The sequence below is a fragment of the Sceloporus undulatus genome, chromosome 6 (genome assembly GCF_019175285.1).
Source record: "Sceloporus undulatus isolate JIND9_A2432 ecotype Alabama chromosome 6, SceUnd_v1.1, whole genome shotgun sequence".
Lineage (NCBI taxonomy): Eukaryota > Metazoa > Chordata > Lepidosauria > Squamata > Phrynosomatidae > Sceloporus > Sceloporus undulatus.
In genome coordinates, this window is record NC_056527.1 from 19,976,850 (window position 1) to 20,121,028 (window position 144,179).

The 144,179-nt window shown below is 39.3% G+C and overlaps 1 protein-coding gene across 1 annotated transcript; it reads left to right on the forward strand.

Annotated features, from left to right (window-relative positions):
• Positions 1–37,734: 37,734 nt before the first annotated feature.
• ARHGAP12 (Rho GTPase activating protein 12) lies at positions 37,735–112,044 on the forward strand. The gene is given in 19 exon segments (XM_042474612.1): positions 37,735–37,827; positions 37,829–38,476; positions 71,557–71,820; positions 74,886–75,026; positions 77,614–77,694; positions 84,580–84,705; positions 88,221–88,289; positions 88,557–88,631; positions 89,493–89,554; positions 90,374–90,455; positions 93,560–93,661; positions 94,129–94,227; positions 99,539–99,641; positions 101,799–101,918; positions 106,462–106,560; positions 107,483–107,560; positions 107,905–108,039; positions 109,764–109,866; positions 110,442–112,044. Coding segments are annotated over 19 exon segments (2,580 nt in total). The 5' UTR covers positions 37,735–37,809; the 3' UTR covers positions 110,617–112,044.
• Positions 112,045–144,179: the final 32,135 nt, after the last annotated feature.

Below are 144,179 nucleotides of genomic sequence, written 5' to 3' on the forward strand. Positions count from 1 at the left end.
CTGTAATGTTTACATTTTATTTTTAAACCTCAAAACTATTATTGCAGTACTTTAAACCAGTTAATTATCTCTTGTTAGACTGAACCTCTATTAGGCTGGAGTGGGATGGAGCAAAGCAAGGTCAGGAGGCAGAACAAACTGAAGGTTGTTCAGTGCCAACCAGACACTGAGCAGAGTCTACCAGTTGTTTAGTCCATTAAACAAGCCTTTATAGAAGTCAACCAGCTCTGGTCTATTGGTGTAATAGTGCTTTCTTGCTTGGTTATACTGTGTTAATCCTCTGTTTCAGGAGGGGGGATTCATAGCCTCTGCATGTAGCATTGCTATCATTGTTTACAGGCTCTGTGTCCTTCCTGGATTCCTCCAAAATCACTAGTTAAGATTCTGAAGAGTAAATACATACAGCTGAGCAATACAGTCAGAATCATCCAAACCATAGTATTCCCCATCACCATGTATGGATGTGAAAGCTGGACAGTGAATAAAACAGATAGGAAAAGAATCAATTAATTTGAGATGTAGTGCAGGAGGTGAGTGCTGAGGATACTGTGGACAGACCAAAAGACAAACAAATGTTTCCTGGAACAGATCAAGCCTGAAATCTCCTTGGAAGCCAAGAGGACCAAGCTGAGGCTCTTGTACTTTGGCCATATCATGAGAAGGCATGACTCACTTGAAAAGACATTAGTGCTTGGAAAGGTAGAGGACAGTAGAAAGAGAATAAGATGGATAGACTCAATTAGGGAAGTCACAGGCATGAGTCTGCAGGACTTAAGCAGAGCAGTGGAGGATAGTGGGGCTTTGAGATGTCTTATCCACAGGATCGCCATGTGTCAGGAAGGATCAGCTCTAGAGTAGATAACAACGAGAACAAATCATCAACAATAAGATGCAGGAATAAGGAGTGGAATATGGCCCTTGGGCTAGGCCAGGACTTGAAAAGGCCAGCTGGTGCTGCTACTGGTTTAATTGCAAGTCCAACAAGAGGAGGCCTTTTAAATTAGTTGCTGAATAGCATGTATGTCAAATCAATGAAATCTGTGGGTCTACTCTAGTTGGGACTAGCAATCAGATTTAGGCTAGCGATTCAGATGACAATATCAGAAAATCATGTTTTCATTGCAACTAGGGATTCTGCCACACTACAGGAACAAAGCAGTTCGACCATTTAAACCTCCATAATTCAGTGCTAAGGAACTCTGGGATTTCTAGTTTGGTGGGAGCACCAGCATTTCCTAACGGAATACTAAATGTCTCACAAAACTACAAATCCCAGAATTCCATAGCATTAAGTCAGGGCAGTTAAAGTGGTATCAAACTGCTTTATTTCTACAGTGCTTAAGCAGCCTTGGTTGATTTAAATATGTGCTTTATTTCAAGAACTGGTCACATTTTCATACTAAAACAATCAGAACATGGTTTGATGTTAAACATTTTACTTTTGAGGAAAGTATTTAAAAAATGTCTTAAAATAAATATTCTTCTTTTTCATAGTTTTCATAGTTGGCTCCCCTGATGGTACCCCATGGCATTAGGCATGTTTTCTTTACACTGAGCAATATGTTGCAAACCACATTTTGGTCAAGCAGTAAACAAGAATGGAGAAGAAGACTGCAGTCCCTGCATACCGAATGTAACAAAAACAATTCTGCAAGGCATTCCAGGGAGACGAACACTCCAAATATACAATCTGGCAAGAAGATGATATTTCTCTATGTGAGAAATTATCTTCTTTCACCTGGTAATAATAAAAATAAAATTTGATCAGAAAGTTCAGCCAGCTGTGTCATCTAATGGGAATAAACATCCACAGGTGCGTGTGAAATATTTGCAAAAGCTCCTCTTCTCCCCTCTGACACCAGCAATGTTTAGCTTCATATTTTTTTAGTGTTAAGACAACAGCCATGAGCAGCTATCAGCTGGACAGAATTTTTAGCGACTGTCATTGTTTAGCAGGCAAACAGATCTGAACAGAATGATCCTTTCCTCTTTCTTTGGCCCCTTGCCTCTTGTATCACCGTTGTTCCAGATACTCAGCTATTTTGATGTCTTATGGGTAATGTTTAAAAGCTGTAAACTGACAAAACTGTGGTTTTCTTTGTCTTGAAAAGTTTCTGGTCAGGTTTTCTAAGCAGAGCTTGGAAGAATTAGTTTGGAGCTACAGTGGACCCTTGTTATACACTGGGGTTTGGTTCCAAGAGCCCCCGTGGATAACAAAATCCGTGGATGCTCAAGTCCCATTAAATATAATGACATAGCAAAATGGCATCCCTTATTAAAAATGGAAAATCAAGGTTTGATATTTGAAATTTATACTTTTTTTGAACATTTTCAAACCGTGGATGCTTGAATCTGTGTATAAAAAAATCAGTGTATAAGAAGGGCCGAGTGTATTACAAATCCCACAATCCTCCAGCATGATCACTAGCCAGGCTAGCAGAGGATTTCTAGGAGGTGTAATCCAAAACCATAACTTTCCCTAGCTCTACATCTAAGCAGTCTTCTGATGCAGATTTCTACCAAATTAACTGTGGTTTCTAATAAAATATTATAAGGCTGCTGTCTCACTGAAAAATTAATGCAGTTTGATGGTGCCTTAACTGTCATGGCACCATCCTAGGGAATCCTGGGATTTGTAGTTTGTTGAGGCTCAAGAGCTCTTTGACTGAGGTGGGTTAAACATCTCACAAAAGTACAAATATCAGAATTCTATAGCACTGAGCCATGGCAGTTAAAGCAGTGTCAAATTTGCATTCATTCTGCTGCATAGATGCAGCCGAAGATATGGAACCAGCTTTCAGACTCAAAAGAGATCTGACATAAAAGAAAGTCAGCACTGAAATCAGGACAATACCATGCATAGTTGAAACACTGTTCAGAACTGCTAAACTGTGTACACTTTAATATCTCTATTACTCCACTGCCCACTGCACAGAGTCACACAGAACCAACAAAACTCATGTGTCATTCTGAACAGAACTGCTATTGCTAGAAGGCTATTATTAATCACCCTGCCTCCTTAATAAATATTTTCTCTACTCTAAAAGTAGTACAGCCTCTTTCCCGTTTTAAATATGATAAAGAAAGCTGTTTTTATTTACACAAGTGACCAAGCCAGAAGCACAAAGGAACCTGGTGGAGAAGGGAGAAACAAGATAAATTATACATCAGAGCTTATGATAACATCAAAATGAATTATGCATCACAGCTATGATAACTAGAACTCCTGCAGGGGTTCTTCTAATTTGCAGTGTTCCACATGTAGCTTAAGTAGAGCCATCACATAACTCACAGCTTGTGATGTGCAGCTGCAACAAAGCCTAATATTGGTTACCAATATCAGTACAAGGAAATGGCCCCTTCTGCAGTGTGGGTGGGGTGCCTTTCCCTTCTGGACTGGGGCACCACTATATCAAGGATGATGGTTTCCCCAGAACTGGAGGGAAGCGCCAGAACCAAAAGTAGCAATTTGACAAGCGAGTCACAAATTTGTGAGTGGTGTTAACAGTAAGAAGCAGATATTTCAAGATGAAACCCATTTTTAAAAATAAATGAAGCATCTCTAAGTCAAAATTGTATATCATTGCTGCTTAGGTAAGGAAGACAGTTGTTATCATTTTGAATACAAGGCAAGAGAAAGCAATGAAATGGCCTTATAATACTCTGATTAACCCTCTGTCACCCCACTGTTTCAGTTGCTTTTAAATTGTCTCAGTTTCTCCCACTTTCTCCCTTGTTCATTTGCTGTTCAGTTCCTTCATAGTGACTGTTCCAAGTCTCAGGCCCCATTCACACTATGAAAATAATCTGGGATGAATCTGGGTTGAATCCTTGTTGTTCACACACATCCCGAATGCACTCGATGCACTTTTGGGTGGTGGGGCTGGCAAAAAATCCACTTAACCTGGGATATTCGATATCGTTTCCCCCCCAAGTTTTTCTAAAAGATATGCATCATTCTGCATCTTCACTTCCAAACCTATTCAGATCATTCTGTATCATTCAAGGGAATTGAGGCGGCTCCATTTTATCCTGAAACGATGGCATGTGTGAATAACAAAGGGATTACAGTGACTCAAAGAGATTCACGAACCCAAAACAAAATGTGAACAGCAAAGCCGATATGCATCAGCGTGGCAATCCACATCTCCTTGGGACAAAAAAATAAGTGTGCATGCCCTCCCCCAGTTTTCTTCCAATTTCTTGACTGCAGTCTCTGCTCTGATTGATGATTGAATCCAAAATATGGAAAACCCTGAACTATTTCAATCTCTCCATTGTCTACTTTAAAATTATGTAGATGATCTGTGGTCATAATTTTTATTTTCTTGATGTTCAGCTGTGAACCAGCCTTTGCACTTTCTACTTTGCTGTTTTCTTTTGCCCGACTCCACCAGGAAGGGCAACATTGTGTGCCCCCTCCTCTCCTTTCCCCTCTGTTGTGTTAATGGAGTGTAAACTAAACGGGGGGAAAGGAAAGGAGGGGGCGCAATGTTGCCTTTCCTGGTGGATTCAGGCAAAAACAAACTTCTGCAGCCTCTCCTGGCTTGTCTGTTCTTTCTCATTAATAACTTTTACCACCTTGACCACACCCTGATGTTGCTTGGCCACATGTGTCCCAGTTTTCATCTGTGAAATGTTAGAAAGAATACCCTCTAGGTGCAATTAGATTATACAGGCTTGAATCCTATTGTTTCATTCCAACTAGAGTAGACCCAATGAATCAATTACAGATGGTGATCATACACCTATGTATATCCCATTAATTCAACTGCAGCTGCAGTGGCCAATAAGATTCAGGTAGTATTGATTCAAATTACGATGGGCCTTTGGTATCGGCTGGGATTTGGTTCCAGGTCTCCCCATGGGTACCAAAATCTGTGGATCCTCAAATCCCATTAAATACAGTGACATAGTAAAATGGTACCTCTTACATAAAAATGAGAAAATCAAGGTTTGCATTTTGGAATTTGTATATTTTAAAAATATTTTCAAGCCATGGATGCTTGACTCTGTGGATAAAAAATATCCATGGATATAGAAAGATGATTGTAAAAGGCAGAGTCTATTCATTGCTAGTTTTATTTTGATCAGTTTAATAGTGTACCAATGATACCAAGAATCAAAGGCAATTCAGATTTTTATTTTACTGTTTGTCTCCTTTAGTAACTGGATGTTGCTCTGCCCATATTTTGTTTCTGTAATAATAACAAATTGTTATTGGCTGAGAAACACTTTCCCATTAAAAAATATCAAAAGGGTGTTACCGTAACATCTGCTGGCCAAAGGCTCTAGAACTATTTTTTCCCTTTAGACAAAATCTATTTTCAAAAACTTCACAGATCGGCTGAGGCCTTTCCCAGATTATTCAGGAACAGAACACACCAACAAAATTAAAGTGGGGAAGGAAGCCTAATGATGTCAGTCTTTGAAGAGCAGTTCTTCTCATTATTGACTTAGTTCTGGAAAAGCATTTTCCCAGTTGAAAAGAACAACCGTACACTTTGCTTGTTTTGACCACAGCATTCAGCATCTGTTTATGTTTTAAGGCCTAGCAGAGTTCAGCTGGAACACAAAAGTTGTGCAAGCAGCTTGAGGACTGTTGCCTCGACTGGCTTTTTAATTAGCTACTTCATAGAATTATAAAGTTGGAAGAGACTCCAAGGGCCATCCAGTCCAACACTCCTGGTGTGCAGAAAGACACTCCCAGCAGATGGACATTCAGCTTCTGCTTACAAACCTCTAAAGAAAGAGGCTTCATGCATGGCGCTTTCCCACATATCCCATATGACAGGACTGGTTGGTGTACCAGCCAGTTCACACTTGTCTTTCCACATTTATCTAAAAAAGATGTACAGCTAGGTAAAAAAATGGCACCTGCTAGCAGCAGAGCCTTTTCTACAGTGGCAGCTTTTCTTTGAAATGCTCTCTCTTTTTAAGTCCAAAGGGCTAGTTGTATCAAGGTTTAATGGTTTTCAGGTAGCAGGGTGAAATCTTGTTCAAATGTCAGACCATGTGGGTACAAAGGTAATTCCTCTTGCATATTACATAATACAATGGACCTCCACGTTTGTGGCTTTGACTTTTGCATATTTGATTATTCATGGATTTGAATAATATGTTTCTCTCTGGGAATCTCTAGGTCCTCCAGCATGACTCTATGGTCAATGTCCACCAGGAGTCATGATGAAAGATCTAGAGATTTCTAGAGAGGTATTGTCTCAGGTAAAAAAAATAGGTTTTTTTAATTTGTGGTTTTTCTACTTTCACGGGGGCCTTGCACTCCTGGAGTGCAAGACCCCCATGCACTCCCTGGTGGCGCAGTGGTTAAATGCCTGTACTGCAGCCATTCACTCAAAACCACAAGATTGCGAGTTCAAGACCAGCAAAAGGGCCCAAGCTTGACTCAGGCTTGCATCCTTCCGAGGTCGCTAAAATGAGTACCCAGACTGTTGGGGGCAAATTAGCTTACTTGCTAATTAGCTTACTTGCTGTTCACTGCCATGATCTTTGGAATAGCGGTATATAAATAAAACAAATTATTAATTATTATTATTAACCCCTGCAAAACAGCATCCATAATGACAACCAGATGATAGTTCTGACTTCCCTCATTCAATAATTGGTTAGGGAGGTGTGCTCCGGTATTGAAAAGATCTTTGGTACTGGGTAGAGAGAGATGGTAGTGCAAGAAGGTACTGAATACTTCCTTCAACAATGAATAAAAAAAACATATACAATGGTGTTAACAGGAAATAAATGTGTGGCAACAACAGGATTCTAGTCATATTTACTTCTAATTTGTTACTTCCAAGCAATGTAAATAACATCTTCAGTCACTGACTCATTCTCTGAAATAACTACTCTGAGAATACTAGATGTCTTTTGTAAGCAATGTCTCCACCTATTCTCAATACACATATATTTGTTAGGAAATCAAATACAGAGTCAGTGTGGTGTAGTGGTTTGAGTGCTGGACCAGGACTGAGAGACCTGAGTTCAAATTCCCACTAAGCCATGGAAACCCACTGGGTGAACCTGGGCAACTCACACTCTCTCAGCTGCTGAGGAAGGCAATGGCAAGCCCCGTGTGAATAAATTTTGCCAAGAAAATGCCACGAGAGGGCCACCATAGGTAGGGTACGATTTGAAGGCACACAACAACAAACCAAATGCTGCCAAGTACCACAGCCCCCTATGAATAAATCCTGGTAAGTCTTGTATTCTGGAACCACTCAGTGCTTGGAGAATTAGGATGTGTTTGTGCACATGTGATATAATATCCCTGTATGTTCTTTCCATCCCATGTTAACACGAACATGCAGTGCCTGGAATCCTATTGGTGACATATGCTGAGATGATTGCAAATTACGGCAGTTGATGTCCTTTTTCAGTCATTGTTAATAGAGCTCATCACCTACTTTTTTCATGGGGTTGGTGCACCTCACAGCCATTAGTAGCCAGAGGGTGATAGGGATTGCCAGGCAGCCAGATATACAAAGAAACAGGTATTCCCTTAAACCTCTCTGGGTCCTTGGAAGAAAGAACTGATTACTGCAAGTCCTTCCTTGTCCACTAAATGGTTATGTGGAAAACTGAACTGCAGACTAATAATATAAAGAGGGAAGAGATTATAAAGAGATTATAAATCACCTGGTGGAGATTTAGACACAGTCAGTGCAATCTAAGATCTTAGCCAGTGGTGACACATATAACACAAGGATGCAAGTAAAGTAATCCTCACAAGACTGGCTAGGTCAAGATGGGTATTATTTTATATACCACTGGTCATTTTGTACAGAATTATTCTAAGAATGTACTCTACAACTTGTAGGAAAACATGAGAGTGTCTTAGATTACTTCTGCTGTTTTAACTGCACAATACAAAGAAGTAAACTAGTTTTATCAAGTAAAAATGGCCTTGTTTCCTGTTCTTTTATTGGTTAAGTTAATAATGGTTGCAAGGCCTGCTGTTTACTGTGCTGATTCAGCAGAGAAGGACTGGGATTGCTAATACTGTACAAACAAAATTTCATACCCTGCACTTCTGTGGCATTTTCCCCTTTCAGAATTTCAAAGTACTTATGTAAATAATGGCAATTGTTGGATATGAAGAAGGTAGGAGAAACCAGTTCCACGACAGGGAGTAGCCTGAATCATTTTGATTAGTTTGAGAGATGGGGAGGAGGAGGACTGTTGATGCTTTAACTTTTTTTTTCAGGGGAGAAGTGAGTTATGTGCATTTTTGGTTTTTATTCAAACAGCCATTTATTCACAATACATAGAATATTGTCTTAATAACAAGCTGAGAAATTTTGCAAATGCTTTTGGATGATAATTCAATGAGAAGAGAAATAACTATTTGTGAACTGAAAGAGCTTTGTCACTCATTCAGGGTTTAACTCCAGCCCATTCTTCAATACTTATTAACCAAATATTTGCTATGGGTGACACCTCCCAAATCCAGATCAAACTTTGTACAGGCATGTGTGTGTGTGTGTGTATACAATTATGAGTTATGCCTTTCTGCATCGAAGTCTGCTAGCTATGGCAGTCTGACCCTTTGCTTAATGTGTGACATGTTACTTTTTAGACTTCGGGCTTTATCACACGTGAGGAATTTCTCTTAATTTTGAATGAAAAGAAAGTGGGGCCAGAATGCATTCACGTGAATTCGCTAGTTCAGCAAATTTACGTGAATTCGAATTGCATTTGAACTGACTTCCCAATCCCCGAAAATAGCTTGCCATTGCCCGAATTTGCATGTGATCACCTCTCACGCAATAAAGTGAAACCCCATGATTGTGTTCGGACTGACTTCCCATTACCGAATTTGCGTGTAGTGGGTTATCACGCAATAACGTTAAACCCCATTATTGCGTTCAGATTGCCATTGGATTATACTTCCAATTTCCCTTGTCTGATAAACTCCATACAAATAAGTTTGAGTCACCAAGCACATTTTAGCTTTACTCTTAGGAAAAGAATCAACTCATCCACACCTAAGGTGTGACCTATCTGATAAATTTCCTTGGACTACAGACTGTCTCTTTTTCACTCTTCCTTCTCTCTTTGCATTCCTTATAATTTCTTCCTTTGAGGATCTACTGCATATACTCATGCATAAGTCTAGAAATTTAGGTCAAAAACTGACCAAAAAACAAAAACAAAAAATGGAGTCAACTTATCCATGGGTCAATGTAAATACTGTATCTTAACTCTTATTTATAAGAAGGAACCATCCCCTGGTGAAAAGCAAGAGTATAACCTGTCTTGGAAGCACTGACTTCCTCTACCGTCTCATCCATCCAGCTTTAAGAGTAAGCACAAAGAGTTATGTCTGCTGGAATTATGTAAGTTCTATTACATTGTAATGTAATGTAATGTAAAAGTTTATTCGGTCATTGACCAGCAAATCTATTACATTGCTTTGCTCCATCCTTTAGATCCTTTGTTACAAGCCCCTAAGTTTTACCCTTGACTTATCCACGGGTCATAGCAAAATCCATAATTTTGGCCCCAAAACTTGCCCTCGGCGTATACATGAAGTCGACTTATAGTCAACTATATATGGTAAATCTCTTCTCACCCACTTTCTCCAAATATTTATCTAGCCACAGTAATTCAACATGGCATTAAGAATTTGCAGCAGTGCCTGACCCAATTTCCACCTCAGACCGTACCAGGATGTACAATGCTAGCAAATGAAATGGAGACAAAACTCTACAGTGCTGTAAGCCTGAACTGTCCGAGCCGAACTATAGAGGTCCATCTCTCATGGAAAAGTAAAGATACAAAGATTTTGTATGGGATGAGATTGGAAGTCTTAAGGAGATGGAAACATGAAACACTTCTTGCCACAAGCTTCTGGAACAAACATTGGAGATTCAGATTCTGATTGGCACTATGGCTGGGCACTAGTACAGTTGGCCCTCGCTACTCACAGATTCTTTATCTATGGATTCAAGCATGCATGGTTTGAAAACATTTTTAAAAAGATATATAAATTCTAAAAAGTGAACCTTGATTTTAAAAAATCCTGATGACATAGTGGTTAAATGCTGGTATTGCAGCCACAAAGTTGTGAGTTCAGTCTCAAGGCTCCAAGGTTGCCTCAGCTTTCAGTCCTTTTGTAGGTCGGCAAAATGAGTACCCAGCTTGTTGGGGGCAATTGGCATACAGATTGTAAACCACTTAGAGAGAGTTGAATGCACTGATAAGCAGTATAGAAATGTAAATGCTAAATGGGATTGATTTTGCCATTTTATATAAAGGACATCATTTTACTCTCTCGATTGTACTGAATGGGACTTGAACATCCATGGATTTTGGCAGATACTAAGGGCCCACTGTAGTATTTCCTAGCTTTGACTTGTTCTGGTTCTGACTTTGGATATGGTTTCTTGGACCTTATTTGCCTATGAAGTCCTATTGACTCACTAGAAAAGTTTATTGCAGGCCACAACTGAGTGGGTGGTGTCTACAGTAGTGGCGGTTGGTGGTTTCAATATCAATGGGGTGCTAAATTCACTCCAAATATAAGCCTGAACTTTAATGCAGCTATCCAATGTGCTTCACCATGGATAACTGCTTTACTGTTTGGACTAAAACCTGGTGTGGAATCACCACCCTACTGAAAGTGGTCAGCAGTACTCCACAGCTCCTTCCCGCCTCCTCTACTATCCCATCTCTTCTATCCCTCTCCCCACACGCCTGGAAGAGAAAATTATTCCACTCTTGGAAGAGGACTGAGGCATCCAGAAAGGAGGAGAAGTACTGGTTAAAGCCATTGTGATAGCCATAGCAGAGGATGGAGTAGTTGAAATTTTTCAGCTGAAAATCACAGGAGGGAATGCTTCTTCCTAGAAATATTTTCTTGTGCTGTTCGAGAGAACTCAGAGGGAGAGGATGGATGTATTGTTTTATGTGTGGAGAGGCAGCAAAAGCATTGCTCTAAAGAAGAGCAATTATTTACAAAACGAGCGAAGGTATTTCTCTAAAGAGAGCAAGCATGGTATAGTGGTTTGAGCGCTGGACTAGGATTCTGGACACCAGAGTTCAAATCCCGGCTTGTCCATGAAAACCTACTGGGTGACCTTAGGCAAGTTGCACTGTCTCAGCCTCAGAGGATGGCGATGGCAAACCCCCTCTGAAGAAACTTGCCAAGAAGACCCCATGATAGGGTCGCCATATGTCAGAAATGACTTGAAGGTACACAACAATGACAACAACAACAACAACAAAGAAGGGAGAAGGAAGTAGCTGCCAGGAACTCAGCAAAGCAGCAGGCTAAAGAGGTGTACTTCCTCACAATGCTCATGGTTACATATAATGCTTAACTTAGATATAAAACAACAACAACAAAGACTTACTTAAGAATAAATACCATTGAATTCCCTGGATAACCTTGCATCAGGCCATAAACCCATCAGGCCAAGCCTTTCTTATAGGGGAAAAACAATCACAAGGACAAGTGAAATAGGCCTGTTGTAAGCAGCATGTTACTATTAGTTACAAAACAATGATTCAGTTCTTGGCTTTAGGAATAATGAGGTGTTAAAAGTCCTATCACATCTTGTTAAACAGGTCAGAAACAACCAATTCACAGTAACATCAGGGATTATTGTCTTGTAGCTTGAAGTGGTTTTTGTATTTTCAGTTGATCAAAATTTATGCCACCTATTTTTCTGGCACGTGGGTAGGATGGGTATCACAATATATACCATAGCTGGTTAAAATCCACTAAAGTACACAGTGCATGTAGGAGATAAGGGAAGCCCAAGATGGTGCAGTTCCATAGCTATTTGACCACCAGTTCCAAACTAGATATATCACAGATATTTTTTATGCATGAGAGCCAGCATGGCATAGTGGTTTGAGCACTAGACTACAGCTCTGGAGATCAGAGTGCGATTCCCAGCTCCGCTATGAAATTCCAGGCGTTCCTGGATGAGATGGATTATCTAGATCCATGTCAGTCTGGTTTTAGTCCTGGTCATGGGACAGAAACAGCTTTGGTCACCTTGGTGGATGACCTACGCAGGGAACTGGACAGGGGGAGTGTGCCCCTGTTGGTTTTGCTGGACCTCTCATCAGCTATCGATACTATTGACCATGGTATCCTTCTGAGTTGCCTCCGAAGATGGCGATGGGGGATTCCTGTTCAACTCCTTGGCCTGTTGAGTCCCTCAGGGCTCAGTCCTGTCACCTGTACTTTTTAACATTTACATGAAACTGCTGGGAGAGGTCGTCCAGAGTTTTGGAATATGGTGTCACGTGTATGCTGATGATACCCAGCTCTGTCACTCATTTCCACCTAATTCCAAGGAAGCTGTTTCTGTCCTAAACCAGTGTTTGGCCACTGTAATGGACAAGACAGAGGTGCTCCTGGTCAGTTGAAAAACAGTTCCGGGAATAGGGATTCAGTCTGTGTTAGATGGGGTTACACTACTCCTGAAAACTTAGGTTCGTAGCTTGGGGGGTACTTCTGAATTCAACACTGAGCCTGGAAGCCCAGGTATCAGTGGTGACCAGGAGTGCTTTTACAAAGCTAAAACTCGTGTGCCAACTGCGCACATTCCTGGAGAAGTCAGATCTGGCCACGGTGGTACATGCCTTGGTTACATCCCATCTGGATTACTGTAATGTGCTCTACGTGGGGTTGCCTTTGAAAAGTGCTCAGAAACTTCAGCTGGCCTAAAGAGCTGTAGCCAGACTGTTAACTGGAGCTGGCTACAGGGAGCATATTCTTGTTGCAACAGCTCCATTGCCTGCCAATCTGCTTCTGGGCACAATTCAAAGTGCTGGTTTTGACCTATGAAGCCCTAAACGGCTTGGGCTCAGGCTATTGAAAGAATGTATCTCCCTGTATGAGCCCCCAAGAGTACTGAGATCATTGGGAGAAGCCCTTCTCTATGTCTAACCACCCTCTCAGGCGTGTTTGATGGGAACAAGAGAGAGGATCTTCTCAGTGGCTGCTCTCAAGCTTTGGAAGAGAGAGGCCAGGATGACTCCAGCCCTGCTGTCCTTCCGGCGGCAGATAAAGTCATTCTTATGCCGGTAGGCCTTCGCAAACTGATAAGGGCTGGGAATATTGTCCTAATGAAATTTGAAGCTTTGTATTTTTAACATATTCTATTTTAACTCATGACTGTTTTAACTATTAAAATGGTTTAATTGGTTTTTAAATTTTATATTCATACATTTTAATGTATTGTTTTTAAATTGAATTGTTTTAAATCTGCTGTTCGCAGCCTTGAGTCCCTATATTGGGAGAAAGGTGGGATATAAGAAAATAAAATAATAACAACAATAATAATGAAACCTACTGGGTGACCTTGGGCAAGTCACATATTCTCAGCCTCAGGGGAAGGCAAGGGCAAACCTCCTCCGAACAAATCTTGCCAAGAAAACCCCATGATACAGTCGCCTTATGGTTGCCATAAATTGAAAAGGCTTGAAGGCACACAGCACACACACATGCATGAGTAATGGAACTGATTCAGTTCAGCCTTTCTTATTCATATCTCACTATCAGATGCAAGATATTTCCTGTACAGAAGTTCCATTAACTTGCTTGCCACTAAAAAGAAGCAGCACAAATAATCCTTTATCATAAAAAGAGGAAGCCTATTTTTTACTGAAGAAAGAGAACTAATTTCTTGCTGCTGACTCATGGCTGGGTGATGCTGACCTGCCTTTCAGCAGCTGATGGCGGTGGTACTCTGACAGCAAATGCTGGCAAGGACAGTGTGGGGCCAATCCTACCCGGAAGGCAGCTCTTCTGTTTTGTATGTACAATTTGGAGTCCTTCCGGAATAAAAATAAACAGCAGGAATCTAAACATTGGATCTATGTGTATCAAGATTTGATTTGATCGTTTGATCTACTTGACTGAAGTTGACCATAAAACCATGCTGGAGGACCTACAAATGCCTAGAGGAGTGTTTGTTCTAGGAACTTTGAGGTTCTCCAACACAACTCTATAGTCAACCCAGCAGAATAGTGTTGGAGGATTTAAGAGATTCCTAGAGAGAACATATTAATCAAAACCTTAAATACTGTAATCAAATCTGCAAAAATCAAAGCGGCAAATATGTAGGGCCAGCTGCATAATGACATTAACAAGGGAAGGAAAGCCAATCATTAAAAATCATTTAGTGGATGCTACATTTTCTAGGCATTTTCTTGCAGTTCTTGAGAAAGAAATCATGTCATCTGAAAGTTAAGATGAAAACTTAAAGCGGAAGGGAGGGGAGGAAGCCATTAAAAATCTCTATAAAGATATCCCAGCAGAATTCTTTCTGCAGTCTTGTATCTGATCCTTCGTAACCTTCAAAATGACACCACCTTTCATTTATGCAGCACTTTTCATCCCAAAGGGTTTTAAACTTAATTTATGCAATCACTGTGGGAGTTGTGTAAATGGTTTGAGGGCATTAAATAACTAGGTGTCGACACCTGAATCACTTTGCCTTTTGTTAAGGAACAGTCAGAACTCAGGAATGAACTTGGCAGGCATTCTTCATTTTTAGAATTGTTTTATTAAGCCATTTTCATTAAATGCCAGGAAATTAGATGCATACACATATACCACAACAGTCGAATTAAGGGAGACGCTTTAATCAAGAAAGTAGTTGCTGGTATTCATATCTTCTGGTCAGATGTGGGAAGTAACTTTATATCTACTTATTTCTGACTAATTTCTTAATTGAATTATTCAGTAATAAAATGATAATTTATGATAGCAACGCAATGAGCCAGTGTGGTGTAGTGGTTTGAGCACTGGTCTAGGGCTCTGGAGAGCAGGGTTTGAATCCCTGTTCAGCCATGGAAACTCACTGGGTGACCTAGAGCAAGTCACACTGTCTCAGCCTCAGAAGGCAGCAAAGGTAAAAATCCCTCTGAACAAAACTTTCCAAGGAAACCCCATGATAAGGTTGCTATAAGTCAGAAAGGCACACAACCATAACGACAACTGAATGAAGGAGAAGTCCACTCCTTTTGTGTATAACTGGAAGATGAATATCTTATGATTCATGTACTGGTTTGCATTACGCCTCATACTTTGTTGTGGACATTGAGGTGACAACATGGCAAATGAGAGAAAACCATGCTTTGTACCACAGGCTAGTGACTTGTATTTATTTTATTTGCTTTTGAGAAACAAGAAAGTAAATAGTTTTTATAACCTGAGACTATAAATGCTAACTAGGGCCTGTTTCACATAACATAAGTATAGCACTTTCAGCCCACTTTAACTGTTATGGTTCCATCCTGTGGGTCCTAGCGTTTGTACTTTGGTGAAGTGCTAGATCTTTCTGGCAGAGAATTCCAAATAATTCACAGAACTACAAATCCCATGGTAATATAGGATAGAGCTATGACAGTTAAAAGAAGGCTCAAAGTACTATAATCATGTACAGTGGGTCCTTGGTATCTACTGTGGTTAGGTTCCAGGATCCCCCATGGATACCGAAATCTATGATGCTCAAGTTCCATTATATATAATGGAGTAGTAAAATGGTGTCCCTTAGATAAATTTACAAATCTCAGAACTGCAAAGGTTGGAGCCTCGACAGTTGTGGTGGCATCAAAATGCTACAACCGTAAAGTGTGCAAAAAAGCTAAACAGCCATCCTCAGGCCTTTTCCCTACTATACAATTGTTGTTGTTGAGCGCCTTCAAGTCATTTCCAATCAGCTTCTGGGCACAATACAAGATGTTGGTTATTACCTTTAAAGCCCTACATGGCTCGGGCCCAAGTTACTTACAGGAATGTCTCTCCCTACATAATCCGCCCCGTACACTTAGAACATCCGGGAAGAACTTGCTGGAATATTTCAACACCTGATTAACCAACTTCCCACAAAGCATTTACTGCCGCCCCCCAGGTTATGGAATAGCCTGCCGGAGGAGATCCGTCTTATCACCACCTTAGATACCTTTAAGAAGGCACTTAAGACGGATCTCTTCCGGTGGACTTTCCTATTGGATTTTGTATAGAAATCACGTTCAAGGTTCCACCCTGACTATGAGGACACTATGATTTGATGTTTGTATATTTTAAGGATCTAATAGGGATGTGTAATCCAGTATTAGGATTTTATTGTGTGTTGAACTGTATTGTATTTTTAATGTTGTAATCCTGCTTCGATCCCTGGAAGAAGTGGGATATATATATATATATATACAGTGGTACCCCGGGATACGAAATGACCGCGTTACGAAATTTCCGGGATACGAAAAAATTAGATAGGAAAAAACTGTTCCGGGTTACGTTTTTTTTTTTCGGCTTATGAAAATTTTTTTGGTGCTTTTCGGCGCTTTTTCGCACTATCGCGGCTTTCCAGCGCTAGCGGACTATGGCTTTTCGGGTGTTGTTTGCGAAATCTTTCGTGGTTACGACGGCGCCCGTATCCCGGGGTACCACTGTATAAATTATTATTATTATTATTATTATTATTATTATTATTATTATTATTATTATTATTTCTGACTTATGATGACCCTATTCATGGGGGTTTCTTGGCTTCATACCTTGTATGAAGACTGGAAAAAAGGTTCCTACTACCATATTTTGATTACTTTGGAAAACTTATTTTATTGGGCTACAATTATCAAAATACTGAGACAATGCTGTCTGGGGGATTCTGGAAGTTGTCTAGCATTATCTTGGGTGGGGTAGCATTTCTCTGCACTTGTGGCAGCACTGAGGCTTCAACAAGGCTCTCATGCATGACCTTAGTCATTTTAAAGCTGCCTTCTCTGATCTGGCGCTCCCCAGATGTGTTGGATTGTAGCTCTCATCATCATCATTTTATTCATTTACCGTATATCCTGCTTTCTCCCAGTGTTTGTGTGAGTATGTGCCTTCACATTACCTGTCAACCTATGGCAACTTCATTAATTTCATAGAGTTTTCTTAGGCAAGGAATACTCAGATGTGGTTTTGCCAGTCCCTTCTTCTGGAATATAGCCTACAGCACCTGGTATTTCTTGGCAGTCTCCCATTCGTCCAAGTACTTAACCAGAGCTCATACTGCTTAGCTGGGCCTCAAAGTGGCTTACAAAATCTTTTCAGAAATACAAGTTAAAATACATATGCCCTGTTCTGTCTAGTGATAGATAGTAGGTACTTAATTTTTGTCCTTTCTTAGAGCACCTTACAGCAAATTAAAACAAAGTACAGCTAAAAGCTCACTATACAACAATTTTAAAATTAATTAAATAATTATATTAAAAGCACAAAGCAACTAAAAGCACACATTCTATTAAGAGCACAAAAGTAATTTAAAACATAATAGAAGATAAAACTGTACCATGTCACATTAGAAGAGCTTTCTGCCAAAGGAGTTAAGAAGAGGCTTGTCTGTATAAAAAGGTAGCAGACGGAAAGTGGAGAACGGGCCAACCAAACCTCCCATAGGAGGAAGCTCCACAGCCTGGAGCAGCCACTGAGAAGGCCCTCTCCTTGTGCCCTCACCAAATGTGCCTTTGATGGCAGTGGGAGTTAGCCCAGCATGTCAGGAGTGTGTGGGGTTGAGGGGCAGGTTTTGCTTTAAAGTCCTAACCTAGGCAGACATTATTCCCTTGAGGCCTCAATATTTGACTTTTTAACTTGTAGTTCATATTAAAGTCACATGCCCAATTACTTTTAATGTAAAATATGGAGAATTTGTACTCCTGGGAACTTTGGCAAGTGAGGTTCACATTCAGAACAAGACACAGATGCCTATGTGCCCTTTTTTTTTAGTGGGGAGGGGGCAGAATTTGAAGGCAGAAGTTAAACTCACAACCTTTCCCCATTTCATTGGTAAAGGATGAGGCAGCTTGTGCCAGTTCCTGAGTGGGGGTAAAATAAAATAAAAAATAATAAAATATTTATATCCTGTTTTTTGTGAAAACAATCAAAGCGGCGTACAACATTTAAAATCATACAAACATATACACCATATCCCCTCTTAAAAAGGAATTAAACAATCAGAATTAAAATTACAGGCAGAATCATAACATATATGGGAGAGATCACTGTATGGCCGATTACTTTAATCTGGAAAGGCCTGCTGGAAGAGATCCGTCTTGACAGCTTTCTTGAAGCTGTCTAGGTTGATAATATATATACAGTCGGCCCTTCTTATACACGGATTTTTTATACACGGATTCAAGCATACACGGTTTGAAAATGTTCCAAAAAAGGATAAATTTACCTTGATTTTCCATTTTTTTTTATAAGGGGCACCATTTTGCTATGTCATTATATTTAATGGGACTTGAGCATACACGGATTTTGTTATACACGGGGATCTTGGAACCAAACCCCAGCGTATAACAAGGATCCACTGTATTGGTCTCTTTTATATAATTCTCATGCTTTGCCTTTTAATATCTTACATTCTTCCAACATAATAACAGTATCATATATCATAATCACTGGATGCCCCAGGACCAGCCATATAACACCTGTTCTACAAGGCTGGATGAGGGAAAACAGACTCAGCCTGAATCCAGAGAAAATGGAGCTGCTCGTGATAGGTTCTCCTGGCCCGGGGATGGCGGTGGTTCCACCTGTCCTGAACAGGATCACGCTTCCTGTGAAGGACTCAGTACGCAGTCTGGGGGTGCTCCTTGACTCGTTGCTCCACCTTACATCTCAGGTGGATGCGACGGTCAGGAGCACCTGTTATCAGCTTCGGCTGATACGCCAGCTGCGTCCCTACCTGGGCCAGAGGGCCATTGAAACTGTAGTACACACCCTGGTAACCTCTCGCTTGGACTTCTGCAACGCACTCTACATGGGGCAACCCTTGTACCATACCCGGAAGCTGCAACTAGTGCAGAATATGGCAGCCCGACTGGTCACTGACACATCCGGGGCCAGTCATATAACACCAGTGCTTAAGGGTTTGCACTGGCTGCCTATTAGCTTCCGGGCGCAATACAAGGTGTTGGCAATTACCTATAAAGCCCTAAATGGCTTGGGCCCAGGGTACCTTGAGGACCGCCTCTCTCCATACAATCCGCCCCGCACACTCAGAACATCTGGGCAGCAACTGTTAAGGGTTCCAGGGGCCAGATTAGTTTCTACTTCTAGGAGGGCCTTTACCACCTCGGCCCCCAACCTCTGGAACTCTCTGCCCACTGAGCTCCGCTCGGCCACCTCCCTGGCCCAGTTCAAAAAGGGGCTGAAGACTTTTTTATTCAAACAGGCATACCTCTGATGTGCGCCCCGAATAACCCCACCCTCTTTGTTTTGTCAGCAACGGCAAGCTGGCTGGAGCTGTTTTACTGTTTATTTTAATTGAATGTACATTTTATAATGTGTTTTATTGTATTGTGTTGTATTTGTGAAATGTTGTACACCGCCCTGATTTTGTAGAAGGGGTGTATATATAAAGCTATTATTATTATTATTATTATTATTATTATTATTATTATTATTATTATTATCATCTACATTGGCTGCCCATTCGCTTCTGGGCACAGTGCAGGGTGTTGGTTATCACCTGTAAAGCCCTAAATGGCTTGGGCCCAGGGTACTTGGAGGACCGCCTCTCCCCATATAATCCGCCCCGCACTCTTAGGTCGGCCGGGAAGTAACTGTTGAGGGTTCCAGATACGAAATATTCTGCGACTGCACAAAGGGCATTTTCCAGCTCGGCCCTGCAGCTTTGGAACTCTCTTCCCGCTGAGCTCCGCTCGGTTACCTCCCTTGACTTATTTAGGAAGACGTTAAAAACCTTCCTCTTCCAACAGGCTTTCCCCCAGACAATGTAATACCTGCTCTCTCCCCATTGCATCGTTGCACCTGCACTTTATGCTAGCTATTGTTGTGATTTTAATCGGTAAGCTTTTTATCTTGTTTTTAATCTGTATTATTGTATTGTTCAGGTTTTTTATGGATACTGTTTGCAAAATTGTACATTTGTTGTACTTCTGTGTAACCCACTTTGATCTGCAAAGGAAAAGCGGGCTATAAATAAACAGATTATTATTATTATTATTATTATTATTATTATTATTATTATCTGATAGAGATTTTTTAAACACTTACAAAACTACAAACCCCAGGATTCCATAGGAACCAAGTGCTTTATTGTGTTGTGTGAAACCACTCAGTGTGCAACAGTCTGGGGGGAAAAGTATTTTCACAACTCGTTGAAAATGTTGAAAAGCCATTGGTGGATGTTGTAGCAATCCTATTACTCCTGGGAGTTGTAGTCCCAGAAAGTAACTTTGCAAGGTCTGATATTTTCTTATCTCTGGTGTGCCACATTTACTATAAAGGGGGGTGAAATAAATTACCCATCACATTGAAAACAAATTCAAAAACAGATTGAAAATTACCCAAACAAATAAACTGTGTTTTGCCATTCATCTTTGCCCACCTGCTTAGATGCCTGAAACTCTGCCTCTACTAAAGTGGCTTCCTGGAACCCGGAAAAGTCCTTTTTGTAAGGATTGAGTAAGGAAAATTGCTTTGAAATGTGAGCTTTGCACATGAAATGCACGAGACCTCAACAGCTTATTTCAATAAATTGCTTCTTAGCATGGATTTGGGTCATCTCCTCTTTAACTTCCCCAGGGAAGACAAACCTAGATTTCACAGAGTTAAACACAAAGGGTGAGGCCATTTTAATTTATACTGATATGCTTCTCTTGTATATTATGAAGGCATCATGCTTCTCACAACCCGTTCCCCCAGTTCTCTGTATTTGGCCCATATGTATCATGCTCTGTTCTTGAAATCAAATCTTTTTGCTATTCAACACTCTCTGAATAAACTGCTGCTTGGAGAAAGCAGTAGCTTTGGGAGGAAAACAGCTGTGGGGGCAGAAAATTGCATCAGGAAACTTACATCAGTCCATAGCAGACTGGAGCCTCGCAGCTGATCTTTATTCAAAAGGGGGAAAATGTAAAGTTAAGTCGCTTTTTTGAAAAAAAGCACGATTGATTTAATACACAGCATGGCCCTATATTTGAAAAACGGAAAGCTTATGACAAAATTGTCAAGCTGGATCTGTGGAGAGAAACACATTTCCTTCACTGTCACAGCAGAACTCAATTCATGTCATAGTGGAACAGCTGCACAAAGAATAAGTGTGAAGAAATGAAACACACATTTTATTATTTTCTGTGACAGTATTTAGAATACTCATTTACAGAGGAAATTTGTTCACTCTTATGGTCCTTACAATTGATTATTGGAGGTTTTTTTTTTGTAATTGGCCCTTCTCTCTTGCAAAGTGGTTTCATTTATGTGTTTCTTCTTGGCAATGTCTTTTGTAAGTTGCAGCTGTCACCTTCCGTGGATTCTGTGCCTTCTTTCTTCCTTACTTTGTTGGTGATCATGAGTAATTATGGTGTTAATGATGGTGTGATGAGATTAATGGAGCATGTATAGGTCAACCCCTTTAATTTAATTGCTTTAACTGTCTCAGAGCTTTTGTACTTACTTTTTTATCCATTTTCTTAATTCCACAATTTAAATACTCAATAAGATCTCAGTCTTTCCAACTGCACTACCTAAAGTCTCACTGTACAAAAGAACGGCAGCATTAGATTAAGTAAAACAGGAAGGTCCTGGGATTTGCAATTTAAGCCAGTTCACAAATTGGTAGTTAAGAAAACTTAATTTTGTGATGAGGAATAAGTTCTGAAGATGTTGCTTTAAATCCTTCTTTTCACATGCCACTTTGTTTGAAAGCTATAGATATAAATTTTTGATTTCTCGAACAAGAATATACAGCTGATGTAATAGAAAATTCTGTTTAATGTAGATTTGCCTCACATATGTAGATTTATAGGTACGATAATTAAAATGTAACCAAGATTGTAGAGTTTGAAAGCTCTGCACAATTACATGGTTCTCTGTTGAACTTGAAACTACTTGGTGGTTTGTTTTGGTGCCTAACCAAAACCATTATTTGTTTTTCTAGCCTCTTTCACTTCCTATGTCAGATATTATTATTATAAAAGATGAAGAGCTATTATACAGTAAAGTGAATTATACTGGGCAGTGGCAGGATACAGTGTCACCATGTTATACCCACTAAAATTTAACCTCCCAACAACAACATAAAAACCACTCACAGAAGTATAAGCAGCAACCACAATGCATGCAGAGAAAATAATTTGCCTTGCTGGAATGCAGCAATAAAGTATGACTTATTACAAACATGAGCCTTGGCATTGTGTTTGACCTTTTCCTTCCTTCTCTGAGGAAGTACAAAACTAACAGATTAGAAAGTTCATCTTATGCTTTTTAAGTAGCCACAGTTGAAAGTTATGTCTGAACCTGGCTAGATTTTGGTTACTATTCGTTGTGGCTTGTGCAAACTTTCTATTCAAGCTGCCTTGTTCTTGCCTACCAGAGCTAAAACAAGCTACTCTTTAGCATTTAGATTTTTGTTGTTGTTAACTGCCCTTGAGTTGATGTGGATGAGACATCTCCAAGACTCTGTCCTCCACTGCTCTGCTTAGGCCCTGTAAACTCATATCAGTGACTTCCTTAATAGAGTCCATCCATCTAACATGTGGCCTTCCTCTCTTTCTACTTCCCTCCATCTTATTGTTGTTTTTTCCAGTGAGTCTTGCCTTTTCATGATGTGTCTGAAGTACAACAGCCTCAGTTTTGTCATCTTGACCTCCAGAGAGATTTCTGGCTTGACCTGTTCTAGGACCCATCTATTTGTCTTTTTGGCCATCCACAGGATCCTCAGCACTCTTCTCCAGCACCACAAGTCAAATGACTTGATTTTCTTCCTATCTTCTTTCTTAACTGTCCAGCTCTTACATCCACACATGACAATAGGAAATACAATGTCTTGCATAATTCTAGCTTTTGTGCTCAGTTGTACATCTTTGCATTTTAGGATCTTTTCTAGTTTTTTCATAGCTGCCCTCTCCATTCTGAATCTTCTTCTGATTTCCTGGCTGCAGTCTGCATTTCTATCAATGTTTGATCCTAGATATGAGAACTCTTTTACTATTTCTATTTTTTCATTGTCGTGGTGTCGTTAGTAGCAGGAGCATTCTGCACAATTATCTTCTCCTTTGCCATCCAGGAAAAGTTACATGTAAATACCTTATTAAATCTGTTCAAGTGAGATACAGTGGATCTCCACAATTATCTTCTCCTTTGCCATCCAGGAAAATTTACATGTAAATACCTTACTAAATCTGTTAAAATGAGATACAATGGAACCTTGCCTTATGCGGGGGATCTGATCCTGATCCCCCCCGCGTAAGACAAATCCCATGTAAGCTCGAGCCCCATTCAATATAATGGGGTTCGTGCTTGTGGTGGCGTGACACGTGCGCCAGGTGGGCACACCATTCATTTAATGGCAACACGGCTTCTGCATAAACAGGAAGCCACGTATGGTGCGGGCGCACTGTATTTAACATAGAATTAACAGCATTTAGAAGATGATCATTGGACTAAACAGAATATATGGGTAGGGTCAGCCTACTTTGCTAGTTTTACTGTTTTGAGTCATGTCTGGTGAAATTACACATACAACAAACTAAAACTGTGGGCAGAGCCAGCATGGCATACTGGTTTGAGTGTTGGACTATGACTCTGGAGACCAGGGTTCGATTCCCTGCTTGGCCATGTAACCCACTGAGTAACCTTGGGCAAATCACATGCTCTCAGCCTCAGAGGATGGCAATGGCAAACCTCCTCTGAACAAATCTTGCCAAGAAAACCCCAGGATAGGTTCACCTTAGGCTTGCCATAAGTCAAAAACGACTTGAAGGCACACAACCACAACAAAACTGAAGGTGCTGTTAGGAAATCACGATGGATTCATGTGAAACAGCTTGTTCTGAATGGCCTTCAGTGTCAGTGGGATGCTGAGTCTTAGGTTCATGTGCTAGAGCAGAGAATGTGAGTAGGAGGGAATTTAATGAAAAAGAGAGAGGAGGAGATGGTGAGAAAGGAATGTTAGCGTTTGGAGGTCAGAGCTGTGGAGAAATTACACCCAGGGATGAGAGAAAGTACATTTAAAATTTCTGCTGTCAGAGATATTCTGTTCCTCAAAAACAGGCGCTGTCTTCACGTTAGCCTTCACAACTTCCTGCCTCTGATTTCCAGTGTAAATGACAACAGAAAGGCATATGGACCGAGTAGGAGGGGAAGGAGCTTTCAGTTCAGTAGATAGCAACACCCAACAATGGGAAAGGAAACCGACAAAAGGCACACAGCGAAAAAAAAAAAATTGAAAGGAAAATGAATACATCAGAGAACAGAGACCCAACACAATGAACCATATATGGCTCTTCTGGCACCAGGGTTACACAATCATTACTCTCCTTTGAAGAATTATGCAATAGTTGCAAGCCTAGACCCACTTCATGGGTTCATCCTGTTGATGATGATGATCAGCTTCATCATGACCATGGGATCAGCTGTATCACCTTACTGATCACCTTACTGAAGTCTACGAAAGCTCACACTGCCAATTTCTTCCAGTTAGTCTCAAAGGTGCTACAAGATCTCTCTGTTACTGATTCTACAGACTAACACGGCTGTATCTTTGAATTCATATGCAACAGAGGCAGCCTCCTGTTCTCAAGGAGGTTACACTCTAAAATAGATAGTTGGGAAGTGACAGAGGAAGCTGATTTGTACCAAATCAGACCTTTCATCTTGACCTTTATTATATACAATAATGTCTGAAGCTTCAGACAGGAACTTTTGCAGCCCTGCCAAACCTTTCCAGCCCTGGATTTTATTTTGCAGTAAACCATCCTAGCTTATCACTGAATTACCGTAAAGAGGGAGCGAGAGACAAAGGGAAGATGATGAGCAAATGGCTACACTTGCCTACAGCTCAGTTACAGTCAGGAATGAGGACTGATAAGAAGTGTCCACATATTTAAGATCTTGATCCAGTATAAAACCCCATTTGAGACTGTTTGGATGTTATGATCTTCAGCAGGAAGTCTTTCTCCTGTTATTATCTCAGGGAATTTGGAGAGGACAGAAGATAGGGGCCTTTTTACTGACTGTTGGTTGTGGAATCAATTCCCTTCCAGTTGAGGCTCGTTTGGTCCCATCCCTGTTGTCTACTTGTCCTTTTATTTCTGGGCACGTATAGACCTTTGCATCCGCTTCTTGGCAAATTGCTGACTGTTGAGGAAATTATATTCAAATTATGTTCAAAATTATATGGTGATACATAATTAGCTTTACATAAATCTCTTTCCCTTTCTCAGTTTCTCTCTGTGGGTTGTATGGCGATTGTATAGAGGTATACTGACATAATAATTGGGGAGAAATTTTTATTGTTCGTATTTGAACCTGCAGCTTCAGTACAAATATCTCTAGGGCCGCATCTGCATTGCAGAAATAATGCAGATTGATGCCACTTTAACTGCCATGGCTCAATGCTATGGAAACATGGGATTTGTAGTTTGGAGCTCTCTGACAGAGAAGGCTAAATATCTCACAAAGCTACAAATCCCACATTTTCATAGCATTGAATCATGGCTGTTAAAATGCTGTCCAATGGTATTATTTTTGCAGTGCAGAAGCAGCCCAGGGCACCTTGATGTATCAGGTAAAATAGAGCTAAATCTATTTTTTTTTTAACAATCCACAAAATGGAATAAAATAGTTGATGAATTTGTGGCATTAAAACAATTTAATCACCTGTTAAAAGGCCTTGGGGGGAAAACTTTGCCTAATGTTGAAAACAAATGCAGTTTTAAAGTTGTTCAAAGCACATGTTTATATCCATGTTGCTTTTGTCTCCTTTAAGTCAAGTTGCATTTCCACCTGCCTACTCAGTCAAGCTGTACTTCAATTGTAGTGACAGCAGTTTAAGTACTTCCTTTTGCTAAATAGTTGTGCACATGCCAAGGAAATAAGAATAATTTATTCCACAGTCAGACAGCAGAGAAAACAGTCCAAAAGATAACTTATTTACTGCTCAGATTATTGCAAAAGTAAACTGCTGCTCTTCAAAAAGGAAAGCGTTGACACATCCACAGTGAGATGCTACCACTTGGGATGAAATGTGACCTTTTAAAACACCTTGACATTCACACCATGAAGAAGACATCTGGGGAGAACGGTACAGAACTGAACATGCTGTACTTGCAAGAAAATAAGAACAGCAGGGATCTCATAATCCCTTCTTCCTTTGACATCCTTCCACAAGTATATTCTCAGACCTCTGCTCCACATGACGGTATTGTAATAAGTGGAAATCAAAGAATGTGTGTCTGTTGTCACAAAGCAATGGTTGTACCTCATAAGGGAAACCATGTGGTTTTATGTCATCCAAACCTCCTCCTCTTCCTCTCATAATTCTGCTTCTCCTTTGTTCTGCCTCTTTCTTCATGTATGATGTTTTCAATGAGTATTTCCATTTTTCTCTTCTGACGCCTAGTTCTTACTGTAATCTGGGAAGTTTGTGATGACTCACATGATGTTCCAGAATGTGCAAATGTATCCACACATCGCCATATGCATGCAGCAGGACCTATGCTAAGACATTCAAGGAATATGTATAGATCAAGGACAAATTCAGCATTGCTGTGCCATGGATCATGCTTTTTTTATCAAATGAGGTAAGTTTCTGAGTGGAAAGTTTTGCAGAAGGAGATTTCAAGCCTATGAACGTGGCATAACACCCCCACGGATGCATCGCCTCAGGGGGAATTAGGCACGGTTCTTCTGACTCACTGGAAAATAAATGGCATTATTCATTTGTAAAAGCACAAAAGAGGCAAATCACAGCACCCTCAATACTGAAGAAACGATCCTGGAGCTGCTCAGTAACAACAACTTTAATGGCAAATAAACAAATAAATATTTGTTTGCTGTCTCTCCTCGAGGCTCAAGGCGGGGTACATGTTAAAACACAAATCACAATTGTAGAAGAAAACACACAAAACCAAACAGGTAAAATGTAAAATACAACACAGTACGATAAAACGTGGATTGGGACTCGGGAGATTCCCTCATTAGTGACAGAATGTTCTGGGCGGCTGAAGTCTCTTGAAAACCCAAGTGAGAGACTACGGAGTCCAGTCGAAGGCTTTCACGACCGGCCTCCATAGTCTTTTATGGGTTTTTCGGGCTATGTGTTCATGTTCGAGAAGAGTTTCTTCCTGACGTTTCGCTAGGCTAGACTTTTGGCTAAACTTGACCATAGAGTTGCGCTGGAGGACCTAGAGATTCCTAGAGAGCACATCTTAATATGTGCAGAAGCCAAAGCCCCAAACGTGGAGGGACTACACTACTATACAAGACAACCAAGGCTCCCTCAGCACGTGACAGAGGCCTCTGAGGCCAGGCAGCGCGGTGCCCTAGAGCTGACACTCAGCTTGGAGCAGGCGTAGGGGGCGGGGCTTCCAGGCAAGAGGAGGAGGAAGCCAACCGTCGAAGAGGAGGGGCGGGGCTTTCAGGCAGCGCGAGGAGGAGGTCGAGGCGAGGGAGCCAATCCCCAACGAGGAGGAAGAGAGGGGCGGGGCTTACAGACAGCGCGAGTGGAAGTAAGTAAACCACTGATGAGGAGGGGCGGTGTAAGGAGCAGGAGAAGGCGGGGCCTTCAGTGTGGGCGGGGCCGCCATACAGCGCGAGGTGGAGGCGGGGAAGCCAACTGCAGAAGGGCGGGGCTTTCGGTTGGCGCGAGGAGGAAGAAGAAGAGAGGAGGGGGCGGGACTTTTGGACGGCGCGAGGAGCAGGGAAAGCAATTAAGCAAATCGCTGTGTTGATGGTAATAGAGGAGGAGGAGGAGGGCTTTCGTTGTGGGCGGGGCTTCGGGCACCGCGAGGAGGCGGGGAAGCCAATCAGCGACAGAGGAGGAGGAGGCGGGGCCTTAAGGGGTGGGGCCTTCGGTCTGCGCGAGGAGGAGGAGGAAGAAGAAGAAGAACAGAGAGGAGGAGGGCGGGGCTTTAGGGCGGCGGGAGGAGAAGGAAGCAACGCGAGCTCCGTCCGTCGTCAGTCGAGGAACCGCCGCCCGCGGGGCCGAAGAAGCGTCTCATTCCGGTGAGGTGACACCCCTTGTCTTCTCAGCGTTGCTTTGCCCCCCGAGTAACATGCGGCGGTTGAACCTTGGTCTCTAGAGGCTGCTGCATCCACACTGGAGAGTTAACCCGGTTTGGCACCGCTTTAAAACTCTTTTTCTAGCTCAAGGCTATGGAATTCTGGGAGTTGGAGTTTGTTGTGGGCAACAAACTCCAACTCCCATAATTCCATAGCCAAGAGCCAGACAAAGAGTTAAAGCGGTGCCAAACTCCTTAGCTACTTATATTCGCTGGTCACACTCTCTCAGCCTCAGAGGATGGCCATGGCAAACTCCCTCTGAAGAAACCTGCCAAGAAAGCCCTATGATAGGTTCGCCTTAGGGTCCCCATAAAGCTTAAACAACTTAAAAACACACAACAACAACAACAAATGCACCCTTTGCTGCTTTCCCTGACATTAACGAAGGTGACCCTTTGTGTACCAGCTCCAGGTGTAACAGTGGAAGTTGTGTGTGTTTGTGTTGAAACCCGCATATGTTAATACTGTATGTATTAATTCCCCTCATTGGGAGCATGCTGGGGGGATTTAAAGGGCAGCCCTGTGGGATGCTGGGTGTCTTAATAACGCTGTGTTGTTGTTGTTGTGATGATGATGATGATGATGATGGTGGATACAGCAGCGATCTTTCGGGTTCCTTAGTTGTGCCAACGCTGGTTTCGGTTGGAAGGGCTTTAAGGATCAGATTCAAGGTCCTGTAGAGGAAGGGTGTGTTGCTGCCTTTGGCTTTGTGTGGTGAGGAAGTGTGTGTGTGTTTAGGTGTATTTACATCCTTGTTGGGACATTTATATTCGCTAGTATGTTTATATCTTCGCTAGGAGAGCCAGCATTGTGTAGTGGTTTCAGCATTGGACTATCAGAGGATGGCAGTGGCAAACCTCCACTGAAGAAACTTGCCAAGAAAACCCTATGACAGATTTGCCTTAAAATCACCGTAAGTTGGAAACAACTTGAAGGCACACGACAACGACAACAGCATCTTTGCTAAGTCATTTTAGGAAGACTCGCCTGAACCTTGTGATTGGAGTTTATCACACGGGAGGAATGAAAAGAAAGTGGGGCCAGAACGCATTCGCTTAAAGTTGCTAGTTTAGCGCAATTATGTGAATGCGCATTGCGTTCGGACTGACTTCCCATTGCCTGAAAATAGCTTGCCATTGTCTGAAATTGCGTGCGATCATCTCTCACACAGTAATGTGAAACCCCATGATTGCGTTCAGACTGACTTCCCATTGCCCGAAATGGTGTGTGGTAGTCTATCACGCAATAACGTTAAACGCCATGATCGCATTCGGATTGCCATTGGATGATACTTCCAATTTCCCTTGTCTGATAAACTCCATGTAAGTGCAGATGACCTCTTGGTTTGCCGTATTGTGCATGACTCTCTGGTAAGCCGTGTGAGCGTCTGTGTGCATGGAGGCGTGACAGGGGCAGGGCACAAGCGTTGCAATCCTCGCCTTCTGGCTGTTTAGGCCCAGTTTTAGTCGTTTGCTGTTTTCCTGCAACTAGTTCAACCTGCTCCTGGAAATATGTTGCTGTTAAGACATCCCCGCAGGGAGATCTTTTTTTATTTTTTGGCCTCACCGGCCAATGGCTGGTTTGTGTCCGGAAGCATTGGCGTGTGTGGTTCATGTACTGCTCTCTCGCAACCTCCTGCCTTTTTCTAATACATATTGACAGGAGAAGGGATCATGTGTGGGTGTGTGTGGCTGTAGTATTTCTCACTTTTCGAGTAAAACATACTTTGGTTTGGAGTTTTTCTATGTTTCTGTGCCCCTGTTGTTTTGTGCATGGTTTAGACCACTGCTTCTCAGGCTATCTGATGTGGAAGACTTAGAATCATAGAATCGCAGAGTTGGAGGAGACCAAAAGGGCCATCCAGTCCAACCCCATTCTGCCATGCAGGAAATCTCAATCAAAGCATCCCTGACAGATGGCCATCCAGCCTCTGCTTAAAGACCTCCAAAGAAGGAGACTCCACTACACTCCAAGGGAGTGTGTTCCACTGTCAAACAGCTCTTACTGTCAGGAAGTTCTTCCTGATGTTCAGGTGGAATCTCTGTTCCTGGAGCTTGCATCCATTGCTCCAGGTCCTGTTCTCTGGAGCAGCAGAGAACAAGCTTGCTCCCTCCTCAATATGATATCCCTTCAGATATTTAAACAGGGCTATCATATCACCCCTTAACCTTCTCTTCTCCAGGCTAAACACCCCCAGCTCCCTGAGTCATTCCTCATAGGACATGGTTTCCAGACCCTTCACCATTTTAGTCACCCTCCTTCTGACATGCTCCAGTTTCAGTTTCTCAACATCCTTGGCAGTGTTTCCCCCTCAATGTACCTGGGACTGGCACTAATTTGTTCCCTTCATGTACAATTGTTTCTTTGCTGGAAATTATCCAGGGACAAGCAGCAGATGGTTCAGGGACCAGCAACAGTCGTGGCATTTATTGATTGCAGTATAGTTGACCAAATAAAAATGCATTATTATTATTATTATTATAGGGAAGTAAGAATGCTTTGCACAACTTCATTCCAGTAAAGGTAAATTTTGAGGTCAGTGCATTGAGTTGTGTATGTGTATCTGTATGAAGTGGGTAAGAGCTTAGCGACTAGTTTGCAGTGAGGTTGGGGGAGTCTTGTTCCCACTCCTGCTGACACTCTCTCTCTCTCTCTCTCTCTCTCTCTCTCTCTGTGTGTGTGTATAGCTTTCAAATCACCAGTTGACTTATGGCTGCCCCATGAATTTCATAGGGTTTCCCTAGGTAGGCTTGGAGGCCACTGCCTTCCTCTGAAATATAGTCCACAGCATCTGATAGTCCTTGACAGTCTTCCATTCAAGTCACCAGCAGTGACCCTGCTTAGCTTCCAAGAGGAGATTGGGATCTGTTGTCTTCAGAGTATTTAAGCCCTTCAACAGGCTGTATAATAATTTTACCCTGCCTTCTATTTTGAGTCAACTACAGTATATTAGCCACAGATTTTTCTAGCTATTTATAGCTGTTGATTGTAATCAGCTCCTTAAGTAGCAGGTGTTATTGCTGCCTGCTTTTTAATTGTTATTTGGTTTTTGAAGAGAGGTTTTTTAAATCCTTTGCACGGTACCTTTCAGCGTCATTTAAAAGTGGGTGAACTTGCATGGATGTTGATGTGACTTACATTTTGAAGAAGGGACATGCTGTTGTGGACATATGGATGCTCAGGGAAGACTAGACCTGCTTTTTTGTAAATTGTTTCTGCTTCCTGTTCTTACCGAATGCATTTTAATTGTTTTTTAAATCATTTTGAAATTATTTCATATCAGACTGAAAATAAATGAGTCATACAAGCTGTCAAGCAGAAATATTCGGATGAAATATCTGTGTGTGAAATTGATTTCCCTCAGTAAATGTGGAGAGAATGTTATTATGAAAACCATGAACTTGGCATTGTGTGATGTATTTATTTTTCTGTCATGGTGACTAGAAATGTTGCTATTTCTTCTCCAGATTAATCTTGTGTCAGAAATTTTGATTTTAAGCACTTGGAGTAATGTAGTGGTTTTCTCTTGAATTTCTTTGTTAGAAAAGACCCTGGCCCAAAACAAGACTATAGGATATAGAAAAATCAGATTAAAAGGACAAAGTTGTTATGCCAGAGGAATACATTTTGTTCTCATATGATATGTACCCAGAAATCTTGGATTTAACAGAAATATGCTTGAATATAAGCTTGTTCCTGAGATGCTGACAAGTGACACCATTACAGAAAACATCTATTGTATTGAGGACAGTTGGCTGGCTTTTACTTCATCTGGTCATCAGTTGGTAAGGACGTATGGCAGTGGGGATCCAGATGTCCCCCAACAGAGCTTCAATGACTAACTTTGTTTGTCTTATAACATCATTAATGTCTTCATTGCAGCTGTGAGGAATGATGTTTGCCAACACAGCAGTCTGCAATATAAGAATGAGACAAGTGTGTATGTGTTTTTGTGAGGGAGGTTTACATAAAAGAGTCCTAACTTGTTTTTTTAAAATACTGAACATAAGACCATGCTAAACCACATTTAACATTTTTTAAATTGAACCTTAAGTTCCTGGCTAATATTGCTGGTAAAACACTAATATTAGCCACTATGATTGGCTTTAAAGGGCTTTGATTTTAAATCAAGGACTAAGTCGTAAAAGAAGTAAACAAGAAATATATGAGGTGATAGGGTTTGCTATGTTGGAACCATAGAATTTTTGAATGTGCTAAAGATGTTTTTGCTAAAGCTTTTCCTGCTTTGAAAATCAGAGGAATAGTTACAGATTTCAGATCTTGCTCACCCATCTTTGACCTGCATTGGTTTGGTGAAGTGTGTGGGTTTTAATGTCTTGGTATTGTGCTTTCATTGCCTCCTACATTCCATCTACAGTTTGAAAGTACAAATTAGTTTATAATGCAGCTTACTGTATCAAGCCTTCTTCTGATTCATGCAGAACAATCATGTGCATGCAGACTTAGAAATAAGCACGATTGAGTTAAATGGGACTTTATTCCAGTACTCAGACCTTTAGGATTACAGTTTAGAATCCTCATAATATTGATGATGCATGGTTCTTCTTTTCCTGTCTGTCACCAGCCTGGTTTAGTTCTGCCTTTTGAACATTGGCTGTATATGTTTTCCAGAAAAAAGAGAGGATTTTGAGAAATGACATTTAAGAAATGTTTTTCATGACATCACACAGTAAGTTTTGTTAATTCTGAAAATTGGTCCATGCCTGCTGAATCACATGCCAAGTGCTTCAGTGGCACAAGAGCAACGAGAAAGAGGCCTGCATGCAACAACTGAATCAAGATACAGTTAAATGAAATTTATTGACAAGATATTTTCCCAAATATCAGTGAAAAGTCAATATGCATGAAAAGTGTAAGAATACTAACAAGGAAGCTAAAATTAAGGGTACATTTCTGTTATGTATTAACTATGGCTGATTGTTCTTGGATAAATAAGGATTTGTAAATCTATTTCAAACTGTGATTTAAAACTTGCTTATGAATCTTGGCTTATTTGTAACTAGTGAACCATAGTTTGACTTAATATGTGATGGAAAGTTAGTATAATTGCAGCTTCCAGATTTTTTGGCTTGCATGAAGGGAGGAATGAAGTAGGAGTGTGCATTGTGTGCAGATGCAACCAATATGTTGCAGGCACATATATTTTTCACTGCTCATCAAAGCAGTCCTTACTTAGAATATGTCTTTTGTTTAAAAAGAATAAAGGATCCTCCAGATTATGTAGGAAGATGGAACATAGGGAATTGCTTTATGCTGTCAGACCATTGGTCTTTCTAGCTAGAATTGTCTACATGCAGTGGCAGTGGCTCTATAGGTTTTTCTGGCAGGATTCTTTCCTGACCTTACTGGATATGTCAGGGATTGAACAGGGAAATTATAGTATTTCAGGTATGAAATATGGAGATTGCAGATAGGTTTGGTGTGACTTTTCTTTGGTGCTAATGGTGGGATACAGACCGCCCAAAAAGGGCGGTCTCCTGGCGCCCTGGTTTGCTCCGCGGGGAAGCTGCAGCCTCCAGACCGCGGGGCTTCCCTGTGGAGCAAAAAGAACCCGCAAAAAGTGGGTTCTTCTTGCGGTGCGATTGTGATGCCGCAGTGCACCAATGGCGCACTCGTGGCATCACAATGATACTGGGACGTGCGGAGGCTAGGTGTCGGTCACGTCAAAATGGCGGCGCCCATGTGTACAGGGTGCCACCATTTTGACGCCCTCATCACGTATGAGGGGCAAGGGGAGTCTGAAAGCACCGCCCCTCACACGTCATGACGGCGCCTCATAGCGCCCGTCTGGAACGGGCCAGTGTTTCTTATAATAGGACAGACATGTTTTGTTTTATTTATGTAGTTTGGTTTGTTTGTTTTAAATTCCTTCTTCATTTGCAAAGTACTGTATAGTCGCAATCCACCAACGTTATCTGAATGGTATTGTGATGGTTCTTGGAACTTTCCCTCTCAACACTAGCGTTTTCTCCCCATACTACTGGATCACAGCTTGCATTTAAAATGTAAGGATACCTCCAATTAATAGAATAATTTTCAGCATAAGAGGTTATGCCCAAAAGCAGCTGGTGACAAAAGGACCAGGTGCAGATAGATTTATAAATCAAGTGTGTATTTTGGAGGTGGATATCTTTTGGTTATTCTCCATCATGTTAATCTATGCATTTCCATCCTTCAACAGCAAGGCCTATCTGTATAGAATTAGCTTGGTGTGCTTATCTTTTCTTGACAGACTGAACACTACCAATTAATTCTCTGCTTCTAATATTATTCTGTTCAAATAGAATACCTATTTAAGATATGGAAATGAGCTTTTAAAGATAGTGGAGATTGCATGCTCCTTCCATCCTCATTCTTCATGCTTCATTCCATTTCGAGGTTAAGAGAGTTGTTTTATTCAAAGTAGGAAGCTGTCTTTGAACTAGGTTTGTAGTTCAGTCTGAACCAAACCATTATAGCTCAATATTAGTTTACACTTCCTGTTAAATAAAACTATGCATTACTATTATAATTCATCAAAAAAGAAATATGTTACCATACAAGTTTTTCAATCTATAAAATGGCTACTTAACGCCTATCCTTTTTTAATTCAAGACTCACATAGGAAGAAAATATTAAAATGCTCTAGAGCAGAGCTACTCAAAGTGATGGTTCATGAACTGGTGCTGGTCCCTGAGCCATTGGCTGGTGGTCTCTGATGAGTTTCTAGGAAAGAAAAAATCAGTTGTAGCATCAATATGGAGCTGGCACAATGAAAAAAGGGGTGGGGGGGGTGGGACTCCCTCCCCCAGAGGCACTGATATATACAATGTTGTTTTTCAGGTGAAAACATAAAAACAGCCTTTTAATTTGTGCCAGCAATGTAATGAGAACCACACATTTATTTATCTCTCTTTGGTCCAAAACACAGTTCAGGAACAATCCAGTCTGAGATTGCTTTAACTGCTCTAGCTCAATGCTACAGAGTTCTGGTAACTGTAGTTTTGTGAGACATTTAGCCTTCTCTATCAGAGAGCTCTGGTGCTACAATACATCACAATTCCCAGGATTCCCTAGCATTGAACCAGGGCAGTTAAAGCAGTCTCAAACTGGATCATTTCTGCAGTGTGTTTTGGTCCTGTGAGTTTAGTTGAGTGGATTGTGTGTGTAAGTGAACAAAGCCAAAGGTGATGTGGTAAGAGAGAAGCAGATAAAGGACTGGTCTAGAACACCAGTAACAATGCCATAATTCACTGCAGGCAGAAGCAGTGGCAGTCAGAAAAATCAAATGGTGAAAGAGATCCCAAGGAATCCCAGTGTGGTTTGGTGTCTGGGGCAGTGACTTCACTTTGCATTGTGGCAGGGCTGGCTCTGTGTTGCATAGCTTGGAAGCTGGGTACATAAAGGAATGCATCCTTTCGTGTTTGTTTGTCCAGGCACTGCAGTAATCTTTTCAGCCCCCATCCAAATGTCTTAGGTGAGCTGGGCCTTCGTGGGTCTGACTCCTCCTATGAAACGTGTTTTCCAAAACGACTGGCCTCGTGCCTCCATTCACATATTTTTGAAGATCATTCTCTTTTCTGGGGATTTTGTTACTTGAGTTCTATATACTGTAGTTTATTAATTCTCAGACTGTCAGGCCCCTGAAGCAATGAGTCTTTAAAAACAAATCTAAGCAACACAATATTTTAAAATCCAATTTGGATACAGTTAAATGGTCGAAAAGCTAACTCTGATATTAGAGAACAAAGGCCATACAAAACAAAGTTATCTTGACCGCTTACAAGAAGCTGAAAAAATATAGATCCAGTTTGATTTCTCTTGGGAGAGAGCTCCATAACCAAGGTTCTGCTGGAGAGCCCTGCCTCTTGTCTTCACTAATATCTAGTTTTATTGTGGCTTTCATTCTACTGAATGATTTCTTTATTGCTGTTCTTATTCCTCTCTATGACCCTGATCTAGTTACTTGTCCTAACTAGATTATTTCATTTGAATCAGTGGAATTTATGTAAGTGTTGACACTAAACAGATTCTAATAATTGGGACTAGCAATTGGATTTAGGGCTATCATTCTATTATAAACTAACTTGGTAATTATTACAATGAATAGTGGTATAGAAAACTAAAGGATATAAAAACACAAAATGCATCTACCTTGCTGAAGTAAACCAGATTGGTTGGTGTATGAGTGAAGAGACACGCTAGGAGATTTACTGCTTTAAGGTCAAAAGAAAGGTGCTATAAATAAATGAGAATTCTGGAAGTTGATAAGATCTAAATGTCAGATTCTGTTCTATTAATTTGTGTAAAGTCCTCCAGCTGGTGACTGGTTGGTTTATATATAACACCTCTGATCTCTCTAATCCTTGTTAAAACAGTTTAGATCATTGTAGTTTTGAGAACTTGTTTCTATATATGATCACATCATAGATCTAGATTCACTTCTGTCTTGTTAAAACTCTTTCCTGGATGAATAAGCATGGTTCAAGAGAGTCAAATTATCCTAAGAAGTCAGAATAATGTTTAACATACAATCAGTTAATAGAATTCCATTACATTTGCTAATGATTTCTGATAAATTAACTTGAAGGAAGATGTGAAATTATAGTAGAACAACTGGTTATAATTAAGATACGGTATTCTGAAGGGACCTGTGGGATCAATGACTGCTTGTGCATGTATTCACCTTGAAAAATGGTTGGGGAAAACATTCCTGTGGTCACTCCACAAGGCATCCTTGTTTTATGAACAGAAGACAGAAAGCAAAATAAACAAAATAATTCCTCCCCTCCCCCCCGATTTAATAATACCTGTGCTAAATAAATCCTCTGCGTAAGCAAGAGATTGTCTTGAGATAAAAAAAGACATGATCCACTTTGCTAAGTAACTGAAACAATAGGCTTAGCCTTTTGCTCTTTGCCTGTTGCTGACAAACATGCACATCCAGGAGAGTTGTTTAATTTATTATTTTAGACCTATAAAATGAAGAAAAATAGCAGCCCTATGTATGTCTTTGGCAGAAGATATATTAATTTCCTGGAATTACTATTCTCAAACAAAGTATATGCCGTAAGAGAAGATCCAGTAGTTCAGGAACATTTACTAAATGGTTAGGATGTTTCTTGTACTGGATGGTAATTAGTAATATGTTGTGTGTGTTTTTCCCATGGAAATGCATATTTATTATCTTTAATATCCTGCCAACTGAATGCAAATTCTTCTAATGCGTTTTACAGGTAGGATGAAAATTATAGTAAAAGCCTCAAAATGCAACAGTGAGGATGACGGTAGATTACAGGGATACACTACTGAGTTGTCATGTATTAAATATTTACAAATACTCAGTAAAATAATTTTGAAACCCTCCCCCTCATCAAATGTTTCAGTTCAGTTACTTTTGGTTACTGGGATAGACTTTGTTCTGTTTGTTAAATCTATGTCAAACATGCAAAATAAAGTTACTTTTGATTTTTGGGTAGTGGGAAAGCTTCCTATTCATAATTTTCTCTAAAACACACATCACTGATTATAATTGTGGGGACTGCTGCAAAAGATATAGGTGAATGATTTTGTTAATTTATTTGAAATCTGGGACGTTTCAACAAATATTTTCTAGTCAAAACTTTATTAGGTGATAACTTGGTAATATATGTGTTTCCCTTGCAGCTTGCTGAGATACAGGAGGAAGAAAAACCATAATGTGGCTAACTATTCACCTGGAAAGGTGAACATAATTTTAAAGAGAAATGGCTGACAAGAGTGGAAAAAATTCTTTCAGGTCCATTATACATTGAAGTGGAATATGACTATGAGTATGAAGCAAAAGACAAAAGGATTGTGATAAAACAAGGAGAGAGATATATCTTAGTGAAGAAGACTAATGATGACTGGTGGCAGGTGAAAAAGGATGAAAATTCCAAGCCTTTCTATGTGCCAGCACAGTATGTCAAAGAAGTAACCCGGAAAGCACTAATGCCACCTATTAAACAAACAAGTGTGCTACCAAATAGCTCCCTGAAACTTATGCATGGTTTGCAGAGGTCAACAGAAAATGTGAACAAGTCTTCAGAGCTTTCTAGTTTTGGAAAATCTTCTCCGGTACAAATGTCGGGACTAATCCGGGATGCCAATCAGAATCTGGGACCAAACAGTAGCCCAGGTCAGAATACTGGTCTGAGCCTGGACCTTGCACAGAATAATGAGAAATTTAATGAATTCCAGTTTCCTAAAGTTTCCAATCAGAACAAGACCTTCTCTGTGTCTCACTTCCCTTGTTCTGAATATATGGAAATAGAAAAGACTAGCTTCTTGCAAGAGCTATCCTGTGACTCTACTGGAGAAAGCTCAGAAAAAATCCACCAGGATTCAGAATCTGGAGATGAACTCAGCAGCAGTTCCACTGAACAAACACAGGTAAGATGAGATGCATTGCTGTATGTCTTCTTTCCCCTTACATGAGAAAATGGACTTTGAAATGGCATTCCAGTAATAACTTGCTATGTATACACATACTGTATATATTCATGTATAAGTCTGGAAATTTTAGTTAAAAAATTGACCTAAAAAAACTTAGATTGACTTACCTACGGGTCAGTGTAAATATTGTACTTTAACCCTTTGTCAAAAAACGAACCATCCACTTTTCTAAGTTCAATGGCAAAAGACAAGAACTTAGTCCATCCCAGGAGAACCTAAGAGAAACACTGTCCTTCTCTACTCTCTCGGTTGTGGAGTCACTTCTGTCCTTTTTGAATGGCTAAGTGGGAAAATAGCAGTGATAGTTCCCTCTTCATTCACCCAGCCTTTAGGGGAGCACAAATAGATATGCTTGCCAAAATGTTGTAAGGTCTTTGGCATTCTTTTCCTTTCTTTTTTCATCCTTTGCATCCTTTGTTACATGACCCTAAGTTTTATCCTTGACTTATCCATGAGTCATATCAAAATTTGTAATTTTGGCCACAAAACCTGCCCTCATTTTATACATGAGGCCGACATATAGTTGAGTATGTACGATAGTACTCACTGCTTAATTTATATATCAAATGTAAAGACCAATGAGGTAGAATTGTGTCACTTTGTCTGAGCCTTTTCTCCTAACATGGGTTATGAGAGTGAGTGTTGCTGTTTTTTGTTTTGATTTTCTTGTTTCTCTGTTTTTCCTACAATGGTTGTATTGATTTGCTGTTGGTCATAAATTTAAAAAAACCTACAACATTAATAAGTTACAATGTTACTGTTGGCTTGTAGTGATTTTGGATATATTTTCTTTGTAATATTTGGAGTTTGTAGTTGGCTTGTATTTTGCAATTATCTTCTGAGTTATAGTTTTAAGGACATTAACATTTCTTAAAAGTATGTAATGCTGGACAGACATATTTTCCTTGTATCTTAAAATTTCCAGTAAGTTTATTTTAAACTTTCAGAATTTTGAAATTGTCAATACAGAATGGATGGTATTGATACTGTGTAGAATTTCCTAATGGACAGTGTTGGGACACTTGGTAGATAGACCACTTGGGTTTTATTTTGTTCTTATTTCCAAGGGTGTAGCCACAGTGCACAATTAAAGCACTTTGACACCATGTTAACTGCCACGACTCTATCCTACAGACTCCTGGAATTTGTAGTTTAGTGAGGCACCAGAGCTTTCTGACTGACCAGGCTGAATACCTGGCAGTCATGGCAGTTAAAGTGGTGTCAAACTGCTTTAATTCTGTAGTGTTGTTACCCAAAGAAAGTTGTGGGAGGAACTGGAGGGGGAAGTCTGAATCAGCTATCAGCGTTACTTCAAACGTTGAGGAAGTGAGCTTTGCAAGAGGCTGATAACCTTAAGACCATTTGCACATGTGTATATTTGTAATAACTGAGGAGAATTCTAGGTTTGGGTGAATTAAGAGTGATTTATTAGAAAAATGCAGTCACACACAGATGATAGCAATTCATACAGACACAGCATTCAGAACTAGCCAAACATGAGGTTTGGAAAGTGGATAACCAAATTGGAGGAGTGTAAGGAGGGCAATATTTACGTGTCTGAAGAGTAGACTATGGAAAACAAGAATGGCTCAAAGTGGAGTCTGAAGGCAACATACATGGAACTCAGCCTGGGACAACTGTATGGGTACAGTGTGTGCAAAGACTAGGTTTGGTGCAATGAAACCTCCTTTGACTCTTGGTGCAAGAGGAAATGCAGAGGGCTTGGTGGAAGGAGGGAGCAATTAGTACACACCTTTAGATTTGATTGATTACCTGGATCATCCAGTTCACATGCCTCTGGTCTTTGTTCCTTTTCTCCTTGAAACCTGACCTAGTGTTCCTAAAGTTCATTTAGGATGCTAGCTCCAGATGTGAAATACAAAAATATGGGGACCAAATCAAGCGTGGAATATACAGGGTGTGCTAACAGTGTGGATATGCCCCAAGGTTTCTATAGTGATAGTTCATGACTACTTACATGCAGGAGTATCTTCTGATCTGTGATACAGATGCATGTAATGGACATGATCTGTTTTGTTTTCCCCCTTGATATTGATGTACCACAGCCCTTAGGTTTATTTAATTAATAAGGAGCTGCTTGATGAGATATATAGCAAATAACGATCCCTAAAATAAAGGATCATGTGAGAGATCTCAAATACTGGCTTCCTACAATTTCTTACTACTGAAATTACAACACAGCTGTGCATAGCTTTGGTATATGCATGTTCCAAGACCTGGGTTTTCTGATGTAATGGTGCAGCAGGTGTCACTTATATGAGAGAGTTGGTGGACAGGAGGATTGGGTGCTCTCCTGCTGATTTTCCCTTTAAATGCACCCCTGAAGTCTATCCCCCCTCCATTGTACTACTTTCGTCCTTGGAATTAGGCTTGTGAAAGAAAGAGCTACAAATGGACAAGATGGTTATTTGCATTGGAAGAGTAGATATGAGAAAGGTCAGGTACTTGTTCTGCAAATGTCCATATCCTTCATTATCCTGTTGATGTAGGCATGTAACTTAAAAAAGAGGAAGGAATGGGGAGGGGGAAAAAGGAAAATATGGCAGCACCTTTCAAACTAATTGATTTTTATTTTTGCACAAGCTTTCATGGTTATAAACACACTTCTTTGAATGCAGTACAGAATGAACTGGAACTCTTGTTTACCTTGTACAATTCTTCTTTTACATTAGAGCCTTTGTTGAAGATAAAACAGGTTTTAGCATCTTACATATTTGATGTTGTGACTCAAAAATAGGTTTTCTAATGTGTAGTTTTGTTCTTCTGTATTCAAGATGACATACTTTTCTGCTGTGGTGGGATATTTATAGTGTCCCTTTTTCTTTGCTAAATGCAGTAGGATATTAAAGAGCCTAAATAGTGATTCTATAGCCTATTATTCTCAGCAAAATGAATACAATTATTATGGGAAATAGTTTAAGATCAGGAAATTAAATCAAGCCAGAATGATACTGAGCCTCTTCCCTGAACAAAGCAAGAAACATTTTCTGAACGTCTCTTAGCTTGGAATAGAATCAACAGCAGAACAGAAGTTTATTTTACTAAGAAATAAATAAATAATGAAACTTGTTCCCCCTAGTTTAAAGAGGCCTAGAGATTTGGGCATCATCTAGATTCACTGGTACTAACCCAACACTTTCTATAAATCTTTCAGTAATGGCCATTGTTTGGTAGAAATCAGCTGTTCAGAAATTAAGGGCTTAGCAAGATGCTCTTATGGCTGTTTGCTGCCAGAACACAAAGTTCCAAGTTGAATATTCTTACCTTGAAACTGAACACTGTGCTTTTTTCTCACTGTGAACAGTACAGTAAATTTCAGGTTTTAATCCTCTTTTAGGTGGGTTTGAATTATATACTTTTCTAGCACACATGAAATGCCAGTTACATTATAAAGTAAAGTTAAAAAGAGCCCTCTCTCCAGTCCATCTGGAGAGGTCCAGGCCTCAGAGGGAGAGAAAGGCCAGCCAGCTCCATCAACCCTAGCCTAAAGTAAGAAGACAAGCTCTTCCTCCATGCCATCTGACATCATCTGGCATCAGGGGAGCGAAAGCAGGCCCGGCTCCATCAGGTAAGTAAGAAGAGCTGTCCCTCCAGTCCATCTGCCATGGCACAGGCCTCAGAGGGAGAGAAGAATTGCTGGACCTGGTCCCCTTCACCACTGCCATTCCCTTCTCCTTTTGTGTCATGTCTTTTTACATTATATGCTGCTCATGGCTGAAGAGCAGGGTATAAATACAGCAAATAAATAAATAAATATTCACAACAGAGTAAATCACATTTTTAAATTTTATCTTTTTATAGGGCCAGCTATGGCCAAGCATGGGCAGCATCCAGTAGTGGAATTCTGTATCCTGATATGTCTGTGAGAAACAGTACAGCCTAAAACCTGCACCAGATGTCTTGGAAGCCCTCTGAAATATTTCGTCCAGGTATTCATCCTGGTCAGCCAGAGAACTCTAGTACCTTGCTCTGATGCAAAACTGTAGCAATACTGAGAGAGAGGAGGAAAGTTCCAGTTCTCTTGACAGATAACTAAGATCATTGTGGAGATGGCACAAAGAGAAAATTGCTGTGAAGTTCTATTTCACTGTGCTAGAATTCCATTTATAGGTAAATAATATTACTGTAGTAATGTGGTGATATAAATATACTCTAGTGGTTAGGCATGGGACAAGATGGATGGGATGTTCTTTATAGGAGTGAGTGTTCGTTATAGGATTGATAGACAGACCCAGATCCTTCAATTTCAAAGCCCTAAACATTCTTTCAGTAGCATTCTGTTAATGGTGTGACAGTGTCAGGGGTCTTAGCCAAGGTTTCCAGCTCCCATTTGAACATTTACTGGCATGTTTCTATTTTGGTGTCTTTGCCCAAAAAACTTGAATGGGGTGATTGAAAATATTGCAGCAGTGTACATGACTAGTCATCTGTCCAAGCCAAATTTTAATTACAAGGGTTATTGTGCCTTTTAAAATTTTACTCACCTTATTTGCAAAAATATTTTATTTACATTAGCCAGTTGAAAACCCATAGGCACAGAGGTTGTCACAAAGAGTTTGTCAGCATAACTGACCAATGAAATAATGTTGTCAGAGTGGAAAACTTATAGCAAATTGAAAAAAATATAATCAGTATTCTGTCCCATAACCTTTCAAACCTGTAAATGCTTAATGACACAACACAACAGTTTCAGGAAAAGTAATGTTGCCATATTCAGTTTTAAAAAGTGATTGGATGTTTTCTTATCTTTTTATATACTGTGTGTTAACACTCATTCACTGTCTGTCATTCACTCTATCATATTAAGATGTAAGTTGGTTCAGTGGAACTCCCTTTATTGTGAAAGCTATAAACAATGGTGTCAGTCTGGAATTGATGTGTATGATCTGCCTTTATACCATTTGTGGTTTTATTGCTACAGCTTGGCAAAAATATTATTTTGGTCTCAATCTGTGAAGAGGATTTAAGGAGTTTTTGCTACACAGTTCATGTGAATTTTGGGAGTGTTTGCAGTGTTAGTGGCCTATGAGCATATAAATACCAGTTTACAACTTTTGAGAGCATTTTTCCTGAAGACATTCATTAACTTCCTTTTTAGTTCATATGAAGAAAGGAGGAGAAAGTATTGAGATTTCAGATTAAGTTAGACTAGTCTGGATTTGTGCGATGAGAGTGGTAAATCCCCACTTGATTTCGTGTGTTAGCTGTCACTATTCTAGAAAGGGCTGTAGATTTGATTGGTGTTTTCCAAAGTACAGAAAACCTTGGTAGAGTTGACACTTTTCCTTCCTGCCTTTATGCATTTCAGTAACATTCTGTTCTTGTGCAAATGCAGTGCTGGCTGCAAGGAATGATTTATGATTTGGAAATTAGTCTCAAGAATGGAAATTAGTCCCAAGAACAAGTACACCCCGATTTTCAGAATTACTGTCCTCCATTTCAAAGCCTTAATTGTTGTATTCTAGTAAACCTACCACCTTAACTCGGAACAACATGAACAACATGTTGATAAAATGCAGGCCTGTGATTAACATCTTCATTTTTTCTTCTCCTGTATAATTTTTAGTACCTTTGCCTGATGAAGAAGCCAGTGAAGCTTTGAAAGCTTGCAACATGTATTTTGTGTGTTTGGTCCAATAACTGTTTTGTGGATTTGGGATGTTATTGTACTGTTGTATGCTAGTTGTGTGTGGTGCTGCAACTAATGTTTTCCTATAATCTGGTCTGCCTAACTATGGTTTCATATAAAAGGTGAGACAAAGTATGTTTAACTTTGGGAAATAAAATGTTTGTGTTCTTAAGGCTTGGTCCACATTTGCAAGCTATCATTTACTAAACAATTATTATTATATTTGCCAAACTCCCAAGTCTGTGACCCGAATGCAGTTTTACCATAAAAACTCCCAGAATAAAGATAATGGCATGGTCTGGGTACCAACTGGCCTCTGGCATTGCTTTATTCTTTCATGTCCTTCACTGAGGGTTTGGTTATGATTCATTTTGGAAATAGTATAGTTAACCTTGCAGAGCCAGCATGGTGTAATGGTTTGAATGTTGCACTACGACTCTGGACACCAAGGTTTGAATCCTTGCTAGGTCATGTAAACCAACTGAGTGGCCTTGGGCAAGTCACACACTCTCAGCCTCAGAGGTAAAAATGACAACCCCTCTCTGAACAAACCTTGGCAAGAAAACCCCATAATATGGTCACCATAAGTGAGAAATGACTTGAAGGTACACAAAAACAGCAATAGTTAGTTAGCCTTTGGCAATTTACTCAAGGAGTATTTGACGTTTTGTCAGTCTTTGGCCTGTTACAGACGGGCATGAAAGTACGCGCGGAGCTTCTGCACCCGCCTAACCCTAGTGTGCGCTCTGCGCGCACAAAATGGCAGCGGCTGTTCCACACGGCCGCCGCCATGAGGACGTCATGACCACGCCGCCTCTATACGGGGCGGCGCGGATGTGATGTCCTCGCTCCGCGCCAGGGTGCATAATGCGCCCTTTCCGCGGAGCATGAAGGAGCTCCCTTTTGGAGCTCCTTCCTGGTTTGGTCCGCTGGGTACAACCTTCAAACGGCTGCGCCCAGCGGACCAAAGGAGAAAGGGGCCAAGTGGCCCTTTTCTCCTCCTCCCCGCCGCCGCGGGGTGTCCTTGGGGCTTGAAGCCCCAGGGACACCCCTTTTCAGGCTGCGGGGAAGGGGCCTTTTGCCGCTTCCCCGCAGCCCGAAAAGTGGCGGATTGGGGCCTCAGCGGTTGCCGCTCTGGATGCTGAGGCCCCGATACACCGGGGAAAGGGGCGGGTACAGCCCGCCCCAAAGAGGCGGTCTGTAACCCGCCTTTGAATATACAGAAGGGTATACCTAAACTTACATTTTATAACATCTCAATATCTTTAATTTTTCCACAAACTCTTCTTATGTGAGGATCTAATCCTTTCATGATCGCCTAATTTTTTTCTACTTAGGATGCCTTTGGAAATTGTTCCTATTTTTAAGTAAACCAAAATGATTTATGCTTCCCAAGCTACTGTAGGTTGATATTCAGCTTGTAGCCTTAAAAGCACACAAAATCTGTATTTTAGGACAAAATGTGTATTCTGTAGTATGTGTTTGTGGAAAATGCATTCAAATTTAAATAGATTTTTGTCTGATTAGAAAAAAAATTAGGTTGAATGGGAACCGGCTGTAACAGATTTGTTAATGAACACATGCAATACTGACACATATTAGAAATAGACTGATTTGTTCAGCCCTAATTTTGTAAGGTATTTACCTGTATTTCTGTAAGAGCTAACAATTTGCCATGCTAAAACATTGCTATTTCTCATATATAGAAAATTTACCATTAGTGTAAAACTGTGTTAATCATTATAAATATAGACACTGACTTATTTGCAAAAAACGTTCTGTCTTCCATACTCTTTCGTATTTGAGTATTGCATAAACTGTGAAGCACTGAAAGGGATTATCACTAGGAAGACTGTGTCTTGCTTTGATGAATTTTGTGTAGTAATGATTGTGCAAACAGATTCTTTCCTAGCTTTACTAGCTTACTTTAAGAATATACAGCGAGCCCTCCGTATCCACTGGTTTGGTTCCAGGACCCTCTGTGGATACAAAAAAAGTGGGTGTTTAAGTCTCATATTATTAAACGAATGTTGAAACTTCAGTGTATTGGCATTCATGTAGCTGCCATTTAATAATATGTGACATTGATTTGTGATAGGTGAAATTTGTGGAACTGGAGGGCCCACTGTACAGTTTTGTTCAAATACACAGCACTGTTCATATATTTTAAGAGAACATGATTGAAGGGTGACTGTTGTCTCAGAATAATTCCTGTTTTAAAATTTAATTTTAAATATTCTGAATATTCTCTTAAGTAACCCTTTCACAAGTTTCTAATAATGGCCGCCTTGCATCCCATGTATCTTTAACTTACTGCATCACTAAATAAAGTGGTGGACAGGGAGAATGAAAGCAGCACATGTACTCTTAAGTCCCGAGACACAATTAAGTTTATATTAGGTGGACCATAGAAATCCCTAGATGTACAAATAAACATTGACATTTTTTAAAAATGTTGTAACACATTTTGGTACTCTGTATGTATGTGTCATGAAGTTGCCTGTTGAGTTATGGTAACCTCATGCATTTCATGAGATTTTCTTAGGCAAGTAAAGAATACTGAGAGATGGATTTGCCAGTTACTTCCTCTGAAATATAGCCTACAGCACCTGGTATTCTTTGGCAGTCTCCCATCCAGGTACTAACCAGGGTTGACCCTGCTTAGCTTCTAAGATCAGATGAGATCTGGTGCCTTTAGGGTATTTAGGCATTACGAGTATTAACATTTGGCTGTCATGTTCAGCACTTGAATTTTGCATACCGTGTTAACCTTGAACTTTTTTAAAGTTGATTTTTGATGATAATCCATGGTGTTATTGCTCTTTCATAAAAGCTGGTGCTCATTCCCATATCATTTTGTATATACCGTATGTTATTTCCTATATATGAATATGGGTATGCTATTGTGTTCTGAGCCAGCAAGACTGCTAATTATGATCAAAACTGTAGATGCTGGCATATGGCATATGGAATGGAGATGAGGACGATTCTTTATCTTGTATCAAGTGGCAGATGGTAGTCCCTTTCTGTCACAAATAATAATATGGATACAAATGATGGCTTTGAAAGCCGAGAGATTCCATATCTCATTGTTCAGTCAATTTTTAAAACCATTTTTTTCACCTTTTTATTAAACTGGAATTGTTTGTCACTTTCTGATGGAGAGAAGTAAAGTTAGATAGTTATCCAAAGTTTAGGGGTTTATATTTATTAATAAAATGTTCATTATTTTGGACATTGTAGATAGAGAACATTTCAAAAGAGACATTTTGTTTGTGTAAAGTACAGTTTCCTTGTGGAGTCATACAGAATTTGTGTTAAGAAAAAGATGCATTGAACAACATGCCACCTCCACCCCATAAGCTCATTTGTATGTTTTTAAAATGAAATAATTTTGATGCAAAAATAGTTATGTGAAATATAAAGAATCAAGGTACTGTTTTATATTATTCTTCTGATGCAGTCTGTTACAGCATCATGTGATATATTGCAACAGTGTGAAGAATTAAGGCTCTCAACTCTTATGTAGGCTGTTATATGCTTATTAGCATTACTTGATTCTGTCTTACCTGTGTGCCAAAAGAAATGTTATTCATGAAAGCTGGGACAAATGTCTGCTTAGGAAGGCAGATGAAGTGTTAACTATTCCCTGAACTTAAGCTGCTGGAAAGGAGGAAGTAGACTAGCCTAATTTTTGCTGATAACAGATGTTTCATTGAGTCCAGTTAAAACCATTGCTTTCCTAGTGTATCTGTATTAATAAGGTAGGCTTCTCTGACTGTTTCCCAAGTGTATTCCCAAATTCCTCTGAGAGCTTTTGTGGCTGAAGAGTGGGGTACAAACACTATAAATAAATAAATAATACTTTTTTTTATAGTTGATATTGTTGAATTGACCAAAAAAGGTTACTATAGCCAAGACAGTTCAATTTGTAAAGCTTTCCAAAGAAGATGATCCTGAGATGGGTTTTCTTTTACTTGAGTACAATGCAGTGTCTTCACCCAAGGTCAGTTTTACTGTGTGTAGTTAATATTGTATCCAGCCTTTTGTTGTTGTTGAAATAGCTTAGAATGGCATGTGTGGAGCTATAAATTAGCCTCAAACAACTAAACAGTGCTGCACAGAGTGGTAATTCATGGACTGGTCCACCGTAGGTTTCCAGAAAGAAACAGATAGGGTACTTCTCCCTAGCACATCAAAAGAAAAACATTGCCAATACCCCACATCAGATAGCAATTGAAGCAGAGTGTTTTGTTGTTGTTGTTGTTGTTTTGTGCTTTCTTGTCGTTACCGACTTAGGTAAACCTATTATGGGGTTTTCTGTGGCTGAGAGTATGTGACTCATACAAGGCCATCCAGTGCATTTCCATGTGTCAATGCGGATTTGAACCCGAATGCAGATTTGAACCCTGATTTCCAGAGTTGTAGTCCTATGCTCAAACTACCACACCATGCACAATAGATAGAATAGACAGATTGAGTCTCCCTTATCCAGAATTTCATAATCTGAGATACTCCAAAATCTAAAACTTTTTCATGGATGGCTGAGAAAGTGACACCTTTGCTTTCAGATGTTTCAGTATTCATAAACTTTCTTATATGCACAAAAATATTAAAAATACTGTATAAAATATTTTTAATTTTAGTCTAGGTGTATTTGAAACATAAATGAATTTTGTGTTTAGACTTGGGTCCCATCTCCAAGATATCTTATTAAGTAGATATATGTGAATACAGGTTTTCCAAAGTTCTGATCTCAGTCATTTCAGATAAGGGAGAGCCGACCTGTACTATAAACTTAAAGCATATTTAACACCATATGTTGAATAGAATATCATCGCTATTAAAGTTAGTTCAATACAAGAAGTCTATAAAAATAATGTGCATTGGGTGACTTCATATGATTCATATGGCTATGAGGTTAAGGCAAGAGGTACAAGCGAAATTGCTGATACCCACATGTTATGTTGTTATGTCTAATCAGGCTCAGGCTTTTCATATCTTTAACACACTAAGCAAGGTAACCTTTCTCCATTTAAGTGTTTTCAAAATGTTATACTAGCAGCCAGCTGATTTTTATGTAAGAGTCCAAGGAGCAGACTTCTTGAACTTTGGCTCTTATATGAGTATTAATTACGGTTGTCTCAGTGTTCCTCTTCCAGTAAAATAGATTCTTGCTGCACTGTTGGGTATATATCCATATTCTCCATGCGCTTTCTTTAGCAAGCATTTATCTTGTTTATTCATGGGATGTTTTGACTCAACAAAAGTGTATTGTTGAAAAAAGAAGCTGTAGCAATGCTAGAAATGCAAGCCATTCAAGTAAGTCTGCTGACTAAGTTTTCCTGTTTAAACTTCCTGTTGTGGTTGAGCATGTTGGCAGTTTGGTGGCTTTTGTATGCTTGCTTATATACATTTAAATACGTGAATTACATACCAATCATTTCTATGTTCTATTTGTCCATGAAAAGCAGCACTTTATTTTGTAGAGAAGAAATAAACAGTGTTTTGCTATTTAAAAAATGGCAACAAGTGGAGCTATAGATATTAGATACTTGACATAGTGACACAATTGTACTAAACTTATGAGGAACTTGTTTGTGTGCAGGACAGTGTGTGAAACTCTTTCAAGTATTTCTGTGTTACTTTGTAGTTCTGCTTTTTGATGCCCTTTCTACCCTTAACTTTTAATATTTTACTATTGTAACACCTGTAGTATGGTTAAAAATGACATTTTAGAATTGAAACGTTGCTTGATCATTATGTATTAATTATGATGTTCCATTCTTTTTGGTATCTCCATTTCTTGTACATTCTTCTATTTTTTCCCAAGATCAGTTTGAGTTTGTGTCCAGTGTAGTTGGTCCTTACAAAATCTTTTAATTAATTATGGTTAACGCAATATCTAAATGCTGATGAGGCATCTTCATTTTTTGTTCCTTGACAAGAATTTCTGTAATAAAATCTAACAGAAGATTTTTTCCAGCCTTCATGTAGTTTCTCAGTTTTTTCAATATTATAGAAGTGTATTTTCATCTGTAATGTTTATAAAAAGAAAAAAAGTCAGTATTATAAGCCACTTACCAGTTTCTCAATTTGTAATGCTGAAGTGGCTGGCAATGTTGTCTATTAAAAAGTAACACATAGTTTGGGAATAAATAACCTCAGAAATGAAAAACTCAAAAAGGAAAAAAAAAAGTCAAGTTAGTAGCCAGAAGTTAGGCCAACAGAAACATTCAGAATAAGAACAGCTGTAGGTTAGTGGAATGGAAAGATAATTCTTCTGTTGCTGTGCCTTGGCATAGTTAAATATCCTAAAAGTACCATATCCCATCTGATGTTGGAAGCAAGGGAGACTGCCAATGAATACCAGGCGCTATAGGCTATATTTCAGAGAAAGGAATGGGCAAAACCACCTCTGAGCATTTCTTGCCTAAGAAAACCCTGTGAAAAATTCATGGGATTGCATTAGTCAACAAGCAACCTGAAGGCACATGCTCACACAGTCAGGATGAAGAAATAATCATAATCTTCTATCGCCCTCGCCTAACAAATTTTCTGCGTTTCCTCCTGCTTCTTTGGATGAACTCTCTACATTTCTGAACTCTTGCAAACCTGCAACTTGTTCTCTTGACCCAATTCCTACTCATCTTCTAATCTCTATAGCTCCTTCTTTTCTGCCCTCGCTTCTCCATATCTTCAATCTCTCTCTCTCTACAGGCTCCTTCCCGTCGGACTTCAAACATGCTCTCATTTCCCCTATTCTGAAAAAACCTTCTCTTGACCCCTCCTCTTTGTCTAGCTATCATCCGATTTCTCTTCTTCCCTTTCTTTCTAAGGTTTTGGAACGGGTTGTTTATTCTCGCTGTCTTGAGTTTCTTGAAGCCAACTCCATTCTCGATCCCTTTCAGTCTGGCTTCCGCCCACGGCATTCTACAGAGACAGCCCTCACCAAGATCTCAAATGATCTTTTACTGGCCAAGGCAAATGGCCTTTACTCTGTTGTCATCCTTCTTAATCTGTCTGCAGCTTTTGACACTGTTGATCACTCTCTTCTAGTTAATATACTTTCTGACCTTGGGTTCTCAGACTCTGTTCTCGACTGGTTTCGATTTTATTTGTCTGGCAGATCTTTTGCAGTGGTTGCTGGCGGTCAAACTTCTTCTCCTGTTCCCTTATCTGTTGGAGTTCTCCAGGGCTCTGTTCTGGGTCCCCTTCTGTTTTCTCTCTACACACTGTCCTTAGGTAAACTCATTAGCTCTTTTGGTTTTTCCTACCATCTGTATGCCGATGACACTCAGTTGGATCTTTCCGCCCCCGACCTTTCTCCAAGGCTTGAACAGCAAGTTTCATCATGTCTCACAGCTGTCTCGCAGTGGATGCGCCATCGGCGTTTGAAGCTCAATATGTCCAAGACGGAGCTTCTTGTCTTTCCTCCTAAGCCCACCCTTCAACACTCCTTTTCTGTCTCTGTGGACGACATTTGTATTCAACCAGTCCAGCAAGCCCGCAGTCTTGGTTTCATCTTTGATTCTTCTCTGTCGTGTATCCCTCAGATCCAGACCACAGCCAAGGCTTGTAGATTCTTTTTGTATTGCTAAAATCCGACCATATCTCTCCGCCTCTACTGCCAAGATCCTGGTCCATGCCCTAGTGGTCTCAAGACTGGTAGTCAAGGTCTGCTGTCCCAGCCCAGGATTTCCTCTGCCCCATCTCAGATTCACCCCTTTTCACTTGCTGCCCCTCACTCCTGGAACCTTCTTCCCCCGCGAGCAAGAGCCATCACTTCTTTAACCAGCTTCAAAACGGAATTGAAGACCATCCTGTTCAGAGAAGCGTTCCCAGACATTGCATGATTGTCACTCGCTATCTGATGTTCTTTTGATGCCTGTTTTATCGAACCATTTCCTGTATTGCTATGTACTTTATATGTATTAGCCTACTAGCCCCACCACCTTTCCCTTCTCCTTTTATGTCATGTCTTTTTAGATTGTAAGCCTGAGTGCAGGGAACCGTCTAATTAAAAAGATTGTTTGTACAGTGCTGTGTAAATTTACAGTGCTTTATAAATAAAGGTTAATAATAATAGTAATAATAATAATATACCCACTGCTTCTCGAATGCCACTTTTAAAAATACTTTTTCAGAAGGATTTTCTTGAATGTTTGTGCTGTGGTAGCCAAGTATTTATTGATTATAGTTTTACCATAAGATGCAAAGACCTAGAAAACATACTTGGATCTAGTACAGAGTTATTTATTTTATTGCTTCCATCTGACCATTACTTTTTTCCAAACACCAAAATGGAACATTAAGAATGGGCACAGAAGATGGATTTTAGAAGTAGCCTTAGTGGCCAAGCACATTATTCTGTAGAGTTGGAAATCCTAGTATAACTGCACATAGAATACTGGAGAGACAAACTTGTAGAGCTCACCATATAGGCGAGATGGGTGGACAAACTATTTCATTATATTGTCCCCTTTTTTTTGGAGCGTTTTGAAGGTTGATCTAATACACATAAGTGCCCCAAATCCTATTTACCTTCTCTCAATTTTCTTATCCCATACTGCATTATTTCACCTACAGTGTAATTATCTAGTATTTCTGCTTGTATCTGTTGTGCAGGTATCTTGTCTATGAATATATATGGTATAAGCACATGTGAGATACATGTTGCAGAAATGACCATTTGTGGGATAATTGTGAGGGGTGGAGAAAAGGAATATCAGGGAAGATCTAATTATTCCTTCCATCTGCCTCCAGACTTGTGTTTGTAACAGCTTCCTTCAGGTCGTGTTAAGATACGTGTAGTCAGGGATTCACTGAGAATGTTGAATGAAGGTGAACGTGGAAGAAGACAAACTGTAACAAGTATTCTTAGTGATAGGTCGTATAACACTTTGATCTGTTTTCAGTCACAAATTCACAAAGAAAAAACATATCACCGGTTAAAAATGGCTTTGTTAGTCTCTCTCTCTCTCTCTGTGTTGTGTGCCTTCAAGTCATTTCCTACTGATGGCAGCAACTCTTAAAGTTTTCTTGGCAAGATTTGTTCATAGGAGATTTGTCGTTGCTTTCCCCAGAGACTGAGAGCATGTGACTTGTCCAAGATCGCCCAGTGGGTTTCATGGCCAAGCTGGGAATCATACCCTGGTCTCCAGAGTCATAGTCCAACACTCACAAAAGGCTGTTATAAAGAAACCCAGTAGCACATACAAGACTAAGGGCTAGAACAGATCGGCATAAAAAGCTGGCTTCCAACTGGCTTCAGGGCGTGGTGTACAAACGGTGCATGCCCCCAAGATGACTGGAAGCCGGCTTCATGCCACCTGGCTGTCCCACACCTGGAACAGCTTTTGGCACTCCGGCAGCACAGTATTTAGACACAGCACACTGTTGGAGCTCCTTAAAGCTGGCTTCTAGCTGCGGCATGGCCAAAAAGCCAGCTTTTTGCTAGTGCAAAAAGGAGTGGCTGTTTGCTGCTTCTTTTTTCAGCAGGCAAAAATATGGGTTGGGGCTGCAGCGCGTGGTTGCTGGGGCCCCAATCTGGGTTGTGTCAGGGATGGTGTCAAGCCGCCCCTTTGGGGTAATGTGTTTCACCCCTAACTAGTAAAAGGAAATGTCTAGTCCCCAATCTAGGTGGTGTCAGGGATGGCGTCAAGGCGCCCCTTTGGGGTAATGTGTTTCGCCCCTAACTAGGAAAAGGACTGTAGTCCACCTTATCAAATACAACCTGCATGTCGGACTGTAGTCCACAACGATTTAAGCTAGAAATGTTTTCCCCCTAGAATAGATAGTCTCAAAGGTGCTATTGGATGTCTTTATGCCATATATAATTATGCAGCTGGGTCAAATCTATTTCTTACAGCTTTAATATCCTTAACATAGTTAGAAAGTTTTGAATGCTTTGTACTGTTTACTTGGTAGTGTTAACAGCGAACTGAATGTTTATGCAGCAAAAAAAAAATGTGTACAACTTTATTTTAGTTTTGATGTGAGGATGGAAAGGTCTTGTTAATGCTGCAGGAATTCTTTTTGGAGAGAGAAAACCAATTTAAGCTTGCTATTATATTTTGTTTGTGCTGTTGGGCGTGGGCATGCAGAGAGATTATTGTAACTGTAAAGCTGTGCCTGATAGAAATGAAATGCATGCCCTTGTAATCAGACACAGATCAATTAGATAAATCTACTCTATATATGTTAAAGGACATTTGAAGGAGAACCTATGTTAAATGGAGTAAGATAAACAATTTTTTTAGAGTAGGCAGTAGAGTAAGATTTAAATATTAAGTCTAGTTGATAGGATTTGTTTTATCTTTTTGAAATATTTTAGTAACTGTTTCTGTTTTAAACCACAGCACAGCTTGATTGAAAAGGAATCTTAATACAAATGCACATAAGTTATTGTGTTTCTCCAAAATCTTTATATTTATTAAAATGGTATTTCATTGACCTTTACTATTAAGTAATCTGCATTTGATAACAGTGCACAGGGTTCCTACAGTCTTTATTCTGAATGTGAATGACTAGCAAATCTTGCCTAGATAGTAGGATGCAGCTAATGGCTCCATGAGCTACCAACTTGTACATTATTAGGATCAACACTGATGGTGCCTGGATGATTTTAACATATCTGTTTTGTGTTCCGATTACCTTCCCTTTGCTGTCAGTCAGTCACTTTATGTATGCCCCACCTTCCCCCAAGATAGGGACTGGTGGTGGCTTACAAGACTGAACAAGCAAATAAAATCATACCTAGTTAAAAGCAAAAATTAAGATTTACATTCAACCCTCCATATTTATAATTTTTTTCATCCACAAATTCAAACATCCACGGTTTGAAAATATTTTTAAAATGCATAAATTCCAAAAACCAGCCTTCATTTTGAAATTTTATATAAGAGACACCATTTTATTATGACACTGTATTTAATGGCACTTGAGCATCCACAGATTTTGTTATCCATGGGGGTCCTGGAAGCAAGCCCCACCGGATACCAAGGATCCACTGTATATTGGGTTAAACTACTCTGCTCTGTAAATACCCATCTTTACTACTGAGCACTTAGGCTTGGTGTAGGCTATGTAAAGTTGGAGTGCCCATTGAGTTGTGTGTTTTTCAGATTCCCTCTTCCCTGTTAACTTTGCACCAGTACTTGAACCATAATTAATGCTGTTGTCTCTTAACTATGATTAATGCAGATTCAAATTCATAGTAAAATGGAGGTTGGGATGAATATCTGAGAGAGAAGCACAGAGGTCCACAGGTTGTTTTCATGTTACAGATAGGAAAGTTCATTTTCCCATAAAGGTACAGAGAGGGACAATCAGAAATGAATTGATTTCATCTTTAAACAGAGTACTGTGCTGCGTTGTGCACATGGACAGTTTGACAGCATTTTGTGTCATGGTCATATGTACAGTAAATACTCTGTAATATGTAGATCCATACATTCTGGTTTGGCTTAGTAGCCAGCTGTTGCTTGCCCCCTTAATTTCTAGACATTCTGAGAAGTTGCAGAGAAGACTGTGCTTTGTATTTCGTTCTGGTAGGCAGAAATAGTGACTGTGCTAGCCTGACTGCCAAGCTCAGCTCTGTGATATCAGGAATGTCATCTCCTACTCCCAGTTGGGGAGCAGGGACTTTTTCCCTGCAAAGTGAAGAGTGGATTTGTGCAGACTTCTAATGTTTCTGTTTAAATGTTTCTTTTTGGTTTTTACAGTGGACTCAACAACTATGTAGTATTCTGGCCATATGGTTGCAGGCTTTTAGATGCAGTACTATAACAGGGTTTCTCAGCCAGGATTCCCTGGAACTTTGGGGTTCAACAAGAGGTTGATAGGGGAGAGAATGTGATTGGAAAAAAACCCAAAACTTTATTTTAGCTAGAGATAAAATGATTTTTATGCAGGGGTTCCCTGGCACCTGAAAAGTACTTCCAGGGTTCCTCTGGCAAAAAGATTAAGAAAGGGTGTACTAAGGAACAGAGTGGGATGAATGTACCATGGTAATTCTGTGCATTTAAAGAATACTTTAGTATGGGCATGACCAGTCCTAAGTGAAGTGATGTGATTTCATTTGGCAAAGTGTGTAATTAACACATAATCTGTGTGTGGGTTGCTTTTGATTCACTTTTATTTAAGGAGTATCTGAATTACAAAACAGAAATTTAGTTTTAAAGGCATTACTTAGATTTTTTCTTTGTTGTTAACTGTTCTCAAATTGACTTCAATTCATGGCGATCCCGTGGGTGAGACCTCTCCAAGACCCCCTGTCCTTAAACCACTCTGCTCAGGTCCTTGAGGCCCAGGCCTGTGTCCTTCCTGATTGAGTCAAACCATCTGGCATGTGGTCTTCCTCTCTTTCTACTGCCTTCCATTTTTCTTAGCATCATTGTCTTTCCTAATGATTCATTTCTTGTCATGATATAGCCAAAGTATGGCCATTGATTTGTCCCGGATTTGATACAGCAGCTGCAAAAAGAACCGCTTGAAAAGTGGTGTTAGGATAACCTGGGGTCAACCACTGCTGATTTGGGTTTTCGCTAGAGAAATCGATCAAAGTAGGATTGGACACGAATTCAAATGGGAATGATGTCCCTATAATCCGATTCTTGATTTGCTTTATAGTCCAGTGGGAATGCGGCCGTAGTCTTCATCTGATTTCTTGACTGCAGTCTCCATTCTGATCAGTATTTGAATGAAAGTCTTTGACTATTTCATTTTTCTCATTATCTAGAATGAATTCTTCTAGATTTTCTGTGGTCGTTTTTTTTTAATGTTCAACATTAAGTCTGCCTTGGCACTTTCTTTAGTAATTGCTCCAGTTCCTTGTTGGTTTCCGCTAGATGTATTGAGTTGTCTGCCTCTTAGGTTGTCAGTGTTGCTTCCTCCTATCTTCTGTCTTCCTGCCTCTGACTCTAAGCCAGTGCTTCCCAACCTGTGGGTCGGGACCCCTTTGGGGGTTGCAAGACCCTTTCACAGGGGTCGCCTAGGACCAGCAGTGAGGCAGTGTGTGTGTGTGTGTGGGGGGGGGGGGGAGCCTAGAGCTGCCTCTCCAGAAACCTCTCAGGGCTGAGAGGGAGGCAGAAGGAGCTCTTCAAGGCGAGGAGGAGGAGGAGGAGGCGTTGCCTGGGAGCAGAACCTCTTGCCAGCCATTTGGCCCTTTGGGGCGTGCGGTGGAAGGGAGGAGGCTGCGATGATGAGGAAAAGCAAGGGCTCCTCCGGATGAATGAATCCAGTCCCTAGCCTTTATATCTCTCTCACACCCTGCAGGAATAATAACCCACTTTGAGACTGCTTTAGCTCAATGCTAGGGAATCCTGGGAATGCTAGTGTTTGGGAGACATTGAGACTTCTCTGTCAGAGATGGCTCTGAGGCCACAATAGACTACAATTCCCAGGATTCCCCAGCACTGAGCAGTCTCAAACTGGACCATTTCCTCAGTGTGGATGCACCTGGTGAGGCATTCTGGGCACTGCAGTTCAACTACGTTTGGAGGGTTATGGAACTCCTTGTCAGAGATAGCTCTTGGGCCACAGTGTACTACAATTCCCAGCATTCCCCAGCACTAACCCAGGACATTTAAATCATTCTCAAACTGGATTATTCCCTCAGTGTGGAACTCTGGGCATTTCAGTCCAGCTATGTTTTATTTCTGCAGTGTATTCTGGACCAGAGACAAGGTGATCAGACATCCTCCTCCTTTTCCAGGATATGTCCTCTTCTGTCAAATTTCAAAATGTCCTCCATTTGGATCATGGCTAAGAAGCATGGATTTATAATTACATGGGTGTTTTTAGCTTTTATTTTTGGTCATGTCCTACATTTTTTGCTTGAGTGCCCTACATTTTGGGGTGAGGGCATTGGTCATGGTCACCTTGGTCAGAGAGCTTTACAGGGGTTTAACTGCCACTGAGTCTCGCAAGACTTTTTTTTAACAACTTGTACCCACTAACTCCATTTCATGTGTCTAATATAGACAAAACAAGGCAAATTTTAATTAATTGATTGATTAATATCCCATCTTTCTCCCAGTACAGAAACCAAGGCAACGTACAACTTCAAAAACATGATACAATTCTTTAAAATCCTGTTAATACAAAAGTTAAAAAACAACTAAACCAACTTTAATTTAAAAGAGGTCTATCATATATTGTAGTGCAGTGATTTGAGTGTTGGACTAGGACTCTGGGAGACCAGAGCTGGAATCCCCACTCAACCATGGAAACCCATTTGGTGAATGTGGGCTAATCACACTCTCTCAGCCTCGGAAGAGGACAATGCCAAGCATCCTCTGGGCAAATCGTGGCAAGAAAATCCTGTGATAGGTCACCCTTAGGGTCTTCCGTGTATCAGAAATGGCTTGAAGGCACAGAACCACAAAGTGGAACAAGACTGGACCCAGAAGGTTCTGGAATGCTGTGAGAAGACTAAGATAATTGGAAAACACATATATCCGATGGTCTTAGGAACCGAGACACCACTTCAATATGGTTGGGGGTCACCGCAACATGAGGAACTGTATTAAAGGGTCGCGGCATTAGAAAGGTTGGGAACCATTGCTCTAAGCCAGGGGTAGGCAACCTGTGGCCCACGGGCCGGATGCGGCCCGGCAAGGCCTTGGGACCGGCCCCCGCCCAGTCCTGCTGCCGATTGCCGCTGGAGCCTTTGGCCTCTCACGTGAGGGCGTGGGGCCTTTGGCCTATCAGGAGGAGGCGGGCAAGGGGGGCAAGCGGCAGGCAAGGGGGGCAATTGTCTATAGAAGCCTCCGAAACATGCATTTATATTAACATTTTTTAAAAAATCAGCAAATTGTTTGCGTGTCCTCCATTTTTTTAAATAAAAAAGTGTCCTCCATTTGAAAATTATGTCCTACATTTGGCCCGGTTTATTTATTTAATTAATTCTTATAAAATTATTTAATTATTTAATTTTTTGGCTTCGGTCCCCCAATTGTCTGAGGGACAGCAACTTGGCCCCTGGCTCAAAAAGCTTGCCTACCCCTTCTCTAAGCCTACTCTGCATATCATATTTTCTGCATTCTTGCCTGACCCCATTGCTGATAGGGAACCATTCTGGTTCTCTGTATTCTGTTCTAACAACATCCTTTTGTCCCATGTACAGTACACATCAGGACATTCAGATGTTACGGACCTCACATTTCTCTAAGCAAAAGCCATAACTTTTCATTGAAAGCTTTGCTGTAGTCAATAGAGATTTTTTTCAGGAATTCCCTAGCACACATCATTATCCCATCATATGACTGCAGTGTGATCCTTAGTGCCTCTTTTGATCCTGAATCCTGCTTGCACTGTATGATAGGAGTCCTTGCTGCAGAATTTTGAACATGACTTCATTTATGTGAGCAATTGGTGCAATTGTTCTGTTATTGTTGCAGTCTATCATGTCTCCTTTTTTTATAGGTGGGAATATATATTGATTACTTCTAGCCTGTGGTCCACTGCTTTCTTTTCCATATTTGTTGGCAGATTTTATTTAGAACTAAGCTTTACTCTGTCTCTGTGGATTGTAGCAGTTCTATTGGTGTGTTATCTGCTCCTGGTGATTTATTCTTTCCAATTGCTTTAAATGTGGCTTTCACTTCACTTTTCCATTATTATTATTATTATTATTATTATTATTAACCTTTATTTATAAAGCGCTGTAAATTTACACAGCACTGTACATACAATCTTTTAATTAGATGATTCCCTGCCCTCAGGCTTACAATCTAAGAAGACACGACACAAAAGGAGAAGGGAATGGTTGTGGGGAAGGGGATCAGGTCCTGGAGTTCATCTTTCCTTCTGAGGCCTGGACCAAGGCAGATGGACTGGAGGGAGGGCTCTGTTTCTTAAGGATAGGCCTGGTGGCATTGGGGAGGCCTGATGGCATTGGCTCACCCTCTCTTCCCCTCAGAGGCCAGGATGGAGTCAGATGCCTTCTGGGAAGGGCTCTGTTCCTTTAGGGAGGCCTGATGGCATTGGCCCACCCCCTCTTTAGCCCTAAATCTTGTGTTTTCACAAGAACAGCAATCTCCTTCACACCTGCCCACAACATTCAAAGAGGACATACAGAAACTTACGAAGATGTGGTTCATCTTCGTAAGTTTTTCTCCACGTGTGTCATTCATCCCTTCACATTTTTAATATTTTTTTCTGTTTTTCTATTCATTATAATTTAGTCAGATGTTTCAATTATTTTACTATTGTGTAGTCGCTATATGAGTTTCTACTTTTGCTTTTAAATGTATGCAGTTCTTAAACTTTGTTTCATAAGAAGTTTTATATGCTGCCTTTTGAAAGAGTTTATTCCAAGAGCTGATAAGGCAACAAATTTCCTGTATTCATGCTTTGTGCTTAAAAATGAATGTAGGACACTTTATTCAAGGCTTTTGATTTTAGGTGTATTTAGGATGCTCGACCAGAGGTCATTTGAGGGGAAAGGAAGAAGTTTCAGTAGCTAATCTATAATCCTTAAGAAATGTAATGCTGATTATTTTTGTGGGTGCTTTAATAAATCATCATTAATCCCCAGTCATGCTCATATCAAGTATCAGACTACTTGAGAGTGGGATCAAATAATGTATATGTTTCCCCATTAGTAAATAATTCTGTATAGTTTCCATAGATAGCAGTATGTTTTGTTCCATATGAAAAAAATAAGTTATGGCATTTATAGTGTCTAAGAACTTTGTACTGGTGGGAATTTCAGTTCCTACTTTTGTTGAGGCTTGATGACAGCTGTTAACATACTATGACAGACATAATATGTTTAGCAAATCCAAAGGCCATTGTAGTTAACTGCAGAAATGTAATTGCTGAGGTAGACAGCCAGTTTCTATATGTCCTCTTCGTATGTTGTGGGCAGGTGTGAAGGAGATTGCTGTTCTTGTGAAAACACAAGATTTAGGGCTAAAGTTTACCAAATTACCTAAAAACTGAGAATTTTTATTGAAAGATTTGTACACTGTAGGCACCAGAACCTGTCTGATCTTGGAAGATAAGCAGGATCAGTCTTGGTTAGTATTTGAATGAGAGACCACCAAAGAATACCTGGAATTGTAGGCCAGATTTGAGGGAAAGGAACTGACACATAATCTATGAGTATTCCTTGTCCAAGAAAACCTATGAAATTCATGGGGTCACCATAAGTCGACAGACAGTTTGAAGGTGTGTGCATACACACACGCACACATTCTATGAAACTGAGAAAAAGTTACAGTTTAGTAGTACTAATAGCCACCAAACATCAAGAATACTTTAACCTTTTATGTATTTCCATGCTAAGAAATTGAAAGCAGAAATATTAATATTATAGCTTTAAAAGTGTAAGGATTCTCTGAGGTGTTTCATCAATTACAAGTTGCTCCCGCCTCTCAAAAAATGTTAAAAGAGCAGCTGTCAGTTTAAAGCAGGATGTGGTCACTTTCAGTGTTGTGGTAAGGAAACTTACATTTCAGTTTTCAGTAAACCACCAGAACTACAGTTACTTTAGCAACTTGCTACTCGGATTCCTTCCATCTCTGGCATTTTCTCCTATTGCACTGAATGTTTAAAAAGATGAATCCTGTTCATTTGGGATCAGTAGAAGCTTTTAAAAATCTTGCTTCCAGGGTGTGTGGTGAGGAGAAATAGAAGAGTGTATGAATGTGGTCTTGGCAAATGTATCAGCCCTCTCCATTTGTTTCTCTCTACCTGTGATGTGATTGTCCTTTGGAGACGGAAGACACAGTTATTTTAGACTTTAGCTGGAAATACATTTTAGTTGCTTTCTTCATTAATATGTTCTAGAATGCAGAAGCTTTTGAATGAAGCTCTTTGGTAGTATTCAGTACCTAATACACAAATACTTGAGTAAGGATGTGTTCTGCTTTATTATCCTAAAGTAGGTTCAATTATTTTAGGTTTTAAATGGGAATGATCTAGAGTTGCTGTTGCAGCTGATCCTCTGAATGCTGAGTGTAGTTTTATAAATGAACCACGTGAGTCTATGTGAATTGTATGGCACCCAATTATTACATGTTGCTTTGTCAGCTTTGGAAAAGTAATTGTCGTCTCAGCTGTGGGCTACTCTTGATCTGCTATGTTTCTTTACTGATGAGGCCAAAAACAAACAGTGATTCTGAAAACCATCCATTTATATCTTGTCTCTGTTTAGTCATCCTGGCTTCTAGGGACAGTTCAGGCTTGATTTGTTCTAGGACCCATTTATTTGTCTTTTTAGCAGTCCATGGTATCTGCAGAACTCTTCTCCAGCACCACATCTCAAATGAGTCAATTTTCTTCCTGTCAGCTTTCTTCATTGTCCAGCTTTTACACCCATAAATAGAAATGGGAAATATGATGGCTTATACTAGCTGGTGAATGAAGAATAGTGGACCAGATAGACATTTAGGTGACCTGTTAGCCACGTTTTGCTGGTTTTAAATTTTCACCAGTACATTTCTTGATTAATTAAAATAAAAGATAATTGTTACTTTTGATAACTTTTGATCCACTGATCTTGTATGCTAAATTTATTATTTATGCAAATTAACTGTGGCTTTACAGTAAATAGAAGTGGAAAAATGTTGGTGGCGTATTGGCACAGTTCCAGGACTTAACAGTTGAGATATATATAGACATTTGTTTTGATATATTGTATGGGACATTATAGAATCATAGAGTTGGAAGAAACCACAAGAGCCCCTCTAGTCCTATGCTAGTGCATTAATCTAACACGAAGCACTTCTAAGAAATAGCCATCTAACCTCTGTTTAAAACCTCCAGTGAAGTTTGGATAGTTGTCCATTACATTCCAAGGTAGTCTGTTCCACTGTTGAACAGCTCTTACCACCAGGAAGTTCTTCCTTATTTTTAATTGGAATCTCCTTTCTTGTAATCTGTTAGGCCTGTTCTGTGGAGTAGCAAAAGATAGGTTTGCTTCATCTTGTATATGTTAAGCCATGGCTCTTGTATCACATTTTAATAGTTTCTTCTCCATACTAAACACACAAAGCTCCCTCAATCCTTCATCATAGGGCTTAGTGTCTAGACTTTTTACTCACTTAGAAATTTTCCAACTTGTCAAGGTCTTTTTAAACTGTGATCCCCAGAACTGGACACACTATTTTAAGTAATGATTGACCAAAACTGAATAGAGTAGTTCTGTTGATCCAGTCTAGAATTGCATTGGCTTTTTTTGCTGCTGCATTATACTGGCGATTCTAACTTATGGTCAACTAAGACCGCAAGATCCTTTTCACATGTATAGTTGGACCTTTGAATCCACAGGGATCCATTCTGGACCTCCTTGTGGATATGAAAAAAATGTAGGACCTCAAGTCCTCCTGCTCCAATGGCTGCTAGCATGGCCACATAAACATGCTGCTATTGAGGACAATGGGGTTTGCCGTCTGCAGATGTTTAAATCCGCAGATGGCAATCCCATGGATAGTGAGACCCCACTGTATAGATGCCAGACTCATGTTTCCCAGCTTGGATTTGAACACCTGAATTTTTTTTTTTTTTGGCTCAAATGCAGTAACTTTCTTTTTTTTGAAACAGATGCAGTTAGTTTTGTTAGCTCTCTAATCTGTTAAGATGATTCTATATCCTCATTCTGTCTCCTCCAAATCTATCTCACTGCTTTCCATTGGTTCATATTAGCAACACCAATAGCCAGTCTTCCCTGCTTTGTCTGGAATTTGAAAGGCTTCCATTATCTACACATGAAGTTGCCTTGTATCAGGTCAGATCACTGCTCTGTCTGGGTTAATACTGTCTGTTGCAAATATCAGTACTTTTCCAAAGACTCATCCAGATAATTACTATTATTATTATTATCAGTTTTACAGTGCTGCTGCTTGTGTCAGGGATTGTATATACAATATCAGCCAGTTGTAGTAATCATCCCAGATGATTAATGTCTTGAGAGAAGGCAGAAAGCAGTTCTGCCACAAGGGATAGCTAAAAAACAGCAATCTCTTCCCCCCCGGATAGTTCCTGTAGTTAAACCAAGTAACTACTTATTCATTTATTTCATCTGAATGCCTCCTTTCTCTCAGAGTCCGACTCAAGGCAGCTCACAGAAGAAAATAGGTTATAACCTAACAATACAGTTTTAAAAACATTTAAAACTATAGCACTTAAAATGGTATAAAATGATTTTAAAAACATACAAAAGTTAAAGGGATGGTGCAATTGGGAGCAATTACATATTAAAAAATCCACTCAAAAAGGTGTTTGCCTGCTGGCAAAAGGAAGTAGGCAAAAGGATTATAATAGGTATAATCATCTTGGACCATTGCATAAAATATCCTCATGGCTGTCAAGAAACAGGGGGAAGAGAAGCAGCTAGGGTAATTTACTTGTTTTCTCTTCTGTGTTTCCTTCTCTTTTGGAACTCAACTAGCAGAAGACCCAAAAATAGGGTGGAAATAATAATAATAATAAAATTTATTTGTATCCCGCCCCTTTGAGAACAATCGGGGTGGCTAACAAGTTAAAAATATACAACATATCAAATCTCTGGTACCCTCCTCCCCTTAAAAAGGTATTAAATCTAATAGAGAATTAAAACCATACAGGTTAAAACTGACCCAAAGGTCAAACAACAAAACAATACAACAAAACAACAGAACAATAATCAATACAACAGTAATCAATGGGAGCAGCGGTATCTCTTTATAGGAGTTTCCTGAGGCCGGGTTCACTATTCTGGAAAGACCTGCTGGAAGAGTTCCGTCTTAAGAGCCTTTTTAAAGCTGTCTAAGGATGTAAGCAGACGGATCTCATCTGGCAGGCCATTCCACAATCTGGGGGTGATGATGGAAAATGCCCTCTGGGAGGTAGCCAAAAGCCTAGATGTTTGTGGTTGAAGTAGGCCTCTCCCAGAGGACGGGAGTGCGCGGGGAGGATTATAGGGGAGAAGGCGGTCCCGGAGATAGCTTGGACCCAAGCCATTTAGGGCCTTAAAGGTAATAACCAACACCTTGTACTGGGCCCGGAAACTAATAGGCAGCCAGTGGAGGGACTTTAGAACTGGAGTAATATGGTCTCTCCTAGATGTTCCGGAAATTACTCTGGCTGTCATATTCTGTATTAGTTGCAGTTTCCGGAACAAGTACGAGGGTAGCCCCATGTAGAGCGCATTACAGAAATCTAGATGTGAGGTTACCAGCGCGTGGACAACAGTCTCAAGATCCCTTACTTCCAGGAAAGGGCGCAGCTGGTGTATCAGCCGAAGCTGATAACAAGCACTCTTGACTGTCGCATTTACCTGATTTGATGTCAGGAGCGACGAATCAAGGAGCACCCCCAGACTGCAAACACAGTCCTTGACGGAGAGTGTGACCCCACCTAGGACCGGAGGTTGCAACCCGATTCCTGGTTTTGGGGCCGCTACTGTGAGCACCTCCGTTTTGTCTGGATTCAATCTCAATCTGTTTTTCTTCATCCAGCCCATTACTGCCCGAAGACATTCATTGAGAGAGGAGGTGCCATCAGAATTTGAGGCCGACGAACGAGACATGGAGAAATAGATTTGGGTGTCATCAGCGTACTGATAGCACCCAGCTCCATGACTCCGAATGATCTCACCCAGCGGCTTCATATAGATGTTGAAAGAAAGGATTGAGGGAAGGAGGAACCTATTTATGTCAGATCCAAGCCTCCCTCAGCTGAGGAATGCTGTATTTTTTAATGATACTGTCTTTAGAAAGTGTTTTAAAAACCATTAGAGTTAGAAAGTTGTTTTACATACAGACCATTGAGTCAGAATGGTAGAATATATTGTGAATGAGTGGAGTATTTTTAGGAGTTGAAACATGTGTTAAAATTACGCCGTAATTCTGTAGGCAGGGCTAAGAACCTTTGAAGACAAAAAAGGTGTTCGTTTTCCTAGTTGCATCTGCATGTACTTCTTGTGTTTGGTGTAGAGCAGTGCAAGATTGAGGACTTGCCGTTTGAAGATACTCAAATCTGTGGATGGCAAGCCCACGGATGGTGAGGTCACCCTGTATAGCAGCCATTCCTCAGAAGTTGGTGGCATCTACAGTGGTCCCTTTCCTTATGTGGGGGTCCTGCTGAGACTTGGATTGTCCTATGTACAGATCACTGATCTGATGTAGCAAAATTCTTCCTTCAGGCACTAGTTTTTGGTCATCACTTTCTTTCCAAGTAAAGATTTACGTATTGATTTCTGGCATTTGGCTCGCCTTGGTATATCTTGTTTTGGATGACTGATGGCAAAAATAGAATTAGTATTCACATATTTATTGATAGCTTTGCAGAAGTGTGTTAGCACTGTTGACTGTTCATTTTCTGTAGCAGAACTGGAATAGTTCAGTGTGGAGAACAAATCATACTGAGGAACTGTAAATCATGTAAGTGGAACTGCGCTGCTAGGAGGAAGAAAGTAGAACAAAGGCCAAGTCTGTTGAGCAGCAGGGAGGACAAGAGCACGCAAAGCAGAGAAAGGTGTGAAGAAGGATGCCTTTTCTTGTGTGAGTGTTTTTTTTTTACATACAGGGTTTGGATTGGGGCTTGGAGATATGGGTCTGCTTTGGGAATCAAGTCCTCCATGCCTGTTTTATATATGGAGGCATGAAAGGGGAAGAAGCTCTCGCAGAAGTGACATGGAAGTTTGGTCCCCCTCACCCTCTAAATCGGTATGGAATATCAGATGCAGGAGTCCCAGTCCAGGACAGGATTGCAAGCAGAGGGTAAATTCCCTATGGGTATGCTAGAATCTTGATCTGGATCAGGCCCTCATGCCTGCAGTCTTATTTTTAAAAGCATTCACACTGTTAGTGAGTATATGAACTTTGTTTTTGTTTACTTTGACTAAGAGAAAAGAATATTAGGTCTAAGGTGAATTTTAAGTAAGCAGTAAGCTAAGAAGCAGAAAAAAGTAAAGATGAATGGAGAGTCCAAGAAAGCAGAAAGTTGGATGATCATTGAAGAAAGAGCCAAGATAGAGTCAGCAGATTAGACTGCTTTGCTGGCTGCACTGGACATGGTTCATGACATCTGTGCTGTTCCTGATAGACTGATAAATTGCCCAGACACGCTAGTAAAAATATACTGTGCTGGTAAGAGAAATATAGCACTGGTAAGAAACATGTAGGTGAGGTAAAATAGATATATGCCCAATTGTTATTGTAATGAACGCCCATCAAGATGCTTATGGATGTAACAGATGCTGCTAAGATATAGCAGTGTTCAAAGATAATAACTCCTTGAATGCCTGTGTGGTCACAGATACTTGTGAAGAGATGTGTAGTGCCTCAGCAGATGAGATTGTATTTATGAAATGTCTATACAGTGGACCCTCTGTATAGATGGCAATCTGCTTATTTGACTGCCCATGGATTGCAACCTAGGGGCATGTAAGAAATGATCTAAAGGATAAAGCAAAGGAAACCAATGTCAAAGAACTTTAAAGTTAAAGTAGTTAAAGTACAGTACTTACACTGACCCATGGATAAGTCAACTTGGGGTTTTTGGGTCAACTTTGTGACTAAAATTTCTAGACTTATACATGAATATATAGTAAATATCCTGAGCTTCCAGTGCTTAAGAATGCTTAAGTGGAGTGTTGATCTTACCTCTCTTTGCCTGGTTTTACTCACCATCACAAATTGGCTGCTAAGGAGGCTAGAAGATAATAAGAAAATCCCAGACATAATATCCAGATTAGCTGACAAATGGCAAGGACCCTCAATCTTTCACTATAAAGAGATGGGGTGGGGAACAACATCTGTTTCACAGGTGTGAAATATGATTTTAAAGATTTGGTTAGAAGTGCTATGCTTGTAAAATTCTTACCCTGATAAAGAAGAAGGGATGGCATTGACCTGGCTCCTGGTTTTCTTAAGCATATTTTACAGAAGGATGGTCAACTGAAGCTAGGGCAGAATTCATTTCTCAGATTGGCCAAGTGCTTGACCAAACTGAAAATAACTGAATACTTCAGTTGTTGATATTTTAACTTGACTCCTTAGCAGCCAACATACCAAGCAGCAAGATTCTGAAAAGAGTGATCTATTATTGGTGTTTGGCATGCAAACAGTGTGTGGCACTTAGTGAACTGCACTTTGCTGACTTCCATTTTACAGTGAACTAGCATTGTATCACAATGTCTTGGTAATTTTTAAAAGACATAAAATCTAGTTCAAAATAGTCATCTGAGATATCAATAACAATAGATAAACGTTAACAAAAGTTGTGTCTAGTGAGACACATGGTCTCTCATGGTTACACAGCTGCAAAACTGGTAATAAATGTACATTTCTTCAGTAATCTGGATGGGATGCTGCTGGGAACCTATACAAGAGTAGGCTTTAATTAGAATAAGATTTGTTATTGATGCTATGTTTGCAGAATGACCTGTGTAATGTTTCAGAAATAGTAGATTGTTCTGTGTATTTGATGGATAATGTGGTACTGGCTGTTGCTGTAGTGACACTTTGATATAAACAAGAGGGCTCATCCAAATTGGTGCAGAATAGATTTGGAAATGCTATTACAATGGACCCTTGTTGTACTCTGGGGTTTGGTTCCAAGGTCTCCCGTGGATAACAAAATCCATGGATGCTCAAATCCCATTAAATATAATGACATAGCAAAATGGTGTCCCTTATAAACAATGGAAAATCAAGGTTTGATATTTGAAAATTATACTTTTTTTGAACATTTTCAAACCATGAATGCTTGAATCCGTGTATAAGAAATCCATGTATAAGGAGGGCTGACTATGAAAGCTAAAAATGGATCCCATATGAAGTTTTCTGATCTTTCAAGAATACTTTCTTCCATAGGTAAATCAAACTTTCAGAAATTTCACTTCAGAAGGAATTGCCTTTTAACTCCTTCAGTGCTGGTATGCTTTCTCTTCCTATCACACTTTCATATCTCTCAGTGCTCCACTATTTTTGGTTCTCTTTTCATTCTTTTCCTGTGGTCAGTCTTTTCCTCCCACTTATCAAACAGCTGGACCATTTCTACCTCATCTTTTTGAAGAGTTTCAAGGGATCTGCAGAAGGACAAAACATCACTCCTGTCTCCCCTATTTCCCCTACTTTGCTTCTGGCCCATCTGGAACTGCCTTGAAGGTGTGCTGAGATCAGGAATGAAAATGCCAGATTCCTCTGATGGTTAGGAAAGCCTACCATTCTGTGGTTGAAATGGTATTGCTGGCTACATACACATTTAAATTCAGTAAAATTAATCTTTGAAAACCATATAGCTGAGGTATGCACCCCTAGGATCCCCTTAGTATGTATGTATGTCACATTTCAGATATCTAGATTTCATAATCGTGCAACTTGGTGGAAATAGACAAATATGTAAATATTTGTTTACTGTGAGTACACTAAAAAGGTGCAAATGCTGGGAAAACTTTCTAAACAGACTGCAAGTTTAAGATACTGCAGACCATAGCTTCTCTCTCCCCCCCCCCCCCCCCCTTTTTGGCAGTGGATATGCCTATATCCATGGATTTCAATGGATTATGTATGCAGAGCTCTGCATAAATTTAGATTAAGTATCTGGCAGCCTATAGTTTGTGTCTGATGGAGAAAATAACAAACATTGCTGTTACATTTGATAACATTTTGTATTAACGATAATTGATGATGCTTTATGCCTTAATTTAAGCTGAAAAAGACAACATTTGCTCCTGGATGTTTAAAATTTTAAGATACATTGGTGCAGACCAATTTAATTTTCAGCAGAATATAGACATTTCTAACCTTGAAGATCAGAGAGAAAAATATAGAAAAATTACCATTGTTTTCTGAGGATTTGGAAAAATAATATAATCAATAGTACTTCTTTCTGTCCCATTTTTTAAACTCTTGGTCTTGTGACTCCTGAAATCTTGAATTTGCAACCTTTAAACATGAGCCTAAATCCAGATGTGTCAGTTTCAGCTAGCATGGACTTTTTAGATCATTGGGACCTTGTTAAGCCTATACTGTCCACTTAGTAGGGGGAGGGGTATTCTGGTTGGAAACTAACCTTTACATTTAGGGCAAAGTATGATCAAATGTTATCTTGATCTATGATTTGGATACTCAGTGTGAATGTAAAACTATAAAAGTGTTTCTGGGCCCACTTCTACAACCATTAATTATATATTCAAAGAGATAGCCATGTGAGTTTGTTTTAAAATGTGAATTTTAAATGTGGATTGTTTTAATATGCATATATCTTACCTTAAATTGGTGTGTATTTTAATTGATGCATTTTAACTGATGTTGTTCATTAATTGTTGTTGCTCCCCACCTTAATTCATAGGGAGAGGTGGGTGAGAAATAAATATTATTATTACCACAAAAAGACATAAAAGAATCCAATTGCACTTTTACTGGGAAGAAAAGAAGACCTAACTGGGAAGAAAAAATTCCCTGTTAATTCCAAAGATGCTATTTAAATTCCTTTATGTCTTTTTGTAATAATAATAATAATAATAATAATAATAATAATAGGATTTATTTATATACCACCCAATCACTGGAAATCCGAGCGGTTTACAACAGAGAGGATAATAGACGGTTCCCTGCCCGCAGGCTTACAATCTAAAAGACACGACACAAAAGGAGAAGGGAATGGTGAGGGAGAGAGGGAATCAGGTCCAGCATTCTTCTCTCCCTCTGAGGCCTGGACCAAGGCAGATGGAGGGCTCTTCTTCTTCAGGCTAGCCTTGGTGGAGCTAGCCTGCCTCTCTCTCCCTCAAGATGGTGGATGAAGGGAGGGCTTGTCTTCTTCCAGGCAGGCCTGGTGGAGCTAGCCTGTCTCTCTCTCCCTCAATATAATTTATATAGCAAAACATGCATTATTCATGAACCAAGAAGGCAAAAGAAAAAAGCTTATTCTGCTGAATGGGATGGCATGTTAGTTTCAGTGTTTAATGCCAAGCTGTTTTATGGACCAACCCAAAGCAGACCTACTTCAAGTGCTGTACTGTTGGAGAAGTCAGCCCAAAGATTTTTTTATTACAACATTTCTTAAACAGGTTATTCTGTTTCTGAAGTATGATAACAATTATCACATACTTGTCAGGATATCAAGAAATGACATACCATCTATAAATCTTTTATCATAATCAGATGAAAGTGATTTTTATATGTCACAAAAGCAGAACTAGGTTCTAATGTTAACGTAAAATGATTGGTAAAGACTTGGAAATTTACAGCTATATTGGCTATGATACTTTCCCTACCAGATTGAATAATGATTCATTTATAAAATGTAACCCCTCTCATTAATCTGTTTCTGAATTATCATGTTCCTTTGCATTTATCATGCCAACATAGTTTCTCTGTTTATTGATTTAATATATCAAACAATTAATACTCTGTTTCTTATGTTATAGCCAACAACACCACCAAGCCAAGGAAGACCAGATTCACCAGTTTATGCTAATTTGCAAGAATTGAAAATATCTCAGTCTGCACTCCCACCTTTACCTACAACTCTTCCAATCCAAATTAATGGGGAGTGGGAGACCCATAAAGACTCGACAGGACGTTGTTACTATTACAACAAAGTAACACAGGAAAGAACCTGGAAACCCCCACGTTTGACTCGGGATCCAAGCATAAGTAAAGGAGACTCTCTGAACCAAGTAGATCAAGAGGTAAGTTTAACTGGTACTAATTAGGGAGTGCAAGTGAATTATATGCATGCATAATCAATGGAAATAACTTTGGTTTCAGTTAGTTTTTCCCCCCTGTGACTTGTTGAACTAGTTCTTTGAGCTGGCCAGTCCCATCATCACTTACAGATGCAAGTTCTAACTATGTGGTGAGAGAGGTGCCAGGCCAACAGACTGATTGCTTTGGGTATGCAGTGTAATATTACAAACTTCCTGATTTACTGCTCCATTGAAGGTTGTATGATTTTGAACTAGCTTTGTCTAGAACAGGAGCATTGAACCCTATGGAAATAAGTAGCAAAAAGTATTATAAAGTCGGCCCTCCATATCCACGGATTTGTAAACCAGGGATTCAACCATTAACAGCTGAAAAATATTTAAAAATACATATAAATTCCAAAAATCAAACCTCGCCTTTGCCTTTTATTTAAGGAATGCCATTATTGTTAATGGATTTGAACATCCATGGATTATGGTATCCATGGGGGGTCCTGGATGCCAAGGGTCCACTATATTTTTCACAGTTCCAATACTAGGGAACTTCGAATGGGGGCAGCAACTACAGTGCAGCGGATACTGTCATTAGTTATGCATGGCAGTAGTTTCTGGATCCCAAACACAAGAAATCTGTAGTAGTCTTCTGTATTGGTACTTATATCCACTTTGGACTTGAAAATGGATACTTTGTTGCATATTAATACTGATGAGTGATACTCTGCCCTACCGAGTAACTTTGAGGAGTCATGGTGTATTGAACTCTATTGCTGTAAGTCACAGATAATCATATTTTGTGGGGCTACAGTGAACCTGCCAAAAGTCAGAGAGGGCCGAACTACTGCCGTTTTTGAAATTCAATACTAGCTCTGGTGGCTCTCTGTGGTACCAGAATGCCCTCCTACACCAGAGACCAACTGGTTGCAAGGGCAGAGAGTTTCTTTCCTTTCCACAATAGATGAAAATCAAGCATTCTGCTTGACTGTCAACTTGATTTGTTAGTGCTATCAAATGAGGGAATGTGAAGGCTTTCATGGCCGGCATCCATGGTTTTTTGTGGGTTTTTTGGGCTATTTGGCCATGTTCTAGGAAATTTTCTTCTTGACCTTTCGCCAGCATCTGTGGCTGGCATCTTCATGCCAGCTACAGATGCTGGCAAAACGTCAGGAAGAAAATTTTCTAGAACATGGCCACATAGCCCGAAAAACCCACAAAAATGAGGGAATGTGTGGGACACAAAAATGCCTGGAAGGGGTTTCCATATGGCTCACAGGCCATGTGTTGTCCTGCTATGCTTCAAATTGTTGACAAAGTGACTGCTGTATTGCTAATTACTAATTTGCATAGTAGCACTAAGTGCAACTCATTTTAGGAACCCTGATTCTTTCTTGAAACTTAATTTTAGTGTAGAACTTGTTTTAGACACAGCGTTTTTTATCTTTTCCTTTTTTGAGAGCCAGCTTTTTATGTAATGCTAGTTGCATTATTTGCTATAGCTTTAGGAAGAGCAGCAGTTGCTTTATTGTGTGGGGTGTTCAGATTGTGCACTTAGTATTCTCTGTGGTCAAACTTGAAAAGTGTGTGTCTACACAGCCACTATGTAGCAGTAAGCTTATGTGACTGTACTGGGATACCTCTCAGAAAGTTTTAGGATTTGGGTTTTTTTGACTTTATTTTTTTTCTTTGAATTGATGTGAGTTGTCCATCTTTATTGCATTATTCAAATACTAGTTAGTCAGAATTTCAGGCCTTAAGAATATTATTTATGTGATGTGCTCTGAACACTTAGACCCATTAATGGTAAATGTTCAGTATTTTTTCTTTATTTTAATTTTTTATCTGTTTTTTATCAACAATTCATTCACCTTTGCTAGGTATATATTTCTCTTCATACATTAGAACCATATAAGATTTATTCATTTGATTCCAAGTCAACTTTGTTTTAATCTTCTATATTGCACTCAAACCTTTTGAGAAGTCCTGAAAAGTCTACTTACAGAATTCTGTAAAACTATTTGATGGTATTTCATACTTGCTAATTCAAATTATTTTGTCAGTTTCATGTGTTTACTTTTCATGTCTTATTTTCAGTCTGTAGCACTTAAAATATATTCTTTATTTAATAACTTTAGTGATATTGTTTCTCCCTATTGTAAGGACATTTCAAGATATCTTTGGGGTTTCCATTGAATTGTAGTTTTGAATTCCTGGAATACTAGGGCTAATTTCATGTATAAATCAGGCTTTATAGACAGGGGCCTGTTACAGACTGCCAAAATAAAGCTGTTTCGGGTCTCTTTGGAGGTATGCTATTTAAATGATGCATGGGTCCTAGGAGTCCAGAGGTTGCGCCGAAGCCACACTCCATTCCTAAGCACTGGAGTGCAGCTTCTGGATTCTGAGGGGCAATGCATCATTTAAACAGCATACCTCCAAAGAGACCCGAAGCAGCTTTATTTTGGCAGTCTGTAACAGGCCAGGGTTGGCAAATAATTTCCCCCCATAAGTTTTATTTATTTTTTTAGGAAAATAAGGGGCAAATTAAATTCAGAAATCAAAGTTCTAGAACACCTGTTTAGAGGGCAAAAAAGATTAAAATGTCTGTCATCGTGAAGATTCCAGAAATGATTTGACTGAATGTGTTAGAATTGGTCATTCCTTTCTTATCCATGATTTGTCCTCTGAATGTACTTTTCTGTATCCACATTTGTCCTTGGAGCTAATTATGGTATAGTTCAATTGACAGAGCCAGCAAATTTTGCTGTCGACTTCAGCAGGATTTGTGTTTCTCCATAAATGAAAGTTAAGTAAAGATTATTCTTTTTCATAATTGACAAATGTATAGGTGTTTCATCTTATCCTGCCTATTTTGAAAGCTTTCTATTCATCAGCCAGTTTTTTTTCTTCTGAAAGTGTTGCTATTTCCAGCTTTTTCCTGTAAAATTCAAATTCATTCTTCATTTATGATTTTGACTACTGGAGAAGTTCTAACCCTTTCTGGAATTTGAACTAATACCACTTCTCAATACTTCTGTGTGTTTGACCATTTGTAGACATTTTCATCACAAGAAAACTCCCACAGGTCTTGTAACAGCCAGTCAGATAGTCAGTATGGTTCTCCTCCCAAAGGGTGGTCAGAAGAGTTGGATGAACATGGCCAAATGCTATATACCAGTGACTATACTAATGAAAAGGTACACACTTTTCTTCATCACCTATATTTTAAGCTGGTAAAAACATAAGATCTCAAATAGGTGTGGTTTTTTTTAATGTCATTAGTTGTAGAAAAAAGATTCCTGCCAGTTTCTTCCCATTCCTTTTTATTTATCAATTTATTGTTTATTTCTAGCTACTATTCTTTTGCAAGGACTATTCTGTTTCTCTACTATGAAGTCTCGTCTGTGTTTGTTGTTTACTATGTCCGGTAGCCAATCTATTATTATTATTATTATTATTATTATTATTATTATTATGTACTGCTAGTCCAGTTTCTGATTTGGCAAGCTGCTGCAGTTTCATCATTTTTCTCATAAATAGACTGTGAATGAAGCTATCAATGATAATTTCCTCTCTGACTATGTTTCAGGAGTACTGGTAATAAGTATAATTCTAAATGTGGGGCTTGAAGGAAGTACCTGATTTCCTCTGGCAGAAATAAAAAGAACTCTGTCCTGCTAATTCACTTACGGCTATAAAATTTAAAATTGGAACCTGAGAAACAGTTTTTGAAAACCTATTAGGTGGCTATGAACGGCTATCAGATCAGTCTAGAAAAAACCAGCTTCCCTGGTTGCCTAGGCCTTTTGACAATAAGACAAGGCAGACCTGTGTTCCACTGATGGTGTAATTCTTGAAGAATTTGTGAGGCTGCTTCTCTCCCCATCTCCTCCTAGGAACAAGAAAGAAGTGACTGCACAATCTACTTCTAGAATAAAGTTCTTTAACTATGAGCTCAGTGCTTTTAGGATTTCTTAGAATGTGAGTGTGTAATCTGTAGGGACTGAGCTCTATACTACGGGTTTCTTTGGAAAGTCTTTTGATTGGCATTGACCTAATTTTCTACCTTGTTCCCTAGCAGTGGGTATAGAAAAAGCAGAAACTTGTTCCACTGTGACCACCCTTCCAATCAAGTTGAGCAGACATAGTTCTTGCTTTTCTTTTCTTTCTTTCTTTTTCTTTCAACAAAAGTAGAAGAACAGAAAATACAGCGAGCATGAGTTGCAGTGTATTTTGATAGTGGGTTCTTCAACTATAACCATATGTCATAAAAAGGCTATGAGAGACCCTACCCTCTACTCCTGAATTTTGAGGTTGTTTCTGGAAATAAAGGAGTAGGGATGGTGAAGGAATGTATGTAGCAGTCTACTTACCGATTACAAGGAAGTTTGTGTCTTCTGTTGGTACATAAGAAAGTGTCAGGGACTGAAATACAGGTGTATACATAGCTAAAGTGTTTGGATCCTTTGTGCTGGGTATTGTAGCACATGCTGTTCAGAAAAGCAGAAACCTTGGTGGTCTTTAAGGGCAAGTAACAATGCAGTTTGAAAAAACAGGGTATCTTTTCTTATATTTCTTTGGAATGTTATATCCCCAATGATTCGGTTTTCAGTATGTGCTGGAATGATAAACTGAAATTGCCTGCTTACTGAGAGAAACCTAATTTAATAAACTTTTAAATGAAAATTAATAAACTCTAATTGATGCTCATGCATAAACTACTCTTCGGATATTAGTGTGTTCCTTCAATTACTCATTCTTTCCTTTTTAGCATAGTTTTTGGTGAGAACTGAGTTGAGTGTACTTGTTTGGCTATAACTGTTTGGGAAGGAAGGATGGGAATGCTTTCCCATTTCCTTTTCAGGGAAAGATTTTTATGGCCTTGTCTACAGCAGCAGCTGTAGTTGGACCTTCATCTCAGAGTAAACTGTTCCCCCATCAAAAGTGAGAAGGGAACTGACATCCAGATTTTCTTGCAGTGTTTTAATGGTAATGATAAAAGTGGCCACTGTTATACTATTCATATTATTTACAATAGTGCAAAACAACACATCTAGAATCATAGCTGCTTTTCATAAAATGCATTGTATGGTATGATGTAAAAAAATTTGCCCCCAAATTTCAGTGAGCAACTTGGCATCCTAGCTTGGCACCTGTTGCTCCTTTGTAAGGTTCTTCATATTGTATAGAAACTTCATGCACCCATAGAAATACAATTTTGGCTTCTAGCAGATAAGAAGGTAAATAACCAACTTTTTGAATTCTAATGGTCCTTTTTGATATGTGAGGGTCTCAAATAATGTTGGGCTGAGTGAATTTGAACTGATTCCTCAACTCCTTTTCATATTCTTAAATAATAATGTTTATACAAGATTATTTAGTATGGTTAGTTATGCCTTGATCTGTGAAGAACCCTCGGGTATATAATGTACCTCTGCTTTGTGAATATTGATGAACAGTAATGATTCTAACAAAGTACACTACACAACTCAGAAGTCAGTTCACCCAGTGACACAGAATTCAGATGATATATACAACTTTCAAATGCAAGATAATCATATTTTTGAGTAAAGAAATGATGATCCTTAGAAGCTTGATGTCCAAAAAGTCCTGAACTGAAGACAAGAAATATAAGAAATATGTTTAAAAAGAAAAAGCTTTTCTCATCTACAAGCAATCAAACGATTGGCATTTCTTCTCACATTTGAGAAAAATATTCACTAATGCTCTAGAGCTTCAGTTCTTGAAATATGTATTGATGTTATATTAATTTTTGTTTTACAGTGGATAAAACATGTAGATGAACAAGGTCGGCCATACTACTGCAATTCAGATGGGTCTCGATCGGAATGGTCATTGCCAAAAGTGAGTAATAAAAATAAAGCACATCAGTATTTCTAACTCTTAGGAGTTGGGTCTTGCTGCACAATGCAAAAATAAATAATTTATTTCTAGAATATATTTAATCATTGCATATTTCTGATAATCTGATTTTGGTGAAGGAAGCCATTGCATAAGTTATATCTGTGTTGAAAATCTTAGCTTTAATTGAGGAAAAGGTAGTTTATGATGACCCTGCATTGTAATTTACACTTACACTTTTGCAAGGTCAGATTCTCAGTGGCTTGCAATAAACCTGCATTTTAGGTACTGTTTAGGGACTGGGATGAACCTGAGAGGGTAGTTTAGAACAACTCTGTAGTTTAATCCATTATATTTTATTATGCTGTAGATTGACATATTCAGTTTGGAATAGTACACAGTAATATAGCTCGCATCTGTGGAAACAGACTGAAGTCTACAAAAGCTCATGATACCAGCTACTTTGTTTCCCCTAGTCTCAAAGGTGCTACAGTATCTGTACAGTTTATTCATGACAACCAAATACAGGCTACAGTATAGCCATCAGATTACAAAAATAAACCCTTTAAAACTTCCACAGTCAATTAACACTCTCAAAGGTGCTACAGTATCTGTTTGCAGCATATAATTCAGTTGTACCCCTTTTGCAAACTAGTGAAAAAGTAGGTTGTGGAAACCCTGCAGTATAGTCTACTGTTAATATAAGTCTGACGAAAGGTCAGTCTAAGGGAGAAAACCATCAAACTTCGTAGGTTTCAGAAAAGGTGTGACAGCCAGACACTGCAACCTTTTGTTTCAGCTTCATTTGTACTTTCTAATCTCTTCTGTTTGTGTGCGAATGTGGGGGTAGAAGATGGGAATGTTGGAAGCCCAAGGCTTGCTGCACTCATGCTTATAACAACAAGCCCATTGTTTGTTAAATCTACACTTGGCATTGTAATATGTGTTGAAAGAAAGGGAGAAATGACAGATAATCCTTTGGTACTTTGAATTTAGGTCTTGTATTCTTAAACAGCTACTTTTTAGCAAAACCAAATCTTAAATAGGCAAAAATATGGTCATTTGGTGTCCCATACAGGAAGCAGTTGAAGACATAATCTTAAAATATAGACATTATCTCTGTGCTTATTGATATGTTTATTTGCATCTTGTACTCTCCATATCCACGAATTCTACATGATGAATTTAACCATCCATGGCTTGAAAATATATGTATTTTAAAAGTCCAAAAAGCAAACCTTGCTTTTACCATTTTATATAAGGACACCATTTTACTATGCTGTTCTATATAATGGAACATGAGCATCCATGGATTTTGGTATCTATGGTGGATCCTGGAACCAAACCCCAGCAGGTAAAGGGGGCCCAGTGTATTTACATACTCCTAGTGGTAACTCTGTATTAATTGTATTTAAGAGATCTGGAACTAGCTCTGGGATTCTTATTCTCTCTTTGTAATAATCCCTGATACATGTATTCATATATCCATAATGCCAGTACAGGGCAAAGGGATCATGTAGCATCTTTGCGATTAACTGAAAGAGAGAAGTTCGTAGCATGAGCTTTTGTAGACCTGTGCCTACTTCCTCTACTCCTTGCATCTAAGGAAGTAAGCTCAAGTCTACAGAAACTCATGCTACCATCTTCTCTCTTTCTCAGTCTCAAAGTTGCTACAGGATCCCTTTGCATACTGATTTCCCAGACTAACATGGCTACGTCTTTGAAATCTATCACCAGTACATGGAACAGTGTTCAAAAGAAAATCTTTAGGATCATAGGAGAAACTCTTTAGGATGCATGGGGACTGATTTAAGGAATATTGATCTGTCAAGTGTTTTCAAGACTTGGGGAATAGACATGAGAGTGGTATCTGAAATATGAAGCAAAGCAGGAAATATTTGAGAAAGACAGGACAAGAATATGGAGCTCATTTCAAATCAAGGGCCAAATTATGATATGGGAAGTTAAAAGTCTTCAAACCTGTAATGGCAAAACAAGATTTTCTTTAAAGGGGAATCATTTTGTGTTTTTACATGACTGAGGATGGAATATGATACATTTCTGAGATGACCCCATACTTGTAACTTTATAGCATGAAAAGTCTAGTTTTCTGGCCTGTTAGTAATTATAATTAGTCTCAAGTCAAACCATTTTACTTAATACCTGATTTGAAGGAAAGAGAGTAAAGTCATCATTTTTGCAAAACGGCTTGCACATTTTAATATTGTTATTCATCCCATTTCTTAAAGGATCCACAAGTATCATAGCTTGGATTTCTCACATGCTTTCCTATATACAGTCCGCCCTTGCCTTATGCAGGGGATTCGTTCTGGACCCCCCGTGTAAGGCAAAAAGTGTGTATGCTCGAGCCTCATTAGATATAATGGGGCTTGTGCTCACCACACAGCCATACACATGCATCATTCTCACGTTCTCCTGGGGCTTCCGCATAAACTGGAAGCCTCCTATAACGAGCCCACAAGCGCGGGCTCACTGTAGTTACTGGCATGATCTAGAACTGCATAGTTTCGGAAAAGGAACTAAATTATGCCCATTCAGGCCATTTTCTAGAGCAGTGCTACTCACACTGATGGTCTATGGACTGGGGCTGGTCCACCAGCTTTTGTCTACTAGTCTGCAGCAAGTTTCCAGGAAAGAAAGAAACAGTTGTAGACAGTGGACACAAATATGGTGCTGGTCTGTGGCACATTCAAAAAGAAAAACCATGTAGGTTTCCCACTTAAAATAGATTGAGAAGCATTGGTCTAGGGCTTTCAGAAGGTAAACATGATACAGTTGACCCTTCTTATACATGGATTTTTTAAAACATGGATTCAAGCATCCACGGTTTGAAAATGTTCAAAAAAAGTATAAATTTCAACTATCAAACCTTGATTTTCCATTTTTTATAAGGGCCACCATTTTGTTATGTCATATTTAATGGTACTTGAGCATCCATGGATTTTGTTATCCACGGGGGATCTTGGAACCAAACCCCAGCGTATAACAAGGGTCCACTGTATTTAACTCTTCTTGATCACCTTATGTCAAGAAGTTTCTGAAAACAAGCAGTAAATCCAAGAAACTGCTACCATTAGAGATGTAGGGGTGAGCTTCAGAAAAATGACACTAATTCCAATTTGTCAATGGGAAAAAACCAAGCTCCTTACCAGTTTTACAGTCTGACATTTTCCAAGAAACTTCTTGATATTGATTTTTTTTGTTTTGATTCTGTTCAGACTACTGATTATGAGTTTTTGAAAGAACTGTATGTACCATTGCAGCTCTTACTTTGGAGGCTACCTATGTCTGGCTAAAACATTTGGATGATATGTGGAAGAGTCAACCTCAGCTAATATTTTTTAAGCTTCTGATAACAAAAGTCTTCGTGCAGAGCTCTCTCACATTGTCATGAAATGTTGTCACTTGATGGCATGTAATCAATGTAGAAGTGAAGATATTCAAGTAGTATAGGGATTGACTTGCTTTGGAAAATGTCAGACTGTAAAACTGGTAAAGAGCTTGATTTTTTTCCCATTGATAAATTGGAATTAATTTCATTTTTCTGAAGTTCATCCCTACATCTCTAATTGTAGCAGTTTCTTGGATTTACTGCTTGTTTTCAGAAATTTTAAATCATTCATGGGGCACTAGATAGAACCAACCTGTGACACATTAAACTTTAATATATATTACTTAAGCATATGTTCTCTCCTCTGTCTCATCCTTTTGCCTTATTGTAGACAAAACAGGCTTGGGGAAGAAGGAACAAGCTTCTCCCTGTTTCCTTACCTCAGACAGAAAGTCACTGAACAGACAATCAACTGCTGGTTTTAGTTTTTATCTGGATATAGTGGAACAGTTAATAATATCCCTCAAATTGGAGGGAAGGAGAGAACTGCAAGTGTGGCACATATACTAGGGTTGTCATCTATTTCCCCCTTATGCTAGTTTACAAACAAACGTTAATATATTTTTTCCTGATTTTTCAGTAGCAAAGTTTGCTCAAACATCTGGACAATTTCTACAATTAATTCTGGTGTTATATTGGTTTTGGCCACCATTAGAGTTTGAACTAAGTTTGGGAATAAAGAGATAGTAAAATCTTCATGCAGTTTTGTAGAAATGTTGGATCAGCCATTTATTGTTGTTTCTATTATTTTGAGTGGAAGTAAGTACAATGCAGTATTTCAAATGTAATGGTTTCACTATAATAGAGGAACTGTACATTGGGAGCAATCTGGAGGAAAAGTGGTTTATAGAGGGACTTGAGTTTTACCACAAAGGGAGGAGGTGATGATCTGTGATGGTGGACAGTAACCTACTGGAGCTGCTCTAAAATGTTTGCATTTTAAATTGTATATAATCTCTCAATTGCTGTTCTGGCCTAAATCCAGTTGTTAGTCCTAACTATAGTATATCTGTTGATTCAAGTTCCCATTAATTAATTGTGTCTGCTCTAGTTGAGACTAGCAATTGCATTCAAGCTTTTATTTCTCATAACACTTGTAAAACTTATTATAGAAGCAGATGAAAATCTTGGTAAAATGGTATTCCAAAAGCTGTGAGTGGCAAAGATTCTGTTAATCCACTATATACAGTATATAAATTGCTTGGACCAAATGGTAATAAGGCCTGATTTGACATCACTACAATTGTTGTTCTCTTGGACCTGTAGTGATTTGAGCACTGCATGGGGAGAAGACTTCACAGATTCACATTCAGTCTACCTTCTGCAGTGTTTCCACTACCATAACAAAAGACACTTAATTTTTTTTAAAAAAATGCCCCCCAAAGATATCTGAAAAAAACAGTGTTTACAACTGATAAGTAAATGTCAATCATGACACAAAAAAATAGAATGATGCTGCCAAATACTACAATGTTTTGCAAAAATAACATCATGCATCAGTAACCCTACAAGTAATGTGTGTCAGGTAATATTACTTGAAATGTGTTATTTTCTGACTTTGGTAAGAACAAGGTTCATATTTCTTACTCACTTACTTACAAACCACAAAACAGCACAGAGCTCCATAAAAGAAGTTCCATTTCTACATCTTGACTACCCATAGCTTCTTGGAAACAGCCATTCAGTAACAATTGTGTGTATACTAGTTTGCTTATATGCTCGTTTTTCTCTCCATGCCTTCCTTCCCTCAGTCCACTTATCTTTTTTGTGAAAATCATGGCCTCCTTCCCAGAAAAATGCACATAAAAACATAGGGGGGAAAGTTGCATAGGATTGATTTTATTGGAAATTATTTTCTGTTAGATAGACAAGCTACAGGAAAAGAGATTCCACCGCAACATTAGGAGGAACTTCCTGACAGTAAGGGTTGTTCGACAGTGGAACACACTCCTTCGGAGTGTGGTAGAATCTCCCTCCTTGGAGGTCATTAAACAGAGGCTGGATGGCCATCTGTCGGGATGCTTTGATTTAGATTTCCTGCATGGCAGGGGGTTGGACTGGAGGACCCTTGTGGTCTCTTCCAATTCTAGGATTCTATGATTCTAGACTAATTTGGGGTGAAGAAATTACAGTAAACATTGAAAAGATTGATTTTTTAACCTTACTGTTCACTGTGACAGAAAGAATTCAACATAACAGGAACAACACAGTTAATGGATACCCTGAAGCTCATCCACAGTTCCTAGGTTAGGAATCCTTGGTTAACTGCTTTAAACAAATCTTTCTGATGGCATGAATAACAATGTAAATGTAATTGCCTGGGTTATATTAATTCACATAATGTTATTACCTAGTTCAGCTTGTTTTGAAGCCATAGAGACACATGATAATTCCCGCCTTGTAAGCAAATCCTTTAATAACTGACAAACTAAGAGTAGCAATATTGTGCTGCTAGTTTATATTAGACATAGCATTATATAGAGCTTTTCTAGCTCAGTTCTCTTTACAACAACCCTGTAAAATAAAGAGTTTTATTATTTCCATGTTATAAAATGTAGACAGAGATGGTGGCATGCTGAGGCCACCTAGTGAATGTATAGCTGAGGTGAGATTTAGATCAGAGCCTTCTATTTCATATACTTCTTTCAGGATGTGATGCACTTTTGTTTTGGCTTAGACCATTCCTTTCTAATGTAGGAGCTTGTCAGGATTATATATGTTGGCATAGTAATTGCAAGAGCTGACAAAATAAATTATGGTTTTTTCCTGCTTTCTTTTAATTGTTTTTACCATCACATTTTCAAAATTATCTGTGCAGTTACCAATTCTATAAAGTTTCTCCCTTTACAATAAAATGTAGGGATATGGGGACTTGAATTGGATCTACATGGGATGGGACATTAATATGCTCCTAACCTGCATTCCAGCCCTTTCCTGCCTTGGCACAGCTTTCCATCTAGTTCTCCTTTAACCTTCATTGTATATGATTCTGTTGCATAATCAGGCTGTTACATGGTAACCTGAGAGAATTAAGAGTTTTATAGGAGGAGAACCATGGCTTTTAAAGTTTGGTTGGTTTTGAGAGAGTTTGCTGTACCTTATTCAGGTCATCTCCATCTCCAAGATTCTACTCGGAGCTGTTATGGTCAGTTGATAAAATAAAGTTAAAGCTAAAAATTGTGGAATCATGCTCAAGGTCACTAAACTTTCAATTGTTCTGTTGGTTACAGTAGCTTCTCAGATTCTGGTACAATCCAGAAAAATAAAGCCCTTAACATTTTTCTCCATTGTAGAAACATTTTGCAACACTTCCTCAAAAGAAAAATAGGTGTAGGAGTGGGAGAAAATGCAGACCATTTACATTTAGTTAGTTTCACATGTAGAGTGTATTATACATATTTGGTTTTGTTGCCAGCACAGGTTTGAGTACATCTATAGGGTGTGGTTTTTCATTTTCTTTTTCTAATCTCTTTTAGTACAATGCTTCACCACAGCAACAGAGGGAAATAATTAAAAGTAGGAGCCTGGACAGGAGGCTACAGGAGCCAATAGTTTTGACAAAATGGAGGCATAGCTCAATTGTGTTAGACACAAATGAAAAGGTAGGAATATTTTAAAGACATCTTTCTGTTTGCCTTGTATGTTATTTTTTGTGTCTTTTGAAAACTAGCATGCACTAGAGATACAGTACAAGATCCCAGGTGCCAAACTATTAACCAGTTGCTAATCATTGTCAATGATATGTAGTGCGTTCTGCACATATCTGCTTAGATAACATAGATAACTGGGTAAAAAATTCTGGCCCTAGCATACCCTCCAACTACCTTGATTTGACAAAGATAGCCTTGATTAATCCCACTTTTCATCTGTTTCTTAATTAGTCCTCCACTAACTTGAATTGGTGAAAGATAGTTTGCACTCAATTAACTCAGCGAGAGGGGAGTAATCTTGTCTTTCCCAGTAGACTTAGGCAAAAGCAAACTGCTGCAGCCTATCCTAGCTTCTTTGTCATTGATAACCTTTGCTATCTTGACCACACTCTTTTGATGCCTGGCCACATGTGTCACAGTTTTCATCTATTAAATGTTGGAGGCTATACCACTGTGCCTTAGTGTTATTAATGTATTCTACAAACTCATTGAAAAGAATGTGATTTACTTAATGTTGTGCTTCTGAATCATAATCTGTTTTAAATTGTTCTTACTAGAGTACATTCTGGCAAATTGTATTTGATTTTTCTAGCAAAAATTAGTGGAAGGTGTTAATTTTCATAAAAGTAAAGGTGGCTATAGAGTTGAGGGAATATCTGAAATGGGAGAGAAGCACACCTTCCCCTACCCTTGTGTTGAATTTGTGATAATTGGGAATGGGGGAAAATTGACTATACTTTTAATTGCAGCTACTTTACTCCCACTGCCCCAGAAGTCAGTAGTTGCTATAGGAGGATTGTACCAAAAATAGCATCTACAATCGCCCCTCTGTTTTCATGGACTTGGAGTCTGCATCCCTCGCCTGTTAGCAGGTGACAAATGGAGGAGGTGAAAATGGGGCACGCACCGCCATTCAAGGCAAAGAGCTTGAATATTGGCAAATTTCTGTTTTCATGGGGGTGTGTGTCTGGAACGGATCCCCTGCAAAAACGAGAAAGGCGATTGCACCTATTTGAAAATTTTTATATGCCGCTATTGGATTTTAAAATGACTTAAAACTTCATATGCAAGATCAAGATCTAAAACAATACCAAATAATCTAAAAGCATCAGAAAAAGCAGTGGGAGTAACAATTAATAAAAAAATATATCAGCAGATTTAAAGTAAGAGGATGGATTTTTTTTAGTGAGCAATTCTGGAACTAAGGGGCGAAGTAGATGGGCATGAAGGAATGGCCTCTGGCTGCGCCACCTGTGACTGGCCCATGATTGGCTGGGGACCATGTTGACTGGACAGCCCACTTTCAAAGTGGGCCACTGCCATGGTCCCAAACAAGCCGCCAACAAGGAGGAGATTTTCACCACTCCTTTTGCCTGTGGCTTCGGGCTGCCTTAAGCAGCCTCGTAGCAGTTTCCATCTGCGTTGGGGGCATGCATCATCTGTACTCCACACCCCTGAAGAGCCAGTAGTGAGAGAGCCCTCAGGTTTTTTTTTACTCAAACCAGGTTTCAATGTGTACCACAGAAGAGAGCAATTGCTGTGGCTTGGGGACAACATTGCTGTCCCTTAGGACACTGGATGCTTGTGCTCCACTACGTTCTCCACCCTCAACATACTATATATATATATACACACACGCACGCACACACACACACACACACACACACATATATATATATATACAGTGAGCCCTTGCTTTATGCGGGAGATCCGTTCCGGACCCCCCGCGTAAAGCAAATAACGCGTAAGCTTGAGCCCCATTATAACCAATGGGGCTTATGCTTGCCTCATGGCAATGTGCGTGCGTGGGGCGTACACACATTTCCCAGGTGGCTTCAGTGTATACTGAAAGCCGCCTGTAAGGAGCCCGCGTATGACGCGAGCTCACTGTGTGTTTGTGTGTGTGTGTGTGTGTGTGTGTGTGTGTGTGTGTAAAATCAATTTTGGAAACTACTACCTTTTTCTTTTTCTGCAAGCCATTGATGGAATGTTGTTGTATTTTACCACATTTTTTGCTATCACCACTCCCTTAAAGGCTTAAACCCCTCTCCTTAAAGGCTTACACAGGCCATTTTAAAAAACAGCAGTCACTTCCAGTTTTGCAAAAATGCCTGCACATGTTTAACGTGACCTGTGCAACTCCTGCCCCCCCCCCCCAACCACTCAAAGATTATTATGACCCAGCACATTGCAAAATGTCCAGTTACACTTCATCTCCAGAATTTTGCAGTTTCTGCTTACCATTTGGGGCTCAGGCAGCTGGGGATTGTGGGAGGCTACAAATACAGCCTGAAATTGCACGCCAACCATGAGCTGCACTTGACCTCCTCCTTGATAAAGAGCAAAGTCTCAAAAGATGATCAGAGCCATTAGTGAGTTCTTAACATATCATAGCCCTATATTGTTTAGGACAGAAACTTTACAGATCCTTTTATCCATCAAGGTGTAGTTCCCTTGGGGATAGTCTGATCCATAGGAGGGGCAAGAACTAAAGGTGAGTGGTGTCAGAGACAAATTGTCTCTTTTTCTGCTAATTCATATCAGCATTCAAACATAGACCTGAATTTTCCAAATTTTGTTTTGTTACAACCTGGAAGTGAAATGGATTTAATGGGTACTGTTATCAAATGATGTATACAAGATACACAATGCTGCAAGGAACTTTAGGGGGGATGTTTTTGTATGTCTTAAGTTTATTCAAATAAATCATATATATATGTGAAGTGCATTTAGTACTCAAATACAGTGCCAAGGTTTTTGATGGTGATGGGTATTAATGTATTTGAATTTCAGCAAATCTTTAATTTTTCATTGAAGTTGAAAGAATTTCTAGTAGTAATATGTTTTATTTATATTTACTTGTTGCATTTATAATTTGCCTGTCTCTCAACAAGTTTAATGTGCTATATGTACGTGGCTGTCTTGCTTCTCCACTTTGTCCTCACAACTACTCTGTGAAGTAGATGAGGCTGAGAGACAGTGACTGACCTGAGGTCATCCAGACTTATACTGGTTGACCAGTTTTAGTTTGTCAAAGAGGTTAATGATTCAGGCAGATTAGAAACTAAATCTTCCAAGTTCTGGTCCAGTACACTAGCCCCATAATCACACTGGCTCTAGTTGCTAGCAGTACAATGCCCCCACTCCGTATAGGAAAATACCAATTTACTATGAAATGCTAATTTTTGTTTTTTCTATTACTGCTCAAATAATACTCTGCCTTTTAAAAATAATCATCAGTTGCCTGCAGAAAAAATGCCGGCTTTTGATTTATTTCCGGCATCCATAATGCTTTGAGAGCAGGTTATTAAAGTGCATGGGGATGATGGAAGACATAATTTGTGTTTAACTGAAAGATCTTGACTCTCATCTGAAATTATGCAAACCAGTTTCTTTTTAGACTTTGTAAGATAAATTAGTTTATGAAACAGGAATGATATATTAAAATAGTTTTTATATTTTTACAGTTGCCAACTAATTCTTCTGAACTTCTCTTGCCCAATCCTGCATATTTGTTTCCAACATCCCAGGAGCAAGTTAGTATCTGAAGCATGATTTATTTATACACAATATTTGATAATATTTGATTATTAGTAGCTACTTACAGCTGTCCTATGTATGGAAAAAAGTGTACAAGGAAATTGGTGTTGAATTGTCAGTGTTAGTTTAATTTGTATGTGGTTGTTATTCCACTCTCTTGGTACTGAGCAATCATTTTCAATCATTTTCCTGAAATAGTGAATCTTGAGGAGTATATGTTTTATTTATATGATGTAATTATTTCAATGCATCTTATTTTATAGGATTCTCAAGTTGCTTCAAAGACCACTTTTCCTGAAAATGACTCCTCTCCTTCCTCACCAAAGCATCAAGCCACAGTCAGTATAAAGTTTGTGTTATTGTATAACAGAAACCATATTGAGACAATCTGTTCTTAATGTAGTGAAGGTATTTATATATTCAAATACATTGTGAATCTTTTTGTGTTGAGATGTAAGCCTATTTTTATGTCAGCTTCTCAAGTTAACTATATAAATTACATCTAGATTAGTAATTAGAAGATGTCTTCTGAAACTTTCAGGCCATGCAGGAATTAGTCACATCTCCAGCTTTGTTCAGCTGGAAAGCTTCCTAGAATGAATCACTCTGAAGAAAGAAGAAAGTACAGTGGGCCCTCCCCTTACGCGGGGGATCCGTTCCGGATCCCCCTGCGTAAGGGGAATTCTGTGTATGCTCGCGCCCATTGGAAACAATGGGGTGCGTGTATGGTGGCGGCGGGTGCACCATTGTTATTATTGTTGCGCGGCTTCCGCATAAGCTGGAACCCATGTATAGTGTGCCCACATATGGCACATTGTAGTATTATTTACTCCTTGTTAAATGTTTGACTTTCTCAGAAAATGAGGCAGTTTTTTTCAGAGAAAGAAATGGTCCTTTTTTTGCTTCCCGAACTTTAAGCATTTTCATTATTATCTTAACAGGGGAAAATAAGATTGCAGGAAGGTTTCAGTGGGCTTTTTATTATTTTTAAAAAATCAGTTCAAATCTAAATTGCTTAGCAGAGCTGAATAATAATAATATATATAAGATGGAACTTTTGGTTCTGGAGCCACATCCCTGTAGTTCAAGTTCCATTGATCTCTTCTTGAACATAGTTGTAATAGGAAAGAGATTATTTCCTATTGTATGGAACAAGGTGTTTCTTCTTTAATGAAGCTCTTCATTCTTTCCCCCTTCAGGATCAAGAGAAGTATGGATTATTAAATGTGACAAAAATTACAGAAAATGGGAAGAAAGTCCGGCAAGTATCATTATAACATTTCCACTTGTTGAGTCTAGTCATCAGGTTTTTTTTTTAAATGCCTTAGGTAAAAATTGATGTAAATTTAGGCCTCAGTACTATTGCTACTCACAACTAGAATAAATCCTTTCAATTGCTTGTTTGAATGATGAGCAAACTTAAGAAAATTCTGTTGATTCAATAGGTCAGCTGTGGTTGGGGCAGCTATCTAGGATCCAGGCTTAACCAATCTTTATTTCAGGATAAATTCTGAATATTTGGTATGAATTTAGGTAAATAGTATGGTTCAGGCTAAAGCTTCAAGCTGTCAACAAAGTGATACAGGGCTGTAAGCATTCTTCTCAGTGCATTTGTGTCAAAGTTAGGTCTGTTGATTTCAGTAGAAATTATGCACTTGATCGTTATTTTAAATCATTTTGAGGAATATGATTAGAAGAATTTTAAATTCCTAACTACGACCAGTATTTATTCCTCCTCCTCATTTTTTCTCCTATGTTTGCAATAATATTGATATTAAAGAAGTCTGAGGTTAGAACTTAGTCGCTGATGGTTCTTGGAACCTGTTAGAATGTAAACTGAACATTTTAAATAGAAGTTGGTAATGTGTTCTATAACTGTGAGCTATTACAATGTGTTAGTTTATTATTTATCATTGTTTTTACCTAATATTCATGTTCATGTGTTGTGAGATGATCAGACCCATACACTTTCATTGCCAGTAGGTGTTCCCAGAAACACAGAAATACAAAGGATAATTTGTCAAGCAGTATTGGTTGATCTCAGGACTTGGTTATTTACAGATCTCTGCTTCTTCCACAGAAAGAACTGGATGTCATCATGGGCAGTATTGCAGGGTTCTTCATTGTTGTTTACCAAGACTCAAGGAAGTGGGACTAGTTGGGTAAGTACTTGAAGATTATCATCTTTTCAAAAGAATGCATTATATTATTGTAGAAACTACTTGTAATAACTTTGTGGAGAAACCATCTGGATTGACCACCTGGAGAAGGATTAGCAAATAGTAATATTGAAAAAATGATTATAGTACTTTAAAAATGCAGCTGCAACTGTGGAAATTACTACAGCTGTTCCATAATAAGCAGCTGGTTTTACAGATATTATCCATCCTATGGAGGAACTATTCTTTTATGTGAACTAGCTCATAAGCATAGCATAGCTAGGAAGTGAGTCTTCAAGCTGAACAAACTCAATAATGGGCTTAATGAATTTTCTTGAGTCATCAGAACTGTCCAGATTTCCCAGGGAAATCGATCCCTTGTTGAAGGCTGACAGCTCCCTTATTCTCCATTGAAATGTGAGTCCCACAATATGTGTGTGTGTTGTAAAACACGTCTGAATAGTGCAAGAATTTGAAAAAAAAAATTATAATTAGTTTCTGACAGATTTAAACTAGTGTCCAGTGTCCTTGTCCTGACTAGCACTGTTAGAGCAAGGTTGCTGGATTTTTAAAAAAGATTTGCAGACAAGCAAGATGACTCTGTGCAGCTGTGCTTCATTTGCCATCTGTACTAATTATATTACACTCTACTAAAATTTATGTTAGATGCTCATCAGTGCTTTACTGATTGCCTTTTGCTTGTGTTTGAGAGAAAAATGAACCATATAGCTAATACGTTGAAAAGAAGAAAGATAGCTGCTGACTCTGATACTTGATTCTCTAGGAAGGATCTAGGCAACAACAACAACAATAATAATTTATATTCTGCTTAATCTCAGGGAATCCAAGTGGATCACAGCAGTAAAATAACATACAATTAAAAGAGAAATGCATTAAAAATTCCAAAATCCCCAACCCTGACAAATTTAATCACACACACCCCATTGCACTCAGTTGACTCTTCAAAAGAATTTGCAGTGTATCATTGAGCTTTCATATACCTTACCAACTTGCTTGTTCACTCTCCTAAGTCTACCAACAATAACTGAACGAAACAGATAAGACTGAACTTGGAATACTAGCACAGTATGTGGTGGTTTGCATGTTGGACTAGAATCCTGAAGGTTTAAATCCCCACTTGTGCATGGAAAGCCAATGGGTGACACTGGGCAAATCACACTTTCTTGGCCTCAGAGAAAAGCAAAGGCAAACCCTTCTGAACAAATTGTGCCCAGAAAATCTTGTGACAGGCTCACCTTAGTGTCATCGTAAGTTGGAAATGATTTGGAAGGTGCACAACAAAAACCGTGTAATTGAGTTGGCATTCCTTGATATTGGAACAGTCAGTGCATTTAATGCATTGAATTTGTGTGAGCTATAACTAAGACATTTCTCTTTCTGCATTAGTTACTGAGGTAATAGCCAGGAATGTGTTTCTGAAGTTTCTGTGAACTGTCTTGAAGTTTTTAAGTGGAATGTAGGGTAGAATTTTTAAGTGCTTTTATAATCTTAGAAATGTGGTTCTCTTTATTATACATGAATATGGCATGCCACTTTAGCCCTCTGGAAGTCTTGTTTTTGGGAAAGAAAAGACCCCTTCTGTTGTTAGCAAATTAATACGTGTTCTGTCCACGCACTCTCTATTCTCTTCCTCTATCCATTCCTACACCATTCAAGAAGGAAAGTGGTTGACAGCTGGATATTTTCTAACATTTGCACTTCTACAGCCCAAAACAGATGGGCCAAAAGGAGTAGCTTTCAGCCACTTCGGGGGCATTGCTTGCAGATGATGTGTGTCCCTGGAATGGTCAGAAGCATCTCTGAGGCTGCCTAAAGGCATCCCAAAGCCACCAGCAAAAGAGGCAGTAAACAAATGCTGCTGTCAACCTCTGGTCTGCTTTGCCCTAGAGTTTGCTAGATTGTTGAATGTGGCAAACACCATTTGTTGATGAGGTTATGTACCTTCAACACTGACATAGGCCTACCTTGTCCTAGGGTTTTATTGTCAAAGTTTATACAGAGGAGGTTTACCATGGCCTTCCTCTGAGGGAGAGTGACTTGCCCAAGTCCACCCATGACTGAGTGAAGATTTGAACCCTGCTCTCCCAGAATCCTAGTATCAAAGTTTTATGCTATTCTGGCTCTTGGCAGAGACCATGCAACCTAGAAAAGAAAAGAATGCATGCGATGAAGAAAACAGTGTGTTAAAACTGTAAATCCTGAAACTGTGGTACCAGAATATTTTTTTAGTGACAGTATGCTGCAGTTAGATTCTGGTTGGTGTCCTGTTGGTGTGCTACACCAGTAGTTTCACCTTTTGAGGAGTCATGCAGTAGTGATGAAAAAAGTTAGACAGAGGTCCAAGACACACTCCAGAAATAATCCAGTTTGAGACCACTTTAACCATCTTGGTGCACTGCTAAGGAATTCTGGGAGCTGTAGGTTTAGCTACAATAAAACACAACTGCCAGGATTCCCTAGCACTGAGCCCGGGCAGTTAAAACAGTTTCAAACTGGTTTACTTCTACAGCGTGTTTTGGACCAAAGTCTTAAATTTGTTGTTAGTCCTCACTAGTAGAGAGTCATTTTCTTAGCTGGATTTACCAATAATTAATGACGATAATAATAATAGTAATAATATATTTATGTCCCGATTCTCTATCAGGATCAAGGAGGAGTACAAACAGTAAAATACAACAATATAAAATAAGTCCACTATCCCTCCATTATTCCTCCCACCAACACAATAATTATAATTCCCTTACAGCAATAAGATAACATCCCATTATTAAAACAATCAAACAATATGCTGACTCACCATTAAATGATTAATTCAATAGGTCTACTCTAGTTAGGACTGAGCAACAGGATTACAGCTAAATTCCTGCTGGCTCTCAACAGTCTTTTGGTCCATCTTCACAACTGCTGTTCCCATGGCCTTTATCTTTCTGTTGCATACTTACTCCAATGTAGTATACCAATAGGATTCTGGCCTCTGTGCATTTGCAGGGAGATTACACTGCCTTATGGCGATCTTATAAGTAGAGGCTAATGTTAACCAAATCTCTAAAAAGAAGTCACCAATGCATCTCTTTTTTCCCTAGAAGTTTGGGGTCAATCAATCAAAGCCGGAGTTCACAGTGGATCTGAGAGGTGCATTTATTGACTGGGCTTCAAAGGAGAAATCTAGCAAGAAAAATGTGATTGAGGTGACTGTTTCCCCTTTTACTATACAGTACATTATTTTGACTGCTAGCTTGACTACAGAGGGAGTGCTGAGTCAGACATTAGCATCTGTTTTTTAAAAACAACAACAATAGCAATAAATAAACAGTAACAAGTTAGTTCTTATTGCTGTAAAATATATGAAAAAATAGAGGCAAAAAACAAGTCATTATTTTAGAATAGATACAGTGATTTGTAGCACCTTTGAAGCTAATGGAGAGAAAGAGGTTTATAGAGTAAGTGTTTGTAGATTGGCTGTACTTCATCGGATACATCACAAGTAAACCTAGGGGGTCTATGAAAGTTTATGCTGCAATCTTCTTTCTCTCAGTCTCAAAGATGCTATAATATTTCACTACTTAATATTGTGGAGTATTTGAGAATTGAGGTATAATGGGAAGCATTGAATGTATGTATATTAATTATAACAGTAATTTGTTTTATTTTCAAGGTGAAAACACGACAAGGAACTGAATTGTTAATTCAGTCAGATAATGACATTTCTATTACTGAATGGTTTAAAGTTCTTAGTTATGCTATCAGTAATCAGGTATGTATTTTAATTCTATCTCCAAGTTATTTCCTTCCCTTTTGTCCTATGCTAGAAGATGTCTACTCCAGTGTGTAACAAATACTTCAGCTTCAAGCAACCATTTAAAGTATGGTTGGACAGAGTGCAGTCTGAGATGCATATGCCTCGTGGACCCCAAATTCCTATATGCTCCCATCCTACAATATCTTCATTGGGAGCACATTTGTGTGCCCTATAATGGCATATTTGACCTGTTTTATGTTAGGTTTCATTTTCCAAAACTCAGAAATAACATTTGGACAACTCAGTTCAGTTAAAAAAAAATCTTTGGGTGTGAGCAGAGGTGCAGCCATCCAAACTCTTGTGTGAAGTATGTGTAGTCCCCAAACCTGGGGCAGTCCACACCAAGGTAAAACAATTATTTGAACTAGAATATTGAACTGATTGATACAGTCCTTGAACATTTTGGAAAAACAAAAGTGGAGACAGCTTTTTATAATTGGTAGGAAATGAGAGTGGGGTCTAAACACCCTAAAGACACTAGATCCTGTCTGATCATGGATGCTAGGCAGGGTCAGCTCTGATTAGTATTTGGATGGCAGACTACCAAAGAATACCAGTTACTATAGGCTATATATCAGAGGAATGAACTGGCAAAATCAATGAGTATTCCATGACCAACAAAACCCTATGAAATTCACGAATCGCCATAAGACAACAGGAAGTTTGAAGGCACATATACACAGAAAATGAGAAATTTATGCCCACTTTATTGCAGCCACCTGTGTGGTATGGATCAGGGTTGTCGATTTAAACCAATGTATTGTTAAACCATCATAGCCTATAGCTAGAAAATCCACATTCAGGAATAGAAATAAATGTTCTTATTTTTAAATTGATGTTGTCATTCCTGGAATTGTTTTGTCAGAATACCGAAAAGAAATGAAAAGGGAAATGAAGGTGCTTGGTGCTTTAAGACTACAAAAGCCCTGGTGGCGCAGTGGTTAAATGCCTGTACTGCAGCCATTCACTCAAAACCACAAGGTTGCGAGTTCAAGACCAGCAAAAGGGCCCAAGCTCAACTCAGGCTTGCATCCTTCCGAGGTCGCTAAAATGAGTACCCAGACTGTTGGGGGCAAATTAGCTTACTTGCTAATTAGCTTACTTGCTGTTCACCGCTATGATCTTTGGAATAGCGGTATATAAATAAAACAAATTATTATTATTATTATTATTAGTATTAGTATTAGTATTATTATTAGCTCTATGAGAGTAGTTTAGAAGTGCAGAAGACATACCAAAATCCTTTATGGTAGCTATGTGGCAAACAACTAATGAAATGTTAATACATGTGACAGACTGGCATTTTTCAAGTATGAAATGCTGTTGGTGAATGGAACTGCTCTGAGAGGTCTTACACGAACATGTCTGAGCATTTAAATCTTTTGGTATCCATTCCATGCACAGCAAGTGAGAACATGGGAGGGCTTTCTTGATGGCGGCTTCCTAACTATGGAACACCCTCCTCCAAGAGAGTAGGTTGGCCCCCCTCTCTGTTCTGCACCAGCAGACAAAGATCATTTGCTATAGATAGGCTTTGGGCCTTAACTAGCTGTCCTAGGAAGGTCTTTTATTGGATGGGGGTGCTTTTCCCCTCATATTTGAAATACTTTCATCCTGTTTTTAATTCACTATTACTTGGCTAATTAATAACCTGTTAGTCATTATAATACTTATTCAGTTGATTTTAATTGTTCTTTAATATTAATGATTGGTTTTTCAATTAGATCCTGTTTTAATATACATTATAGGCAGCTTCTTTATCTGACCAGCATTTTTTCTTGAAATCAAAACACGTTTTCTTAATTTTCAGTGCTTACAGAAGGCCACTGGGCTAGAATTTCTATGCATGGTGTGCTTTGCCTCACAACCTCTTTTACTTTATTTTTTCTCTCTACAACTATGGAAGAATATGTTTTAAGTGAAGATATGGTCTCATCTTTACATTGTACTTCTCTGATGTTTGATAGCATATGCTTGTTTTCAGATGCTATGTCAGCAGGAGGAAACTGACTTCTGCTACGTTATGTGTAAAACTATGACAGAGTGGTAGTAACTTTGTCCTTTTCATAGAAAGTGTAGGAAGGCTTAAACACTCAGCAAATGGCAAGTACATTTCTATACTGATTATCAGTGCACTTAAGCACTCCTTAAGCAGTTTACAATGTGTAAGCTAATTGCCCTCAACAAGCTGGGTACTCATTTTAATGACTTTGGAAGGATACAAGGTTGAGTTGACCATTAAACCACTGCGCCACAAGGGCTCCTCAGGACTGTCCTCTGAGATCAGCACTAAAGTACAGTGGTACCCCGGGATACGAATGCGCCGCCTTACGAAATTTCCGGGTTACGAAAAAATTCCATTTAAAAAAACTGTTCCGGGTTACGAAGGTTATTTTGGGTTACGAAAAATTTTTTGGTGCTTTTCGGCGCTATTTCGCACGAAATCGCGGCTTTTCCCCATTAGCGCCTATGGCTTTTTCGCCTTACGAAGATTTTCGGGTTACGAAAGCGGCGGCGGAACGAATTAATTTCGTAACCCGGGGTACCCCTGTATTCCTGCTTAATGTTGGAGTTTAACAACCTACAGTTCTGTTCCTCTTGATTGCCTGGCTATCTTTCTTGTCTACGTGCTAGTCTGCTGCCTTTTTGATTGGTAGCAGTATGGACCTACATTTATGTGGTAATTGCTTTAATAGTGAGTTTTTGCGTAGGCTTCACTGGGCACAAGCATATTTGTATGTGTAAGATGAGGGAATATTTTTGGAACCATTGGTTTTTAGTGATTAGTTTCCCTTCTCTCTATTTTTGCTTCATATCAGAGGGAAATTAAAATAATTTGGGAAAGTCTTAAACTATATTGGAGACACTCACCACTTCATAAATGATGAGTTGGGCTTGCCTCGTCTCCAAAAGAAGATGGCTAAGAAAAATGTTTGTATTCCTCTACTTTCAGAACAGTTTGCAAATACTATTTAGTTGACCTTTATAACCACCATGTAATTTTAAATCAGTAGTTCTCAACCTTTTGCCCTCCAGACGTTTTGGCCTCCAGCTCACAGAATGACCATGGCCATGCTGGCTGATGCTTCTGGGAGATGAAGTCTAAAACATCTGGCCAAAGGTTGAGAATATTTATAGGCCTTTCATTTGTACTTTGTCTGTTGCTCAAAAATTGTTTCTCCTATTGTGGGGGTGGGAATCATGCAGCTTTCCAGGTGTTATACTGAAATCCAGGAACTACCTCATGTGGCCAGTTGGAAAGCATATTAGAAGTTACAGTCCAGCAACATCTGGAGGGCTGCCTGATTCACATCTTTGGTCTATTGGGTTTAAAAAACAGACTCTCTAAGCAGGGAACTTTTGAAGGAATGTGATTTTTCATGTGATCTAGACTGTGAACCAGCATCATTAAGGTGAATTGCCTGTGGTTCACTTTAAAATAAAATGGTGATTAGACAGAGATACTTTTAAAATATTGAGCATAAATATTGTATGGATCCTTTTTTATTTTTCTCTTCAACTTGAACTACAGAGATATGGCTCCAGAACCAAAGGTTCCATCTTATATGTTACTATTACTCAGCTGTACTAAGCAATTTAGATTTGAATGGTGTTTTTTAGTAACAAAAAGCCCACTGAAACCTTTCTGCAATCTTATTTTCCTCTATTAAGATATATTATGTTTTAAGATCTGAAGAGTAAATTGGATAAGGAAGAGAGGTTTAGGATTGAGTTATATCTTTCTAATAGAGAACTACCAGTAGACACTGTTTAGACTTACAGTACATCTGTGGGCTCAGAATATCAAAAGGTGACATTGGGCTATTTTACTCGTAAAAAGGAAAAAAAACCACTTCTTTTTGCAGTTTAAGAAAAGAATTTACAAAAAGAATGGTAAATTACATTTTTAACTGTTAACATTAATTCTTTAATGTTATTTACTGAAGCTTTAATAACGGACTCTTTATTAATCTGGCAATAACCCCAAAACAATGTTCCAGGCATCATGTTGCAAATACGTAGCTTTACTGGGAGGGTTTGAAATTGATATCTGGCACTGGAAAGGATCCTACAAAGATTATATCTAGCTGAATGATTCAGCTAAATATCTGATATTAACAGAGAGAGGTGAGCTATCAAGACTTGGCAGGTCATGGTGTTAGATTGCCTTAATAGCCTAGGTCTGGCCTTTTGCCTGAGAAGACTTTAGCCAGCAGTTATTTCTAGTCCCACATAAGATTGTGAAACTATCACATCTCATCTCTGTTTCCTATATATGTTGACAAAGATGCAGCATCAGCCAGTAGTTGAGCATGTTTCCCTACATCCCTGTAATTTGTTACAGCTCTTGTTCGTACCACTACTAAAACTTTAAGGATACTTATAAATCCCCATTTTTTGCTTCCTCATCCCCTTGGTTTTATTTAGAGGGTCACAGGTTCCCCACCCCTGAATTAGGGTGTTGTGGGATAGATGGCAATACTAAGTGGAGTCCATGTTGAAGAGGACATAGACTTTCTTCACTTTGGCTAATGCCGTGCTCTTGCCACAGAATAGGTGTTTGGAGTCCCAAGAACCATACAGTGTATAGATAGCTGAAGGCAAGCTGCTGTGTTTCACCTGCCACTCATCTGCAAATTGACAGTTTAGAGGTAGTGATAATGCTGTTGTAACATATTGTTTGCTAGGAACACTGAGATTATGTGTGTGAAATATTTTGCAAATAAATGCTAGGTGAAGACTAGTCATTCCACTCACTGATACACTGACATGAACACACACTTCTGGGTAATCCATTTCATCAACACACATGTAAACATGGACCACAAAATGGAGTGGTGGTAGGCAAAAGGAGGATTTAATATACTAAACAAAGTGTTTCTTGCCAGTGTAAACATTACCCCTGCTATTGTCTGGTGCACACTAAACTTTTTAAAATTTATTTATAGGCTATTTTTCTCCTGATATGGCTTGTAGAGCTGCTTACAATAAAATTATAGTTATGCTTGCACAAGTGAAAGGTCTCCTGATAGAGGCACACTGATACTGTGTGCATGAGTACTTATTGAAAGTTGATATTAGTTATTAAATAAACTAAAAGACTAAGATCATAGCTTCTAAGTTTCAGTATGTGGTAGCACTTTAATTGTACTTACTGTTCCTCTTTTTAAAAAACCAAAGAATATTCTTCATTGCACAGAGTATTCTCAATCTGGGTCTGAATTTTATGAGAAAACCTATTGGGTCTTTTTCTTTATCTCAATAGACAGCAGAGTCTGATGAAGCATTAGATGATGAAGTGCCAGATTCTCCTGGGACGGAAAAACAGGACAAAGAAAAGGACCATAAAGACTCCAGGAAACTTCGTTGTATGTTGCATTTCTTGTGCTTTGGCTTATTTTACACAAATTTTATTTCTGGACTCTGCGTAGTGATGAGAACTTGCTTGTAGGTGACATACAGTGGTACCCCGGGATACGAATGCGCCGCCTTACGAAATTTCCGGGTTACGAAAAAAATCCATTAAAAAAAACTGTTCTGGGTTACGAAGGTTATTTCGGGTTACGAAAAAATTTTTGGTGCTTTTCGGCGCTTTTTCGCACGAAATCGCGGCTTTTCCCCATTAGCGCCTATGGCATTTCGGCTTGCGAATGCTTTTCGGGTTACGAAAGCGGCGGCGGAACGAATTAATTTCGTAACCCGAGGCACCACTGTATTGTCCAGGGAGAACATTTCTTGATAATTAAATAGTGCTCATATCCATGCCAATTTGTCTCTCTCCTTAAAACAAGTACAGTGGTGCCTCGGGATACAAAATGATCGGGTTACGAAATTTCTGGGATACGAAAAACTGTTTCGGGTTACGAAATATTTTTCGGGTTACGAAATTCATTTCGGCGCGAAATTCAAATGCTGCAAAGTGCAGCTATAGGCTTTCCAGTGCTAACGGAAAAGTGTTTCGGGTTACGAAATTTTCGGGTTACGAAAGGAATGGCGGAACGAATTAATTTCGTAACCCGAGGCACCACTGTATCTATCTTTCCTTTTGGTCAGACTTCATTTGCTGACATGCAAGGATGTACTGTTGCAATGTGGCTATCAACCAGTGTCCATTTACACTAGTTTTACATATCCAAGTGAAGCTAAAGGGCTTTTTAAAACCAGTGATTAATATTTATTTCAGAGAAGGTGATATTCATTAGGCAACACTAGTAAAATAATTTCTTAAGAAACTTTGTCTAAGCCCTCAAGATCCCAGGGAATTAAAGTGTCAGTCTTCTCATTTTCATTCATAACATTTAAGCAGGTAATAGTCATGCAGCTCCAAAGTAGCAGGTTATCTTCTAGATCATTTCAATTCCTACTTCACAACTGGGATTGTATTGGTCATCTGGTTAACCATTTTCCTAAAGGGACAGACAGTGGTGCTCTGATAGTGTTGTGCCTGGACCTTCATGGTTTTGCTTGTACAGACCATCAAGTCTTTTTTATCAACTTGTAGGCTTGCAGTACTTTGTGTAGGTGTGTTTATGGGTGCTGCTTTGTTCAGTTCTGTTCTTAGTTCTTTTCAAAACCTTCACAAAACTGCTGGTGGCATTAATCCAGAGTGAGATATCATCAGCAATTTGATGAAATCCAGGTTTGTTCTTCCCTCCTCTCTGAAATGTAACAGTTTTGTCTCTGAATGACTTGATATGGAATAGACTAGAGTGAATACACTGAAGCACAGCCTGGAAAAAAACAGCTTCTTATGGTGGGCAGTGCCAGGTTTAATTATGTGTGGAAATGTCCATTCTGGAGGAGGTGGGAGAGGTTCATGCTTACCATGAGACTCTTCTGGGTCTAAACATTCGGCAAGATTCCCAAGTCGTGGTGATGACTTTCAAAAACATTTTATGAATTATGCTTCAGCTTGAGACAGAGGTTTGGCTATGTTGGTATTCCTGGTTACCTCATGTTTACAGTAGTCTAATGTATTCAGAGTGGTACTGCTCTTGATGATTATTCATAAGCTACAATCATTGCGACACAGAATTGCCAGGTTTATTAGCTATGTTACCAGTGCATATTACAGAGAGCACTGAATACTGCTACTCTTGTGTATTCTTGATGCCTATAGCTTCAGCTGTATGAATATTTCCATTCTATGCATATATAAAGAATTTTTCATAGAAGTTAGTTTCTATTCAGTTTACAGAACCATCAGACTATATGATTATAAGAAACACTAACAAACAGTCCTCTACAAACTTTGTAAATATATCACGAATATGAAGGCTAGTATTGCAGCTATAGTGTGTCCTTGTTTAGCATTTCAGTATCTTCCTATAAATATTTGGAAATTGCCTGTTGGGAATTCATAAAGTTGATAGCAAAAAGCATATACCATTCATATTTTTATAAGACAACTTTATTCCCCTCTCTGTGAGGATTTCAGCTTCAGCACTAGCTGTATTTTATTAATCAGAGCAAAAAAAATCAACCCACTTAAAGCATAATGCCATACACTTATTTTTCTTTTCCAGCAATAAAAATGTCTGCCAGCATTGATTCTTCAGAACAGAAGAAAACCAAGACAAAACTGAAGAAATTTTTGACCCGCAGGCCTACATTACAAGCAGTCCGTGAAAAAGGCTATATCAAAGGTAAGCAATGGCGGGGGGGGGGGAGGCATTTTCTTATAATACCTTTTGGTTAATACACTATTTAGGCTAAATTCCTATGTCTGGAGAGGACAGCAGTTTTCCTAGGAAAATGATCTTGTAGCCTACTACACCCACAACTTGAAAATACCACCTTCCCAGCCCCCCCCCCCATAAAGCAAAACTTGATTTTGCCATTTTATATAATAAAAATAGCAATAGCAAATACATTTCTATATCCTTATCAGCGCACTTAAGCACTCCCTAAGCAGTTTACAAAATGTAAACTAATTGCCTCCAACAATCTGGGTACTCATTTTAGTGACCTCAGAAGGATGCAAGCCTGAGTCAAGCTTGAGCCCTTTCACTGGTATTGAACTCACAACCTTATGGTTTGTGAGTGAGTGGCTGCAGCACAGGCATTTAACCACTGCGCCATCACTGCACCATAAGGGACACCATTTTACTGCCCCAATATATATAATGGAACTTTAGCATCCATGGATTTAGATATCCATTGGGGGGGGGGGGGTCTTGGAACCAAACCCCAGCAGATACTAAGGGCCCACTGCGTTTCTAGATATTGGCTAAATGGTCACTGAATATCTAGTTCACAACTTGAAAGATGAAAAATTTCATGATAAATACCTATTTACATTAGGAATAGGACTTTAATATCCACGTTGACGATTCCAATGACCCTACAACATCTCGCTTTAACTCTCTGCTAGCTTCTTTTGGCCTCCAACCACACTCCAACTCTTCAACTCATTCTCTTGGTCACTGTCTTGACCTAGTTCTTGCTGCAAACTGCGCCATTTCTGACTACCTGGCACTTGACCTTCCACTATCTGGCCATCATTTAATCTCCTTTGCTCTCACTTATACTCCTCCTCCTCGCCATACTATTCAACGTCTTTTTCATGATCTTCAATCTGTCGACTCTAACCATCTTGGTCTGACCCTGGATTCATCTCTCTCTTCCCTAAATCTCGGGGATTCTGCTGATTCAGCTATGTCTTTATTTAACTCCACTCTTTCCTCAACTCTTGACCATTTTGCCCCTGTCTCTGTACGCACTTCTTCCTCCAAGACTAGACCTCAGCCCTGGCTTACCCCCAACATTAAGTTTCTCCGGTCCTGCTCTAGAGCGGCTGAATGTCTTTGGAGAAAGTCCAAAGAGTGGGCTGATTTTATCCATTTCAAATTTGTTCTTTCTTCCTTCTCACGCGCCCTCTCTATGGCAAAACAGAATTATTACAAATCATTGATCTCTGCCAATGAGAGGCGCCCGCAGCGTTTGTTCTCCACCTTCAACACTTTGCTTAAACCTCCCTCTCCTCCTGTCTCTTCATCTTTCTCTCCTAATGACTTTGCTAACTATTTCATCTCTAAGATTACCACTATTCGCTCTGAGATAGTCCCTCCTGATTCTTCTTCTGCTCTTAATCTTCTATCGCCTTCGCCTAACAAATTTTCTGTCTTTCCTCCTGCCTCTTTGGATGAACTCTCTACACTTCTGAACTCTTCCAAACCTGCTACCTGTCCTCTTGATCCTATTCCTACTCGTCTTCTAATCTCTATAGCTCCCTCTTTTCTGCCCTCGCTTCTCCATATCTTCAATCTCTCTCTCTCTACAGGCTCCTTCCCTTCGGACTTCAAACATGCTCTCATTTCCCCAATTCTGAAAAAACCTTCTCTTGACCCCTCCTCTTTGTCTAGCTATCATCCGATTTCTCTTCTCCCCTTTCTTTCTAAGGTTTTGGAACGGGTTGTCTATTCGCGCTGTCTTGAGTTTCTTGAAGCCAACTCCATTCTCGATCCCTTTCAGTCTGGCTTCCGCCCAAAGCATTCCACAGAGACAGCCCTCACTAAGATCTCGAATGACCTTTTACAGGCCAAGGCTAATGGCCTTTACTCTGTTCTCATCCTTCTTGATTTGTCTGCAGCCTTTGACACTGTTGATCACTGTCTCCTAATTGACATACTCTCTGACCTTGGGTTCTCAGACTCTGTTCTCGACTGGTTTAGATCTTACTTGTCTGGCAGATCTTTTGCAGTGGTTGCAGGAGGTCAGACTTCTTCTCCTGTTCCCTTATCTGTTGGAGTTCCCCAGGGCTCTGTTCTGGGTCCCCTTCTGTTTTCTCTCTACACACTGTCCTTAGGAAAACTCATCAGCTCTTTTGACTTTTCCTACCATCTATATGCCGATGACACCCAGCTGTATCTTTCTGCCCCTGACCTTTCTCCAAGGCTTGAACAGCAAGTCTCATCTTGCCTTACAGCTGTCTCACAGTGGATGCGCCATCGGCGTTTGAAGCTCAACATGTCCAAGACGGAGCTTCTTGTCTTTCCTCCTAAGCCCAACCTTCAACACTCCTTTTCTGTCTCTGTGGACAACATTTCCATTCAACCAGTCCAGCAAGCCCGCAGTCTTGGCTTTATCTTTGACTCTTCTCTGTCGTGTATCCCTCAGATCCAGACCACAGCCAAGGCTTGTAGATTCTTTTTGTACAATATTGCCAAAATCCGACCATATCTCTCCGCCTCTACTGCCAAGATCCTGGTCCATGCCCTAGTGGTCTCACGACTTGATTACTGTAATGTCCTCCTGGCTGGGCTTCCTCTTTCTCACCTCCGTCCTTTAATCTCTGTCCAGCATTCAGCTGCACGCATTATCACTTCCACCCACCGCTCTGACCACATCTCTCCTGTCTTGGCATCCCTTCACTGGCTCCCCCTCCCTTTCCGCATTCAGTATAAGCTCCTGCTGTCGACATTCAAAGCCCTCCATGGACTGGCCCCTCCTTACTTATCAGACCTTCTTTCTCCTCACCTTCCCACCAGGGCCCTCCGTTCTGGTAGTCAAGGTCTGCTGTCCCAGCCCAGGATTTCCTCTACCCCATCTCGGATTCGCCCCTTTTCACTTGCTGCCCCTCACTCCTGGAACCTTCTTCCTCCACAAGCAAGAGCCATCACTTCTTTAACCAGCTTCAAAACGGAGTTGAAAACCATCCTATTCAGAGAAGCCTTCCCAGGCATCGCATAATTGTCGCTTACTATCTGATGTTCTGTTGTTGGCTGTTTATCGATCCATTTCCTGTATTGCTATGTACTGTATATGTATTATCCTACTTGTGAGTATGTATTTTCCCTCCAGTCCATCTGCCTTGGTCCAGGCCTCGGAGGTTGAGAGGAACTGCTGGACCTCTTACCCTTTCCCGTCACCACCCCCTTCTCCTTCTGTGTCATGTCTTTTTAGATTGTAAGCCTGAGGGCAGGGAACCGTCTAACTAAAAAGATTGCATGTACAGTGCTGTGTAAATTTACAGCGCTTCATAAATAAAGGTTAATAATAATAATAATAATAATAATAAGGGAAGGGTAGTGGCTGGGTAGATTCTCCCTATCTTTCTTTCCTTCCCCACCCTTGCAGAGGTTAATTTATGCATTCACACCATAATGTACCCCACCACACCATTCTCACAAACACACACCTTTCTGTCTTACATGCAGACACACCATTCTCAATTCTACCATACCACCCTTACACATAAGAGCCAGATCTCACACTAGGCAGAGTGAGGTGATTGCCTTTGGAAGCAGGATGCCAGAAACAGGAAAATGCAGTGTCCTCTTCCACCAGGAGAGTTCCATTGTGGATGCTTGACTCACTGCTTTCTCAACCAAGTCTGTTTCATCTTGCTATATCCATCCACTTTCTAACTCTTGCATCAGTTGCTGTTCCTCTTCATTGTCACTGTGCATGCTTATCACACCTTTCTTTTCTTGCTCCATCCATCTCCTGCTCCTCACTTGAACACTGTCAGAATTAGAGACTGAGAGTTCTCTACAACTCATCTGAGGATTGGAGAAGTTCCAGTGTTCAGCACTGGCAGTGGGCCTTGTGGACCTCTCTTCACCTTGACTGAATTGTGGAGAGATTTAATTTAGTGCCACCCTGGTGGGCTGGGAATTAAAATCACCCTACCTATTGCTGCTATTTCCAGGCACTTTCTGGACATTTGGGTCTGGCAGAAGTCATTGGTTGCTACCTCTTCAACAGTTAAAAGTTTTTTTAAAAAATGAATTTGGTCTCCATGTCTAAGGGTTATGAGATGGGGCTTTATTTCTGCGAACGACCTTATCTGGAATAGAAATGCCAATAAGGTAGGAATCTTCCCCTTCAGTGCCCAGGTCAAGTGTGTAAAGTGGAAGAAAGTTTGTTAATCTTTATGAATGAAACTTTTTAAAGAAACAATATGAAGCTGTTGATATAAATACACTAAGAGATGTACATTGACGGGTAAAAGGTTATTTAAATGGATTCACAATATTTAAGTCAGGTGCTGATGAATTCAGAAAAGCAAACAAACAAATAAATCAGAGGAGACCAACTCATACTTCTGCCTATGATTTTGAGGTTTTTCCATCTCTTCTTTATTTCTGATTCATGGAAAGGCATCTGTATTGCAGAACTCCTATGAAGCAAAATCCAAGCTAACTTTCTTCACTTGCAAACTTTATTTCTTTCCCTCTTTTTCAGACCAAGTATTTGGTTGCAATCTAAGCAGCTTGTGTCAAAGAGAAAACACCACTGTGCCAAAATTTGTGAAGCTGTGTATTGAGCATGTTGAACAACATGGTAGGAGGAAGATAGTTTTAAAATCTGAACTTCATTGTTGGTTTTACTAAGCTTTTGCATGTATAACAAGTAAATTCTGTTTGTTAAGAATACTTGTTCTGTATTAATTATAAGAGTACTTTGTTTCAGCTCTTGTTCTTCCTTAATGACTACAATATTTTTTTATCTAGACACTTAAGAAAACTATCTCGAGTATTTCTGTACATTTGTGAATGTTAAAATATTGACTGAGAATGTGGGTCTTCATAGCTGATTTTGGGATTCAAACCCTGATCCACAGAGTTCTAGTCCAACTGGCTCATTGGGGCTTAATTAACATATCAAAAAATAGATATTGACACAATATTCAACGAGTTGATCCATCTCCCATCCTGTTTGGTGGCCAGTTAGTTATGTGAACTAATTTCTCTTGATGTTATCCCAAGTAATGACGTATGTTCGTCATGCATTGTGTTGATAGGGTCATGCGTTCCAAATCAAAATGCTGCTACTTTCATAAAATGTAGACTGGGCAGATTTTTGCAGGAGTATCACAAGAGCAAGAAAAAGGGAAAATTCTGGTAATTATGTTTGGTATCTCTGTGGTCTTGCTAAAATAGGTTCCCAAATGGATCTTGAAAAGCTTGCCTCCTCTGACACTTTGAAAAGTTAGGCCCAGAAAAATTGAAATCTCTGTGGCAAAGTGGAGGTTAAACAAGTAATGTCATATTTTAATTTAGCTTATGTTACCAGTTTACATTTCTTCTTGATGCCTTAGATTTCTTCTATTACCTATAATTTTGCATTTCTTCATAATGCTTTAGAGTCTGAAAATGTAAGTTTAGATATCTTAAAATGTTAGAAAATAGTGTGTGTAATATCATAATATAAAAAACTATAAAATAACATTCACTTATTGAACAATTTTTAATTTTTTTTACAGGATTGGATGTTGATGGACTGTACAGGGTTAGTGGTAATCTTGCAGTAATACAGAAGTTAAGATTTGCAGTTAATCATGGTACGTTCCTCTCCATAACAACTAAAGAACAGAGATAGTGATTTAGCTTTTCATTGATAAAAAAGGGATATAGTGACTTAGTTCTTGATTTATAAATGCTTAAACAGAGCAGGTCCTAACACATTGTGTTTTCATTATGAAATACTGAGACTATATTCATTATGATCTTAGCGAAAACTGAGTTGCATCTCATAAAGTGTTCAATTTTCAGCTTTAATATTCTACCACTATCTTTTGCTAACTTCACTGAACCATTGCTTTCAAGATTATGAACCATGCCAGTGGGAGCTCACTTTGATTTGAGGTATCTAAACCAGTCAGTGGTGTGTTTCTCTCTCTTTCAGATGAAAAACTGGATTTGAATGACAGTAAATGGGAAGACATCCATGTTATTACAGGAGCTCTTAAAATGTTTTTCAGAGAATTGCCAGAACCACTATTCACTTTCAGTTATTTCAATGACTTTGTCAATGCAATCAGTAAGTCTTTTGTGAAAGAAACTTTTTTTCCTAAGAGAATTGTCTAGTAATTTCAGAGTGGTAGCTGTTGTAGAAGTTTGTACACAAATAAGAGATTTGTCTAAACATCAGTATGTCGGCACTTGAATCTTACTTGAGCTAGTAACACTTTAGCTGGCCTTACTAAGTCATAATATATTAGCTTTACCACCTCCACTACCACCATGCCAGCAATATTAAGATTATTGTTACGATTACAAGAATGTGAAATGTAAATATATAATCTATGTGAAATGCATTTTAAAATGCTGTCAGTTTAACTTAATAATGTATTATTTAAGCAGTATAGATTTCCTTATATGTATTCTATGTGTTTGAATATTTACATGTTTGTGATTTTGTACCTTGTTTGTTTGCCTTCAAGTCATCTCATACGTTTTCTTGGCAAGATTTGTTCAGAGGGGGTTTGCCTCTGCCTGCCTCTGAGGCTGAGAGAATGATTTGTCCAAGGTCACCCAATGGGTTTTCATGGTTGAGTGGGGATTTGAACCCTGGTCTCCAGAATCATAGTACATGTTCAAATCACTATACCACAATAGTTCTCCCTACAAAAATTAGGCATGGGCAAATAGTTTATCCTACTTCTCTCTTGAATGTAGAGCTATTCTGTGCTCAAACCACTACATGATGTTTGCTTTCCCAGAATGTGGCTTAGCAGGAATAAATGGCTCAGTGTGGACCTGGGAGATGAGGATTTAATCCGTGATCACTGAGCCATGAAATTCAGTTGGGATCATAGAATCATAGAGTTGGAAGTAGTCTCAAGGATCATATAATCCAGTCCACACTCTTCACCAGTCCAACCACTTCACCACACTGTCTCTTATTGTGTACTTTAATACACTATAAGTACAGTACTGTATTTTTATTATTTGAATAGTCACATAAATCCCTAAGTACAGAAAAATTGAGAAGAAACAAAATGGGACTCTTCTAGAACATGGCATCATATCCTGAAAAACCCACAAAAAACTATGGCTGCTGGCTATGAAAGCCTTTCACTTCACTCCTCTGAACAAATCTTGCCAAGAAGCCCCATGTTAGATTTGCGTTAGGTCTCCATAAGCAAGAAACAACTTGAAGCTGCAAACAGCAGCAACAATGAAAGATGCATATTTTTAAAAAAAAATATTTAGTTTTTCCTTTTTTATACTCGTGCTGTAATTTTCAGTCTCCTTATTTGAGCACTTCATGCATTTAATGAAGTGTGATATTTGCTGACAATTACTTATAAACTGTTAGTCTTATGCTGTAGAGCTGCTAAAACATCTTAGTGGCCTTACTGTTTAATGCTGCAGTAGACCTAAGGCACCAGATCCTGTCTGATCTTGGAAGCTATGCAGAGTTGGCTCTGGTTAGTACTTGAATGGGAGATCACTATTGAATACCAGGTGCTGTAGGCAATATTTCAGAGGAAGGAACTGGCAAAACCACATCTTGAGTATCCCTTGCCTAAGAATATCCTATGGAATTCATGGGGTCACCATAAGTCAACAGATGACTTTCAGGAGCTCATGCGTGCACATGCATGTGCGCGCGCGAACACCGAGACCAAAAACAATTATTTGTTGTAAGCAATTATAACTTGAACCACCAGGTGGTAGTATACATTAGCTCATGTCTTCACAATCTAACCATGAACAATGAAAAGGTACATAGAAGTTGTCTTTTCCTCATCTTTACAGAACAAGAACCTAGACAGCGTGTTCATGCAGTAAGAGAGCTGATTAAACAGTTGCCAAAGCCAAATCAAGATACCATGCAAGTACTCTTCAGGCACCTCAAGAAGTGAGTAATGCATGGGAGAGAAATGTAAATTATGTTACCTTTCCCCCTAATCCTCCAACTGAGTTCTTGCATTTAACTTCTGCAAAACTAATTACAAGCATAGTGTATCTCAGTAAAGTGTAAAATTGGGATGGGAATGTGGGTGTGGACAAAATAGTGATATAAAGGAAGCTATTTCTTAGGAAGTATATTGAACTGCATTTAGGTGTTGGTGTGTGTGATTGCATACCCCGGCACTGAGAAATTACAACTTTGTAACTGACCATTCTGTGAAGTTCCACAAGGCTGCAGTGGAGCTGTACATGAGCTTGGATTGTGCCATTAATTTTGTGGACTGAGAACCCTCTGTATGAGAATATGCACAGAGTGTGGTTGCCATTTGCTTTGTGGATTTGTTTTTAAATGTACTTGATTTATTCTCATAAAGAGCCCAGGGCAGCTAGAGAAGTGTGGGTACACATCAGAGCAGTTGGAGCTGCATATGTATGTACAGATAGTTATTAGGAAAGTTATTTTGTGAACTGTTATGTTGTTTTTCATTTTAGTATCTGAAGTGCACATTTGTTTCTTTTCAGAATTGTGGAGAATGGAGAGAGGAACCGAATGACCTATCAGAGCATAGCCATAGTCTTTGGCCCAACCCTATTAAAACCAGAAAAAGAGACTTGTAACATAGCAGTTCACACAGTGTATCAGAACCAGATTGTAGAGTTAATTCTACTAGAACTGAATTCCATCTTTGGACGGTGAATTTCTCCAGTGAAATTGGGCTTAGTAAGACAACAGCAACTTTTTCTGGCAGAAATGGCATCTCTCGTGTACGTGATGTATTTTGTGGACCAAGCAGCAACTTGATGTTTTTGCACTTTTGTGGGAGAGGGAAAAGAGTGTTTTGTTTTAGCTGAGTTTTTGTGGAAAGTACTGAAACTTTGAATTTCTGTACAGTTAATATTGTGACTGCTTCAAAGTTTATACATTTTAGTAACACTTAAGCTTCGGAGCTGATATAGATGTACACACTGGAGTCCATAGTGAGAGAAGCTAAATCTGAATGTCAGTCTGGATCATCTGGAATAACATTTTACATTTATTTTTAACTTTTGGTTTCACCACGTGTTTTGGGAAGATAAAACTCATCAACTGACTTGGAAAACCAGCAAGGGCATTTTTAGTGAATAATTTCAATGTATGCTTACATGTTAAGCCTGTAAGATATTTCCTATATCTTGTCCACAGGGTTTTTTCATTTGACAGATTTAAATAATTGCTAACAGTGGCCAGTGAAAATTCCTCGCATGAGGTCTGCTTTTTTGGTGTTGATGTTATTTTAACTTTGTTGCACATATTCTTGCTGGTTCTCTTGAATGCGCACTAGTATTACTACAGATATAAACTGGTACATATATCCAACGGAGGATATACTGTGGTCTGTGATGAATCAGAGCTTTCAACTAATAAAGTTCATTTTTTCCAGGTTATGTTTGAGCTACGCTTTTATCTGAAGTGAAATCATACCAAACAATCCTACCTAAAGATCAATTTAAAGAGTACACTTGATTCTTGGTATGAACCTGTGGTAGTGAATTGGGATGTAAATACAGATTGAAGGACCTTAGAGTGTTTGGCTTTTATAATATTTATATACAAACAGAACAGTCTCAGAATACTTTCTAGTCTTATATTTCTAATCATGTGAAGATTAGTAATTGATATTGTTATACCACCAATGGTTTCTGAGTTTCAACAGAGTAATGAACTATTTTGAAAGCTGCACTTTTAAATGGTAATTACATGTGCATGCAAGTAATTGTAATGCAGCTGGTACTGGAATAACACTGAGTGTCTTTGCTTAAATAGTTAATGCACTACAAGCAGAGCCTCTGATATTATTTAATATGTACAGGAGCTACATTAGGTAAATGTATTACAAATTCTAACATCTATAAATAGCAGAATCTATGTTTGAATAGATGGATATTTGGATATAATGAAAATGCTAAATTTCAAGATTCCTTTTTACATTAATATTGTAGAATGATTTGTAAAATAGGTTTCAGAAGATTTTGTTACAGGAAACATGGTCTGTGTAAGATTTTTTTAAAATGTATTTTTCTAGACTAACTGCTGTATCTGACATTATTGGAATCTGAATAAATAAAACTGTTAGCTGTTTTGGAATTTGGTACTCCAGATTTGGGTAGTTTTATGTACTGTGGATACCAGTTAATAACCTTTTTCTTGGTACTCTATGTTACTTTCATTGTCTGCACTGGAGAAGTGGAAGGACTGTTGTCCTTGCCTTTTTATTTGATTATCTAACTCCATCGATGTGGCTGCATTGCCTTATGGTGACACAGACTTGTATGGAAGAAAGGGTTTCCTTAAGCAATGCTGGGACCAGGTTGCTGAAGGCATTTATAATTTTGAATCAAATCTGGCAGCCAACTGTAACTGCTCCTGTTGAGTGAGGATCTATGTAAAGTGCTTTCTACTTCAGTCTTCAAGATGACTGTAACATTACACTTGAAACTCAGAGATGATTATAACATTCTGCTCCACCTGCAACTTGTTTTTGAGCACAAACTGTTGTGGGGTGGAGGACAGTAACTAAGGTTATCAAGGCATGAATGACAGTGGAAAAATTCTTATCCTCCAGAAGGTGGATGGCTGCTTTGTCTGATAACAGCACTTCTGAATACCCAAGAGGTTGTTGCTAAGAGTAAGGCCAAGCCAAGGGACATTCCCAGAATATAAATTGGCTTCTCCAAGGGAAATGTGATCACATTCCACAAACTGATCATATTTTTTCTCTAGCAGCACAACTTACTAGTACCTTTGTTTTTAGACAGTACCCTGTGTTTCCACATGAAGAATTGCTCACAGAAACAAAAATGAAACACAGTACTATCAAAGTCAGTCTCACCCCTTCATTAGAAAGCTAGACTAAGAACCATATTTATAAATCCCCTCAGCCCTACACTGGATTACTTTCTGACAGATGCTTTATCTCAATTTAACCTACTTCACAGGGTTATTGTGAAGATAAAAAAAGAGGGAGCAATGATCAACTGGAAGGAGGTAGGATATGAAAGTAAAATTTGTAACAGTTTCTTGTTCTTCTGGGTAGCTTGGCAGGAATAGCATCAGAGTGCTGAAACATCCAAAAGAATACTACCAGTCATAGCGGACTGTAGTGGTATAGATGGACTGCATAGATGGACTAATAGTCTAAAATGGCATTGTATGCCTCAAGAGTGGAGTACAATAACATCCAAAGTCCATAAAACAGTGATACCTTTATTGGTCAACCAAAATGCATGTTGAAAACTTTCAAAGCTCCACTGGCTTCTTCATCGAGCAAAGATGTTAAAAATTATACAGGAGGAAAAAATATGATTACGTTAGTTGCAACCCTGCATTTTGTCAGAATGTGGCTGTTCTCAGTTCAGGTGTTGTTGGAGGGACATTCCAACAGTGTTCCCCATGCAGGGACTTAGGGGAAACTGGAGTTATCTCCTACACTGCCAAGAAACCATGGCAACAATCACATTCTTTTAGGAACCTTCCTTTTGGCCCTGTTTCCTGTGAACATTTGCAATGTGTTGCAAAGTGCTGCATATTGTGCCAAGAATTACCAGTGGAATGTGCAACCTTTTACATTTTCCCAAAGGCTTTCATATTTACATTTTTTCATTATTTTATCACTACACTAATAGTAAATATATAATTGAACATAGACCACAAGAAACTTTTCCAAACCTTAAACTGGACTTAAAAGGTATAGGTATAAATGAATGTCTAGAAAAAAGAAAGGTTGAGCGTAAAATTGCAATTAGCATATCAAAGCCATCAGGTCTAACAGATCAGCATCTATTGTCCTGAAGTGTGGCTATGCCTCCAAACAAATGAGTTTTGCTAACTCAGGGTTTGTTTTGTTAGAAATAGCTGCCCTTGTTTTCTTCAGGGTGCTGGAAGTGAGACTGATAATTAGTGACATTCAAAATACCTTGGGCTTTGCAAATTAAGTAAGTTTGTTTAGTCACTACGGATTACTGTGGACATTTGGTTTTTAAAAGCTGATGCTTTTATGATATTTAAAAATATATCTTTAACTCTTCACTTTGGTGTGTACTGCTTAAAGCGGCCTCTTGAATTTTATTATGTTCTGTTAGCTCTTGTGATATTTCTGCATTTGGAAGTCTCTGATACAAATTCCTTATCCTTCTCTATATTGTGGTTTTGTAGATTCATGACTCCACAACAGACTTTGAAAATGAAGACAGGTTAGAAGCAACTATATAGTCAGAACTAAGGCTCAGTTATAGATAAAGAATTAAGCATGGGTGTTGTGAGTGTGCATGAAACCAGCATTGTGGCAAGGCAGAAAAGAGCAACTATCTGTTAGGATCACTAATTTATATATCATAAACTTTGGTTAGGACCAGCTGGACACAGTGCTCTGAAGAAGGGGCTGGTTACTGAATGTCTAATGAGGAATTCCAAAACCACGCAGGAGAAGGGAGTTGCTCCAGGGAATCTTAATGAGTTTCCACAATTGCAAGTCTGCATGGACAGGCAGCTGCCGAGACTGTTTTTCACTGGATCAAGCCTTACAAAACAGTCTATCTTAAGAATAATAAGAGCTTAAGTGAATATTTTCCATGTTTCAATTTTGCTTAAAGGGAACATTTGGTAAAGAAATCCATTGAGAAGGGAATCACTCTCTGTCCTTCAGCTCCTCTTCATGCCTGTGCAAGAGGAGGAGAATTCCTGTGCTAGAATTTTACATTTGATTGATTTTAACTGCTTCATGAAAGATAACCTTTTGAAAAGTACACTTGGGTTTTACCACTTTTCCTTGCAACCTAATCAGATGTGTACTAATCTTTTGAATGCCACAAAAACAAATCTTACTCCATGCATATAGCTAGCCAGCTAGTTCTCTTCTATAGTCCATTTAATCTTGCCTTTTAAAGTTACTCGATCAAAAGAAAGCATATGTTTAGGAAGAAAACAAATTGGTCTTTTGATAGCCTTGTCCCTTCTTCCAAAGAATGGAAATGAGATGAAGTGAGCATTAAAAAGGCAGCTGTTTAGATGCTACTGACTTCTTGAAAGTTATTTACTTGTGACTTGCTAGAGCAGGTGGTGCTTGAAGCATGCAGACAGTAGAGGGCAATTTGCAACTAAAGGTGCAGTGTGCTGCAGTCTAAGCCTGAATAGTCCTTTCTGCAAAAGAAGAAAAACGTACTTTTTCTTGGAAATATTACTATTTTTAAAATTACCCAAAAGGAATGCCTTCCTCCAAAAATATTTGTGCTGCTTGTTTTGCAAGCTCACAGCTTTTTTTTTTTTAAAGCATCAGAAGCTCCAACGTAGCTCACATCATCACCCTGCCATCTTGGTGATAGCCCCACAGCTGTCTCATAAAAATATTTTTCAGTTAAGGAAATTACACCAGTGACATGGTTAAGAGACCATTCAAACACATCTTAAAACTGGGTCCCCCTTTTCCAGCTTTTACTGGCATAACTTTTGATTGCTTACACCAGGGACAGGAATCATTCAGCCCTCCTGTGATGTCCCTGAGGGCAAAGCCCTGTGCGTGACTATTACTCTCAGGGGATCCCTTTAAAAAAAAGAACTTTTCGCTGCCACCACCCAGTGAATGAACTATGACTATATTTATATGTAGCTCCACAGCTACACCTCCCTACACATATACTGGGACTTGTGAGGGATAGAGAGAGAGAGATCTAGTTTCCTTTCTTGCTAACCCAGATCAATCAGTAGCCGAGTTAAGGCACATGTACAGGAGCAGAGAGACAGCAGATGCTTTTTAAGAAAGAAGTTTATTTTAAAAAGGGATAGAATAAGATGGAAATAATTTATATCACTCTTGCAAAGCCCCCTTGCCTTGCAGGTCAAAGAACATAGTTATAGAGTTCATTCCACACAAGCCATTGTTGAAAATAACAAAAGGCCTAAACGCACTAAGCTAACACGTTCCTAACTACTCACGCAGTGATGGGATTTGCAGTCCTTTCGAGTTTCTGGATGCAGGGAGGGCCCTTTGCCTCTCAACCTGCATTCCCCTGAGTCTGTGTCTCCCAGACTCTGAGAGACACCATCTGGTTCCCCCCAGGAGAGAACAAAGGGAGAGACAAAGAACCGCATGGCCGCAAAGGGCCTGTTAAAGATTTCCCATAGAAAGTTCTTGAATCTCGCGGTCCTACTCTCTGATTGGTCAGTTAGACCTTACATCAGCTATGATGCCACAGCTCATTAGCATGTGATGTCATCTCTCATTAGTATGTACCTCCTCCCAGATTAACCCTTTGTAGTTCAGGAGAAGTCTTCAGGTGACTGGAGGACCAGTCATCACACCTCCAAATACCAATAGACTACAACTCCTAGCATTTCTCACATTGGCTATGCTCGCTAGGGTTGCCAGGACTTTTAGTCCAAAAATATCTGGAGGGCTTTACAGTTCTTCCACTTCACTTAAATAATAGTAATGCATAAAGTGTGTAACAGCTAGGCACATTTCCATTGTGCTTGGGCTCTGGCAGTGGCGAAGACTTCAAATTGCCTCTGTGGCTTTGGCCACAGGAAGAAGAGCAGTCAGGAACACCTCCATTATGCTAGGCACTTACCTTAATTCCTTTTCCAACCCGTCCCTTTTCTGTTACGTGCCTATTTTAGTTAGAGTAAAATGGTGCCACATAATTGGCAAGCAGTCTACACTGATTCAGATTCCCTTAATTCTGAGGTTTTTTGCAACAATCGCCTTGTTGTTAACTGCCCTTGAGTAATGGTGACCCTGTGGATGAGACTTCCGGAAGACCCTCTATCCTCCATTGCTGTGTTCAGGTCCTACAGGCTCAGGCCTATATCCTCCCTTTTTGAATCTCTCCATTTACCATGCAGTCTTCCTCTGTTTCTGCTGCCTTCCACCTTTCCTAGCATCACTGTTGTTTTCCCTCATGATGTGGCCAAAGTACGACAGCCTGAATTTAATCATCTTGGCCTCCAGAGAGAGTTTGGGCTTCATCTGTTCTAGAACCCATTTGCTTGTCTTCTTGGTCCTCCACGGTATTCTTGGTATTCTTCTTCAGCACCACATTTCAGATAGTTGATTCATTTTATTTCTTTGGACCTTTTGGATTCCTCAGTCACTAGGAGCCTACTAGACTTTCAGCACAGGATGTTTTATGATGTGGCATAAAGCATTATATGTAACATCCTCTTTGTCGGGATATTTTTTCTGATGACAAGTTTTAACAGGTTCATTGGGTACTTTAGTATGATACTGCTTATATACTCTTACATTGAATCATAGCTTAGGTAGTGTTAAATCTGAACACTTTCTGTTGTCTACTGTTTAGGGCTGTATATAGATGCTAAAATAATAGGCCTATTTCTGAGCTTATTTCTGACAAAAAATATAACCTATTCTAGGTATCAATAGAGTTCATGGTGTACTGAAGCAGTGATCACAATGATCTCTTTGCTTTGGAGAAACTTGGTGATAAATACCTGAGGCACAGCCATGCATGTTGCAGAATTTAATTTTGTCCTTAAACCACTATTTTTTGTTACCACTCATTCCTTTCCACTCTTGGGTAAGCACAAATAGATTTTTCTCCATCTCTCTTACTCACCCACCTGTTCTTCTGCCTGCTCTGAAAAGTTACTGTGACTGGAGATTGTTTGCTTCCTTATTTGTACAATCTCTTCATTGAGAATGTAAGAAGGAATGTACGCTGCCTGGCAAGCACTCTGCGTTTGCTGCCTGGCCTGCAGACAGTGTGAAAAGGGCTTGAATAATTCCTGCAGTTGTCTTCTAATGAGCCTGGACTGAAAACGAGAGTTGCTTAACTGATCAAATGTACTTGGAGCAGAACAATTCACCCTTCCTGTCTTCAGCTATTAGAATCCTATGCATGTATAGCTAGAAGTAAAGCTCATTGTACTCACTGCAGCCCAAAGATATTTACAGCAGAAAAAGATGAATGAGCAGTTAGCCCAATGCAGGGAAAATGTCAATGCAAGTTCATTATATATTCACCTTGTACATACTATTCATATTGTTGTTGTTATGTGCCTTCAAGTCATTTCTGACTTATGATGGCCTTAAAGCAACCCTATCATAGGGTTTTAATTTTGCTGTCAGTTGCTTGTACTCCTGTATTGATTCTGAAGAGGTGTATAGTATCATATATATTAATGGTTTGCGTAAATTCTAACTTCACCCCTCTCCAACCCAAGATCATTGAATACAAGACTGGGCAGTGAGGAAAGCTGATGGGAGGGGGGAAATCAACTCATTTGAGATATGGTGCTGGAGAAGAGTGCTGAGAATACTGTGGACTGCTAAAAATGGATGGGTCCTAGAGCAGATCGGGCCCAAACTCTCCCTGGAAACAAAGATGAGTAAAATGAGGTTGTCGTATTTTGGCCATATCATGAGAAGAAAGGATTCACTAGAAAATACTATAATGCTTGGTAGAGTAGAGGGCAATAGGAAAAGAAGAAGACCACATTCCAGGTGGATAGACTCAATCAGAGAAGCCACAGCCATGAGTTTGCAGTAGCTGAGCAAGGCGGTTGAGAATAGGATGGACTGAAGGTCTCTCATACTAATGAATAGGGTTGACATGGGCCAAGGTCAACTTGAAGGCAATTAACAACAAAAGATTCATTAGATAGCTTATTGGATAAAGAACTCATTTCATCCCATCGTAAAGTTTGAAGAAGCTTATTTATATATTTTTGTTGCAATTCTATGTTGGCTTGGCAGAGTATAAAACTCTGCTAAGTGTACTCCTTCCTGCTCCTCTTCCTTTCTTTTTCTTTCTTTCTTGCATGTGCAGCTGACCTCACTCAACAATCAAGATTTACTAATGAATAATGGGTCTTTGAAATGAGATCAGTTGTACACTCTGCAGTGGTGAATGTTCATACTGGGGTATTTTTAGATTACAGCTTTTCTGTCTGGGGAGATTAACACTGGGCACCTTGGAGAAATTGTGAACTTTGAAAAGGTAGTAACCAATAGCCACTGTGGTATAGTGGTTTGAGTGATGGGCTATGAATCTGGAGACCAGGGTTTCATTCCCAGTTTGGCCATGAAACCCACTGGGTGACCTTGGGCAAGTCATGATAACTCAGCCTCAGGATGGCAATGGCAAAGGCAAACCTCAACAAATCTTACCAAGGAAACGCTTGGTTCACTTTAGGGTCACCGTAAGTCAGAAATGACTTGAAGGCATACAACAACAACAACAACAACAACAAAGTAACAAATAGAGATAAAAATAAGCTATCAAAGATATATTGCATTTTGTAACTTTTACATTTTCCAAATGGAAAATTCGTGAGCATGATCAAATACAAGCAATGCCCTACCTTGAAGTTTACTTTGTGGCACTGACAGCAAAGAGATCTTACTTTGTCACTGTCATTGCATCTGTACAATTTTGACCAGTGAAAGTGTTCCAGATATTCTTTATTTTCAACAGAAAAACTGACTGAAGAAAGGGTTAAATAGACATTGTATGCTTGGTTTCTGTATGGAGTCTGGATGGTGAGACCCGTCTTTTTCAGTGATCTGTGTAGAAGTGATGTGAGCCACCTCCGAATGGGCTCTTTTTGCATGGGCACATCAACAGATACTCCATCTGTGCCCACTTTTCCCCATATCTCATAAATCAGTGGGGATGGGAGATCATGAGGAGCTTGAAACCTACCCTTATCTCTCCCATCCATACTCAGAGCTAACTGGAAAAACACTAAGCAGCTGGGTGGTGGTGGATGGGTCTGCAGAGTAGATGGGTCTTGGTTCAACAAACTAGATTGGGGGACCCACAAGCCACATCTGGCCCATGATCTTGTGGTTTCCCCCTAGTGCTTTAGACCAGGGCTGGAAACTACATACTAAAATGTACTAGAGTTTTTATTTTTATTTTAATGGATAGCTGCATCTATTTTAAGATGCAAGAAAATATTTGGTATCTTCTGTGTTTGTTTTCACTAAGGCTAAAAGCAAAGCAAGTGGTCAAGCGCTTCTTTTAAAAAAAAAACTTCCAGGAGATTTTGATGTCTTATGACATGGAAAACTCAGCACTTTTCTGCGATCCATGTTGCCTACTATTGACAAACCTGATTTGACAGCACCTTCTTTCACATGGGACTGGCTCCTTTCCTTATTCTGCAATTTGCCTGTCTATTTTCAGAGAACTGGCAGATCTATGTAGTCTTGGTTTTCATTTCTACCTCCCTGGGGTTGCTTCCCCACAAAAGGATCTGGATCCAGAGTATGTCACCAGATATCACAAAGTCATCTCACTGCCCACCTCTTAGGTATGTAACCTTTAGCTCTTGGCAGCCCAAAAAGGATGGCATTTTCTGTGTCTTTTCAATGGGTCTCATGAGGCTCCCATCGTGACTGAGCATCTTAAAATGGATCCAGAAATATTCTTGTGGGATAGATTCAGCAATTGAACTATAGCTTTCAGCCGAATATATATGCTGTGAAAGAACATAAGGTAGTCTCCAAGGCATTCCGTGCTTGCTGAGGGATGATAAAACTCCTAAACCTGTGTTTTCCAAACTTCAGCTGCATCCACACTGCAGAAATAATCCAGGTTGACACCACTTTAACTGCCATGGCTCAGGGCTATGGAATTCTGGCACCTGGATTGTGGTATCAGAGCTCTCTGACAGAGAAGACTAAATGTTTCACAAAACTAAAATTCCCAGAATTCCATAGCATTGCGCCATGCCAGTTGAAGTGTTCATCTGAGTTATTTCTCAAGTGTGGATGCAGCCTTCCTGATTCAGACTTGGTTTGCTTTAGGTTAATGTTCTGTTAAATATCTGAAATTTCATTTTGGTTCAAAAGCTGCCAATTTTAGATATGCGTATGAAAGGCCTTATGCACTTTCTTGCCTTTTTTTTTTTTTTTTTTTTTTTTTCAAAATCATTATCAAATTTGTTTGAGCAACTCATTTGGGATGATCTGGAGAGGGTGCAAATTTACTAAGGAATTTATTTGGGGATGATTTTTATGAGACTGGCTAACTATTGGCTGACTTTGCCTTCTATGAAATTTAAATAATCTTAGTAACTATTTCCATATAGATATAAATGTATATGATTTATAATATCTATAATTCATATAGATATATATTAGCATGTGCAATATATACCTTTGCACCTGTGCTCCCAATCTTCAAATACCAGCAATGCCCTGATTTGCATTTAGGACAGCAATTAGCACTATAACATAAGTAAAGAGAATGTCTATTATCAATGTTTTATCTGTGGAAATACAAATATAAAACTATCAATGTTTTATCTGTGGAAATACAAATATAAAACTATCAGGTTCTTCATAAGAAAAAGGTAAATTACCACATCCTCCTGATTCCATGCTGCTGGGAATGAACCACAATATGGTAAATGGCCTTACCAGAGGATGGATCATCTCTCAAATAGCTTCCATGGAACAGCTCTAACCTTTTGTTTCCCCAAAGGGTAGGCACACTCTTATTCAGAGATATTGCCAGGTCCTGAATACTAATCTGATTTTCACAGCATAATTATTCTCTTTTGAAGCCTCAAATACAGGAGGTCCTTCTTGCCACTGCTTCTCACTGTTTCCATTACCTTCTATTACATCACTTTCAAAGCTGTTTATGTGCATGGTATGTTTTCAGGGGGTTTTGTGGGTCTCTGTGTGTTTTTTGCTGAATATGCATGATGCCGCCATGAGTTTGGTGTAGCTGGGATATAAATGTAAAAAAATAAGTTACTGATTGTGAACCTTACTGTAAGTTTACTGTAGGAGAGAAATGACAGATCTTTACATGTGAATTGTTAGTTATTAGGAGTTTAGGTGCATAGTGTAAGGAAGAATTTAAAGCAGATTTTAAACCTGGTTTGACAGTGTTTTGACATTTGAAAGTAGAAATCAGTTCTAAGTGCTTAGGTGTTGTTCATTGATCCTGTACTCAGCACAAAGAGCCTTTGCATTAACACAACATTGTGAGTCATGTTGTGGGCAATGAGAGCCGTGTAGTATTGTCTATCATGCTTTTGGGTTAATAAAAATGCAAAATGCAAATACATGTTCAGTTCTTGTAACTTGTAAAGGCACAGAATTCTGATTAAAAATTAGATATCGACCAGTCCCACTGATTCAAGTGTAGCTGTTTTTGCAAACATCTTGCTGGCATTCGTAGGACTAGACTTTAAGTTACGATTTGAATTATTGTATATACTCATGTATACATTTAGACATTTAGGTTAAAAAATTGACCTCAAAACCCTGAGTTGACTTAATCACAGGTCGATGTAAGTACTGTACTTTAAATCACACACACACACACACAGACACACACACATCTGGTAAAAGGTAAGAGTTTAATCTACCCTGGAAGTTCTGGCCCCTTTCTACTCTCATCCATCCAGCTTTAGTATGAGCACAAATAGTTATCCCTGCTAGAATTTTGTAAGTTCTTTGGCATTGTTTTGCTTTGCTTTGTCCTTTATTACATGACCCTAAGTTTTACCCTCGATTTATCCATTCATATCAAAATCTATCATTTTGGCCCCCAAACCTGCCCTCAACTTATACATGAAGTTGACTTATAGTCGAGTATATATGGTACATTGTTTTATGTCCGTGGAACACTTGTTTCACTAAGAAATGGACTCACGGTAGCTACAGTTTGTCCTCCACAGATTCAACCATCCACAGCTTGGAAATATTTAATAGTAGTAGTAGTAGTAGTAATAACTCCAAAAAGCAAACTTTGATTTTGCCATTTTATATAAGGGGCACCATTTTACTGTGCCATTGTACATAATGTGATTTGAGCATCCCTTGTTTTTTCGTATCCACAAGGGGTATTGGATCCAAACCCCAGTAGATGCCAAAGGCCCCACTGTATGTAATGATATCAAAATGAGTTGGTATTTCAGAACATCTTGGCACCATGGAGTCAATGGGCTGGATGTAGATTTAGTCATACCCACTGAAATAAGTGGGATTTAATTTCTAGAGAGGTAGTTGTGATAGTCTGTTGCAGCAAAAACAAAAGTCTTATGGCCCCTTAAAGACCAGCAATGGAAATGATGTGGTTCTCCAGATGTTGTTGAGCTGCCAGTTCCAGCAGTCCTAGCTACAACATTCAAAGGTGAGGGATGCTGGGAGATGCATTCTAATAACATCTGAAAGGCCAGAAGAGTCCCGCCCCTGTTAATTTCTTTATGACCCAAAATCTGGTGTCCTGAAATCCACTTCATCAAGTATTCAGTAACTAACATAGGCCCCATACATTTCGGTGGATGTACTCTATGACTGTCTTGACTTTGGATCCAATCCAGTCAGTCTCACTTCTGGCAAATATTGGAAGCTGAAGAAATATATACAGTTGTCTAAAAGCTGCTTAGACAAGCTGATGGGAAAGTAGAGCTGCTGCTTGAAGAATTCAGCAGGGAATCAGGCCCAGAGGAAATGTCTTAGAAATGTGTGTCTGAAGATGAGAAGCCGGAGCATTCTTACAGTAACTGTGTATGCTGTGCTGTAGTAGCATCGCTCCAAATGGGAAATTGGGTTAAATGAAGAAGATAATTGTCTAGGGAAGCGATTCTTAATGCTTGAAAAAACCCTGCTTGCTAGTTATCTTGGTTCATGCAAAAACCAACATGTCGACTCAGAAATGTGTCTCCTGGACTTCAGTAGCACTTACTCATGGGTAAAAATATTAAAATAATTGCAGCTTTAGAGTTCCTAGAGAAACTGGGTGTTGTTCGGTCACAGGAGGAAAAAAATCACTGCTCAGTTAACATGACGTATGAAACCCCACCGAGGCTGCAGATGAGAAGGCTATTGATTTTATCCATCACTGTCCAGGGGAAGAATAAGTATGATGCTGCTTTTGCGCAGACAGAGAGGAAGGGGGAGAAAGCCCACCGTCAAATTCAAATTAGCCGGCATTCTGCACCCAAGTCGCTAGGGCATGAATGCTAAGCAGCCTGCTCTTGGTTCTCTCTGTTCAGTGCCTAGCTAATAATTATTCTCCAGAGAAACCCTCCAGGATACATTTATTCTTCCCTTCTCCCTCTCTTGCTTCTGTGCTGTATTTATACGAGATTAAGTAGACTTGTTATGTTCTTTACGCCTCTGATTGGAGCTCATTTTAATCTCATTTAAGGCACCAGCCCAAGCTTTGCCATAGACAGAGCAAGAGCCCCTTATTTCATTTTTTCTGCACTGTGATTTTCTCCACCTTTTGTATGAAAGTGGTTTCATGGATTGGCTGCTTTGGGGCTTGCCTCGTGGCAGGTGACCAATGAAGACACTCAGGGAGGATAAATGGTGCCAGACTCCCAGAGGTGCTGTGGCATTGGGTAATTATTGCTCCAGACAGCTGAAAACAGCAGGGTTGCTCCTTCCCTCTGCTTCCTTTCAGCCTGCCATGATTGCTGGCACAGAAAGATGCTGATTATAAGTAAACATTAATTATGCCCCTGCTTTCGTACTCCCAAGTGCTGTTACCTGAACAGAGAAACAATCCTATTTGCTTGCCCTGTTTTTACAAAAGTAGAAATGTATTTTCCAATCTGCAGTCAATGGGATTTTCTTGCATGATGAACGGGTGCTCATGCTGAGTTTGGAGATACCTTTTGGTAGCTTGCTGCACATTTTAGGCACTTTTTTTTTTTTAAGTTGAAGTTGCTTTATTAAGGTGCTGTCCTAGAGTTCTTGCCTTTTGCAAGCTACAGGAAAAGAGATTCCACCTCAACATTAGGAAGAACTTCCTGACAGTAAGAGCTGTTTGACAGGAGAACGTACTCCCTTGGAGAGTGGTGGAGTCTCCTTCTTTGGAGGTCTTTAAGCAGAGGCTGGATGGCCATCTGTCGGGGATGCTTTGATTGTGAGTTCCTGCATGGCAGGGGGTTGGACTGGATGGCCCTAGTGGTCTCTTCCAGCCCTATGATTCTATGATTCTTTCTTCATAAGGGAATCAAGGGAAGTAATAGTACCACTCTATTCTGCTTTGGTCAGGCCTCACCTGGGATACTGTGTCCAGTTCTGAGCACCACAGTTAAGAAGCTGGAGCGTGTCTAGAGGAGGGCAACCAAACTAGTGAAGGGGCTGGAAACCATGCCCTATGAAGAGAGAATAAGGAAGCTGGGTATGTTTAACCTAGAGAAGCGAAGGTTAAGAGGAGACACGATAGTCCTGTTTAACTATTTGAAGGGATGTCATATTGAGGATGGAGCAAGCTTGTTTTCTGCAGCTCCAGACACTAGGACCCAGAGCAATGGATTCAAGCTACAGGAAAAGGGATTCCACCCTTCCATTAAGAAGAACTTCTTGACAGTAAGAGCTGTTCAATTGTTGATTTCTTTAAAATTCTTAGCATTCTGCATCCCATCTAAATTTCAAATTATTGTTTAGGAGACTTAAATTGTAGAAACTCTGTTTGCATAGTCCTAGGGATCATGAAAGTCAGTCTGTTTGTCTAGTTTACTAAAAGTTTTTATGAGAGTTCATTTTGAGAGTATCTCCCCCTGAGAGAGGAAGGGTTCTTTTTATGTATGTCACTGCTACTTTCCTGAAACTTTCCTTTGGGTTATCACATTTGAACTCATTTTTGTGATATGCAAGAATCTCGTTTTGAAAGAGTGTAAGGGCACTTGCTTGCTATATATGCTCTTTGATGCTTATTCTTTGGGTAGCAGTTGCTTTAGAAGCTAAATCAAAAGACAAGTGTTTTAAAGTGGAATATGACTTCTGTAACAATAAAGGCTCTGATCTTTGGGGATTTTTCTGCTTAAGAAATCTGATACAGGCTGTGCATAAACCAAGCATTGTAAAAAACTTTATGTTTTTAATGGTATCATTTTACTAATAATGGACAGAAGGTGATTTGAGGTGGCTGAAGGACCTTCTCCTGGGTCATAGGATTGGCGTATATAGCTCTGTGTTGTCAACCAATTGGCAGTGGCTCTTCAGTGTTTGAGACAAGAGTCTTTCTCAGGCCAACTTTAGAGATATTGGACTTAACTTGAGACCTTCTGTGCGAAAGCCATGTGAGTCCCCCAAATGAGCTATAGGTGTCCTTTGAATGTAGGGTGCTACCCGTTGGTCTTATAGGTTAGATAAGAAGATGCTCTTATCCTGAGTTATCAAACCAATGTATATATGGGTAGGTCCGACAACCTTACTTCCCAAGATGATGAAAAAGCCCAGTCTTCAGAGTTAAGGTCAAAGTAGTAAATGATTTGCTCACTGTAATGAACACCTTTCTTACTTGGTGTCAACCTTTCTCAACCTAGTGCCCTGTAGATGTTTTGGACTTCATCTCAATCAACTCCAGCCAGCAAGGCCATCGTATCTATTACAATCAGCTGAAAATATCAGCAAATTCACAAGTTTCACTCAATTTCCACAGCCTTTGCTTCTGAAGTAAGAGTAATAGTTTCTCCAGTTAAAAAAAAATTACTGGCACAGGACTGCCATAAATTCCATAGGAATAGTCTCTCTTTGGGTAGAAATGAAGAAAGATGGCAGCAGAGCAAGTTTGCATCTGAATGGTAACAGGAAAGTTTCAAGAAATGAGTGGTTAAATTATAGAAATTAGCTAGGAGTAAAACACCATGGCTCACTCTTTTGGTTCAGCAAGCCAACATGATATAGTGGTTTGAACATGGACTCTGGAGACCAGGGTTTGAATTCCAGCTTGGCCATGGAAACCCACTGTGTGACCTTGGGTAAGTCACAGTCTCTCAGCCTCAGAGGATGGCCATGGCAAACTCTCTCTGAAGAAATGTGCCAAGAAACCCCCGTGATAGGTTTGTCTTAGGGTCGCCATAAGTCAGAAACGACTTAAAGGCACACTGCAACAACAACAGGACCTTCCTTTCTTCCTTTCAGCTATTTTTACCTGATCTTCAATCTCTGGGAACCAAAAAGATAAGTCTGGAAAAGAAACAAGAAACACCTCAGGTGTTGGCAACAAAGAGTGGCTGGCCACCCTTCCCTCCTCTCCCTTTGTAGAATCCTGATAGGGTGGGCTATCGTAATATATCCTTTAATGCAGACAAGAGCCTTCTGAAGGTGTTTGTTATACTGATAGTGGCTTCAGTTCCCCCTTGTCTGTTTCTCTATTAGGAGCCTTTCCAGCTGATTATAGAAGAAAGAAACAGAAGGGACAGTAGGTTTGACTGGCTGAGAACCATCTCTCATTTGAACCCTTTTCATCTTTATCTAACCCATGATTATTGTTTAAATCCAAGAATTGGGGCTTACAGTTTCTCTCCCCTTGCCATCTCTTTGATTTTGTGTCTAAGAATTTGTGAGTCTGAGGGACTGTTCCGGGGGGGGGGGGGTAGGGGATGCACAGCAGCAAGAAAATTATAAGTGTATTATAAATTATTAATAAATAAATAGAGAAATGGTGGGTGCTTATGTAGGCTCTCTCATAATGGTATTGTCTTATGAGAAGATTTTGTTTTGCTTGTGCAGCTGCAGTGAATAAAAACAATATTTCCCCCCCATTGGTAACTACCAACATTTGATTAGAATATCAGCTATTTTAAAAGACAAGAACATTGTTTTTCTGTTTCCTTTTCTGTCCAATATGCAACACTGCAAACAGGTGATGGCCTACTTATATTTTAAAGCACTAAATGTTTAAAAACCTGCACACAGTCTTTGTGGTTGTTGCTACTGCACACATCACTGGAGTAGACAATTACTGTGGCTTCAGAGTGTACTGGAGAAGCAGCTTTTAAGAAGGGTGCAATTCCAGTTTCGTGAGACAGCCTTGTATTGCATTGGGACAGTTTCAATTTGATTACCTGGCTATTTCATTACTCCTATGTTTACAGCCTTCCTGACCTCTTGGAGAAAGGGCAAGGATGGTTGGCCAATCACACTGGAGCTATTTCCAAAGGTCAAAGCCATAGAAAAGTCACTCCTATAATACACAAATGGGATATCTGTGAACCCTGATCTCTACGACAAAAAGCAAATGTGAGTTATTTATCCATTTTGAGGGCAATAGTCTCAACACAAAGCATAAACCTCGTTCTTGCTTCTTGATTTCGGACCACAGGTTTACACGTTCTAATAGGATCAGAAAGACACCTGATACTTATTAACAACTTTGAATTCTTTCCATTTTCATTTGGAAATATGGCTTAAAATAAATTCACTGTAAACTTTAATCTGTGACAATATGATAGTTCTGACATTATACCATGCTAGTAGCTTCATTATCACTGTAATTGTCCCCAGAACTGAAAAAACAGACATCCTTGCCAATGGCTATATTAACTGTGCCTCCTGGGTATTATAGTTCAAAACTAACTTGTTCAGGTTTGGTCATACCCCTTCCCACCCCATTCCACATTAAAACAGAGAGAGGTTTTGGAGAAACATAGATAAAGTATGTTTTCAATGGACCAAATCTGCCATGGAGGCATCCTTCTAGAGTAAAGAAGTAAAGATGTTGCTTCAGGCAAGCAAAAACTAAAGCAAGCAAAGATTGAGCAAGGTTTATGTACCAATTACACCAGGAATAATGATGAACAATTACTTCCAATAATACAGTGGAAGGTGCTAAAGAAAATAAAGCCAAAAATTATTTAGTACTACTGCTTTGTGCATCAACAGCCTAATCACAGATGTCACCTCCTTTCCATGTTCTTCCCCTTGCTTGCAACATTAACTCAGCCAAATGCAAATGCAAAATAAAATAAGAGTGATGCCTGAAAGTGGCATCTAACAAGATACTAACAGAAACCATTTGCTAAAAATAAGTGAAATATTAAAAAAGAATGCAGCATTTGCAATGAGAGAAGCTAACAGCTTTAATATTGAACATGTCTATTGAGATATAAATCCCACTGAGTCCAACAGGACTTGATCCCAGATAAATGGTTATAGGATTGAAGTCTAAAATGTAAAGATGGGTAAAAAAGCTGGAGGGGAAGTTTCTGTAGATGAGACAGTGTGGTTAAAAAAAACACCACCCACATCTTCAAACAGTGATAAAGAATGGGTTTCATTTATTGTGATGAAATATTAAAAATCACCTCATCAGTATGAAATGAAGTGGAAGGAGACTGCAGTGGTGCAGAATTGATATTCACACATATTTGAAACAAATGGCACAATAGAAATCCCAACGTCAATGTGTGTGGAGGAGGAAAGGCAAAAGCATCGATCAAGAACATTACTCAATGCCATATAAGGTAAGCATACCTATAATTGCATGCTTAGGCCTAATATAAGATTTAACATGGAAAACAAGCTTGTGGAACAAGGAGGCATTTTTGTGAGTGATGAGGAAGAACATTACAAGGACTCCAGTGTCTTCAACCTGATTTGTTTTGTTGCAAGTGACATTAAGGTGATTCTGGACTATGCTCTCACTTTGGGTGCATCCTTAATCCATGGAGCCTTGGCAAATGCTTGACTTTACCAGGTGTTAGCAATGCATGAGGTAACTCTTCCCTCACTGTAGCTTTGACCCATTATTCTTATACATGGAAGCTGTCTTCTGAATGCTTGCAAAAATTATGAAAATCATTTTGTTGATGGGACTTGTTGACCCTCACACAACTTTTGGAAGGGTCCACAGGCCTCAACTATTGTTTAGGTTTGGAAAACTCTAATATAAGCTTAAAGATGGCCCCCATGTCTTTTACCTAATCTTTAACCTCTTTTCAGAAAACAATGGAATTAATCAGGAATTTTTCCAAACCAATTCTAATTACCTTTAGATGCCTTATTAAAATTCAAAGTGTCCTCCAAAAGTACCTCCCTGCAGGTACTCTTAAAGGTTAAGTCTCCCTTATCCGAAATTCCAAAACACTCCAAAAACCAATTTTTTTTAATGGGTGGCTGGGATAGTGACAACTTTGATTTCTCATGGTTCAAAGCACACAGACTTTGTTTCATGCAAAAATTATTATGTAAAAGTACCTTTAGGCTATACATATAAAGTATATATGAAACATAAAATGTATTTTTTTCCTTTAGATTGTGGTCCCATTCCCAAGATATTTCATTATTTACATATATGCAAATACTGGTATTCCAAAATAAATAAAAAATCCCAAATCTCAAACATTTCTGGTCCTACACATTTCAGCTAAGGGAGACTCAACCTAGATTAGTTTACAGATGGCTCCCATGGCTTTCACCTGATCTTTAACTTCTGTGCAAAAAGCAATAGGATTAAGCAGGAATTTTTCCAAACTGATTCCTCATTCCTTTAGATGGCTTATTAAACGTTTAAAGTGTCCACCAAAAGTACCTCCCCAGCAGCTATGTGCACGTGTATAAAAGAGAGAGTTTGAATGCAAGTTGTGAGCATCTGTGGTTGGTGCTTAATACAGAATGCTTAATGACCAAACCAGAGGCCATCTTTCTGTCTCCGCTTGTGGCTAAGAACCTGAGATGATCCTCAACCAGCAACCCCCATTGTGAGTGTGTTGGCTTTGAAGAAGTCACAAGTCACTTTGCTGCAGTGGCCAGCAAAAGCTTTTTAAAGTTCACCTTGAAAGAGTTTCTTAAAGTGTTGGTTAAAGCATTTTGAGAAAAGACCCCTCCTACAAAGTAAGGATCGTCTTGTCCAAAATATTCTTTAAACAAAGCTCTAAGGGTGAGATGGCATCAGAAGCCCTTAAATTGGCTTGGTTATCCCTCTGTTGCAAGGACAAAACACTGCAGATGTTTTGTAAAAGCAAATTGTGGGATGAGAGAAAGGAGAAAAAGGAAGAGAGAATGAGAGCAATTGTTGAGGGTTCCTAAGTCGAAGTACACCTTGACTGCACAGAGGGCGTTTTCCAACTCGGCCCCGCAACTCTGGAACTCCCTTCCCGGCAAGCTCCTCTCTGTTGCCTCCCTTGACCTGTTTAGGAAAAAGCTCAAGACCTATCTCTTCCAACAGGCTTTCCCCCATGTGCCGTGATATCTGCTCTCTCCCCATCATATAAGTTGTCTTCCAGCTAGTTTTGTTTTGGTTTTCATTCTCTGTAATTTTATGGTGTTTTTAACTCTAGAGTGTTTTTATGATGTGTATATACTGTTTGTTCAAATTGTATAATGTTTTATACCCTTGTTGTAACCCGCTTTGATCTCCTTTGGAAAAGCGGGCTATAAAGAAACATTATTATTGTTGTTGTTGTTGTTGTTGTTGTGGGAAATGATGGTTTCCCTGTCAATAAGAAGTTATGGGACAATTCCAGGTTATTTGCAGGGGAAGTACTGGATGAGTGCAATATCATGTGAAAATGTTCGTGCAATCGCATTATAATGACAGGAGCAGTGTGCAAACAAGAATCAAGGAACACGAGGGACACTGCAGACTGGGTCAGCCAGAAAAATCAGCAGTAGCAGAACATGCCACAAACCATCCTGGGCATAAAATACTGTTTGAAAACACTGAAATTCTGGACCATGCCAACCACTACCATGTCAGGATGCACAGGGAAGCCATTGAAATCCACAAACACCTGGACAATTTCAACAGGAAAGAAGAATCCCTTAAAGTAAACAAGGTTTGGCTATCAGTCCTGAAAGAGAGCAAAATAAAGACTCAACAAATGCAAATGAGAAATCTCCCAGGGTCAGGGGTTTCCCAGCAGACAATGAGCACTAATCAAGCAGACATTAGTCCTCTTGTGCAGACCCCCACACCCTGAGGACTGCCATTAGCAACAAACAATATACATGCAAATCACTCCTGCCTTTCCAGGTCACACTATATGGCCAAGTCATTTCCAGGCAAACATTCTCTGAAGATGCCAGCCACAGTTGCTGGCGAAACATCTGAAACAAACTCTTCTAGAACATGGCCACATAGTCCGAAAACCCACAAAAAACTACAGGAGCATTCTGTTTTTCTCCCATTTTATAACCCCATGTAAGGATCTCCAAAGACACACACAGATACACACACACACACACACACACACACACACATCAAAACATGCAAAGCTAATGTTAAGGTACTTCGAAAAAAGTAGAAATGAGGATACAAGATGGATTTGAGAGGTAAAATTATTTCATTTAATATATAGAAGTAAGATTAAGTTATGTACAATAATGGGAATGATGAATAAATTAATCATAGCTCAAAGGTAAGTCATTTTTAACAATTATGATTGTAATATATGTCAGTTTTTATGGGTGAATGTAGGTTATCTGTGTTAGGTTTTGTTCCTTGGTTGATGTTATTTTATTTTTAACTTCCCTCCCCCCTTTTCTCTCTTCCTTTCCTTTCCTTTTCTGTTGGTGCTATTGTTAGTTTAATTTTGTTATATGCCGGATGTGAATTGATGTTTTATTGTGTACTGTTTTTCATTATTAAATATTAATAAAGCTATAAAAACATGCAAAATAAGGTTGGGAGGAGGACAGAAATAGAAGTAGAGGATACCCCAGGCACTGCAATCTTCTGTGTTGGCCCTGCTTGTTACTTGGTATATGCACTAACCATTAATGTACAAGACTAGCTTATGATGTAATTCACATTTTGCTCAGCTATTAATCTGAGCTGGGCAGGGCATAGATGACACACCACTCGGCCTCGGCAACTATATCCTTTCCTGGCAAGAAAACCGATTAACATTCATCCTGGGGGATTGCAAGGAGACAGAATTTTGGGGTTGCCTAAGTGACAGAGACAGACAATGCAAAACACTTTCTGGAAAGGCCTGGTCAGGAGGAAAGGTGTGCCCTTTTGTATGTGTGACCCAATGGATTGTCCTGAGAAAATTCAACACGGTACTGGAGAACTGGAATAGCTTCTTTGCTACATCCCAGAAGGGGCTGGAGAGGGGTATGTCTTTTAAAAAACAGTTGCAAAACTACCAAGAATAAGTCAGGCCAGAATCATCATACAGCCAGAAAATAATGTTTTAATGTGTGTTACCTATTACCAACAATCTCAGTTTCTCCTCCAAAGTTAATCAGTAGATCCAAAGTGGCACTAGGAAATTGCCACCTTCATCTCCTTTACAGAATTTAAGGTTCAGATGTAATTGCCTGATTTTTAAATAAATGCTGAATGTCTCTCTGTAAATTGATGGCTCTCTTAATTTATAATTAAAGCTCCTTGCTGTATCCTGCCATAGTTTACAGTATCTGCATTAAGTTCTAGAAAGCCAGCACAGTGGTTTGAGCATTGGACTACAACTCTTGAGACCACGGTTTGAATCCCTGGTGGAATCTCACTGGGTGACCTTGGGCAAGTCACACTCTCTCAGCCTCAGAGGAAGGAGAAGACAACCCCCCTGAATACATCTTGCCAAGAAAGCCCTGTGATAAGTTCACCTTAGAGTCACAATAAGTCAGAAACAGCTTGAAGGTACACAGCAACAACAATAAAGTTCTACCAAGTAATAATTCTGTGCAGCCCTCATATATCTCACATATGTCCCTGTAGACATTGTGAACAGCCCAAGACCCTACATTTTCATTACCTAGAATGTTTCAAGTTGCCACATCCTCAAAGAAATGCTTGAAAAAGTGACAAGCATGAGCCAAATACAAAGCATTTGCAAACCTGGTAAGGAGATCTGCTTGAAATTTTACACTTCCAACCTGACCTTATGTGACCAACTCACCTTTTTAAATCCCAATAGTGACAGCTTCTCTGCAAAACAGGCACCCAGAAAAGAGCATTTTGCAGCAGAGAAAGGAAAGAAAACTGGAGAGAGAAGACAGAAGTGCTTCCCATACTTTGGTTCCAGACACAAAAAACTGCCTTATACCAGGATAATTTGTCTATCTAACCCAGTATTTTCTACTCTGACTGTCAAGCATCCTGCAAAATTGTGGGCTGAAATCTTTTCTACCACCTGCTACTTAGTCATTTTAATACTCAAGATTTGGCATTGTCTATACTTAATCAGTTAATGAAAGACAGCATTTCTTCCATACAGTGATATTCCACCTTGAAGGACAGGGATGGGCAACTGTGGAAGACTAAACTGTCGCTTTAGCCCTCCAGGAGGCTTTGGAGGATTGCATCTCCACTGTGTCTGCTCTATTATTATTATTATTATTATTATTATTATTATTATTATTATTATTATTATTCCCCCCCCCCCCAATTGTCTAGGAAATCTTTGTGTCATGGGGCTACCAAATAAAAGGCTCTGGGTGGTCTCATGTGGCCCACAAGTTGCACTTTGTCAATCTTTGCTGTTGGCAAAGATCTTACAGTGGCATATGATCAATAAAACAGCATGGAACGATTTTAAAAACAGTTTTAAATAGTTCAGTATAATCAGAATAAAACCTGCAACCCTTCAATAGGCTAAGCTATCACCACTGAGTCCTGAATAAATAGGCAAGTTTAAACATGGTTAAAACAAGGGCAATACTGGCGTCAGTTGGGATTGCAAGGGGAGGGCATTTTGCAACTGGAGAGCAATGCCCAAGAACTGATGTCTCTCCCAAGTCATTCTTTCACAACTACAGGTCTCCAGTATTGCTGAATGGGACAGAAGCTGTACTCAGCCTTGGAAGCACTCCCATTGCCCTGCTACATAGAGCCCTCTTTAGGTGCCATTGTGCCATGAAGCAGCAGCATGGTGGAATTTTACATTGTAAGCTGTATACACAAACTTAAAAATTGTGGCTTTATGGTGAAATACTGTAGATTATTTCTTTAGCCCCTTTAAGTTTATGGCTTGGAAGCAACAAGGTCAGGACTTTGGTTACCCAGCTGCCTGCAAGACTTGGCTGGTGAGACTGGATTTGTAATACTTTCCAACATCATCAAAAGATGGGTGGCTTCATGCAGAGAAAATGCAGCTGGCATTAGAAGAAAAGCTGTCTTCTTTCAAAGAGCAGCACATGAAAAACGACCTGCTATTTACTGACCATCTTGCCATACAGTATCATCTAACAGGCTGGTGACATTTTTTCTAACTACACTGCTCTACAAAATGTATTCCTAACGTATCCCAGTTTCTTTCCCCTCTCTGCTCTCCGCTGAAAGGATCAATGTCTTCACATCACAAACCATACAGAGACCCACTCTCTAGATACAGGCAGGAAAAAACAACAACAGTAAAGATGGGTAAAATTCTTTTTCCAGTTTGAAGAAGTATTAAGCTATAACCTCTTTCTCTTCATTGTTTGGGGAGATGATGCTTAGATTGTTGTATTATTTCATTTCTTTCATTTGTATACTGCCTTTCTTCCAGAAAGGGATCCAAAGCGACTCACAGATAAAATGATTTAAAAATATTTACAAAACTTTTCCTACTGCTTTTTATAGTGAGAAAGGTGTTTATTTCTGTTTATTATTAGAAATGTCATTCATTTAGTTATTAATCTGTTGAAATCACACTCTTTCATTATATTATTCACTTTCACTCTGTGTTCATACTATATTTGATAGGAGACTTTGCTCTTTGGTTCCTCCAACATCTGCATTTTCTGGTAAGATAGTTGCAGGCATGTGATTCCAAGGAATGACTGGCCAAATGTTCAGAGACAAAGTCTTTAACATTTGAAATTCAAGTACAAAGTGAAGTTCAAAAAAGTAATTGAAATCAGTTTGTAAAAAGCAATGCCGGGGCAGGTGAACACAGATCAACAAATGAAAGGAGAACGTCTCTAAGGGCCAAAGAATTCATGCAGGAAAATCTCTCTTTCCATCCCCTTGTTGTTGTTTGGAGCATTTGTGTGTACAAAAGAGACCCATGAAAATGTTGACCAAACGAGCCTTTGTGGTGAAGAGTTTACAGCTTTATTCTCTGGCAGAAAGTAACATTTTTCCTAGCCTGCAGACGATGAGGAAAAGAAAACTTTTATCTACTTAATGTCATCCTGCTAGACAGTCATTACTGGAGCTACTCCATGGAATAAAGCTTCCCCCCTCTGTACACATTTATTTACTTACTTAGCTGTTCACTTTCTTCACTTACTTCTTCACTGTATTTTTATATCTGCCCCATAATCCAAGTTGTCCAGGCATTTATAAACAAATGCAGCATTCAAAGACAAACAATAATGCCTATTAAAACTAAAATGGAGGCAAGATATACAATGGACCCTTATTATACGCTGGGGTTTGGTTCCAAGGTCCCCTGTGGATAACAAAATCTGTGTATGCTCAAGTCCCATTAAATATAATGACATAGCAAAATGGTGTCCCAAATAAAAAATGGAAAATCAAGGTTTGATATTTGAAATTTATACTTTTTAAAAAACATTTTCAAACCATGTATGCTTGAATCCATATATAAAAAATCCATGTATAAGAAGGGCCGACTGTACAACCAGGGATTCCTTTTACACTACAGAATTATAGCACTATGATTTCCATTCTAATTGCCATGGCAACATCCTATGCAATCCTGGGATTTGCAGTTTAGGGAGAGGCATTTAGAATTTTCAACCAGAGAGATCTAGTGCCTCACCAGACTACTCCTCATAGTTGTGATCCTTAATGCATTTGAGAGGAAATGTGAGTTTCCTCTCACATGTTTCCATATACCTTCCGATATCCATAAGAGGGCACCAACCAAAGCCGTGCCCTTATTAATTTATAACCCTTGGTTTCAAGGTGTATTTTTTATACTATACTGACATCTGCAGGAATGTAATAATAGATATGGTTATTATAGAGAATTTAAGGTCTTAAATCATAAGCCCATGTTGTTTTGTGAACAACTACTGCATCAGTCTATCTGTGAAGCCTATTGGGCACAATCAGTTTCCCTGAGAAGGTGCTATCTATTTTAACCATTAAACCTTACACTTAAAGCTGTGCTAATGCTGTATTAGCAGACTTAATTACCTCTTACTGATGGAATTGTTCTCATGCCAACATGACAGAGTGGGCTAAAGGAGCGCAGCATTCTCCAGCCTTAGACATTAGTCAGTTGGATCAGGGTTAAGGTGAATTATACTCACAAGAAAATTAACACAGAACTTGTACAAAAGAGGGTTGATTTTTGTTGTCAATGGCTAAAAGAAAATAAAGGGTCACATTTGATATTTCATGACCAAAATACTAATGACTGCCATGAATCTTGGCTGCATATTTATCTACAGTCAGCTCTCCATATCCACAGATTTTATTTATCTATGGATTCAGGCATCCACAGCTTGAAAATATTTTTAAAATACATAAATTCCAAAAAGGAAATCTTGATTTTGCCATTTTATATAAGGGATACTATTTTACTATGCCATTGTACTTAATGGGACTTGAGCATCCATGGATTTTGGTATCTGCAGGGGGATTTTAGAACCAAGCTCCAGTGGATATCAAAGGCCCACTGTATTATAAGCATGGCATCCTTCTTGCCCCTCAACACGGCCATTTCCATGTTGTCAGAGTATGGGAGGGTGAATCGGGATGTGTACAGGTGTTTCCCCATAACTGGATGTGCTGTAACAGGCATCTGCAGAAACTTCTTGGGTCTTTGTGAGCTCTCTGCAGATGACATCCTTGCTGTGTGTCCAGCTGCAATAAAATAGCTGGTCATATCCCTATCCCCCCCCCCCCTCTCCAACAATATGGAAATGGCTGTGTTGGGATGGGGTTGTCCTGCTTACAATGAGAGTTTGGGGTAGGAATTTTGTCACTGTGGGGTCAGAATAGAATTCCAACCTATGCAACCACCATAAAAATGAGATCCAATGTTATAAGTCTTATGCCATCATAATTCTTTAATATCATACCAACCCCTTCTCCCATATATTGTATTCTGCCAATATCGAATTTAATTAACCAGCCGTAAATTTTTTCCTAGAGGTAGGACTAATTAACTTGATTATGAAAACTGAGGTCTTAAATATTTGTAAGAAACGTTGTTTTGCATTATATTGTCTTCTGTTTATGGATCATCACAGCTCCAGGAAAAACAAACAAACAAACAAAAACACAAAAACAAACTCTGCATTGGCCTGACTCTTAAAAATATATATATATTTAAAACCCTCCTTTTATAAGGTGGAACAGCATCTAGAGAGGTTTAAATTCTGTTATTGCTGCCAACGTGTATGAATAAGTAATAAAGAGATCCAGGTCTCAGTGCTTTGTTTCACAGTGTTACACTGGTTGCTATATTTATCCAGATACTGGCTTAGTCCAAGACCTTTGAATGGTCAGAAATTCAGAGAGATGGGAATGATATGACATAAGGTTGCAGTGACACAGACTCATGAGAGAACTGGTGATTTAAGATGTATGCATGTGATCCTCAGTCAGGCATTTTTTTTCTTGTGTACATTCCTCATACAAGCATTCATGTTAGTGCACCCAGTTCCCATTTCATAAGAGATAAATGAGAGTTGAAATACCTTGCTCTGCAGCAGTTTTTAAAAGTTTAAAAAAATATGCAATAAATTTGTACAATAAATCTAAATAAATCAAGGGGGCTAAAATTATAGATTAAACGTATGCACAACAAAATCACAATAAAATGCAAATTAAGTGAGAATTGAAAACTGACATAAGTACTATTCCATCTGTAGCAGCTTGTGGTGCTTAGGAAATCATCACAGCATGAAATTATTTTCAAACGTTAGGAATCTACACTATGCAGAACAGATCTTGAAAATTTATGTGTACCTTGGAAACCTAATACTGTACTCAAGTTTTCTGTTACCATCAGCACAGTCCAATTTAATTATACACCAGTGCAGTAATTTGCAGACATGCATGCATGATCATATATATGCAAACAACATGCATGTATTATTCTATCATCCTTGACATCTTAGATATCCCCATATGAGAGGCAGAAAAAGAAATCTGCCCTCAGAAGAGGAGATCTGTGTTCGACAGTGGAACAAACTCCCTTGGAGTGTGGTGGAGTCTCCTTCCTTAGAGGTCTTTAAACAGAGGCTGGATGGCCATCTGTCGGGGATGCTTTGATTTAGATTTCCTGCATGGCAGAATAGGGTTGGACTGGATGGCCCTTGTGGTCTCTTCCAACTCTAGGATTCTATGATTCTATGATTCCTATGGATGATTTCACAGTCTTTCTCTCTGAGGTTGGCACTCCAATGTCAGAGAAGGAGGAGAGTGGGCAATTTAATGGGCACAAAGTAGAATGGGGTGAATGTATAGCAATCCAACCCTCTACAGGTTTACCTGGGCATACCTCTCACCAGTTCAGTGAATTTTGGACAGCACAATATAACACTACACTGTTATAGTGCTATTATTCCACTTGAGATGTAGAATCTCCTGTAGAATCCTAGAATTTACAGTTTAAAGAAGGGCATTTAGAATTCCCAACCAGAAAGCTCTTAGTCCTTGCTAAACTACAAACTCTAGAATTCCACACAAGACAGCCATAGCAGTTAAAATGGAGTCATAGAGCTACCACAATAGTGTGGTATTGACCCAAATAACCACGTATGGAGGTTCGACGTAAAACTGCAGCTTTACACACAATTATGAGGATGTCAAACCTACTGAACATTGCAGAATTCACATGTCTTTCAAAGCTAGCTTGCTTGCTGTAAAAAAGCAGATTACATATAGTTACATATATTGTTTAAAAACACAATATTTTGCATTTTTTTCAATGTGTATAATGGTTTGTGTGCATTATTTCAATGAAGGAGGAAAGTCATGGCAAAACATAGATGGTTTAAACATAAAGTCTGTTGTTGTTGTTGTTGTTGTTGTTGTTGTTGTTGTTGTGTGCCTTCAAGTTGTTTCTGATCTACGGAGATCCTAAGGCCAATCTATCATTGGGTTTTCTTGGAAAAATTTGTTCAGAGGAAGTTTACCTTTTCCATTACCATCCTCTGAGGTTGAGATATTGTGACTTCCTCAAGGTCACCCAGTGGGTTTTATGGCCGAGCTGGGAATCAAATCCTGGTCTCCAGAGTTGTAGTTCAACACTCAAACCATTATACCACATTGGCTCTCAAAGTCTGTTCATGGACCTTAATAAATGTTATGTAACAGCCCAAAAAGATATGTTTTCACAGAGCAAACTGCATACAGATAATTTCTGTAATGAATTACTAAAATTCTCTACTGAAAATCAGAAGACTTGCAGTTTTGGACATCAGGCACAGATGTTTCTAAGAAAACTTACCAAAGAGAATGGGAGAATTCTACCCTGACATGTAACGCAAAGAAAGCACAGCTCAAGACGTTTTGGTGTTGGACAAAAAAAAATTGCACACAGTGTTGTAAAATAATTACATAATAAAACTAAACAGTCAACAGTTTACTGACCTTTATGGTAACTCCAAAAATGTATTGACCCAGGTGGGCTCTAATAGCAATACTCCTGGTGTCAAGTTGGAAGTTGATGTAGTTGGAAGAAAAACTGAATTTTGTCACAAATTGGGTAATCACTGACTGATTTATTGAAATCTCCATGTTTTAGGACACAGACCTTTCCAAGACAAATTGCAGGTAACATAATGATGTTGTTGTGTCCTTCAAGGCATTTCCAACTTATAGTGACCCTAGGATGAACCTATCATGGGGTTTTCTTGGCAAGTTCCTTCAGAGGGGGGTTCCCATTGTCATCTTCTGAGGCTGAGAGCATGTGACTTGCCCAAAGTCACCTAGTGGATTTACATGGTTGAGCCAGGATTTGAATCTTGATCTTCCAGTGTCCTAGTCCAACACTCAAACTATTAGACTATGCTGACACATAATAAAACATTAATAAAATCGAAATAAATAATAATATATGTAATAGTTGATAAAAGATTTGTCCTACAGAGCAAGTAATGATAGAGGATGGGATGGGAGAGGAGTCCTGTTGGATCAAATGCCTGATGATGTCTTGGACGGTCTCCCAGACTGATCCTGGTGCACTTCTCAGTGTGCATGGAACAGATGAGAGACTCTGAGTGTAGTATAAGTGTGCAACAGAAATGCCATCTTGGAGAAAGCAGTTTAAGGTCCAAAGCACACTGCAGAAACAATCCAGTTTGAGACCACTTTAACTGCCCTGGCTCAGTGCTAGGGAATCCTGGGAATTGTAGTTTATTGTGGCACCAGAGCACTGTGACAGAGAAGCCTCACAAAACTAGTTCCCCAAATTCCCTAGCATTGAGCCAAGGCAATTAAAGTGGGCTCAAACTGGATTATTTCTACAGTGAGTTTTGGACTTTTCTAGATATAACATTTGGAAATGAGGTGTGGTACCTTAGGGAAAGAAGTTTGGATCCCCGTGACAACTGAGAAATGGCTGTGCACTTTTGGTACTAAAAATGAACATTTAAAATTATTCAAAGTCTGGGATAAAGGTCTCTGAGTTCTGGGAATCTATTGTGCAGCCAAATTTTCAACAATGAACAATTCTTGGGCAGCTCTAATCAAACGCAAAGAAACACAACAAGCCTTTTATTCCCTCACCCTCAAAGTCTATTTTTAGACTTGTCATTCAAAGATTCCAGAATCCGGGATATCATACTACTTCCAGCTATTGTAAGCATTTTTCAGACAGTTAACGTCACTAAGCTAGTTTTGCACAGGTGTCTCAAATGGTTTCTTTGTGAAGGGGATTTGGTCAGTAATAAAAAAAGCAAAATCATACACTTTATACAAGGCTGATGGGCATCCTGTTCAGTAATTATGGGGTCATAAAGTGGACTTAAATCTTGTAGCTGCTGGAGATTCACATTTACAATTGCTGTTGGCCAGGTCTGACCCCCATAACCCACCTTTTCAGCTTAGCAGCTCCTCATCCAAAAGGCTTCCAAGGTTCTGCACTTTGGACCACTGGGAACTGATGCTCTTCCAGTCACACGGTGCTTTGATACAAGCAGTTGTGGTTAGACTCCAAGGGGGCTTCTCCAGTTGTCTGTTCTTGATACTCCCTGAGACTGGGAGAGTGCTGCAGATATCATTTCCCAGCATCCTGATCTGAAGCTTCTCAAACTCTTTGGCTATCAAATTCCTACTAGGCTGAGAAGACTAGGGGATGTCATCATCAGCTGTAAATATGGTAACTGAGCTCTGTCATATTAGTTATGTCTAACTTTACACGATCTTGGCCACCCCTTTCTTTCTTTTCTAAAATTAATTTTTATTGCAGAAAAGCACAATCTAAACATTTAACAACATACCAGGAAAATTAGAACTTACATAGTTGATATGTGCAATTACTACAATTATATAGTAGAAATGAAAGTATTAAACAGTTGATTGTTATTGTTAACTGCCCTCGACTCAGTCTCGACCCATGGCGACCCTAAAGATGAGACATCCCCAAGAACTCCTGTCTTCTGCTGCTCTGCTTAAGTCCTGTAGATTCATACCTGTGACCTCCCTAACAGAGTCCATCAATCTAGCATGCAGCCTTCCTCTCTTTCTGCTTCCCTCCACCTTTCCTAGCATTATTGTTTTTTCCAATGAGTCGTACTTTCTCATGATGTGTGCAAAGTACTTCAGCCTCAGTTTTGTCATCTTGGCTTCCAAGGAGATTTCTTGCTTAATCTGCTCTAGGATACATTTGTTTGTCGTTTTGGCTGTCTATGGGATCCTTAGCACTCTTCTCCAGCACCACATCTCAAATGAATTAATTTTCCTCCTATTTTCCTTCTTTACTGTCCAGATCTCACATCCATACATGGTTAGGGGAAAAAATGGCTTGTACTATTCTTTTTGTGTTCAGTTGTATATCTTTGCATTTTAGATTTTTTTTTCTAGTCCTTTCATATCTGTTCCCCCCATTCTTAATATTCTGATTTACAGATTGCAGTCCCCATTTCTATCAGTGTTTGGTCCCAGGTATGAGAATTCTTTTACTATTTCTATTTCTTCATTGTCTAGGCTGAATTTGTCATTATTTTTGTTTTCTTTATGTTCAACATTTAAAAGTATTGATGTTAAATCTAGCTGAAACGATCTAAAACTTAAAAACCAATAGAGTAAAATAAGAAAAAGCAAATGCTCCCACAAAGAACGAGAAAACTAATTCTGAACCTAGAAGCTTTCTAACGGATAATAAATGCATTGTGAAAAACACTTACAGGTAACTAGCACAGAGAACAGGTGAAACAAATTGATTACAAAGGGTGAGAAGGCAGATCTGTTTGTATAAAACATTCACAGCAACTTAGATGATATCTTTTAATCCTTTGACAATTTGCTGCCTACCAGATTTAAGGATCGGCAAACAGGTGACCATCTCCTAATCGAATTTATCTCATTATAGCACAATTAATACATAGTAACAAAGTTCTTATGCATTGACACTATATCTGGCAAAGCATTGGTAGAACTAAACAGTACGAGTTCTGTTTTGTAGAGATCGAAACAGTATGAGTTCTCTCTGATTTTTCAATTTTTCTATTGAAAAGTTACATTTCACACTACCACTCCCAGCATAGAAAAACAAGAAACAGCATTAATAGACTGTAATTTGCTTTGTCTTGCCTTTGTCAATAAATAAATAATGAGAATTGACCATTAAAAAGAATTGCAAACACACACAATGAAAAAGGACTAGTTTTTTCCTCCTTTGAAGATGTCAAAAATAAATGAAATTTAATTTTATAGGGGTCCAGATGTCAATATTGTCCTTTGGTACATTTTCCTGCTGTTTCTTCCATCTTCTTTCTTAGAGAGAAAAAGATGAAATTGCTATACAGGGTCTTTTGACTGGGAATGTTAGGGGCTGTACAGTCATCTGGAATCACCCTGGCATTTTCTGAGGCTCAGTATATTCTCAACAAGGGAGTTTTGTGCCAAGAGTTGTTTTCAGAGACCAAACACACATATTCAATGCTCCTGGTCCCTGTGGCCTGCATGTATTTTCAGCTGATCCCAAAGCTTGGAAAAGTTACTTCTTGAGCAACTCCTTTGACCCCCCCCCCCCCAGCTCCATGGCAGTCTACAGTTCTGAGATTTATAGGTATGGTATGATAATTTGTCCATTACCATACTATACTTGCATTTTTGAAAATGTTCTCCCAATGTTCTGACTTGGACTGAAAGCCAGAGCTGGGAGCAGAAGATAGTCCCTTTTCAAGAGAACCCTTAATTCTCAGTTTGACTCTTTATTTGTGAATCAGACTTTATAATTATCTTTCAGAATATATTATCCACCCAAGGTGAGAGGCTATAATTTACATACAATAATTCATAAAATAACAAAGAATATATATATATTTTTACCCTTTTAATATCCAGCACACCAGCACAATCCAACTCAACCAAAAATAGACATTGGCTAAGATGCAGTAATGGGAGATATACGTTTATCATGTATCTACACCTGATGCTAGCCTCCCTTCTGTGTTGTTGAAGATTGAGGAGGATGAA